This window comes from Uloborus diversus, chromosome 4 (assembly GCF_026930045.1).
Source record: "Uloborus diversus isolate 005 chromosome 4, Udiv.v.3.1, whole genome shotgun sequence".
Taxonomy (NCBI): Eukaryota; Metazoa; Arthropoda; class Arachnida; order Araneae; family Uloboridae; genus Uloborus; species Uloborus diversus.
The window spans coordinates 189,171,921-189,316,099 of record NC_072734.1 but is presented as its reverse complement, the minus strand read 5'-3'; the positions used below and the strand labels follow the sequence as shown (position 1 = coordinate 189,316,099).

The 144,179-nt window shown below is 33.8% G+C and overlaps 2 protein-coding genes across 2 annotated transcripts; one reads left to right on the top strand and one right to left on the bottom strand.

Annotated features, from left to right (window-relative positions):
• The first annotated feature begins 18,424 nt into the window (after positions 1 to 18,424).
• LOC129219922 (CCR4-NOT transcription complex subunit 10-like) lies at positions 18,425 to 39,817 on the top strand. Its single transcript, XM_054854239.1, has 2 exons — positions 18,425 to 18,492; positions 37,385 to 39,817. Exon 2 carries the CDS (start codon positions 37,422 to 37,424, stop codon positions 39,534 to 39,536), a length of 2,115 nt encoding a protein of 704 aa, XP_054710214.1. The 5' UTR covers positions 18,425 to 18,492; positions 37,385 to 37,421; the 3' UTR covers positions 39,537 to 39,817.
• A 3,249-nt stretch (positions 39,818 to 43,066) lies between these two features.
• LOC129221061 (cadherin-87A-like) lies at positions 43,067 to 135,717 on the bottom strand. Its single transcript, XM_054855499.1, has 44 exons — positions 135,681 to 135,717; positions 131,986 to 132,063; positions 127,799 to 127,932; positions 127,043 to 127,111; positions 122,914 to 123,003; positions 120,007 to 120,105; positions 118,945 to 119,079; positions 117,259 to 117,372; positions 115,532 to 115,610; positions 113,304 to 113,416; positions 111,505 to 111,705; positions 108,762 to 108,917; positions 108,416 to 108,580; positions 107,194 to 107,267; positions 105,529 to 105,796; positions 102,102 to 102,247; positions 101,024 to 101,096; positions 100,623 to 100,695; positions 95,870 to 96,048; positions 92,508 to 92,634; positions 89,511 to 89,659; positions 88,552 to 88,684; positions 87,200 to 87,415; positions 85,164 to 85,321; positions 83,707 to 83,856; positions 81,494 to 81,616; positions 79,719 to 79,905; positions 76,654 to 76,871; positions 74,507 to 74,704; positions 74,193 to 74,306; positions 73,422 to 73,542; positions 64,028 to 64,167; positions 61,792 to 61,927; positions 60,454 to 60,740; positions 58,416 to 58,504; positions 58,226 to 58,312; positions 56,922 to 57,051; positions 56,007 to 56,131; positions 55,846 to 55,892; positions 54,273 to 54,306; positions 51,987 to 52,010; positions 49,187 to 49,211; positions 48,402 to 48,602; positions 43,067 to 44,171 (listed from the first exon to the last, which is right to left on the bottom strand). The coding sequence occupies exons 1-44, from the start codon at positions 135,715 to 135,717 to the stop codon at positions 44,019 to 44,021; spliced, it is 5,655 nt and encodes a 1,884-aa protein (XP_054711474.1). The 3' UTR covers positions 43,067 to 44,018.
• Positions 135,718 to 144,179: the final 8,462 nt, after the last annotated feature.

Below are 144,179 nucleotides of genomic sequence, written 5' to 3'. Positions count from 1 at the left end.
TGGATTCGCTCTGCCTCGCGAGGTTCCGCGTGTGTTTTTCAATTTTCCATACATTGTACTTTGTCGGTTATTTTTTGGAGTTGCTGGATTTTTGGACTTGATATTTTATGGAGCCTTGGAGGCTAATCCTCAAATCTTGATTAATAAATTAACAAAATGCACTTCATGCAATAAAAATACTTTGATACTCTAGTTCAATTATTTTTATGTGTTTTACACAACCTAACTGAAATTCCTACCTAGCGTAAAATCTTATGTATTTTTTGCGAATAGTTTTAATTAAAAAAGAGACTTTAATGGTGTTTTATAAAAATGTATACGAATTTTAGTTGAAGAAAAATGATCATTTCACATTAGAAAAAAGTGGGTGGTGGGTTGATTTTTTTTTTTTTTTTTTTTGTTCAACGGATTTCCTTTAACTTCTTAGCACGGGCATCGCCGTGCGGGTACTGCTGGTGCGAAACCTAAGGCTTACAGCTAAGTGGTGGGTTGTGTGCGAAGAAAAGTACATAGATTCAACACGCGGGGACAAGCTTGAACTCACCAATAGTTATAAAAAAGAACGAAATCTGTCGTTTGCTGTCAAAGTGCAGAACACGGAAACCTCTCCGATAGTTATAAAAAAAAATAGCGAAATCTGTTGATTGCTGTCAAAGTGCAGAACACGGAAACCTCTCCGATAGTTATAAAAAAGGAGCTATATCTGTCGGTTGCTGTCAAAGTGCAGAACACAGAAACCTCTTAGATAGTTATTAAAAAAAGTGCGAAATCTGTCGATTGCTGTCAAAGTGCAGAACACGGAAACCTCTCCAATATTTATCAAAAAAAGAGCGAAATCCGTCCGTTGCTGTTAAAGTGTAGAACACGGAAACCTCTCCGATAGTTATAAAAAAAAAAAGCGAAATCTGTTGATTGCTGTCAAAGTGCAGAACACGGAAACCTCTCCGATAGTTATAAAAAAGGAGCTATATCTGTCGGTTGCTGTCAAAGTGCAGAACACAGAAACCTCTTAGATAAATATTGAAAAAAGTGCGAAATCTGTCGATTGCTGTCAAAGTGCAGAACACGGAAACCTCTCCAATATTTATCAAAAAAAGAGCGAAAACCGTCGGTTGCTGTCAAAGTGTAGAACACGGAAACCTCTCCGATAGTTATTAAAAAAAGAGCGAAATCTGTCGGTTGCTGTCAAAGAGCAGAACACGGAAACTTCTTAGATAGTTTTTAAAAAAAAACAAAATCTGTCGGTTACTGTCAAAGTGCAGAACACGGAAACCTCTTTGACAGTGAAAAAAAAAGAACCTTTCCCGATGTTCAGAACACGGGAACCTCTCTGTTGAGAAATTTAAAAAAAATGCCCTCTCCTCTGCTGGACGCAGAGAAGAGAAAATTAGCAAGGAAGCGTCCGGTCTGCGAAGCAGACACAAATCTCCCAGTCAGAGGATGAGTCTCAATAGATCGCAGTATGGTATCTGCTCTACTACGTACGACACCCTGATGCACCTAGGGCGTCTACAGACGATTTGGTGCCCTTGCGTTAGAATTTTAAAGTATGGATTACGGAACAGGGATGTTCCATGGCGAACAGGCTTCGACACCGAGGTAGTCCGACCCGCTCAAGTCCAGATGTACGCCTGGACTTCCTGTGGTAATTTTAATGACACCCTCTTGCATAAAACTCGAAAAATCAAAAGGATCGATAGGACCCGCTTTCGCGGTCCGTATTCGTGCGGAAAATCAAGATCAAGCCAGCTTTTGACCTTCTACTCTACGCGAGGTTTCTGTCCCCGCTCAGCTCGCCTTAGGACACCAGCGGTACCTTTTAACAGATGTACCGCCTTGGTCAAACTCCATGCCTGACACTGTCCTCGGAGCGGATCGTCCCGAGAGGCAAACTCTAGGACTTGGAGCCAGAAAGCCGTGGTTCCTTTCAGACGCTCTCCGCTTCACCGAGTTAGTAAAGACTCGATGAAAGTAGTCGTACTTCACTTTCGACCGCGGAGCATTCTCCCACTTATACTACACCTCTCATGTCTCTTCACAGAGTCTGACTAGAGTGAAGCTAAACAGATTTTTAGTTACAAAGCGGGTTCCAGATGCGCCTGATACTGGGGCGCGATCTCACCCAATAGATCGCTATCGCGCGGCGGAGAGTTAGTTTAAGGACTACCGCCCACCGCCAATACGCTAAGGCGGTCTCGCCGTCGTGAGCGAGCGGGGGAGGGAACGAAGAACTTCAGGCCGACAGAGCACGCACCTCGACCTCCCGCGGTAAACGGGGGAGGATCAAGAAGAGGCATCCGAATACGGCCAAGTAGGAGCGGGAATACGAGCCCCTTCTGCAAGTCTCATCCGAACCTTGAGACAGCCCCGGTTAGGAGCCGAGGCTGCAACGGCCTTCATCATAGTGCAGTGCGAGCCATGGCTGGTGAATGGGTTTTTTGCAACAAAACTCGGCGTGCACGAAGAACGCCCGCTGCTTGCACGCAACCCACTCAACCACACATCTCCCCACATATATAGCAAATCCCGTTCAGTGATTCACTCGTTTTTCCTCGGACTCGACGGTGACTCGGCTAAACTTGGTGGCCGTCTTCCCACGGAGGAACAGTTTTCATAAAGAAGCGGCGATAGCATTTCAGCCATACCGTCTAACTTTCCGTGGATCTGTTCGATTTTACGTCCGTCGGATTTTGACTTATTTCCAACATTTCGGACTTAGTCGCTTTTTCCATGTGTTTTCGGACTTTGTAGTTTCTTCATTTGTTTTCGGACTTTGTCGTTTTTCCATTTTCGGACTTTGTCGTTTTTCCATTTTCGGACTTTGTCGTTTTTTCCATGTATTTTCGGACTTTTTCGTTTTTTCATTTGTTTTCGGACATTTTCGCTTTTCCATTTTCGGACTTCGTCGTTTTTTCATTTTCGGACTTATTCGTTTTTCCATGTATTTTCGGACTTTGTCGTTTTTTCATTTGTTTTCGGAATTAGTCGTTTTTTCATGTGTTTTCGGACATTTTCGCTTTTCCATTTTCGGACTTTGTCGTTTTTTCATTTTCGGACTTATTCTTTTTTCCATCTGTTTCCGGAATTTGTCGTTTTTTCATGTGTTTTCAGAATTTCTTTTTTCCATGTGTTTTCGGACTTAGTCGTATCTAATTTTCATGTTTTTAATCTACTGATACTTTTTGATATTTAATTGATATTTATTTCTAATATCGATTTTTTTATACTTTTGGATTCGCTCTACCTCGCTAGGTTCCGCGTGTGTTTTTCAATTTTCCATACATTGTACTTTGTCGGTTATTTTTTGGAGTTGCTCGATTTTTGGACTTGATATGTTATGGAACCTTGGAGGCTAACCTTTAAATCTTGACCAATAAATAAACAAAATGCACTTCAAGCAATAAAAGTACTTTGATAATCTAGTTCAATTATTTTTATGTGTTTAACACAACCTAACTGAAATTAATACCTTGCTTAAAAAACTTATGTATTTTTTGCGAATAGTTTTAATTAAAAAAGAGACCTTAATGGTCTTTTATAAAGGTGTATACGAATTTTAGTTGAAGAAAAATGATCATTTCACATTACAAAAAAGTGGTTGGGTTTTTTTTTTTTTTTTTTTTTTTTTTTTTTTTTTTTTTTTTTTTTTTTTGTTCAACGGATTTCCTTTAACTTCTTAGCACGGGCATCGCATTGCGCGTACTGTTTGTGCGAAACCTAATTCTTACACCTAAGTGGTGGGGTGTGTGCGAAGAAAAGTACATAGATTCAACTCGCGGGGACAAGCTTGAACTCTCCAATAGTTATAAAAAAGAACGAAATCTGTCGTTTGCTGTCAAAGTGCAGATTACGGAAACCTCTCCGATATTTATAAAAAAAAAAAAAGAGCGAAATTTGTTGATTGCTGTCAAAGTGCAGAACACGGAAACCTCTCCAATAGTTTTTTTTTTTTTTTAAAGAGAGAAATCTGTCGGTTGCAGTCAAAGTACAGAACACAGAAACCTCTTAGATAGCTATTAAAAAAAGAGCGAAATCTGTCGATTGCTGTCAAAGTGCAGAACACGGAAACCTCTTTGATAGTTATTAAAAAAAAGAGCGAAATCCGTCGGTTGCTGTCAAAGTGTAGAACACGGAAACCTCTCCGATAGTTATTAAAAAAAAGAGCGAAATCTGCCGGTTGCTGTCAAAGTGCAGAACACGGAAACCCCTTTGACCATTTCCTTGTCACCGAGTCAGTACAGACTCGATGAAAGTAGTCGTACTTCACTTTCGACCGCGGAGCATTCTCCCACTTGTACTACACCTCTCATGTCTCTTCACAGAGTCTGACTAGAGTGAAGCTCAACAGATTTTTAGTTACAAAGCGGGTTAAAGATGCGCCTGATACTGGGGCGCGATCTCACCCATCTCGTCCATCCTTTCCCCCACTCGACGGCGAAACAATAGATCGCTATCGCGCGGCGGAGAGTTAGTTTAAGGACTACCGCCCACCGCCAATACGCTAAGGCGGTCTCGCCGTCGTAAGCGAACGGGGGAGGGAAAAAAAACTTTAGTCCGACAGAGCGCGCACCTCGACCTCCCGTGGTAAACGGGGGAGGATCAAGAGGAGGCATCCGAATGCGGCCAAGTAGGAGCGGGAATACGAGCCCCTTCTGCAAGTCTCATCCGACCCTTGAGACAGCCCCGGTTAGGAGCCGAGGCTGCAACGGCCTTCATCATAGTTCAGCGCGAGCCATGGCTGGTGAATGGGTTTTTTGCGACAAAACTCGGCGTGCGCGATGAATGCCCGCTGCTCGCACGCAACACACTCAACCACACATCTCCCACATATATAGCAAATCCCGTTCAGTGTTTCACTCGTTTTTCCTCGGACTCGACGGTGACTCGGCTAAACTTGGTGGTCGTCTTCCGACAGAGGAACAGTTTTCATAAAGAAGCGGCGTTAGCATTTCAGCCATACCGTCTGACTTTCCGTGGATCTGTTCGATTTTCCGTCCGTCGGATTTTGAATTATTTCCGACATTTTGGACTTAGTTAGTATTTTCATTTTCAGACTTTGTTGTTTTTCCATGTATTTTCGGATTTTGTCGTATTTTCATTTTCAGACTTTGTTGTTTTTCCATGTATTTTCGGACTTTGTCGTTTTTACTTTCTTCTATATCTAATATATAGAAGAAAGTATTGGATTTGTGCAAATTTTCGAATTTCGAATTTTGACGGATTCGAACGTTTTGAGGTGTGCTGAGTAAATTTCGACCATTTTTGGAAAATGTCTGTCTGTCTGTGTGTGTGTGTGTGTATGTGTGTGTGCGTGTGTGTATGTGTGTCACGTCTGTGTGTGACCAGTTTTTTGTGGCCGCTCTACAGCAAAAACTACCGCATGAAATCGAACGAAATTTAGTACACATATGTGCCCCTATGTGAACTTGTGCCCATTACTTTTTGGCGCGAATTCCTCCAAGGGGGGTGGAGCAATGGGACGTTTTTCGAGTTACGCGTGCTTGCTATTCCTCAGGAAGTAACTGGCGGAATCAAACCAAATTTGGTCCATATGTTGGTATTAACAGGAACAGGTGCTGATTCAATTTTGGTGTCAATAACTCAAACGGGGGTTGAGCTATAGCACGTTTTTTGTCGTCAATTGTGACTGCTGTATCTAAAGAAATAATGAACGGAATGAAAGAAAAATTTATCGGCAAGTAGCCCTTAGTGGGTATAAGAACTGATTTTATTTTTGTGTCAACAGCTAAAAAGGGGGTAGCGCAATCACCCGTTCATTTTTTTCCATTTTGAGTGCCCTATCTCACGAAGTAATGCTACGTTCTGGTTGAAATTTGGAATATATGTGAATCCATATGTAAACAGGCTTTGGTTCAATTTTGACGCCGATCGCTTCAAGAGGTGTTGATTTTTTTTTTTTTTTTTTTTTTTTTTTGCGAATAAAAAAATATTTTTATTAATGCAACAATAAGAAAGATAAATCGTAATAGATTATCCTCTGCGTATTTCTCGTGATTTTTACTTTCTTCTATATCTAATATATAGAAGAAAGTATTGGATTCGTGCAAATTTTCGAATTTCGAATTTTGACGGATTCGAACGTTTTGAGGTGTGCTGAGTCCATTTCGACCATTTTTGGAAAATGTCTGTCTGTCTGTATGTGTGTGTGTATGTGTGTGTGTATGTGTGTGTGTATGTGTGTCACGTCTGTGTGTGACCAGTTTTTTGTGGCCGCTCTACAACAAAAACTACCGCATGAAATCGAACGAAATTTAGTACACGTATGTGCCCCTATGTGAACTTGTGCCCATTAGTTTTTGGCGCGAATTCCTCCAAGGGGGGTGGAGCAATGGGACGTTTTTCGAGTTACGCCTGCTTGCTATTCCTCAGGAAGTAACTGGCGGAATCAAACAAAATTTGGTCCATATGTTGGTATTAACAGGAACAGGTGCTGATTCAATTTTGATGTCAATAACTCAAACGGGGGTTGAGCTATAGAACGTTTTTTGTCGTCAATTGTGACTGCTGTATCTCAAGAAATAATGAACGGAATCAAACAAAAATTTTTTGACAAGTAGTCCTTAGTGGGTATAAGAGCTGATTTTATTTTTGTGTCAACAGCTAAAAAGGGGGTAGCGCAATCACCCGTTCTTTTTTTCCATTTTGAGTGCCCTATCTCAAGAAGTAATGCTACGTTCTGGTTGAAATTCGGAATATATGTGAATCCATTTGTAAACAGGCTTTGGTTCAATTTTGACACCGATCGCTCCAAGAGGGGTTGATTTTTTTTTTTTTTTTTTTTTGCGAAAAAAAATATTTTTATTAATGCAACAATAAGAAAGATAAATCGTAATAGATTGTCGTCTGCGTATTTCTCGTGATTTTAATTGTATGGAAATATTATCTCAATGATTTAAAATTTTTAACTGTTGCCATCTTATGTTTGTTAACAAATAAAATATTTGTAATTAATTCAAGCAAGGCTTTTAAAATAACTTTCAATTTTCGCTCTTTGCTTTGCTTTTGCAATAATTCAGACATTGGGATAGTCGTCAAGTTTTTGCATGTGTAATTTTGTTTTTGTTGGGAATATTGCTTCCTCGTCAAGCATGGGGAGGGATCAGAAAAAAAAAGAAAAATATAGAAGAAAGTTTCGTGATGGCCACAACATACTAGTAATTGTATGGAAATGATAGGAAATATTATCTCAATGATTTAAAATTTTTAACTGTTGCCATCTTATGTTTGTTAACAAATAAAATATTTGTAATTAATTCAAGCAAGGCTTTTAAAATAACTTTCAATTTTCGCTCTTTGCTTTGCTTTTGCAATAATTCAGACATTGGGATAGTCGTCAAGTTTTTGCATGTGTAATTTTGTTTTTGTTGGGAATATTGCTTCCTCGTCAAGCATGGGGAGGGATAAGAAAAAAAAAAGAAAGAAAGAAAAATATAGAAGAAAGTTTCGTGATGGCCACAACATACTAGTTTCATTTGTTTTCGGACTTAGTCGTTTTTCTATGTGTTTTTGGACTTAGTCGTTTTTCCATGTGTTTTCGGACATTGTCGCTTTTCCATTTTCGGACTTTGTCGTTCTTTCATTTTCGGACTTATTCGTTTTTTCCATGTGTTTCCAGACTTGGTCGTTTTTGCACTTTCGGACTGAGTCCTTCTCCATGTGTTTTCAGAATTTCTTTTTTTCATGTGTTTTCGGAATTTGTCGTTTTTACTTTCTTCTATATCTAATATATAGAAGAAAGTATTGGATTCGTGCAAATTTTCGAATTTCGAATTTTGACGGATTCGAACGTTTTGAGGTTTGCTGAGTCCATTTCGACCATTTTTGGAAAATGTCTGTCTGTGTGTGTGTGTGTATGTATGTATGTGTGTGTGTGTATGTATGTATGTGTGTGTGTGTATGTATGTATGTGTGTGTGTGTGTGTATGTATGTGTGTCACGTCTGTGTGTGACCAGTTTTTTGTGGCCGCTCTACAACAAAAACTACCGCATGAAATCGAACGAAATTTAGTACACATATGTGCCCCTATGTGAACTTGTGCCCATCAGTTTTTGGCGCGAATTCCTCCAAGGGGGGTGGAGCAATGGGACTTTTTCGAGTTACGCGTGCTTGCTATTCCTCAGGAAGTTACTGGCGGAATCAAACAAAATTTGTTTCATATGTTGCTATTAACAGGAACAGGTGCTGATTCAATTTTGGTGTCAATAACTCAAACGGGGGTTGAGCTGTAGAACGTTTTTTGTCGTCAATTGTGACTGCTGTATCTCAAGAAATAATGAACGGAATGAAAGAAAAATTTATCGGCAAGTAGCCCTTAGTGGGTATAAGAACTGATTTTATTTTTGTGTCAACAGCTAAAAGGGGGGTAGCGCAATCACCCGTTCTTTTTTTCCATTTTGAGTGCCCTATCTCAAGAAGTAATGCTACGTTCTGGTTGAAATTTGGAATATATGTGAATCCATATGTAAACAGGCTTTGGTTCTATTTTGACGCCGATCGCTCCAAGAGGTGTTGATTTTTTTTTTTTTTTTTTTTTTTTTGGCGAATAAAAATATTTTTATTAATGCAGCAATAAGAAAGATAAATCGTAATAGATTGTCGTCCGCGTATTTCTCGTGATTTTAATTGTATGGAAATGATAGGAAATACTATCTCAATGATTTAAAATTTTGAACTGTTGCCATCTTATGTTTGTTAACAAATAAAATATTTGTAATTCATTCAAGCAAGGCTTTTAAAATAACTTTCAATTTTCGCTCTTTGCTTTGCAATAATTCAGACATTGGGATACTCGTCAAGTTTTTGCATGTGTCATTTTGTTACTTTCTTCTATATCTAATATATAGAAGAAAGTATTGGATTCGTGCAAATTTTAGAATTTCGAATTTTGACGGATTCGAAAGTTTTGAGGTGTGCTGAGTCCATTTCGACTATTTTTGGAAAATGTCTGTCTGTCTGTGTGTGTGTGTGTGTATGTGTGTGTGTATGTATGTGTGTCACGTCTGTGTGTGACCAGTTTTTTGTGGCCGCTCTACAGCAAAAACTACCGCATGAAATTGAACGAAATTTGGTACACATATGTGCCACTATGTGAACTTGTGCCCATTGGTTTTTGGCGCGAATTCCTCCAAGGGGGGGGTGGAGCAATGGGACGTTTTTTGAGTTACGCGTGCTTGCTATTCCCCAGGAAGTAACTGGCGGAATCAAACAAAATTTGGTCCATATGTTGCCCCTAGCAGGAGCAGGTGCTGATTCAATTTTGGTGTCAATAGCTCAAACGGGGGTTGAGTAATAGAACGTTTTTTGTCGTCAATTGTGACTGCTGTATCTCAAGAAATAACGAACGGAATGAAAGAAAAATTTATCGGCAAGTAGCCCTTAGTGGGTATAAGAGCTGATTTTATTTTGGTGTCAACAGCTAAAAAGGGGGTAGCGCAATCGCCCGTTCTTTTTTTCCATTGTGAGTGCCCTATCTCAAGAAGTAATGCTGCGTTCTGGTTGAAATTTGGAATATATAAGCCATAAGTAAACAGGCTTTGGTTCAATTTTGACTCCAATCGGTCCAAGAGGGGTTGATTTTTTTTTTTTTTTTTTGTGAATAAAAATAGTTTTATTAATGCAACAATAAGAAAGATAAATCGTAATAGATTGTCGTCTGCGTATTTCTCGTGATTTTAATTGTATGGAAATGATCGGAAATATTATCTCAATGATTTAAAATTTTTAACTCTTGCCATCTTATGTTTGTTAATAAATAAAATATTTGTAATTAATTCAAGTAAGGCTCTTATTTTTGTTGGGAATATTGCTTCCTCGTCAAGCATGGGGAGGGATCAGAAAAAAATATATATATAGAAGAAAGTTTCGTGATGGCCACAACATACTAGTTTTCATGTGTTTTCGGACATTTTCGTTCTTCTATATGTTTTCGGACTTACTCGTTTTTCCAAGTGCTTTCTGCCTTTGTCGTTTTCCCATTTTCGGACTTCGTCGTTTTTCCATGTGTTTTTGGACTTCATCGTTTTTCCATGTGTTTTTGGACTTCATCGTTTTTCCATGTGTTTTCGGACATTGTCGTTTTTCCTTGTGTTTTTGGACCTAGTCGTTTTTCCATGTGTTTTCGGACATTGTCTTTTTTCCATTTTCCGACTTTGTCTCCCAGTCGGAGGTTAATAGACCGCGGCATGGTAGCTGCTCTTACATCATACGACGCCCTAACGCACTTAGATCGTCTACTGACAATTCCTGCACATAAGCAGTATTAAACTACAGCGAATCCCGTCGCTCCAACCCACCCTGTGGTCGTTCCGAAGAACTGTGACAAAGTTTCGGAATAATAACGTGATCAACGCAAAATACCCTCACAGCTCACTGATTACCACATTTCTCACGACATGCACACTTCCCACCATAAGTGATAAACTCATTGGAATTGTGTAATTTCCCCTCTCGACCTTTTTTGAGCTCAAAACAAAAGGACGTCATACCACCGACGGGTAACGAGGGGACCACAGCAACATCCGGAATAGTACCGGCGTCACGGGACAATACAGGTCCCACCATGAACATTCCGGATAAATACGACCGGCTTCATAGTGCAATACGAGCCTCGTCTGGTGAATGGAATATTTGCAACAAGACTGGGCGTGCGCCATCAACGCCCGCTGCTCGAGCTCAACCCACTCAACCACACATCTCCCACACATATATAGCAATTCCCGTTCAGTTAGTCACGCGTTTTTCCTCGGACTCGACGGTGACTCGGCTAAACTTAGTGGCCGTCTTGCGACGGTGGAAGTGTTTTCGGAAAGAAGCGGCGATCGCATTTCGGCAATGCCGTCAGACTTTCTGTGGATCTGTTCGTTTTTCCGTCCGTTGGACTTGGAATTATTTCCGACATTTCGGACTTCGTCGTTTTTCCATGTGTTTTCGGACTTTGTCGTTTTTGCATTTTCGGACTTTGTCGTTTTTCCATTTTCGGACTTTGTCGTTTTTCCATGTGTTTTCGGAATTAGTCGTCTTTTCATGTGTTTTTGGACTTAGTCGTTTTTCTATGTGTATTCGGACATTGTCGTTTTTTCATTTTCTGACTTTGTCGTTTTTCCATTTTCGAACTTATTCGTTTTTCCATGTACTTTCAGACTTTGTCATTTTTCCATGTGTTTTCGAACTTAGTCGTTTTTCTATGTGTTTTTGGATTGAGTCGTTTTTCCATGTGTTTTCGGACATTGTCTTTTTTCCATTTTCGGACTTTGTCGTTTTTCCATTTCGGACTTTGTCGTTTTTTCCATTTTCGGACATTGTCGTTTTTACATTTTCGGACTTATTCCTTTTTCCATGTGTTTTCGGACTTTGTCGTTTTCCCATTTTCGGACTTTGTCATTTTTCCATGTGTTTTCGGACTGAGTCGTATCTAATTTTCATGTTTTTTGATATACTGATACTTTTTGATATTTGATTGATATTTATTTCTAATATCAATTTTTTTTATACTTGTGGATTCGCTCTTCCTCGCTAGGTTCCGCGTGTGTTTTTCAATTTTCCATACATTGTACTTTGTCGGTTATTTTTTGGAGTTGCTCGATTTTTGGACTTGATATTTTATGGAGCCTTAGAGGCTAACCCTCAAATCTTGACCAATAAATTAACAAAATGCACTTCAAGCAATAAAAATACTTTGACACTCTAGTTCAATTATTCTTATGTGTTTAATACAACCTAACTTCTTAGCACGGCATCACCGTGCGGGTACTGCTGGTGCGAAACCTAAGGCTTACATCTAAGTGGTGGGGTGTGTGCGAAGAAAAGTACATAGATTCAACACGCGGGGACAAGCTTGAGCTCTCCAATAGTTATAAAAAAGAACGAAATCTGTCGTTTGCTGTCAATGTGCAGAACACGGAAACCTCTCCGATATTTATTTAAAAAAAAAGAGCGAAATCTGTTGATTGCTGTCAAAGTGCAGAACACGGAAACCTCTCCAATAGTTATTTAAAAAAAAGAGAGAAATCTGTCGGTTGCTGTCAAAGTGCAGCACACAGAAACCTCTCCGATAGTTATTAAAAAAAGAGCGAAATCTGTCGGTTGCTGTCAAAGTGCAGAACACGGAAACTTCTTAGATAGTTTAAAAAAAAAAAAGAAATCCGTCGGTTGCTGTCAAAGTGCAGAACACGGAAACCTCTTTGACAGTTTAAAAAAAAGAACCTTTCCCGATGTTCAGAGAACACGGGAACATCTCTGTTGAGAAATTAAAAAAAAAATGCCCTCTCCTCTGCTGGAAGCAGAAAAGAGAAATTTAGCAAGGAAGCGTCCGGTCTGCGGAGCAGACACAAATCTCCCAGTCCGAGGATGAGTCTCAATAGATCGCAGTATGGTATCTGCTCTACTACGTACGACACCCTGACGCACCTAGGGCGTCTACAGACGATTTGGTGCCCTTGCTTTAGAACTGGAAAGTATGGATTACGGAACAGGGATGTTCCATCGCGAACTGGTTTCGACACCGAGGTAGTCCGGCCCGCTTGGGTCCAGATGTACGCCTCGACTCCCTGTGGTAATTTTAATGACACCCTCTTGCATAAAACTCGTAAAATCAAAAGGATCGAAAGGCCCCGCTTTCGCGTTCCGTATTCGTACGGAAAATCAAGATCAAGCCAGCTTTTGCCCTTTTACTCAACGCGAGGTTTCTGTCCTCGCTCAGCTCGCCTTAGGACACCAGCGTTACCTTTTAACAGATGTATCGCCCCTGTCAATCTCCCCGCCTGACACTGTCCTCGGAGCGGATCGTCCCGAGAGGCAAACTCTAGGACTTGGAACCAGAAACGTGGTCCCTTTCAGACGCTCTTCGCTTCACCGAGTCAGTCAAGAGATACAATGAAGGAATGGGGGGTGTGGAAGTCTTGGATAAACTTTTAGGGAGCTACAGACCTTATTTGAGGAGTAAAAAGGGTGGTGGAATCTTTTTAGTAATGCTCTGAATATTTCAGTTGTAGCTAGTTGGTTACTTCATTGTAAGTTACACGAAGTCAAGATGAAGGATTTAGAGTTCCGAAGAGAAATAACAACTCACCTCCTAAGAAGAAAAGTACGAGTGGAGAGTTATCCAGGGCCTCGTTGTCACTTACATAAACAATCAAGAATGTCTGACGGACATTATATTGTATCTGCATCTGCATCCCAAGGACGTTGTGCGGTGTGCAAAAAAAATACGACTAGCAAATGTTTCCATTGCGACAAACGACTTCACCAGCAATGCTTCCTTTCATATCATGGGCATTAGATATTTCTGTATTGGATTTTCTGAATTCTGGTATGTACAGAAATGCAGTTTAAAATATTATTTTTTCCGTAATAAAGTATGCTAAGATAAAAATCGCATTCAAAACCTCTTAGTTTAAAAAAATTCTCTGAAAAAAAAACTTCATGCAAAGCATGTTCCAAAAAAATGGAACACACTGAAAAACATAGTAAAAAAAATTGTCTGGAAATTTTATTTTATTTCTGTATTTACTAGACATAAATAGACATAATTTCAAAAAAATACTCAAATTTGATCTTCCGTCAATAGTTCGGCGCTTAGACGGTAAATATTTTATATGAATTTCCGATCAGATTTCAGCTTTAAGAAAATATTCTTAGGCTAGAAAACTATTTTGAAGAATAACAGAAATAATTAAAGAATAAAATTTAATTCTCGAATTTAAAGTGAAAATAATACAAACAAATAAATAGATAAAACACCTTGCAAACGTGCTGATTTCATACTGTCATGTCAATGTATCCTGACATTTTCCTGTCATATCAATACGTATGCAATATTACAAAAGCAAGATCATCTTGCCTAGACCTTGATTTCATGCTGTCATGACAACATCTTGACATTATCCTGTGATAACAATATGTATGCAAGATTACAAAAGCAAGTGTACCTTGATATTTTCCTGATATTATGCTGCATACACCTTGTCAGTCAATATTGTGGCAGCCTGCTGACAGCATAAATGGAGTAACATAACAATACTGAGACAGCATTAATGCAAGATGATTTTTCTTGCATGTCAACCTTTATGCAATACTGAGGCAAGATATTTTGCTTACGGAGCGAATCTGACTCTTTTATCCCAAAATGAGATTGACTCCGACTCTCACTCCGCAGCCGTGATTTTTACTGTGAAATAATTTCTGTTAATATGATTTGTTTTTATTTTCACTCTAAAGTTTTAATTTATGTATTCACTAGCTGGCTTGCCCGGCTTTGCACGGTATACTTCGAAAATAAAATATTCGTTAAGTGATGCATGTTCAACAATCAGACTTCAATTAGAAAAAAAATATTGTGAATTTCATTTGAAAATAATCATTTTTAAAGAAAGAAAACGGCAAATCAAAAATTCCCGAATGAATTAAACGCAACACCAAAAATACAAAAGAAAGAAGATCAATCGCCAAATAATAAAAGGGAAAAATCCCACTCTCGCCAACTTTTACCCTATTAAAATTAATCACGCGGGCCACAACACACATAAAGTTTCGAAATATTTCATTCATTTTTGTTAAACTAGTCGACCCGTGCGGAACTCCGCACTGTGCATAGTTCGCACTGAATCGTTTCATAAGGTATTTCGCCCTTTAAGAATTTCAAAGTAAGAACATTATGAAGAAGAACCGAAAAAAAAGTATGCGCAGAAGAGAAGGCATGTAATTTAAAGACATCAGTAACAAAACCTCGTTAAATACAACGTTGTGATAATTTGATCATCGCTCACCTTTTGGTCGCACATATTTTCAATTCAAACATAAATATCATTAAAAGTGTGGCTGAGTAGTGACTCATGAAAAAACAATAATTGTGCATGTAAAAAAACTGGTTGTGGCAAATACAGTCCTGCCCATGTGAGCATCTGACGGGAAAAAAAGAAACATTGAAGAGATATTTATTATCACGGATTCGAATTGGCGCCATTCTGATTAACAGCCCGACACCCCAACAAACCTAGCAATTGCGCCTTCCTTTTCGAAAGCTATTCATTGAAGGAATGCGTAGTAAAAAACAGCAAAAAAGCTTTTTGCCAAAATAATAATAATAATAATAATAATAAGATCATGCTTCTATGTTTTGTCATTAACCAGCATGATACGATTTAAAATTATTCGAAAAGCATTGAATTTGATTAAAGAATGACGAAGATCTCACGTAGCGATTGAAACGAACATTTTAGAGAAGTAATAAATTAGATTGAAAATAAGTGTTTTTATCTTTGAATATTGAACTATTTCACATAGAAGGTTGCTTTAACAGTTACGGCTTAAATGCCCGCACATGTTTCTCTTTTAATCGAACACTTAAAATTCAAAACCAAAACCAGTTGAACTGAGTCCGTTTTTTAAGTGTAATTTTTCGAAAGTAGACAAAATGTATTTTTTTTTTCAGCAGAAACAGAGGAGTAGAAAATGGTTTCTTGCTAATGAAGTTGATATTAATTTTAATGCTTTATATCGTATTCGCGCGAATAAAAAATTAAAGGTTTAGTGTGTGAAACTCGTAGTTTTAATTTGGCGTAGTATTTTTTCATTTGTGCAAAAGGTCGAACACTGCTATTAGAAACATCTACATTTCGGCATACAATGAAAATGTTTTTCTGCGCAAAAAAGATTTCATTTAGGTAAATCTAATACTTTTTTATGCTTACATTATGCTGAGTGGTCTGGCTGTAGTCAAAGCTTTAAAAGAAAAAGGAAGAACACTCTTCGATTAACAGTCAACTTATCCGAATGATAACTGTAGCCTGCATAAAGGAGTCGAAACACCAAGTAGCATTCCCACTGTATTTATTTTATTACGTTTGTATGTTATGAGTACATGTAATGCGTAATACTAATAAATTTGATATTATATCGAACAGCCAAAACTTGCCCGAAGTTCAGATAGTTTATAGCCGAACGCTCTACCGAAAAAAACCTATCAATTTAACCGAACAACTAAATCCAGTGAAAACTTGATTTTTCGACCGTAAGTCTATTTTTCTTCATTAGCCAGCCTGATAAGTTTTAAAATGAGAAGGGAATAATATATAAGATAAGATATTGAAGAAACATTTTTTTATTCTTGAAAATTTTTACAATTTGTTACCGCAGGCTGCTTGAACCGTTATGACTTAGATGGCAGCACGTGTTCATCATTTAACAGCACGGTTAAAATACAAAATAAATTGAACTATGCTCTTTTTTAAGCGTAGCTTTTCGAATGTAGTAAAAATGTGATAAGCTATTTGTTTTTTTGCAAAAAGAAGAAAAAATATATATTTTACCCTTCAAATTGAGGTAGTAATTTTTTTATTTGTACAAAGAGTCAAAAACTCATTAGAAGAATATGTATTTCAATATACGATTTATTATTTTTTTCTGAACAAAAAACAATTCTATTGTAGTCTGAAATCTTAAACCTGTTACTTATATTTTCGCTTACATTATGCTTTAATTTTCTTACCAGAGCCAAAGCTTAAAAAGAAAAGAAAAAAATTGTACAATTCCGAAGTAATTTAGCACAAAGTCACTTCAAGTTTTCATACCAGCAAGGAGCGTTTCCTTCTCATTTATTCTATTCCTTCATATTTGTTATTCACTTAATTAAGTGTTGATGTAATGCGCGATATTTCTCTAATTTTTTGTTGCAGATTGTCCGGACGTGGGCCCGAACACGCATTCTCCTGGTTACGAAGAGAACGCTCTGCCGATCAAGCTATTCAGCTCTGTCGAGCATAGCGCAAACTAAAGTTATAAGTTTAACCGAAAACCTCATTCTGGTATTTTAAAACAGGTTTTTCGGCTGAAAAAAACAAATTTTAGACCGTGGGTCTATTTTTCGTCAGTAGCCAGCACCATAAGCTTTAAAATAAGGCGTAAATCAAAGAAATCGATCAAGAATTAAGGAAAATCTGGCGTAGAAACCGAAAACAGGCTACAGAAATAATAAATAAGGATAACACGGGAGAAAATGTGGAAAAGGAAAGAAAACTATAAACCAATAATAGTTGTAACATTACTTCATGCTTCTTAAATTAAATGAAGTTCTTCAGAAACCAATTTCTGAATATTTGGCTCCAAATTTGTGATATTGTCACTAAAATCGTGTTTTTCAAATTCTAGCATTGAACAAAGCAACGAGCCACACGGATCAGCTCCACTGTCCCGATGTGGCCAGTAAGCCGCAAGTTGGACACCACTGCCCCAGAACATATGTAGGAAGAATTGAGCGAAAACATTTTAAAGATTACAGGGGAAAACTGGATGAAAACCACTTTACTAATACAGTAACAGTTGAATTGTGTAAATCCACATTATTTAATATGAAGCATTAGGACAAAAAAGATAGGGGAGAAAACGCGGAAATACTTTTATTAGTGGACCAAGCATATTGAAAGATTGTTACTGCAGGAAAAAAGAACACTAAATTGTGTAATGTTCGAGTTAAAGAAGGAAGCAGATTTGTGTAGATTGATGAATTTCGTAGAAAAGACCGGGCCTTAATTTCTAACAAAAGAAATGCTGGAGCCCAAAATTCTGTATAACATGCTATATTCCTAAGTAAATGGCAGAAGAAAACGTGCATAAGGAGCGGAGCTATCATAAAAATTAAGCTTATCACGGGGTTCTTTCATACATTTTTCAATACCGAGACGTGATTTTAACTTTTAGCAGCTGCAATTCAGTAAGAAAGCGGTTATTAAGTTTTATCTCCCTACACTCGCTGCCCCCCCCCTCCCCCATGTAATACTATGAGATGGAAGCAAAATGTTTCAATTTGATAAAAATATCTTGAAACGGTTTACCGAGAACTAACCAAGCGGTGACTGATAGAGCTATTGCTTATAATGAAAATGATTAAAAAAATCTTATAGTAGGGCTCTTCCACCTACGGCCCGCGGGCTAAATCCGGTCCGCGAACATATTATTTTTCCGGCCCTTGGAAAACTTGCCATCTAAAAACATTTTTTTTTTTTAAATTGATAATATATTTCTTTTTCAGCATTAAAAAAAAAAAAAAACAAAGACAAGTAAATCTGAAAAAAAAAAAAAAAACACTGCTAAGCATGATTGTTGCAACCAGTGAAGGGAGGGGGGGAGGGCAAGATGAGGTAACTGCCTCATTTGACCAAAAATATTCTCAAATGGTATTTTGGTGATTATAATTACAAACAATTTCCGGATAGTGATACCGAGGTGTCCTTCCCAAACGATCCCCACAAGTCTTCATGAATGGACTAGAGTCCATATACTCTAGTAGGGACTCCAGATACAAGTCTTGGTTAAAGCGGAGGAAATATTTTCTTTAAAAAAGGAGAGGAGGAGCAACTGCTTAATTGTCTGTGCTTTTATTCTATTTTGCAAGTCCACTTAAAGTAAAGTGGTATTGCAACTGTTGTGTGAATATGTTCTGTAAATGCCTTCGTAATGTCCTGATATTTACTTGACGGGTAAGAAAAGTTTTCAAAATTTTTTGTGAAGTAATTTTTCGTTTATTCATTTTCGTTTGAAAAATACTTTCTTTTGCAACAATTTTTCATTCACGTTCGGATGCATTTTGGAAACTTCAGGTTGATTCCTGAATCGTTAAAGGTCTCGAGAGTTATGATATATTCATAATTATACTCGCTAAGATTATAATTTTTTTCTGGATGTATATTTTGCGGTGTCAATTGGGGTTGTTGACATCAAAGAATAAGAAGCTCAATGCTGGATTATTACTTTTAATTTGGTACATTTGAGCGTAATTAGCTCTCGTATCAAATCAGTAAGGGAAGCATTCAACTCTGGGGATATTTCGATAATTGGGAATCTGGTGCAGCCGCCTTATTTTTGGCGTAAATAGGGTAGAATTACGGTAACCGGGTCGCGGCGATCAATATTTCATTCTGGCAACCCGCTACCTTACCTTGGCGACGGAGCAATTTTGGTAACCTTACACCAAAGCTGATTTGCTATTCGTTTGGCCAATCAGCCGTTTCAGAATTCACCTTTACAAAATTGTAATTTATTTGTCCAATAAATCTTTCTTTTTTTAAAATTCCACAGAATAAAATTTTTAATTTTCTCAAAGGTAATTTTTTTCTGAAAATTGGCAACATATTGTGTTTTTTCAATTTTTAGATCTTCGAAACATTTTATGAAATTTTACATCGCGAAATGTTTGTCACTTTTAACTCTTTTAAATTATAGATTTAAAAATTAGTTATTCATACCTTTTGGATACGTTTTTGGAATGTGTTCGCAGTAAGTTATTTCCTTCATGTTTTATTGCTTTATCTTAAATTTAAAATGTATTAATTATCGTAATCACTTATTCAGTAAGTTAGAATTATAATTTTAGTTATGATAACGTTCTCTGAATGGATATGTGATGTGATTTAACTTAATAAACAGATCGTTTAAAGTCTTAAACAGTAAGTATTTTTAATGACTTTTTTTCAGATTATTTCAGACTAATGTCGTATTCTATCCAACTTTTACTGTTGTTAAATTTCGGTAAAAATTCATGCTTCATTTTAATGTTCCTTTGGAAATTAAATATGTTGATAGAAAGTGTAACACCATATATGTCATGAAACTTTTCGTTCACATACATTATGATATTTTATTTCTTTTCCTACAGAAAAAAATGAGTTCAATATTACTGCAATGGGAACGTAAAGAGCAGTATCGGCAAATTTTTATTTAAAAATTTATTTCACATTTTCGTTATGGGTTGTACTTTAGCTTTCTTGTTCAAGCTTGCTTACTTGCTTTCCACTGAAAAAACAAAAAGGTCAAATTCCATCATTTCGCTATTGTTAGTATCGAACCCAAAACACGTTTCTTTTTTTGTCTCAAGTATTCATCTCTGTAGATACTGCGCTTTATCTTCCCACGTTTAAGTTAACACCTTGAAAAAAGTTACCTCTCATTTGTCTTTTCTGCAAACTTTATTTCAAAGTAAGAAAAATAATATAGTGCTATAAAAAAATAGGCTTAATCATTTGTTTCTTTCCATATTTTGCAATATTTTAAAAAGGAAAAAAGAATTTTAATGCTTTTTTTTCTTTACGGTTGCAATCGGAGAAAGAAAATGGTTAATAAACAGTTGTGGTTACCTAGGTGATAGTTTGAGCAATCCGAAGCTCCGCCCCTCGTCTTTGGGTCAACTCTCATTTGATGATTTCTTTTGTTTACATTGTAGTACTTTGTTTACAAGGAGTTGTAGGTGCCAAATTTGGCAGCTTTTGAAAAAATACGCCAACGCGACCCGGTTACCGTAATTCTACCGTAAATAGTTTTATTGTGGTAACCCTGTTGATTTTTAGTAACCCTATGTGAATAGATGTTTCCGTTCTCTTTGTTTAGATTTGCAACGAAAAATACCTCTCGCGCAGGAGCTGAAGCCAATAAAGAAAGATCGCCAGATTCCCAATTATCGAAATATCCCCCTACCTGCCGGTAATTTACATAACTGCAGAAAAAAACTAAAACATTGCGTTCCACGTATGTCTGTTGAGTAAACATAGGCAGTTTGTTATAAGTATTTGTTAACGCATTCGATGTGTCTTGAATTGCTTTCAGCAATAGAAAGTGTTTTTTTCCCTTAATGTTATTCTCGAGCTCCTCAAAATAATGTTAGTCTTTATTATTTCCCTCTAAAAAGTGAGTTGACTGTCGTAAATGGTGTGAAATCCTAAACAAAGAAGAACTCTGGATTAACAAACTTCGCATTTGCAAGTCATTTCAAAGCATTTTTTTTGGAAGAGGATAACTTTATGCAAGGTAAATTTTTTTATTGTTTTGTGTGAATTTGTAAGAATATGTTCAGGGGTCTGGCCAGAGCAAATTTGGGTCCGTTAACAGACCCTTCACAAAAATCCGATCAACCAAAACGGACCCTTCACAAAATTCTGGTAAACAAAAACGGATCTTTCACAAATTGTTTATTGAAAGAGCAAAGCTCAAATTAAAATAATACAGCATATTTAAAGTTAAATTTTAGAGGAATCAACTTATACAAAATCAGCTAATTTTGCAAAAGAAAAAAAAAAACTGCACTCGTGATGCTCCTGCAAGCCATAAATAATTACTACCGCCAATTAAATATAATGCCTGTTGTTGGTTTCTTTGAAAGAAATTAACAGCTGAAAGTCAGTTTGGTTTATAATTTTTCTTGTTTGTTTTATGCAGCGGTGTTGTTGTAAACTTCTTTGAAAAAGCGTCAACATTCTCTGAATAGGCGTAGTAAGCACTTTTCTCCCCACTCATGATTAAATCATCAATAATATACAGCGAAATGAATTTAGAACTGCAAAGTATAGTATGGATGGGGCGGATGTGATCGCTTCAGATAGGGTTACAAAATTCAAACTTATCGCCACTTAATGTCTGGTGGTGCGATGTTAAACTGTTATTTTTGGAGAAAGTTATATGGGTTTAGTTTTTCGATACTAAAAAGGATTAATTAACTTTAAATAAACTTTTATTTACCATTATTTTTTTCTATAGATGCCTACATTTTGAAAAACGCAGTCTTTTTACATCCGATATGAGAATCATATTTTATTGTTTTTTTTCAAGCTAACTTCGCTTTATTAGGATGCAAATAATTGAAAAGTCTCTTTATTTTTGTAACAAAGCTTATTTCAAGTTTTAAAAAGGGGAATTCCATTTTCTTTTATGAGTCAATAATTAAAATGCTGAATCGAAGGTTTATTTTTTATTTTATTTATTTATTTTTGCTTTAACTGTGTCCTGATATTAATGATATGTTTATCATAGGACTCTAAAATACAATTCAAAAGTAATTTTATCAAAAATATTTATTTTACAAGTCGTTTTTATACTTTTGATTCCTTCACTTTGAGGATTGCAATCTGTTTGCATCCGCTGTGGAAATCTGATTTTTCGAAATTTCGATGTTTAGTACGCTTAGTTAAACGGTAAACAAATAAAATATTTTTTTATTTTTGTGAAAATAATGGAGTTTATAAGGTTTGAACGAAACTCTGTGCTCTTAAACAGTTTCTTGGGTTAAAAAGTTAAATGCTCAACCCCTGCCTAATTTTTTTTTTCTTACAGTTATTTTAAATACTATACAAAAAACATTTCTAGTATAATTTAACATGATGTATAATGGCAGATAAATATTGATACTTGAGGGATGCCCATCTCCCAGGGAGCGATGCCTCCCCCCTCTCCCCAAATATTAGAAAAACACTCAAGAATGATATTCTCAACAGAAAAGAGAGAAAACACTCAACTTTAAGTGTCAATGATGCAGTTTCCACCATCTCAAGAGTCTAAACTTTCGTTTTTACAAGAATTTTTTTTTTAATCATTTGATTTTTCACAAAATTATTTTATTTTTCACAAAAAACGGACCCTGTGAAAAATCCTGACAGACCCCTGATGTTTTATTTTTTATCTTAAGCTCAAAAGAAGGATTGTATGCAGTATTATCGTAGAACGGAATGAAAAATGTTTAATGCTGAGAATTTTCATCGCCAAAATAGTGCGATTATATTTTAGGGTTATAGTTTTAGTATTGTGCGAGCAAAGAACACTTGTGTGGTGAGATTTTGCATGTCAGTTGTAAACCATTTTAATTTTTTATCATGTGTGGATTAAAATGGTAGAAAGATAACAGAATTCGATAAGTTTAAAGAAATAATGGAAGATCAATTAAAAAGAAAACCACCGCCATGTATCCGTGAGAATTTTATTGATGATTTATGACAGAATTAAATTATAAATCAGAAATTAGAAACATAGGAAACCGAATATAAAACAATTAGCGCTAGCCAAACAAAACAAAGATCTTTCAGCTTCCTCTTTTGATAACACTGATAAACAAAGGTCTATTTACATGAAATATTTATAGTGTTCATATGGCTACAAGAAAAATGTAGTTTCATCAAGAATTGATAAATTTTGAAATCGACATCGTGGAAACGGCTGCTTACAACTACGAACTATGAAATTTGTATTAATTTCTAATGTTTAGTAATGCTTCTTCAATTCTCATTTATTTTTACATGGGCCAGAATATCCATAAGACTTTGAAAATTGATTTAAAAAGAATAAAACAAAAAAGTCATGCATACAAACAAAAATTACTAGGCTTATTAGCATTTTCTACGCAACGACGTGTGTTTGTTTCAGTTTTTTCGTTCGCCATTAGACAGTGACTGCAGTGCCCCCTATAGTTCGTTGGAGTTGCGAATGGGCGTCTAAATACAATTAGGGGGTGCCGAGTCGACATTCAAGGGGATATTTCGATAATTGGGAATCTGGCGCGGTCGTCTCATTTTTGGAGCAAATAATTATATTTTGGCAACCCTGCTGATTTATAGTAGCTCTACGTCAATTGATGTTTCTATCAATAGATGTTTCTGTTCGCTTTGTTTAGATTTGCAATTAAAAATACCTCTCGCTCTGGCGCTGAAGCCAAAAGTTGACGCCAATGAAGAAAGATCGCCAGATTCCCAATTATCGAAATATCCCCACATTCAACTCTGCAGACCTGTTTAAACAATGTATATTTCCAGTTTTTTTTTAAGTGAGAAATTGAAATTATCTGAGATCAGTTGAAATAATGGTATTTTTAAACATTTGGTCAACATTTAAAAAATAATAAAAATATGTGAGAACTTAAAATAACATTTTATTTTGTTCATTATTATTTTTTAATGAAAACAAATATAGATTTGTGTAAAATGGGATTTGATCAATGTATGAATTTCCTATTTTAATCCTACCATGTATTCATGAAAGCAATAATGAACATTTTTAATTAATTTATCCTCAAGTTTTGAAGATAATCAGTGTTTAATATGAATATTATTAACAATTTTCATCCAATGCACATATCTGCAGCAAATGTATCTGCACAGCATTCAATGTTAAATGTACTATCTGTGCACACTTTCATCTATATTCGGAGCTTCCCCAAAGATTAAAAAAGGACAGGGTGCTGTTTTTTTAAAAAAGGCAGTTTTTTGAGAAAAGGGCTCTTTTAGAAACTAAAAGGCAATGTTATTGCTTTGAAACATTTGTGGATAAAGTGCTAGGACTTATACTGTTATTCCTGGGTTCAAATTTCTTACTGTCGCAACAATATAAAAACTTCGAAACATTCATGAATTACTTTCTAGATCATTTAAATAGTTTATGATCATTCTTAAAAAAATATGATAGCTAATTCTTTCAGCTGTTACTAGCCTGTAACTTAAAAGACTTTGAAATCCAAAAGTAATAATTGCTCTTGGAGTTAACTGCTACCATAAGGAAACAAAACTAACACCGCCAGTTTGAAAGCACTTGTTTTTTTGTTTTTTTTGTTTTTTTTTTCAATAGTTAAGTCATTTGTTTTCAATTGAAATGTCCAAAATCATCCTCTTTTGACTTTTAGGTGATAAATTCTTTGTATTTTTGTCATATTTTTGTGTTTCTTTGATACCACATGTCACGCAAAACATTAGCCTTTTGCCATTAATCTGCAGCAATCTTTTAGTATAGGCTTTCGGTTTTCGATATCTCTTATTATTTTTTCAGTAGAACACAATATGAAGAAAATTGAGCAAAAATATAAACATATCTTTCGGACGAAAAAATGATTGGCATGTGTAGTATAATGCATAATAATAAAACAGAAAGTATTATCTACAAATTATCCGCTAAAACGACTGTTTCTGCAGATAATCATGATTTAGATTTAGATTATTTTAGACTGAAATAAAATTAAAACAAAGATTAGATTTACAGCAAAAAAAAAATTGGAAAAAAATGACGCTGATTTCCGGACGTTGGCGGATTTCAGGTTGATAGATTTGTGTTACTCCACTGCACCTGCTTAATTATACTCCAAAATATAAATGCACTATTAAAAACATGAATTTGAATGAAATATTATAAAATGCAGGGCTAACCTAACGTTTATCTGGCTGGAAGGTAAGAGTTAGAATTTATCTTAAAACACATGTCAGTTGGACAAAGAAAGACTTCCCTTGTCAGAAAGCGATAAAGGAGGAAGGATAATAGCCAGTCTTGCATAATATAGACAAACGCGTGAACGGTGTTCACAGAAAATTTTTGGCTCTGCAGAAATTTTTTGTCAAGCTGCCAACGTTAATAAAAAAAAAAAATTAACAAATAAAAATAATAATAAAAAATTTTTTTTAAGGGAATTAAAAAAAAAAAAATCCCTGTTCACTTCTTTTGAAGCCTTTCTCCAAAAGCCTTTTAAAGCACAACCTGTTAAAAAAATAATGGTTTTGGCAGTTTTCATCAGTTGGTGAAAATTAAGCATACTGTATGTTATTGTAAGAAAAATTAAATGATTGTTTTTAGCACTTTTTTTTTTGGCCTTTTTCATACTTGAATATAAATTTAATTCTTTATTCAAGCCAAAATAATTATTTGCAGAAAATTTTCCAGTTAAGTTAGGATTTGTGTTTGCAGAAAGCTTTTCATTTTATCTAAGTCTGATAATAGCCAGGATTCTTCTTTGGAAATTAGTGTAAACAACCCCTCATTATTGAATAAAAGGGGATGCAAACCCTGAGGCAAGGAGTAAGGAAGTGACTCTTGGAATTTAGCGGTGACTTATCAGTAGTGTTCCCAAAGTCAAAGGTCATTGGAAGAACATTGTTTAGTCTCTACAATACCCATGCCACTTTTTATCCCTTGTGGTGACTGATAATGGATGGCACTGTTTATTCCTGTTTGTTTCGTTATGGTGGCGGTTAACTCCAAGAACAATTATTACTTTTGGATTTCAAAGTCTTGGAAGAACATTGTTTAGTCTCTACAATGTCCAGGCCACTCTTTCTCCTAGGCCAACAAAAAGGCAACCTGGATGCAGTTTATTTACTAATGATAAAGATGAAAGTCTCTCTGTCCGGAGGATGTCTGGATGTCTGTAGGATGTCTGTGACGCGCATAGCGCTTAGACTGTTCGGCCGATTTTCACATGGGGGTGTGCACTTCAAAGCGATTTTTCGAAAATTCAATGTGGTTCTTTTTCTATTCCAATTTTAAGACTAAAAATATCATAAGATGGATGAGTAAATTCCGAAATTATCATAACATGGAACCGTAACATGAGCACAAGCCAATTGGCGAGATACGAAATTATCATAACGTGGAACCGTAAGATGGGTACAAGACAACTGGTGAGAAAATTCACCATACATTATTTGTAAATATACAGGCGAACCAAAAGACCTTTTGATTTTTCTATTACGAGCAAAACCGTGCGGGTATCACTAGTTACCAATAAAACGGCAAGTTGGGCACATTCTAAGAATTAAAGGGCAAGTTGGGTAGGGCACCCTCCCCTGCCCAAACTTGAGGGAGGGTTTGCTATATTATCTAGCTATGGTCCTATCACAATTCATGATTGCGAAAAACAAGGATTTGAATTCAAGATGTAAAGATTCAAATTAATGCAAGGGACTGAAAGATTTTTTTTTATGACGTAATGTATACATTAAATAGTTGAAAATGAACATATTGCTCATTTGGAAGAAGAGTGCGGCAATATGAAGAAATAGAGGAGGGAAGACAGGAGAAACGTTTGAAGGTTGAACTCTTCAGGCAATTTGCATTAGAAAAATTAAGTTTGCTGTGCTCTCCATTAGAACAAAAAAAAAATCTGTTATTATTTTCCAAAAAAGATATCATCATTGAAAGACCTTTTAGTGAAAAAAAATAAATAAATTCTAAGTTGATTTTCTTGTTTAAAAGAAGGTTTCCTACTACAGAAGGCTATCAATGAGAAATATACTAAGTGAAAAACTCCCCACTTTTCACCTCAATCGGACAATCCCGACTTTCTATTTCCCCCCATTGAAATTTAAAGAGCGCTTTCTAGTTCTTTTTAGATACCTTTAAGTTGCAGGTTCCTTGTCAATCTAAAAGGCTTGATCTCGCAATTTTTATTCATATGAGAATGCTTTCAGTGACCATTTAACTACACCTGAATACTACAGTCTGCAGGGTTGCCAACTGCTCTGCATTTTGCAGAGTTGTAACATGACTTTAACATTGCAAACATGTAAATATGGGAAATTAAAAACGCTTATACTCGAAGATTGAAATAGTGTTTAAAGCTTTTTTATTGACTTAAACTAATTATTTTTATGGTTCTTTTCCATTGGCCGGGCAAGAGCAAGAATAGCCAAATGTTTACGCCCAACACCAAGCGAATGTGCCCAACAAGAGTTGTAAGAAAGTTGGCGGGTTTCTCCATCAATTTCGCAAATCATCGCAAGGCGTTGGGCGATTTAATCATTTGGCGATTTTTGCTTGCACCTGGCTAACGGACAAGTACCATTTTTATGCTAGTGCTTAAAGTGATTATTAAAGCTCAAATACAATTTCTGAAGAGGTTTTGGTTATTTTTATTAATTTTCATACAAAGTACCAAACTACCTCCTCAAAATTTTAAGTTTCTCCTCAAAATCCCCATAGGTGCTCCTCAAATTATTCCTCCAAGGTTGGTAACACTGGGTCTGTCTTTTCCCCTGCTAATTTCGTAGTCCAGTTTCAAATCCCAGGGCACAAAATTGGTTAATACAAGATAGTATTTGTCTTTTTTTTTTTTTTAATTTAGTCAGTGAAGTTAATATTTTTTTTGTGAATTTGCCGAAGAATTCATTTTAAGGAAAATATTAGCATTAGTGTTTTTCCTATTTTCCTCATAAACTTTATAAAATGTCAAAAAAGTGAGACATTGCCAACACTGCAACCTAATTTTGCCAACCTGGTAAAGTTGGCATTATTTGATAAAAATAATTTGCTGTTACTTTCTTTTTAGTCTACTTTTCAAAAATAATGTATGTTTTGTTCGTTGTAAGAAAAAAAAATAATCAATGACTAAATTAATAAATACTGCAAAAAGATTTTTTTGAAAGTAAGAAATTGAGTTGGGGCAATGTGTGTCTGTTGCTCCTGTCTCTATCGTCCCCCCCCCCACCACCATTGAAAAAAAAAGCATTTATTGTGTGAAAAATGTTGGAAAGGATGCAGAGTATATTAGAATGGTTTTAGAAAAGCCTATGTTTTTCAGCATCAATTGAGAGGATCGAAGTTGGATTGATCCTTTCCGAATTTAAGAAACAGACTTGGTGTACAAATACTTGACTTCAAAATTGGTATTTTGTTACCACATGCTTTGAGGGAAAAAAGTTTTTAAGTAGGAAGTAAATGTAATATGCAAATGTGAAACTAGAGATGTGTATTTTATTTAAATGTGTAAGTTTGTGAAGTAAATCAGCCAGACAAATGCTTGCCTTGCACATTTTACTTTGAAAAATTTAAGGAATAAACATTTTTATTCTTATACTTATACAGGCAAGCAGGTTGTTGAATTAACATTATGTTCGATATTTTTTATTGTGCATTTTTTTTTTAAAAATGTAAAACAGTCAAAAAGCTTCTTAGTGTATAAATTCAAAATTTATAAAACCAAGAATCATCTGCTTTAAATAGAAATTATGGGTGAATGAAAATGTTTTTCAAAAATGAAAGTTTTTGTTATATTACCAGGGGTCTGTCCAGGGTTTTTCACAGAGTCCGTTTTTTGTGAAAAATCAAAGATTTTTGTGAAAAACGAAATTTTTTGTGAAAAATCAAAAAAAAAAATTATGAAAGATTGTTTTTTTTTTTTTTTTTTTGTAAAATAAAATTATTTTGTAAAAACGAAAAATTTAAATTTATAAACATTAATAAATGCGTTTGGGGGAGGGGGAGGCTCATGGAGCAAACTACGGCATTGAAATAATTTGTTGGAAGTTTTACAGTATTTTTTGTCTTTTCTAAGGCATTTTCGAAGGTTATCATAGATGTATCAGTATCTATATACCGTTCCACATCTTGTTAAATTGTACTAGAAATTTTTTCTGAAGATTTTGTATAAAGAGTAAAATCATAAAATAATTGGAAAAAAAAAAAATCAGGCAGTTGTTCAGTATTTAGCTTTTTGGCGCATGAAATTTTTACAGAGCACGAAATTTCGTTTTAAATTTAATTTGAACAAAAATAAGTATAAATTTTATTTGTTTACCTCTGAATAAAGCGTAGTAAGCATTTAAAAAAATGCAAAAATTCCATTCCTATAGAGGATGCAAAAAGATTGAAATTTTTGAAGTGAAGGCATCAAAAGTATAAGAACGGAATATAAAAGAATTTATATTAGTAAAATCTTTTCAAATTGCATATTAAAGGTTAATGATAAACATATTGATAATGTCTATCAACATAGTTGAAGCAAAAATAAAATTAAACCATCGAACCGTCTTGACACTTTTAAAAGAACACGAAATTCTGCTTAAACTAATGATTTCACTAAAAATAATGATAATTTTTATTTATTTGCCTCGTAACAAAGCTTAGTTAGCATGAAAAATGAGTAAGATTTGATTGTCATACCGGATGCAAAGAGATCGCTTTTTTCAAAATGAAGGCATCAAGAGTGAAAAACAGCAAATAAAAGAGTTTATTTAAGTAAAACAATTTTAGAATTGCATTTTAAAAGGTTTACATGATGAATATTATTGATAACCACCGACATTTTCGCTGAAAATTCGTAGTTAGAAAAGAAAAAAAAAGGAGGTGGGGTAATGTTAAACAATGGACAATACCAGATTCCCGATATGGACATAGGAAAAAAATACAGGAGTTCTGGTTTATAACCGATACACGAGCATCCCTGTTAGCATAAAAAATTCAAAACTAATATAATTTCTTCTTAAGATAACGTTCAAACATCACACCATAAAGGCACAAAAATTGCCAAGCTAGAAAATGTTAGGAATATTTTCCAAGTCCCTGTGAAAGGTTTACTAGACGTTTATTTATTTAGCGTTAATGTTAATTTTATAGTTGGTAACCATATCTGAAGCAATCACATTTCTTCCCCAACCTATATCTATTCTATTTGTTAGCAGTACCAAGTTCAATTCGCTGATATGTGTTATTATTGTTTAGATTGAGAGCAGAGGGAGAAAGGTGCTGAGGCAGCAATATCAATATGCAGAGGCCATAACATTTTCAGAAAAATCTATAACAACAACATCGTTGCAGGCTATTTTTATTCTGCTGTGATAAAAGAAACAGTAAGCATCACAGAAATATGCAGACATTTCTTTTGAAAAATTAGCCATTATTTTGATTTTAAATTTGCTTTTACAGTAAATGATTTGTGAAAGATCCTTTTTTGTTGATTAGAATTTTGTGAAGGGTCCGTTTTGGTTGATCGGAATTTTGTGAAGGGTCCGTTTTGGTTGATCGGAATTTTGTGAAGGGTCCGTTTTGAGTAATCATATTTTTGTGAAGGGTCCGTTTTGAGTGATCGTATTTTTGTGAAGAGTCCGTTAACGGACCCAAATTTCCCCTGGCCAGACCCCTGATTACAATAACTTTAGGCTGAAAAAAATAATAAAAACATAACTTTTATGAAACATTTCTGTGTAAATTCATAAACCTCATGTAATTACAAGTAATAACAGGTAGTAATTAAAGGTCTTGAATTTATAACTTGTCGCAATAAAGCAGTTTTTAAATTTCACCCCCTAACGTCAACTTTTTCGTGGGATTGCCTCATCACAACGATAGGTATAAGCTCTCATCACAGACTATAAATTAAAATGTAATGCAGATGATAATAAATTAAGAATTAAAGACACCTTTTATCCATCACAATATTTAAATTCGCTCGAATATTTGAGACTGAACAATTCATTGATTTATTTATTTAGTGCAAATGTCTATTGCCTGAATTTCACTTAATGAATGGCAAAAAATATAAACTCTAATATGATATGTAAAAAATGTATTCACCATTATATTATGTTATTCTTTATATTGCTTGGCCATCTTATTTTCATTTTATTTCATTTTTGGTCGCCACTTCAGTTATCACTTTGATAGGTTGCATGTGCAGGGGTTCGAAAATATCATGATATTTTGATATATATCCGATATTTTCAATCAACAAAAACTAATGTCTTCAAAATAGTAAATGCATCCTCAAATCACTCTTTAACTATTATTATCAGGGTTGGCAAGGTTTTGGACACTACGGTAAAAACTAGGGTTAAAACCCTCATTTTTACCGTCCTGTCCAAAACCCTTGTGTCCAAAACTGTCCGAAAGTGTCCCAAACTATATTTTCTGAAAAATTGCATTCTGTGAGAAAGCATCAAAAATAGAATAAAATGTATCGAACTAATTTTTTATATTGAACATTAACTCAATGGAGAACATTCAACTTATTTATGCAGCTGATTTGAATCTAGTTGCACAAAAGTTGAATTCTTGATCAAAATTTCAATTTCTTCTCATTGTTGTTTTTTTTTTTTGGATAATAGCAACCAAATTTCCCTATGTTTATGCATGTGTGCAAATTAAAACAGGGTTGGCAAGTTTTTTATCATCCGGTTCAAAGCCCTAGTGTCCGACAGTGTCCAAAACTATTTCTTGAGAAACTATGTTTTATGAGCAAATATCAAAAACAGAACAAGTCAAAATTATTTTTTTTTTTTTTTTTGACTATTTATATATTTATTCAATGTGAACATTCAAGTATAAATATATATGTAGTTTATTTATGCAGCTGATTTTAATCTAATTATGTAGAAATTAAGTTCTTCATTAAAAATTTCAATTTGTATGCAGGAGTTTTTTTCTTCCATAAACCAAATTTTTCATATTTATGCATGTGTGCAAAAGAAAGTGTTCAAAATACAGTGCAATAATTGACTTATGCAATAAGTTAGGTTTTTTGTCGTGTCAGAATGTATTAAAAAAATATGAACTAAAAAAGGAATAACTCAAGTTTTACAATATAAGTGTTTAATCATCAATTTCTTGTTCTTTATCTATGATTTAAAAAATAATTTTCGTTAAAACACCATGTAAAACTTATTTGCAAAAATCATTTAAAAAATTAAGCTTTTTTTTTCACCTAAATATTGCACACATTTAATAACATTCCTTTCAATTATAAATGGAACTGAAATTGGTTGTCTTGATAGTGTTGTGAATTTCCTCTCATTACTTTACCAACTGTTATATAAGGAAGTTTTTATGTAGTAGTTATTGCCAATTTTTTCAAGTGAAATATTTTTTAAAATAGCATTTAAGGAAAAAAATATTATAAAAAAACTCTTTAATTAAACCTCGGTTATATCTATATTTATGCATTACAAATATTGCAGTCAATACGACTTGATTAGATTACACCCCTTTAACTTTATCATAGTTTTGGACAGTTTCGGACACTTTTGGACAGTTTTATACAGTTTTGGATGGTAAAAACCACCTGTCCTGTCCAAAACTGGTTTTGGACAGTCCAAAACCCAACCCTGATTATTATAATATGTAGACTTAAGTTTCTTTCATTATTCATATCTAATATTTCATTTTACATTTTTGTCAATTTTAATAGAGTTGAACGGGGCCGGATTTGGAAGTGTGAAGGCCCCGAGGCAACGAAGGAGTGGAGTCCCCTAATCAGGGTTCGAAAAGATCATATTTTGGAAAATATCTGATACTTTGATATACATCCGAATATTTTGATATCATGTATATATCCGATATTTTCGACCCGTGAAAGTTAGGATATTTTGTAAAAATTTTATTGTGGGGGCCCCTTTGCTGTGGAGGTCCCTGAGCAGTAGCCCCGCCTGCCCTCCCCTAAATCCGGCCCTGGAGTTGATTTAGCATCAACTGTTCTACTCATTTGTCTTCTGTTAGCTACTTTTACACTGTTATATGATTCAGAAATAAACAATATGCAATAGTCTGGAGCACAGTCATAAGACATATTCTTTTTTCCAACCAATGTTTAATATATAATTAGGTACTTTTAACATGAATTAAAAGTGTTACATTACTAATAATTTTATGAATATAAAATAATATATATTACGTTATTTTGTTAAATTAATGATGTATTAATACTTCATAAAACTAGAGTACATCTCTTTGGTTATTTTTAATAATAAATGAACAATATTACTATGATTAATGTTATTTTTATATTGAAAATACTGTAGTTAGAAAAATAAATATTGAAAATATCTAAATATCATGGTATTTTTAGAATAAATAGATATATATCATGATATATATCGATTGATATAATATCGGCGAACCCTGTGCTGTGCATGTATATACTACTTTTAGTTGGGCAACACTTCTTAAAGGACGGCCAAACATTCTTAACTCTGAAAAACATTTATTTAGTAAGAACAGGTAAATGCTAAAAACATTGAGAACTCTTAAATGTAGCCACGAACATCACGAATCGACACGTTTCACTGTACGAGCGCCGGAGGCATGACCAGCAAACAAAACCTACGAGAACTGACTGACAATTCAATGGCGGCTGTTTATCTGCTGCATTGCTTAGTGGAAGTTAAAGTTTGTATTCTTGGAAGACGTTAAAGTTCATATTTCTGCAGAAAGTTAAAGTTTATAATTTGAGTCCACCACACATTTATTTTCTTTGTGCAGATTTCTATTGCATGTATTTAATTTTTAAATGACAAGTATTTCTCATGCTGTTGAATATCAGGAAAACCCATGAATTAATGTTAAATTTTGTGTGTGTTTAATGAAATATTTAACCAACTTTGATGCTCTGTGACTTGGGTACCAGTTGAGTCCCAGTCACCAAATTGTTACATAGGTTTGTATTATAAAAAGGTGTAGTCTGTATTAATTTCATAATTTTTCACTCAGTCCCTTTTCAGATATTTCACTTCAAATTTTGCCAAAATACAATTTTTCTCAAATTTGAAAATTGTGCAAAATGAAGGGGCAAAATTGAAAAATTGTACAAAAAAGGAAAAGAAAGGGCAAACTTTTTAAGTTTAAAATTTCTACAACAAGTAGTCCTACATTTTATGTATTGAAAAAAATAAAATTAGAAAGTGAGTCTCAATTCTTTATAATAATTTTGCAGCGCTGAAACTCTTATTATATGCTAATCTTCAATTTGTATAGTTCTGAATTTTTTTCTTCACCTTCCTCTCCACTTTGGTGAAACTGAGGAAAAAAACATATCTAGGATATCATTGTGATCGTCTGGATTTAATTTTGTCTTGATTGCTTTAAAATTAACTGAGTTCGATGTATTTACGTACGGCTTACTTTTGGTCAAAAAACGCTACAACGCAAGCTTAAAATGGTGCATAAAAAAAAGGTATGACCCCAAGCCATTTTATTTCAATACTTTTGAACTTGCCTAGTTGTGGGAAATAATTGGTAAAATAAATAGAAAAATCAAAAATGTTTAGCTACAAATTTCATTCTTTTTGGATTATTTCAAACGGATTGATCCAAAATAAAAACTTTTTAAGGTTTGTTTTCTGGAGAAAAAAAAACCTTTTCTAACCCTTAACTCAATCTTTGATGTAGTGTTTCATGATAGAAATAATCTTTTTTCAAAAATGAATGGAGTTTTATATATTATAGATATGCGTTCCTAAGTTAATCCTTGGTTGGTTAATATTTTGATTGACTTTCACTATACTGTCTCTGTCAATTAATTAATTTTTATAATTAAGACTCAATGAGTGATTGACTCTTGTTTGCACCGAATTTTTAACCTTATTTTAAGTGCTGGGGGATTTTTTTAAACATTATTTTGTATATAGTTTTTCACAATAGAACCTTAATTTTTGTCATTCTTCTGACACATATTAGGAAAAGAAATGACCACAATTACTATTGTTTGCAAACAAGCACATTGAATTATTTTAAGTTTCATTGAAATAGTGTTTCCTTTTTCCAGATAGATTACAATCCCTTTAGTAAAATGTATTATTTCCTCTGATGGACATTCCCCTATAACTGTGTCTGCTATTCCCTGTTCAAACGGCGCTGTTAAGGGAAATAGCCCTTAAGATTTTGAGAATCAGTTGAATTTTTAAAAAAATGAACCACTTGGGACTAAAAGTTCATTGCGTTCAGGACCGGATTTGGAAGTGTGGAGGCCCCAGGGTAACGAAGGAGTGGAGGCCCCTAATCAAGGTTCAAAAAGATCATATTTTCGAAAATATTTGATACTTTGATATAAATCCGAATATTTTGATATATATATATGTATATATCCAATATTTTCGATTTTTTTTACCCGTGAAAGTTAGGATATTTTGTAAACGTTTTATTGTGGGGACCCCTTTGTTGTGGAGGCCCAGGGACAGTAGCCCCGCCTGCCCTCCCTTAAATCCGGCCCTGATTGCGTTAAAAAGAGAATTTTGTTGTATATTGCTATTCGTTGTAACGGAATTTCACTGTATATTTTGGCTTTGTTATTATTTATAATTGGAATGTTTAAGTTGCAACAGTAACTGCATTTCGTTAGCAATAAAAGTAAAAAATACAAGTATTGTGTTCCTTATTGCAATTCTATTTTCATCAAAGTTTTTTTTTTTAAACTTTACTTAAACTTGCTTATTAAATATATATGTTGCCAGTACTTACAAATGAATTCTAACAACTTCCAGAAATTATCAAAGAAAAAAAACTGGTAAAGTTCTAGTTAGCAATAAATATTGCTAACATATATATCTCAGGAAAACAATTTTTTCCATGAAAAAAGATGTGACTTAATGGAAGCAAAATTATGTGTATTCCACCCACAAGCTCACGTATCTTCTTGCATTTAAAAGGGTAACACCTACATTATGTGTTTACATTTTTTTTGTTTTGTTTTGCTACTTTGCTCTTGAAATTTGACTTTTTGCTTTTTCTTAATGAGTGATCGTATGATAAAATTTGTTTATCAACGTATTTTCCATTTAAGCTAAAAAAATGTGCAATTCCTGTCTGTTTATGGAGAAATGAAGGTATTTGTTCACTATGATATTTCCACCTGCGTTTGTTTGCTATATAGCGTAAACCTGCGTAAGTTTCCTATAACTAACTCTCAACACCATCGTTGCTAAGCTAGATTGGTTTGACACTTGGCTAATTTGATGTTGAGGTGAAAAAATTAGATTAAAACTGCAACAAGCAGGAACCAATGCTTGTACGTTGGTGCTTTGGTGCAATACCGATGCGTAGGTTTAGAGAAAAATTCTAAACCGGTTTAATAATGTGGGATGTACGCCAATTTTTTAGATGCATCCATCAGGGTTGGCAAGGGTTTGGACACTACCAGGGTTTTTACCGTCCTGTCCAAAACTATGTTTTTAGAAAAATTGTATTTTGTGAAAAAACATTAAAAACGGAATAAAATGTATTAAAGTAATGCTTTAGATTGAACATTTATTCAATAAGAACATTTAACTTATTTGTGCAGCTGATTTTAATCTAGTTAAATAGAAGTTGAATTCTTGATTACAATTTCAAATTGTATGCATGAGTCTATTTTATTTTTATTTTTTTGATAATAGTAACCAAATTTCCCTATGTTTATGCATGTGTGCAAATGAAAGCAGGATTGGCAAGGTGTTTACCGTCCTGTTCAAAACTCTTGTGTCCGAAAGTGTCCAAAACTATTTTTTGAGAAACTATATTTTGTGAGAAAATATCAAAAACAGAACAAAATGTGTCAAAACTATTTTTTGGACTATTTAATACATTTATTCAATGTGGATATTCAAGTATAAATGTATCTATAGTATATAACTTATTTATGCAGCTGATTTTAATCTAGTTACATAGGAGTTCAATTCTTCATTAAAAATTTCAATTTGTATGCAGAAGTTTTTTTTCATTATCCAAACTTTTCGACATTTATGCATGTGTGCAAAAGAAAACAATTTATAAAAATTATTTGCAAAAATCAATAAAAAAATTAAGCTTTTTTTTTTTCACCTCAGTATTTATTTCACAGTTAATAACATTCCTTTAAGTTATAAATGGAACTGAAATTAGTTGTCTTGGTAGTGTTGTGTATTTCTTTTCATAACTCTACCAACTGTTACATAAGGAAGATTTTATGTACTAGTTACTGGCATTTTTTTAAGTAAAATATTTTTTAAATGAACATTTGGGGAAAAATATTATCCAATACTCATTAATATCTATATTTATGCATTATGAATATTGCATTAAAACGAATTGATTAGATTACAGCCCTTTAGCTTAGCATAGTTTTGGACAGTTTAAGACAGTTTCGGACACTTTTGGACAGTTTTGGATGGTAAAAACCACCTGTCCTGTCCTAAACCAGTTTTGGACAGTCCAAAACCCAACCCTGGCATCTATACATCGCCCAGCCCTAATATGCACCTATATTGTCTAGCTATGAAGTTGTCTAAGATTTGTTATGACTTTTTATCTGATGTTTTCTCTTGGATTCATGCATTTGTTTAATTCTGTCTTATCTTGCAGGTGGTGAATTCTGCATGTTATTATGAACTGAAAAACAATGTTTGATGAAGATATTGAGATAAGAAAGATATCTGAGGGTTTAATCAACTACCAAGCAATACCTGATGCAGACAGGCAGATGGCTAATGCAGCGTTGCAAGAATTTGAACAAGGTGACTTTGAAAAATGTCTTAATACTTTGAAAAAGTTAATACCTAAAAGACCGCAAGATTCAAAAGTTTTGCATAACACTTATGTGACTGAATATTACCTTTCCAAGTGTAAAAATACCGATTTATTAAAAAAACGGTTACAGGATATTTGCAAAAAAGCACACATAGATATTCAAGATATAGAAGTGCTTGATGATGTTGACAACTGTGTTGTCTTATATAATCAGGCAGTTTTGTTATTCCACTTGCATCAGTTTCATGCTGCTATCTCTATTTTGGACAAAGTTTTCCAATTCATTGAACCCTTAGATGAAACATTGGGTAAAAACATATGTTTTCTCTTGTTGGAGTTGTATCTTTGCGTGTACCGCCCCAAAAAGGCTCTCTGTTTGGTTGGATACATGGAGGCTCTGCTGTTTTCTGGGGCTAAAAACTGCGGTAAATCTAACCAGAAAGAAAAAGAAAGTCAAAAAGAAGAAAATAATGATAATGGCATGGCTGAGATATTTAAGCGTAGATTGCAATTATGTAAAGCTAGGTGCTATGCGATGATCAAAACTTCTAAGGCTTGCAAGAGGGAAATCAAAAACCTGATGTCTTCTGGGTCTGGTGTTCAAAATATTCCTGCATTTTATTTGAAAAGTCAACTGGAATACCAGAGGGGTAATTATCGTAAAGCCTTGAAACTCTTGCATTCTGTCACTTTGCCGGAGGACATCCCGAAGTATTTTAAGGAGAGTGGTGATTGTCTACCTGCCATATTTTACAACAATGTTGGTTGTATCCATTTTTACATGGGAAAGCCAAATTTGGGAAGTTTCTACATTAATAAAGCTATTCAAGAACTAAACAATCATTTGAATGCAGTTACAGAAGTTGCTGATAGTAAATTGAATGTGCGTCCTCTCCATCTTATGAGCATTTCAACGTATCACCAACTTTTATATAATCTAGGCATGCAGTATCTACAGGCTCAAAAGTTTACACTGGCCTTCTCTTGTTTCATTGAGGTTGTCCGCTCCTTCCATTCAAACCCACGTTTGTGGTTGCGCATAGCAGAATGCTGCATTGCCATTCACAAACCTGATAATACAGATCAGTTTACTGAGTTAAAAAATAAACATTTTTTGAAGGATATTGTTGGTTCAGGAGTTCATCGAAAAATCATCTTAAACTCTTCATCTGAGAAGCCTTCACCGGAAGATTCAAAGAGTGGCGGAATATTTGGAGAGACTCCAAGTTTGCACTTGGCTATGTTGTGCTTGAAAAATGCTCTGTTTCGTGTCCCTGAAAATAATTCTTCAGCAAATAACACTGAAGCTATTAGTAATCTCCAAGGAGCATCAGATGATAATGATGCTTCAAATCATGAAGACAATTCATTACCGACCTTGCCGTCTAATTTCATTCAAGGTGCTGAGATTGTAAGTTTGAAAAATTCAATTCTAATCGCTAGTTCTTATGTAGCCCTTTGCTTAGGGGATGTTATTTTAGCCCATGAGTATGCCAAAACCGTGCTGTCACAGCCTAGAATTTCTGCCACACATACTTTCTTAGCTCATTTATACGCTGGAGAAGCACTTCTAATCATGGATAGAATAACTGAAGCTGTTGAGCATCTTAGTTTTCAGCATACAAATGATATTGAATTGGCGTTTCCAGTTACTTCTTCGGAAAATTCCTTGAAGCATCAGATGAGGTTCGACTCGAAATTGAATGAAAAAAATGATGATGGTAGCAGACCTGTTGGCAATATTCCGAATTGGTTTCCAAACACCATATCTACTGCCAAGTTTATATCGCAGTACAATTTAGCTGTGGCATATGCAGTAAGAGAAGAATGGTCTAAGGCGCTAGAATGTTTATTGCAAATCAATCCAAACAATCCTGTACCACCTCAGGCACTTTCGCTTCTCTTATACATTCAGATGCACCAAGGTGTAGCTGATGATACTAGAACTTATGTAAAGCAATGTAATATTCCGGCTGTCAAAGAATGAAAGGAAGATAGAAAACCGAGCAATATGCAACATTGCACAGTCATGGGAAAAAGAGTAATTTTCTAAACAGTTTTAATCATTGTTACTTTAATTTATTTTCAATTTAATGTATCAAAATAGTTTGAACAATATTTTTTGACATACAATCTCATCAAAATTGATTCTAATTGTTTATTATCATTTGCACTGTTTGTTTGCAGTTGCGAGTTAAAAATGTATTCAAATAGCAGAAACTTTTAGGTTTATTATTTTTATACTTCAGTTAAATAAATCTATTTTGACTTTCAGTTACCTATATTGATTTTTTTATCCATTGTAATGAAGTTTCATAAATTATTATTCTTCAATAGTAAAAATAAAATATTCAGATGTTTATTTCCAGTTTGCTGCAAATGTTTGTATGCTAGGCGTTATGAAGTTTGCTGTTTCAGTACTTTTTACTTAAATATCCTTCTAACTGTAAGGTAAATCACATAGTGACTTTCATGAGCTAATATGAAGCATACTAAATCAAACAGCAGTTTTAAAATTTTATATGGAGAGGGGTTCATAGTAGGGAGCCAGTTAGTGTTTGGCACCTGAACCCATGGCAGGGGTGCAGAAAATGTTTTTACTGCCAACATTTCCCTCAATCTATATCAAAATTTCCCCAATTCAGGTAAAAAATTCATTCATTATAGGTATAGATAATTTAAAAAAAAAAAAGAAAAAAAAAACAATTGCATCTTTAAAACTAATAGAATGAACGGGTAACATGTAGAACAAGGTATCTAAAAACTAAATTAAGTAAAAACATGTAAGTTTTAATTAAAATCTCCTATCTAATACTTATTATTAAATGTAAATTATTATCCAACAAATAGTTAATGAAAATATAAAGAGTGGTGATGCAAAAGAAAATGCATCCAAAAGACACTTGCAAAAAAAATCAAAAAAAAAAATCGGAAAAAATTCCCCAGATGGTTCAAATTTCCCCCGATCCTAGATCGCCGGATCGGACATTCTGCACCCGTGGCCCATGGTTGATGTGGTACCCTGGTCTATATGAACTACTATTATACAAAATATTTTACTTATCTTAATGTATTTAGAGCATTATTAATACATGAAATTAAAAAAAGAAAAAAATCCCACTGTGTAGCGCTTTGAAAAAAAAAAAAAAAAAAACGTGGCCACTATTTCAAAAAAATGGTTCCCAATGAAGTTTTTGAAGAGCAACCACTGGTGACTAAAGAATCCCCCCCCCCCTCCCTGGTGAAGCCGCAAATCTGTATGAATGAACACACATGCAAGTGCCTAAGAGTTCTGTTTTAAGTCTTTAATTATGAAAAATCTCATATGACCCCCCCCCCCCCCGGTGAAGCCACAAATCTGTATGTATAAACACACATGCAAGTGCAAACACACACATTGCTGTTTTAGACCTTTAATTGTGAAAAATTCATATGAAACCCCTCCGCCCTCCCAGGAAAAAATTTCTCACTGTGCCACTGGACACAACTGCTAAGCGATGCATTTGAATATTTATAAAACAAATTAAAAAATGGAAATTTAAGATCATTAATATTGCTTCAAATTTTTGTTGAAAAATTTGAAGTATACATATGATTTTCTTATCCTTTGGTGATCTAGAACCATTGGAGCTTGGGATCGTACGAAGTAGAAACAACTAAAACGAATCAATGATGTAATAATTATCTGTGACTAGTGGGGTTTTTAATAAGTGGATATTTCATTTAATATCTCTCAAAGTGAGACATTTAGTCACCGGGCGGCTAATGGTTATTTTCAGTTCTTCTCTACAAATCTGAGACTTGTTGTGTGAAACGTAATCCTAAACAGCTTTGTAGATGGAGAAAGCCAGAAGCTGGCTCAGTAAAATGTCGTACATTAACATTGTTAAAGTGGTGTATCTCCTTATTTTTAAAATGCATATTTATTTATTAACTGCTTTCATATTTAGTTATATCTTTTTGCATTGGGGTGAAGCAACTGTTTTCTAAAGAGAAATATCTAATGGCAAAAAATACGTAATAGCTTAGTGCTTAATTTTTTTCCCTGAGGAAAAAATGTGTGTAGTGTTTAGAGATAAGATGAAAACAGTCGAAAAAATTCCGAAAAAATCGGGGGGGGGGGGGTTTCCCGAAGAGGTCTTTTTCTACTCCGGAAAAATTGATAATTTGAAACTTTTCAGGAGGTTTTAATTAAAATTTTTAGAAAATTGTGATAAAATTAAAATTTTCTTGCCCGTATAGTTAACAAGTTTTGGTTCAGTTTTAGAAACCTTCACACAGTTTTAGTTTGGAGTTTCTGTTGGAAAGATAAAGAAAAACCAATTTTGTTTTGATTTGGATTTAGACTGGATTGGAAAAAATCAAAACTCAATAGCTTTCATTTTCAGGCAGTAAAGTTACAGAGCAAGTAACAAGGAAGGGAAATCATGCTTATTTTTCTTTCAAACAGTATCAATCATATTTGAAAGTCAATAATTACTATTATTATTTCAAGTTTCAAAGGCAATCTAAAATAGAAAAATTAATACAATTTTAATTTTAAGACCCCAAAATGGCATTAAATGACTCTTTCTACCCGAAATAATTATCTGATTTCTTTGATTCAGGTCCCATCCGAAAGCCTGCAAAAAACACCCATAGAGTTCATTCATTTCCTTTGAGTTTCAAAAAAAAAAAAAGCTGTAAAATCACCTGGAAAAAAATAAAAAGCACTGCTAAACCTTGGAACAGAAATTTTAAATCGGAAAATTATCATTTGTGTGATCTCATTTTTAATTAGCGTTCAGAAGGTTGCCACTTTTTTCTTCTCGGCTGTGACTAAATATTTTGTTTCGAGGTAAAAATTTCCAGTTTTGATTATTATTTGCTGATTTATCTTCTTTCTTTCTTTTTTTTTTTTAAGGATTTTAGTTGTATTTATGTAGTGTTGCGTTTATTTATTTATTTATTTTTTTTTGGAAATTTTCACTCACCATTTTCTCTCTACGAGAATGATTATTTTGATGGGAAATTTTGTAGGTTTTTTTTTCTAAGTGAAGCCTAATTGTTGAACATGTGTCACTCGACAAAACTTTTATTTTCGAGGTAGATTGTGTGAAGCCGGGAAATGCAGTTAGTAATTAAATAAAAAACAATATGTAAATATAGAGCAAACAAATTATAAAAATATTTTATTTCCAATTTTAATATTAATAAAAAATACACAATTCACTTCGAAAATGCCTGTACAACACTCGGAATGAGAAATGAATTAAATAAAAATATTGCATGTTATAGAGAAATGAACTGAACTATACAAATGAGAACTTGCTAAACAGGCAATAAATAATGTTTGTTCCCAAATACGAAACTTCACGTGTTATTCAAAATAAGCATCTAAACGAATATTAATAGAGATACTCGGAATGAAGCATAAATAAATGCAGAGCGCGTTTGAGTTCAAGACTGCATATGAATCATTATGACAAAAGAGCTGATAACACCTATACCAAGTTACAAGAATTCACAAGTTTTGTGTTAATACGGTAACAAATATCAGCAAATGTGGATGGTTCTTTCATCAAAGACGTTATATAGAGCTTGACCAGTGTTAAGAATCTAGTCCAAGATTCTAATTAACTGTACTGTACGGAAAGAAAATTGTTTAACGTGATTTGTCTCTAATATCAAAGGCATATTTATTCAAATTTTGCAATTTTATTTTGTACCTAATAATGCTTTCATAAATATTTAATTTAACTAAATTATGACCAGGCATGTCAAATTATTTTCTTTTTTGTTTGACTGGTTACATGTCTCAATGTAATTTTATCCAATTTGTGATGCTTTGGTTAATTATTTTAAAAAGCAAATAATAGTCAAATATGAAAATGAAATTCCATATATATGTAATGTTTCAAAGTTATATTTTAGCTGTTTTTAGAAGCAAAGTACAATGATGAAGTAATAAAATATCAATACTCGTAAACACAAGAAGAAAAACATATAAATGATAAAAATGAAGACTTTTTTCCTGCAATTTTAAGAGAAACAATTCCCTATACCTAGTTCTACAGCATTTTCGATAATTTTTTAGCGAAGTTATTTCAAATAAAATTGGTTGTGGGTTTTTTAAACAACAAATGACAATCTTTTAAAAATCGTCTGCCTTTGCACCTTTTTTATGTGTATGTTTGGAAAATACTTTTGTTTGTCCAAAACTTTTTGAAACTGCTTTCTGCATTTCTGCAATCCTTTCACAAATTCTTTTTTTCACATTATTAGTTCGTTTAGATCTTCACAAAGATATGACTACTTTCAGTTTGTTATCAAGTCTTATGCTCTCTTCAGGTTTGAAAATCGCTAGTTCAAGTTCTAACATTCATTGAAAGATGTGATTTTGGACCAGCCTCAAATCATGGATCTTTCGTATGAATGCATCAGACGTAACAGAATTCAAAATGTTCATTCTAAAATCCTTCGAAAACAGTTATTCAAGATGAGTAATTAGAACAGGTTCCCCATCCTTGTCTATGGTTAGTGTAGATCGTTGTGTATCTTCTTCAACAGGAGAACTCGAAGTAGGACTAGTGAGGGTGTATCCAGAAGGAGAACGGGAATTCAGTTCATGGTACTCGTGATTCTGGAAAGAAAAAAAACTATGATGTCATGTCAATGCAGCAAGTACAGTAAAATCTCATTGCAGCGAATTCAAATACAAATACAAAAGTGACGACCAGCAACAGGCTCTGGCCCCAGCTAGACTGGTCCTAGTCAATTTACAATCCCCAGTGAAGATCAATGGCCCTCTTAAAACTATCTACTCCCTTGTTCATTACCACTTCTTCTGGTAAACGTTTCCAAGGTTCCACTACCCTGCTAAAATAATAATTCTTCCTAACATCCATGTTAGTCTGAGATTTAAATAGCTTAAAACAGTGACCCCTTGTCCTGTTTTCAGTGCTAAACTTTAGCCCCGAAACATCTTCCATTTTAATAAATTTGAGCAACTACATCATGTCCCCTCGGTCTCTTCTTTGCTCAAGACTGTACATTTTTAGCCTTCTAAGCCTGGAATCATAGTCTAAGTGAGAAAGTCCATTTATTAGCTTTGTAGCCCGCCTTTGAACCCTTTCCAGTCCTTTTCCAATACGTTAATGTGCAATTAACGTATTGGAAATTTCGATGCATTGGAATTTATCAATTCCAATGCATTGGAATTTATTATTCGATGCATTGGAATTTATTAATTCCAATGCATCGAAATATACCCTTCATCAAAATAAGTGTTCAGTTCCTTTTTAATCACCATTACATAGTTGGAATCATTTTACAACGAAATTCTCACTTCAAAGAACAAAATTTTCAGTCCCCTGAAGTCATTGTTACGAAATTTAACTGTACATTAAGTTACACACTGCAAATTTTAAAAGTGAGTTTTGAGCATAATCTGAACTCTTTTTTAGAACACTTTGGAGCACACTGAAGCAGTTTTCAGAACATTTCCGAAAGCACTCGTTTGGTTCAGTAACACTTTTGGAAAAGTGTTTGAGAACATATATATGAAAATTAACACATATGACCCAATTTTAGACAACTTGAAGCACACTTTTGAGAGATTTAATGGAACGAGCATCTTTTTCTCAAAATCCCTATCGGAATTTCTACAGCAATCTCGCGTGGTAGCAGCTGGCAGTCGTCAGGAAATATACAATTTTCAACCATTGAGAAGAAAAAAAAAATGGAGGGAGTGAAGACTTTCATTCGTGAAGCAAACATCCCCAGTCACGTGACAAATTTTAAAGCAAAGCATTGGAAGAAATCGGGGTTTCTTTCGCTTGTTTCCTGCAAAGCATGTGAACCATTCGTCCTTGTTGAGTCACGTGACTTGAGGTCTTTTCCTCAGCTTTTGCCAAGCAAATGATTGAACTTGCTCCCTCCATTTTCTAATTCCTGCTCTAACAACTGTCTTCAACCACTAAATTCCATCCTTCAATGGCATTCCTGGTGTTCGGTAATTGTGTTTCATCGTAATGAAATTAATAGTAGTATCATATTGAGGAATTCTATCAACTGGTAGTCAAATAAAATTGTTTAAATAATGCTCGTACAAAACAGAGTGACGATTTCATGAGTGTGCCCAATGTGTCCTCAATCTGTTCTGAAATGTGTTCCTAAGTTTAAAATTCGTTACGCTTTCAGATCAGATTCAGACTTTTCAGTACATTTTCATTTTGACGGAGCACATTTTGATACACATTCAGGCGGCTTTAGCACTTTTTTTGAATGAAAGTGTTCCAAACGTACTCCCAACATGCATTGGGAATTTGCAGTGTACCTACAGCATGCACTATTTGCAACTCTTTTATTCTTTTTACGAAATTTGAAATTTAAACAAGAGTTTGAAAGTTGCCAATAAACTGGTAAAATTTTAGGGATTGCCTGAATTCTTGTCTTAAGTCGGGGGCGGATACCAGACTGTCGGTTCAGCGGGGGAGGGGGGGGGTGCTTAAGAATGCCCTCCTCCCTCACAAACAAACCTATGGTTTTGTGCAATAAAATTTCTGAAACTGCTTGCAATAAAGAGCACCATACCGTCCAGGAATGAGACTATTAATCAATTTCTCCAGTAATGAAAAGAAGTTGTACTTCAAAAATTTACTTTGTGACATCTTCTTTACTAATAATAAAGCAGTAAGTCTCTCTGTCCGGAGGATGTCTGTAGGATGTCCGGAGGATGTCTGTGACGCGCATAGCGCCTAAACCGTTCGGCCGATTTTCATGAAATTTGGCACAAAGTTAGTATGTAGCATGGGGGTGTGCACCTCGAAGCGATTTTTCGAAAATTCGATGTAGTTCTTTTTCTATTCCAATTTTAAGAAAAAAAAAACTATCATAAATTACGTAATTTTCATAACGTGGAACCGTAACATGGGCACAAGCCAATTGGCGAGATCCGAAATGATCATAGCGTGGAACTGTAACGTGGGTACTAGCCAATTGGCGAGAAAATTCACCACACATTATTTGTAAATATACAGGCGAACCAAAAGACCTTTAATTTTTCTATTACGGGCGAAGCCGTGCGGGTGCCACTAGTAATGAATAAACTGAGAAGAATACTGAAATCCTTAACATTTTATTCATAAGTACTTGTGGTTGCATAGCACAATGTGGGCGGAAAGTAAGTATTGCCGCTGGTTTGGGGAGGGTCATGACCCCCATTTTTGTCTATATGACCTCCCCCCCCCCCCCTTTGTATCTGCTCCTGTCTTAAGTGGACTATTTTTCCCTTAAAACAGCTGTATAAGCTATACTTGTTTTCCTTTAGTATTAGACAATCTGTGGTTTCGAGCAGTCTCAGAGTTGCTTGTTAGATGGATGAGGTATCTCGTCAAGAAGCACAAGTTGGTTTTTCAATAAATCTACAATTAAAACCTTTTTTTTCCTTTCCAGCTACGGTTTAGCTTATTTTCCCTGTCACTTGCATTTGATTATAAGCATTTCTGGTTAATTATTTTCAGTACAAAAATTAAACAAGAAATTTAATAACTAATTTGATCAAAAGCATAGCGTCGCGTGCAATTCGTATAATAAAAGTTAGTCTCGAAAATCGGGGAAAGGGTGGAAAAAATAAAATAAATGAACTTAGCTGCAATTCTTAATTTTTTTTGGTGCCTTATTTCTTCCTTTTTAAGGCTTTTTAAAAATTAATTATGTAAATATATTTTATATAAATAATTATAATTAGATAAAAATAAGTGCTTTATTAGTAGTTCTCTTAATAAAAGTTCTAACCTAAAAAAGAGGAAGGAAAAGATAGAACAGTGAAACAATTATTAGAATGTCATGAAATTCTCCCCTTTGTGTTTTCTGTGTTCTAGCTCGTATATGAGACATTTGAAGCAAAAGTGATAGCATCCATTACGACTTAATCCACGTTTATCTCTGAACGAGTCATTTATAAATGCATCATTTTGTAGCCAAAATCTATTACGTTCAGAGCTAAAGTGGATACTGTCGAAATAGATTTGATTTACTTTATCTCTGAATGCCTCATGTCTTTAAATGGAGCAAGGGCGCCCATATAGGGGGGGCAATGGGGGGCTCGAGCCCCTCTTAGAAATTAGAACTTCCTTGATTTTAGTCCTTTTTTCTTTGCAAAACTGTAAAAACATTTCTTCTACAGCCATTAATGAATAAGTTATTAAAAATGTCAAATTTAGTGACTCTAATCTGTCCTGAAACAGGTTTCCATGGGGAAAATATCTGAGCCCTCCCCCCCCCCTTTACAATTTTGCGAATGGGCGCCCATGAAATGGAGGAATCTGTATACATAATACTAAATAATGTAGTTGCTAAACGGTTGGAAATTTTCTTGAAATTTTACAGTAAAAACTAATGACATCAGTACTTTTTACCGTAAAACCTATTTTAATGCAAAATTTTACAGTAGAAAAAGAAACCCAGAGCGCTGTGGTTAGTTGCGCTGAGTGAAAAAAAGAATGAGATGCAAGCAGTGGATTTAGAATCTGGGATCATTGCATTCACAGACCGGTTCTCGAACCCTTAAACTGATTGGGTCGCCATGAGAGAGTAGGACCGGAGAATTATATGCTTCGCTCCATTAGTCACGTGCTGTACCGATTGGCGCTGTAATCGCTTACTTTTCCGGCAAAATTTACCGTATAATTTTTCTGTTCTGATGTATTACCGTAAAGTTTTCCTGAACTTATAACAGTGTAAAAGGAAGTTAAATGCTAAAAGAAAAACCTTGATGTTTGAAAGAACTAGAAATATGTTCTGGTTGAAATTAAGCAGTGCCATTAAAAGATACCACTAAAAAATAAGCACGCCTGTGCTTTTGTCTTACATCAAGTTGAATGTCCAGGGTTTGACCTGTTGAGCAGCCGTCCAGCGTCGCATATTCGTTTGTTGGTTGATTGTGGAATGTGGCCAAACGAGTGCTTTTCCTCAGGGTTGCGTACACAGCGTCTGTCTCTACTTCAGCAGCGGTGACCTGCTGCCGTTGATGTTCTGCGGCATGATCTGGTACAACACTCATACTCAGTTCCTAAATTAAAACAAATGCATAAGTAAAATCTTTGAACTGAATAATTCAAATTCAAATGCAGTAAAACTTAGGGCTCCTAAACCTGAGGTGGTTAGTTGAATCAACTTTCTGAAAAAGTTGCCTGTTAGCTAGTTGACTGCTGCTTTTCGTTGTGTTCATTTGAGGCAATTTAGTTGAATTAGCTTTCCAAAACTTAATTTATTCGAGTAGCAGCTTCACCAACGCAGTTAAAACTGAACCGAGTTGACTCAACTCATTTACTCGTGCTCACAGTTGATGCGTGGGACGTGGCAATGTCCTGATGCGTTAAATCAGCTTTTTAGCTGATTCAACTCATCAGGGTGAGAATGGTAGCGGCACATGTGACTTGCGTGCCTGATGAGTAGACTCGTGTGAAGGATGTTAAGCAATTCCTTCACTTTTCTACCAGGCTGCACTTCCTGATAACCGTCCATGCAAAAGTCGATACAACTAAGTTGCCTCGTGTGTAAAATGCCTTATTCGTGATGTTTTTCTGATTATCGTAAATTTTAATTGAATAAATATTTTTTGGAACAAACAATAAGCAAAGAAAACTAACGTACCTGCTCTTCATAAAGCTTGAGTTTCCTGAAAAAGAAAACAATCAAAACTTAATTTAAACATACATTTAAAAAAATCTAGTTTTAAACATAATTTCTCCTTGAGTTCTATAATTTCAATACTGGTTTGAAGGAAATTAATTATGTTCCTAAAAACTAAAAAATGCAAGACTTTCACTATAAATCTCCCTTCGTTCAGTAATTTTTGCCAAGATAAGGTAAGTTTTCAGTCCTATCTAGCGGTTCCTGAAAAATTGAAAACACGCGTTGTTGCACGTTTGTCTTAAAAGCCAGTACAAAAAAAAGCATTTGAAACTGTTTCTTTTTTTTGTTTGTTTGTTTGTTTGTTTGTTAAAAAACTAGTGTACAGATGGATAAACATAATATTGTGTATGCACTGCTATTCAGATGGTTGTTACAGTGACGCAACCGGTGTGGGGGGGGGGGGGGGTACAGGATCCATGCTCACCCAAGAATTCTGAGTTGAATGTTTTTTAAAAGAATTCTTTTTTATTGAAGAGTAGAAAAGGACAGGTTGTTGGAAAAGGAAGTTATTTTTTACTAAGAAAAAACTAACGAACGTTGAGAAAAAAAATTTTAATTTTTAAAAAGAAATCTTAAAATTAAAAATTTCCAGCAATAGCAGACTAGTGGTCAGCTAGTAGTGAATCCCCCTTCCTTTCATTCTCCTTTTATTCATTTCTCTAATTCGTCTGAAAATAAGAAATTCATCAAAATGCTACGCTGTCAAAGCACTCTCCCCCCCCCCCCCCCAAATTATGACAGAATGTCCCAAGGTTAGTTTTTAGGGCTCCTATTTCATTGAAATTTTTAGAGTAGAGCCCCCCAAACACCTTGTCCTCTAACAACATCCAAGATCGTATAAAATTCCATTCCAGGAGCTTCAATTTTGAAAAATTACTGGGCCCCTAACATTAGCAAAAATGATCTGCAATCGCGTTTTTAAGACTTCGAAAAAATTTTGGAGAGGGGCTAGTGAACCTGGTCTCTTTAATATCCACATGAAACGACGGAAATTATGCTTTGAAAGCTATAATTTCGAAAAATTTAAGGAGAACAAATGGATCTCTCCTAATAACATTATTGAAAAACGTCTTTTAGAACTTCAATTTCTAAAAATTTACAGGGGAAGCCTCCGAAACCCCCTTTTTTTCTAACATCGATTATTGTCTGCTTTTTTCAAGCTTCAATTTTGAAACATTGAGAGGGGGAGGCAAATTGATCGGTTATAGTCCTTAAGCCCTATTACTTCCCCTAACGCTGACAAATATGGTCTATAACACGCGCTTTTAAGACATCAATTCCGAAAAAATACCAAAGAGGTCCCTCGAACCTTACCTTTTCCTTATATCACCAAAGAACGTCGAAAATTTATCTTAGAACTGAATTTTCCATTTCTATGTGCTCATATTCGAGTAATGATCGATCCCTTTCTGAACTAAGAGTTTATTAGCTCACTCTCTAAATAAAGTTTATTTATATATGTTTGAAAAATTTCCAGGTAAAGCAAACTCAGATCCACCCTTTCTCAGTTTTTGATTTCCCAATGGCATTATAAATGAATAAATATATATGTATATTTGGAAGAATTAACTCTCCGTCCTTATTGAAAAAAAAAACGCTCCCCCCCCCCCCCAAAAAAAAAAAAAATCTGGTTGTGCCACTGAGTTGTTTGTGACTACAAAAATAATTATTTTCACCGACTAAATGGATCCTTATACAGTAGAACTCTCTTAATATGATCATGTTTGATACGAAATCACGGCTAAAACGAAAATTTTGTTGGTTAAGTTTAGTTTGCTATCTAATTACATTACAAATTTCACGCATAATACGTTCATTAAATTGAAAGTCTCAGCTAAGACGAACAAAAATTTCTGACCTCTTTACTTAAAATGTTCGTGGTTGAATACTGTAATTTTCTTTTTTAGAAATTATTCATCATTTTGTTTGGTGGTAAAAGTTGCATTGTGTTGAGAGAAGAAAAGATTTAATATTTTACATAAAAAAAAAGCCCGTACATTTGTTTTAACTGTGGACATTTCAATTTACGTGGAGATAAATCTGTACATCGTCCATTGTGGATTCCAACCTATTCCGCTATTGTCGATTATCATTTTCCTGTTTTCAATTTTTTACAAAACATTCATTTATAAGAAATAGGTGATTTTTTTTCTGAAGTACTAATAGTTAGATTCCAATGCATGTCTAAGTAGTAATGTTTTTTTTTTAATTAAGTATTTCTTCGTTTTTTTCGCAGTATCACTCATTCACGGTTGTTACGAATAACGGCTAATACGAACAAATTCGTGATTTTTTACATTTCGTATTAACAGAGTTCAACTGTATTTTGAGAAAAGTAAAGAAAAAAAAAACTTAATATTGCTCTTCTAAGACAAGAATAAAACTACGTGTATTTTTTAAAAATTTATTCAGCTCCTGTATGAAGACCACTTCAATGATGTATATTGTATAGGGTGTCATTTAAAATCCAATTTTTTCGTGGAAGATTTCTTACATTCATTCAGTAAAATCCTCAACTAACATTGATATTTTATTTAAAAGTGATTGAGTGATTTTACATTCTTATTTTTCTTGCCCTTGAAGAAGTAACTTACAGTGTGGAAAGTGTGCTGAAAAACGGAAGTGAAAATCTGCTGACAATGAATATAGCTCTTGCTGTGAGTAAAAAATTTAATGTACTTTTATTGCCGAAACGCTTAAACACTGCAATAGTTTTAATATTTAAATATTGTAAAAATATAAACAGAAGTGTACTCACTGTTCAGTCCAGAGAGGATTTTCCCTAAAATGGAGGAAGAATATTAAGCATTGTTTTTTTTTTTTTTTTTGTAAGTCATGATTGAAACAAAATAGTAACGCAATTAATCAAAAATGAAATTTTTAAAATTGTAGAAAGTAATTTGATTATTTAAGCGTTGGAAATTTCAGCATAGGAGTCAAATCAAATCTCAACACATTTAGTGATAATTTTATTTAAAAAATTAATAATTTTACTAGGTTATATTATTTACAAGGTGCTTTTAATAATATATTGTTGTTAATAGGTATTTAACAATAAATACGGATTTTGTCCTACATAAGGGCACAGTGATTGCAGGGGGTTTGGAGCAGAGCAACCCCTATACAGCATCCCCAGAGGTATTGATTTGGAATGGAAATTTGGAAACTTTGGCCACGAACGTATTTAATGTGCCCCAGACATCAATAGTGAACACAGAGGATATTCGATTGGCTGGCATCGAACCCGGGAACTTCTATTTACGAGGAACACGTTGAAATATTTTCTGTAATGGTTTATGTACGAGGCGTGTTTTTAAAGTAAGTTCCGTTTTTATATAAAAAAGGAACGAGTACAGATAGAGCTAAGTAATTTAGTGCACAAAAATCTACCACCCTTACGCTATTTTTCGACATTGCTCCCGTGATTTTCCAAGCATTTGTCATAGCGTGGTACAGGTTTTTGTATACCTATTCGTACAAAGTTACCGCCCGTTTAGTCAACCATGAGGACTCTTACAGGGCTTTGGCTGGGGCGTTTTTGAACATCCTCTGGTCTGCCCTCACCTCGCTCGCAGCATCTTTCATTTGTTTCGGCATCTAAAGTCTTTCCAAGGTGGTTTGTGGCACAACAGCAATAATGAGCTCAGAGAACATGTTATCCCTTGGCTGACTACACAGGCGGCAATTTTCTATGAATAGGTATACAAAAACCTGTACCACGCTATGACAAATGTTTGGAAAATCACGGGAGCAATGTCAAAAAATAGCGTAAGGATGGTAGATTTTTGTGCAATAAATTTCTTTGCTCTATCTGTACTCGTTCTTTTTTTATATCAAAACGGAACTTACTTTAAAAATACGCCTCGTAATATAGAGTGACAAGAAAAGAGGGTAAGTCAAGTGACATAGCATACTTGCCAACTCTACTGTTTTTAACGGGAGACCCCCGTTTTTTGCTTCCATCTCCCGATTTCCCGTTTTTTTACTATTTTCTCCCGTTTTTGCACTATTGCTTTTCAGTCAATCCATTAAAAGTTTCACTTTCTTCTCAATAGATGGCGCCCTTTTCTAGTCTACCAATGTCAGGAAATAGGAATTTTTTCAATTAATAACTCATTTAGTAAAAATACATTTTTTAGAAGCTTTCCACATTGCATGTTCAACGAAGCACGTGTTTTGCCGAAAATTGCAGCAGATTTCAATCTTTTTGCATCTTGAAATTATTTCAATTGTTTTTAATGTTTGAATTTATTTTAACATGTGCTACCCTATATCTACTTATTTTATATTGTATTTTCAATATATATTGATTTCCTTTCTTCTTCTTTTTCGGATTTCAGTAATTAAATTTTTGTAGGTTTTTTTCTGGTAGAGACTGGAGAATGTACGAAACTTTAAGCAAATTCAGTCCTTATTATTTAGTTTTTTCCTTTGCAGTATAATTTTCTTGCTGCTACCAATTTGCTTACATCTGCAAAAAATCCCCATTTCACTTTAAATTCAGTATTCATGTTAGTTAAAAGCATAATTTAATAATTCTGTAGCGAGGATATGTCGATGGTGAATCACCTATATACCTCTAGTAAAATCTCCTGTTTTTTTTCTTTCGAAGGTTGGCAAGTATGCATAGGATCATTAAGGGAAGGAGGTCTAATATAATGAAAAAAATTATGATATCCTTTCTGGATAGCTCTAAATTTATTTTTAGTTTGTTCGTTAGATGTAGCAGCACGTCTAAAGCTACTGCATTCACTGGACAAGCTACAAAAATTTCATCACATTTTATTTCACCAGATAATGCAGCTGTCCCATGCCTCCCGGTCCTTCCTTGCAGAAAATTTAATGTTGAAGTTTATCTTGCACGAACTTTGATTTTTCTCCTTCATCTTTTATTACATGACATGTAAAATGCTAGTTCTAAAGCCCAATATAAGAACAAAATATTTTCAAGATATATGCATTAGTTGTTAGAAACGTGAAACTGAGATTCAACTTAAGCGTCAAAATAGTTACAAAACTATAAACAAATTGAATAACTACTCACGTTGTATTGCAATTGTCCGTCTCATCTCGAGGAACTAATAAAAAAGAATAATTTTCAGGAGTGATATGAATTTCAGAAAAATAAACATTTTTAAATATTTTTTTTTTCAATGATTTTTTGTAATTTAAAGACATTAAAAATAAGATGTATATCATTTTAAACAAACTTATTTTAAAACAAAAAATATTTTATTTCAAAACAAATTTGATCCTATCTCATTGAAAATTCCATATATGACTGAATACTGAGTAATGAGGAATTTAAAGATTGTCGATACAGTTTTTCCCCCATCTGAATTCTGTTGAAAGTACAATACTACAAGACAAAAAGGTATTTCACGGGGGAGGGGAGTTTGATAATTTTCCTATAAAATTATGAATGCTGAAATTAATTCAGTTTCAGCTAAAGTGAATGCTAAAAGATATTTTTGAATAACTTTTTTTTTTATAAAATATTTTTATTTCATTTTTTTAGTGTAAATATATTTCAGAAACAGAATGATGTTACCATCACAAAACTTTTAAGCAGTTTTTTAAAGCAGTTTCAACTAAAAACTTATCATTGCTCCTCTTTGGGTGATCCTTACCTTCATTTGTGTGCTAATTCAATAAGAACCAATTTAAAAATTAATGGTTTACAAATATTAGAGCAATGATAGTGAATGAATTTCATGTTTGCTTCAGAGAACCCTTCCTTCTAAACTTCATTATGTTCCTATTACATTTATATAATTTCATGACAACTACTTCAGTAAAAAATGGAGTTTTACATTTTATTAATTAATGCGGGATTACATGAAATTTACCCATAACTTTTTTTCTAAAAAAACAAATGTGGTCAATGAAAGGTATAGGATCTAATTTAGATAATCCCCTATTTATTTTTAAAAAATCATCAAAATCGGTTCACTAATTAAGACGCTATGAGCTACAAAAAAAAACATGCATGTGGAATTGATAACCACCTCATTTTTTAAGTCGGTTAAAAATAGAGCATGCTGAACCCTTACAGTATACATGATTCTAATGAACCCTCATACGATAAGCTTTCACATAATGATAAAATATCATGAAATTGTTTTCAAAAACAATATAACTCTAATTTGACTCCTATTATATGCTTAGTACGTCTGTTCATAGCTTAACGGTAAGCAATGCAAGTGCATAGTTGTAAAAATTATTTGTGTATAACTGCTGAAAATCTACAGAGGATAGGAATAGCAATGGATTCACGAGTTTATAGAATATAGTGATTTAATAAGCAAATATAAAGAGTAACATTTTCAGTAAAACTGAGCTGCTTCGTGACCTTCAAAGTGTAACTCAGGGTGATTCCCATTCAGTCGAACTTCTTCCCCAGTCGTTTCCAACCAGTCACGTGGACAAAATCACACCTGGTTGACCAATCTGCGTGATATCAAAATCATCACGTGACCCAGTCAAGAACGAAAACGATAGGGAAATCAATTCGAGGTGTATCCCATTTCGTATAAATCAACAGAAATACTATTTCATGCAATTCTGGTAGAAAAATAGAAACTACTAAAAATATGATATATTTATTCAACACTTACTTAACACATTTTTCTTAGTTAATGTTTCATGAATCTTTACCGAATACCTGAAAGAGACGCCATTTGTGAGAAAGCATCATTTATACATTAATTTTTTCATATTTTTATAATGAAATATCCAAAATAAGCGATTGTAACAGTATTGAAAAACATATTACTACCATTTTTTTAAACAGAGACAGCAGACGATCATTGTAATAATGCCCACGAAAATTATCACAAGCAAAGTGATGAGTGCAGCCATTGCCAGATCAAATTCTTCGTCCAAAAGATTCACATAAGCTGGCTGTAAAACAAAACATAAACATTTAGTGTACTATTGAAAATAATTTAAAATGTCGAGCCAAATATACAGGGTGGGCGCAAGAACTTCCTTTTTTGAAAATGAAATAAAAAAATTTGCATACCTATATAAAAATTCTTTATTATTAACTTTTTCCTGTCGCACATAATGGGCGATTATGCTTTACACTGTTTTGAAAACAATATCTTGTAAGTAATGCCCCTCGAAAGTTTTGGTCAACTCTTTGGAGCAGGTCGACCCCTATATTGGCAGTTTCGGCTCGGATGCGGTTCTTCAGGTCCTCCAGGGTTCGTGGACAATCTTTATAAAAACCAAGACATCAGATAACCCCACAGGAAATAGTCACAGGGGCTAAATCAGGCGAGCGTACCGACCAGTTCAGTCCCGATTGCGATCCAGCGGCTGTTAGAAAAATACGCCTCCACTTTGATACATTTCAAATCCCCCACAGCATTTATTGAGTTATTACTATAATTATTATTATTATGAATTAATATAAAACTTCTTTTAAGTAAAGATAGGTTAAATAAGATGGGAGGAAAATAGTTTAAAAAAAATAATAACAGCTACAATTGTTATGAGAAAAACTGAATAGCAATGTTCCAAAAACCATTTCCTCGCTAAAATACAGATTATTCAAATTGTAAAGAGTACCAGCGCGATTTATCTTAGTTCAATTGTTTCAACTTGTTCTGAGAAATAATTACCCAATTGAAATAACTGAAACGAAACATTGTAAAAAAAAAGTACTTAACAAAAACTGATACTTTACCACTATTTTGTGAACTCTAAATTCTGAGCGATCACTCAATACTTTTGAATTTGAATCAACAGCTTCCAAAACTTGAGGGATCAGCATCATTTCATCTTGATTATTTACAACGTGAATATAAAGATCAGTCCTAAAAATAAAATGAACATGTCCTGAAAATTACATGCTGCAGATTGAAATTTTACAGGATGGCTAAAATAAGAAAACCTTTCAGTATACACATAATTACATATCTTACAAACTTTGAAAAAAAAAAAGCTATTTAGGAGTAATATTTAAAAAAATATGTCTCTTAACCGCTCTTAATGGTTTGGAAACATTTTCTTCATGTACTGAACTTAAAAGTTCCGTTGAAAATATTTTTGCATGATGGGATCGTTTCCGAAATTTTAAAAGTATTCTTTTCTGAAAAAGCATGCTTAAAAACATAGGTAGGATCTGACATTTTTAAAAACAAATTGACAAAGTTTAATATTAATTTAAAAAAAACAAACAAAAAACTAATAATTTCAGAATTTTTATTAATGTTGCTTCAAAATATTTTACTAAGGTTATTGTAAAGTTTATATAGCGATGGAAATTCATAAAATTTCATTTCATAATTTTTTGAGAACAAAAGACAATGATCTCAAATAAAATGAAAATCGTAATCAATTGACTTTCATTTGCTAATAAAGAGATCCATTCTGAGCTATGCTTAGACTGCTGGTTACAGGGGCTAAGTTTGAATGTAAGCTCCAATACAGTTTTTCATTTCTGTGCTAACTTTTTTAATGTAATATTCGATATTTAGGCTATTTAAATGTCAAAAACAGTTCACAGTTCCAAAGACTATGGGGCACCTCAATTCGTTCCTTACAAATCAAGCTCTGCTGCCTTACACCGATTTTGTAAGGCATAAGGGTCGTCCGTAAAGGATGTTACGCTTTGAGTGTTTTTGTAATATTATGCTTTTGAGAAACAAGGCGTCATGGAAAAGGGAAGAAATTTGTTGGAAAAAAAGTGATTTTCTCAATGGACATCGGACACAAAGGTGGATCCAGCTTCTGTTTTTTTTTTTTTTTTTTTTTTGTTTTGGGAGGGAGGTCGATTCCGGAAGGAGAGGGGGGTCATAAGTGTAATTTTTCATCAAGGGGGGAGGGGCAGAACGATTTTTTCGAAACAGAAGTCCTCAAAACCTTGTTAAGGTGGGGTCATGACCCGCACCTGATTGGACAGACTCAAACATCATAAATAAAGAAACAAATAGTAACTGTAAAGTAGAGCTGAAATTATTAAGATATTTAAATATTTCAACTACATACCACTTCCTAACTAACTTTTTCTTTTCATTCACGTGATATCTTATATCATCGATAACGACAACTCCTCTGGTAGCATTTGAAAGTATCCTGAAATTGGGTTTAAAAAATGCAACACTCGATACATAATATTACGTAACAATTATTTTGAAAACTGTAAATTAAGATGCGTAAACTTTCTTCGTGGACTTACTTGTGGATTAAATCCTTTTTCTGATGTATTTCTTCTGGTGGTTGTGGTACAATGACCCTAACGAGTTGATTTTGTTCATAAATCCATACCTAAAAAATGAGAAAAATCCAGAAATTAAGTGTTTTAAAAAAAAACTTCATTTATTTTTCTTATAATAAAATAGAGCTCGCAAAATTAATGCTTGAAGAAAAAAAATATTAAGAATTGATAATTTTATCAATTAGATGAAAAAAATCGTTCTTTAAAAAAATAAATCAATAATCTCAGGAATTATTGTTTTTTGTTTTAGTCTTGTACAATAGGATTCCAACATACAGAAGACTACAAACGTACAGATTCACACTATAAAATGATACACGATTCCAACATACAGAAATTTAGAAACACACAGATCCACATTATAAAATGAGAAGTAATTTATCAAAAGGTAACAAATCCACTTTTAAGAAAAACTCATTTTATGACACTTTCTAAATCTTTCAGATGACCTTAATTGAATCCCTTTCTCTCAAGAAGTCTAAACAGGTCAAATTCTAGTTTATTTAAGGGTAGAGTTTGACTTTTTGATCAAAAGGTAACAAATCCATTCTCTATACTTTTTATTTTGAACAAAAAGGGACAGATCCTGAAGGAGTCTGTAGTACGAGCAATTTTTAATTCAAAAGAACACATGTTCGAAATCTTCAAATTTTAATTCACTAGTTTTACTTTGAAGTACTTTGTATTGAAGTATTGAAGTGTCTCAATAAGAGAATATAAGAGTGAAATAAGAATGGGGTCGTTTCAAAATTTTAAAAGTATTTTTTTTTTTTTTTTTTTTTTGAAAGAACATGCTTAAAAACATGAGCTGACCATTTTTTAAATAATTTGTTTAAGTTTAATATTTTTAAAAAATTACTTAAATTCGGTGCGCTCTCATTGTTTACATTTCTGCCGATGACATCACAAATGATGAAATCCCATTCAGTGTTGCCATTCACAGAGCAAAATATTTAATTCACATCTTTACTCACGTGTATTGGCAACGATATGGTTGATAGCAACCGTAGAGCGCAATATTTAATTCTCTTCTTGATTACCATAACGTGGAAATGCGGAAGAAAGATGCAGCAAAGTGCATCATTTGTGACGTCATAAAGGCCACGTTTTGTTTGAAAAATAGGACATTTTAAAAAATTAATTAAAAAATAGCTGTTGGGAAAATGAAAGTTTTTTCTGGGTATTTTTGCTTATTCTATCAATTTCAGTGACTAAAAGTAGTACCGTTGACTGAAGGAAACAACCCCATTCTCAACATTCAGGTTTTCGTTCAAAATGGCGCATATCCAAAATTAAGATGGTGATATCTCCTTGTTTTTTTTTTTTTTTAATACAAACATTACTCACTCTGGGATATAATTTGCTGTGCATTTGCGCTCAATTCTGTGAGCAGAAAAAATGATAGAACTATTTTGCTTTAACCCTAATTCGTTTTTTTTTTTTTTTTTTCACCTTCTAAACATTTTTAGAAAATGGACATGTTCCCTTTTGATAAATTAGTCCTCAAATGATTCGCGATTCCAACATACGGAAGATTCAGGGTTGCCAACTCCTAAAAATGTTTCCCCCGAAACTCAACTCACAAAACCCCTAAAACCCCCTAAATGCGATTGGATAGATTCATGTGACGTCAAAAAGTCACGTGATCTTTTACTGTGACGTCACATATGGCAAATTAAAAGGTCACGTGACCATTGCTATTTTCGATGCTGAGTGAGCTGACTTTTTTTTTTTCTTTTTTATGTCATTTCTGATCAAAACAAATGGTTCAAAAAGCCTCAAAAAATGTATGTAAGTAAAAAAATGAAATAAAATAGTCGAACATTGCATTCCCAAAGGTTAAAAAAAAATTTTTTACCCGATAAAACCCTAAAATTTAAACCCTTAAATTTACTCCTAAAAATTTTATCCCCCTAAAAAAACCCATTCTAAAATTTTCTTCCTAAATCTAGAGGGAAAACCCCCTAAGTTGGCAACCTCTGGAAGATTATTAACATACCTTGACAGTAGTTTTCGCCACTCTGAACGGAGAGGCAACTTCTTTGGCTGCCACCTTGAGTTCAAAACGGGCATGATCGTATTGGGCCATGAGTTGAGAAGCCGTAATATGGCCGTCTGAGGAAATATTAAAGGGTGATGGAACAGGCCGGACGCTGCCTGTTACTCCAGGACGGAAGAGACGAATCGTATCCAAACGATATTCGAATTTTCCGTTGTCCCCGACATCTGCATCCGTTGCCGACACTGTAGCTACAAGATCTCCAACCTGCATTGATGTACGGATTCCTGTAAGAATATTTTATTGTTAAAAATGTAGACTTCTGCCTCAGAAATTTATTACTTGCATTAAAAAGAAATCTACCCTTAACTTGAAGCTTCAGTCTTATAGTAAAAACGAAAAAGCAATGCTCAATCGAAATGATGGTTGAAAAAATAAAAATAAATAAACTCTCTGTATATACTTTTTTTTCAGTTGTAACTTTCACAAAATAGTAGTAGAAAAAATAAAACGACGAAATACATTTTACAGTATAACAGTCGAGTCCTGCTAAACAGAGTTCTGTTATTCTGAGGAGTGTTTAATTTAAGATGGTATTAATACTGCACTTTTTCCCCCTACGAGAGAAAGCATTACAAAAAGTATAAAGAAATTAATTGTCGAAGAAGTGACACTAAGCGACGGAAGAGAACGAATTTAATTAAAAAAATGGAGAGCAGGAGATCTAGCACCGGATAATTGTTTAAAAGCAAAATAATGGAACAGTGCTTTAACGTTTATTGTAAAAAAGTAAGTGAGTCTCTCATTATGTGGTTTGCTCAAACTTTTTAAATTGATCTTTTTTAAAGACGGTTGGTACTCTAAAGTCATAAAAAATATATTTTTCAGTGTTTATATATTCACAATATTCAAATCAAGAGCTTTCAAATGACACCAAATTTATGTTTATGCTTTTGTAGTTTACTAGTAACTCAGTTTAAATATTAATGCGCAGAAATGTGTTAAAATGTGCGTACAATTTTACTTTGAAACGTGATTTTCTTAAAACGTCAATTTTAAAAATTCGGATTCTTGAGGAAAATTGGTAAAAAGTTACATTAAAACGTACAATGATCCACGAAAAAAAAAAAAAAACACATAATGAAAATCTCACTTTAAATAAAATAATCCACCTAATAAATAATCAGGTCAGTAAAAACAATAAAAAAGTTCAATTCAGATGTAAAATTAAAGCATAATTAGCAGAAATGGCAGCAGCAGTTTCAAAAACAGAATTATTTTTCGCCAACTTGGCATGTTCTACGTAACAATAATTCTTTCCAAATGAGTTCTCCTTACCAGCTAAATAGGGATCACTCAGGAATTTCGGAGCATTGTCGTTGACATCAGCTATAGTTATGCGAACCAAAGCGAGCGACAAGTCTTCCTCTCTGTAACTTCTTGACGCAGCAGAAAAACCTTGCTCCTCTTCTCTCTGGGGAAAAAAAGATCCTATTAATGTGTCATCTTTTGCATCACAGTCAAATCACTTGTAAGGAATCGGATTTCTTTATAGTAGCGATTCAATACCGCATTGGAGGTGAAATTTTTCTCATGCATTTATTCTTGTAATTTACATCATTTTCTAAGCACTAAATTACCACTTGAAAGATTTTTTTTTTTTTGAGCAAACACATTGTTCTCACTTGACTGTTTTAAATTCTTATCATTTTATTCCCCCCCCCCCCCCGCCTCCCTTGCAGCACCACCGTCGACCGGGTCCTCACGATGCTGCTCCTAGAGCGAAAACCGTCTCCAGGTTGCCGTCCATATCCTACACACACACGCATACATACACACATCTACACACACACACACACATACCATCACACATACACACACATACACACACATACACAAAACACACACACACTCGTTATTGCGAAAAACATAATTTGAATTCAAGATGTCAAAATGCAACTTAATTTTTTGTTCTTTTTTTTTTTTCCATTTCTTTTCGCAGATTATTTAAAATTCTACATTTTCCCTGAAATGCCTGTTGTGCATTAGTACGGGCAATGCGAAATTAATTTTTATTTTATAACTAGAAAGTCGCCCGTCAAGGTATGACGGGTGGAAATTGCTTCTACATTTGAATGAAGCCATTGCCTGTTTGGTGATATTTTAATAGTTGAAATGGGAACCCTAACTCCAGTAGATTAACCCTAAACTCCAGTAGACAGCGTTCACTGTTGACCGCTTTTTCGTTTCTTCATTCCCCTAAAATGAGTCTTTCTAGTAAAACAGTTAAGTTAATGGATCGAGTTCAGCCTTGTCACAATAAAGCCTTTCCCTGCATGTTAAACATTACCAAAACATATTATCAAATGATCATGAGCTGGCGCGAGTTTCATTGTTGAAACTCGCGGGTTACTCGATCATCGGCTACTATTTATATGAGGATTCAATAAGTATTTGTTGTTTTATTTCTAATCATATCATTATTTATATGATAGCACTTAAATATTGTTTCCAATGTCTCATTCTGTCCTATGGATGAAACATAATTCAAATAAAATTCAACGCTTACCGCAAAAATAAAAAATAAAAACTTAAAACTGAATATATTTATTAGGTTTTTTTTTTTTTTTTTTGCTGTTATTCTACCTAAAACTTTGCTTCTGAAATTGGTTAAAGTGTTGTAGAAAATGTCAGCAGAGAGTGCATATCCAAGTGAAATGTTTCACGAAAGAAATTATTGGATTGAATGCATCATTAAATGAAATTTCCAAATAAGAACATATTTGAGAAAAAAAATTGCAATAAAGAGCTGGATCTAAAAATCCTATAAATTGAGTCGTTTTGCTTAAACATTAATAGCAGTTAACTGTAAGAAATTTAGAAGAAAATTTAAATATAAATTATTTACAACTAACATCAACGGCAATAAATAAATAATGCCTTTATGCTGAAAAATAAAAGGTAACAATACAATAACAGTTAACTGTAAGAAATTTTGAAAAATCTTTAAAAATAAATTAGTTACAACTAACATCAACAGCAATAAATAAATAATGCCTTTATGCTGAAAAATAAAAGGTAACAATACAATAACAGTACTCTGTAAGAAATTTTGAAAAATCTTTAAAAATAAATTATTCACAACTAACATCAACAGCAATAAATAAATTAATGCCTCTATGCTGAAAAATAAAAGGTAACAACACAACTCCGCATCAAGCACAAATTTGCAGGAAACTAATGACATGCGTTTCGGCGTTACAAGGAACCCCTTTTTCGAAGTGAGAGAAGTGATCTCATGGACGAAAAAATAGCCATCAACTAGTTTGACAACTATTCAATAAACTAAATGAAAACAGCTAACCGATAATATTAATGAACAGTTTTAGACAAACATATTTAAATAATGATTCGAAAGTTTGTGAATTAGAAATCGTTTCCAAATGTTAACAAGAGATATTCAAAATCTGAAAGTAAACTAGATGGTCAGTGAATTAAGGAATTTTTTTTTGATTATGTATTAAGTCAGTGAGTTGTGCGTTAATTTTTTTAACATAAAAAAAATGAAGCATACCTCATATACTATGTAATCTGGGTTACTGGTGGCCTTCACAACGATTTCAAATAAATCCTTTTCCTCTCTATCGAAGGAAGCGTTCGATTTCAGAACGCCAGTAGTTTTCTCTACTTGAAAATAACCACCAAAATTTCCATCTAAGAAATAAAACATACAAATATAATATATAATCACTAATTTAAAAAAAAAGATAGCTTTTTACATGAAAGCCCATATTTTATGAGCCGGGAGCACTTGACTGTCCGACATTTTAACGCGAAACTTTACTCGAATTTGCGCATGCGTCAGTTCTCTTCTGATTTTATCAAAACAGGGGTGATAGCAAGAAGGAAGTATCGAGCAAGCAAAAACTGAATGCATTGGAAAGTGCGCTTCCTTTAAACCGTCACCCCTTTTTCAATTGGAACAGTTCGTAGCTGCTAGTCGCCGAGTTCGAGAACAGACAGTACCTTGTTGTTCAAACAACGCAAGCTAAGTACAACTTTTAGACCCAACTGTGATGACTACTTTTAAGAAAATGAAAGTGAACGTGAAAGAGCTGATTGTAATTTACTCATTGTTAAGCTTTTGAACGTTGAACATATGAAGGAAGTTTTTACGGATAGTGAAAAACATTTCGATTATGAAAGAATGTTGTGAGTAAAAAAATATCTTAATCGAGGTGTTGATGATCTAAATGAAATATCAAACTTTCCTCCCGGTAGTTGTGCAAAGCCTTTGGATTTATTGTTTTTCTTATTACCGATTGGCAACGAACTGTAAGAACTTTTTCAGCATTGCAAGCCATGTGTTTTGTCATTCAACCATTATGTTATGTGAAATGTAGCAGTGTCTTTTGTTTTCATGTTAACAGTGCTAATAGTCTTCTGCTTTAAGATAAAATAAAATAGTTACTTAAAATTGTACAGTCCACGCTTATTCCTTTGCGGGCCATCGACTTTACACGAGGAATGTACCAGACAAACTTAATAAGCAACAGGACTATTTATCAAGAAAAAAGGAATTAAGAGGAACATAAAGATCACTGGATTCATTTGCGACAATAAATATACAGGGTGTTCGAAAAATCAATGACATATTTTAAAATTTCATAGAAAAGCAGCAAATTGTTGTATGAATGTGCGTTTTACACAATAATACTTCACAGGTTCAAGAATTTTTTTATGCCATCGTAAAAAAAGGGGGGGGGGAGTATTTATAAGTAATTTCTTTATTGTCACAGTAAGAAAAACAAGCGTTATGTGAGGTATTTAATTATTTTATTAATCAGAAAGCAATTCGCAACTCCAATAAACTATGGAGGGAGCTGGCCACTGTCCAATGGCGGGTGAAAAAGGTAAAACAAACAAATGCCGTAACTTATAACGGTTCCACGTTATGATAACTTGGTCTTACTCGTCCATCTTATGATAATTTTGCTCGGGAAAATGTTCTTAAATTTTAACAGAAAAAGAACAAAATCGAATTTTCGAAAAATCGCTTCGAGGTGCACACCCCCATGCTATAAACTAATTCTCTCTGTCGAATTTCATGAAAATTGGCCGAACGGTCTAGGCGTTATGCGCGTCACAGAGATCCTGACAGACAGACAGAGATCCAGACAGAGACTTTCAGCTTTATTATTAGTAAAGACTAGTGGTACTCGCACAGCTTTGCCCGAAGAAGAAAATTAAAAGGTCATTTGGTTCGCCTGTATATTTACAAATAGTAGATGATGATTTTTCTCGTCCATGTTATGGTTATTCGTTCGGTGCAGAGGAATTAAATCCACCAATGGTAGTAAAAATAGAATCATAGAAAAATAACAAAATCGAATTTTCGAAAGATAACTTCGAGGTGCACACACTCATGCTACAAACTAATTTTAAGCCAAATTTCATGAAAATCGGTTATCGGTTCAACGGTTTAGGCGCTATGTGCGTCACACATATCCAGAGATTCAGACAGTCAGACAAAGAGACTTTCAGCTTTATTATTAGTAAAGATTAAACACCTCACATGACGTTTGCTTTTCTTACTGTGCGGATGCAGCGATAACTTATAGTTACACGTTTTTCCTTTTTACTACCTTTTACAAAAAAGGAAGTATTGCATTCGCGAAAAAAATTTAACTCAAAAATCGGTCTTAATTTCCACTTTGCTCACCCCTGAATGAATGTTGAGTTTTTTTTTTTTTTTTTTTTCGACTCGACCACACGTAGATAAGTGCCTAAGAACGTATAGACACGCGAAATATTCATAATGACGGGCCGTGGTAGCCCGATCGGTAGAGTGTCGGATTCGGGGCCGGAGGGTCCTGAGTTCGAACCTCGATGGTCGAAGACCCACCGTCGTCATTAAAGGGGACTGGGCGACGTTAAATATGCTCGTGGTCTCAATGTCCTCCAAGTGAAACGATACCTCTGGGGGAGCTAGCACCAGGTAGCTATTAGCTCCTGGACTAGTTCAAAATTCTCATTAACTGTTCGATCCGGTGATGATGCTGCCATCTATCGGTATAAAAAAATGATGGAGGCAAGGCACTTAGTATGCAGTCCTCGACATAAATACAGTTGTACTCAGTTGTGACTCGGAATCGAAATCGAAATCGATTCCCGAGTTAATTACAACGAATTTTCTCGTGACGTCTGTATGAACGTACACTGCAAAAATTGTTTTTATAGTAATATACTAATTTTTCCTACAGTTTAATACTGCTCTGCTAAATAACAGAGAAAAACTGTAAAAATGTTTTAGATTGCGTAAAACGATGCGCAAAAGTGTTTCTTTCATACTGGAAAAGAAACTAATGAATTCAAGCGGGGACGTGGTAGCCTGATCGGTAAGGCACTGGACTCGGGGCCGGAGGGTTTCGGGTTCGATCCTCGCTGGTCGAAGACCCACCGTCGTCATTAAAGGGGAGTGGGCGACGTTAAATATGCTCGTGGTCTCAATGTCCTCCAAGTGAAACGATACCTCTGGGGGTGCTAGCACCAGGTAGCTATTAGCTCTTGGACTAGTTCTAAATTCTCATTAACTGTTCGATCCGGTGATGGTGCTGTCATCTATCGGTATATAAAATAATGGAGGCAAGGCACTTAGTATGCAGTCCTCGACATAAATACAGTTGAAGTCAGTTGTGACTCTGAATAGGAATAGGAATTCAAGCTATCGGCATGTTTTTTGATAATTCGGGTGTTCTGAGGTAGGACTGTTCAGGTGCAATCCAAGTTAAAGGTAAGTGCTAGTTATATCACTCATTCCCTTTTCCTCAAAATGTAGTTTTCTTTATCATCGAGAATGTATATAAAATAACAGTGTTTATTTTGAAATCGCAATTCGTATCCCAATATTCGTCGATGTTGACTTTGCAATTTCTTTTAGTTGCTAAGTTGTAGCGATTGCTTTACAGCAAAAATCCGAGTAGTTGTAATTCTGAATATATTACTGCACATATGACAGTTTTTAAACATTTTCTGAAACTCAAATTTTTTTAAAAAAATAAATAAATTCCTTCTTGATCGTATTTAAAGTTATTAGAACATTAGACTTTGTTTACGATTATATTTCGTGTTATATACGATGTCAGTACTTAAAATTCAAATTTTTATGTTCTCTAGTAAATGTTTAGCATATCGCTATTGACTTCTTTCTTCTGTTTTTTTTTTTTTTTTTCCTTTCTTATGTTCAGTTTTAAATTCTTTAACATTTTGCATTTAACCATTTTATTGAAAAATGTTACGTTATAGCGTCCAGTAATTTTTATATCCTGTACATAATTCGATGAATAAAATGTAAATAAATAAAATAACAACGTGACCGAGAGACATGCAAGCAGTATCAAGTTTACTGATATTTTTTGTTGAAGAATTTGACACTGTGGAAACACAATATTCTGATGTCTGAACGACTCAAAATTCTCTGAAATCAGGAGCCAGCTTTCATACTTATCGATTAAAACTAAAATAAAAATAATTAAAAAAATCATCAATGGAGCACAAAAAAAAAAAACGAATAAAAAAATAAGCATCTTAAGATACAAACACGAAACCCTTGTGTTTTAAAAGTTTTACATTCACGTCAGCAGGAAATTAAAGTTTTACTTCAGGAAAAATGCACTAGTACCATTTCAACTTGTGAACATAAAAATAATTTTAGAAACTATATTCAAAGGCACTCGATGGGAGGTCACGGGAAGTCTCTATAACCTCCCCAAAATTGCCATATTGGGAAATTTTTGTACGGCGATTCAGCAAATTTGGGGACATGATTGTAATGCTGCAAATTTTGAATTCTCGAATGTCCAAATTTCATTAGATATTGTACTTAATTGTGCGTACTTAATGTGTGCATGCACCAGTATTTTATTAATCGGCAAATATGTAAGTTCCATTCGAAAAATTGAGATTATACGCCTTCTCAACATATTTAAGTTCAGGCCGTGTCTGGCTATATTTTAAAAATTTCAGCTTTTCATTTCTGATCTGCCAGTGTTGCGTTCTTGTAAAAATTAAAGCTTTTTAATTTAAAGTAAAATATTTACATTATTATGCATTATTTGTCATATTTTATTCGCGTTGAAGGACATGCTCATTTAAAAAAGTAGATTCTCGAGAATTACAGTAGAATTTGAAACTCTTGTATCCTTACATTTTAACTTTTAGAACCCTTTGAGTCTTAAAGTTCGGCATCAACGTGTTTATGATGAAGACAAAAACTATATTATAAATACTGAAAAATGTGATTCTGTATTTCACTGTCTTTCACTGCATATAAAAAAGTAAAAATATGTCAGATTTTTATCCGTGTAAAATGGAAAAATTGGAGAATTTCGTTTAAAACTGTAACGGAGATTCAAGCCGAAGCCGGGTAAGATATTTTGCATTCAAATGCGATGGGTTCCTTAGCAGTTGAGTTCTTTAAGGGGGTGGGATTATTTTCACAATAACAGACGATTTTTCAAGAAAGTCTTCGGTTTATTTCTTAAAGAAGAAAAGTGTGGTTTTTGAATACTTTGTCCGGCTTCAAAAGAGAACAAAGAGATTTTCGGGAAAGATCCGATAACGGAAAGGAATTTCTGAACTCCCGGTTTGAAATTTATCTTAGCGACCAAAGCGTAAGAATCAAAAAACAACAAATCCTCCAGTTAAAAAAGTAGCGTCATAGAACACTATAACTCAACATTAATGAATGGAATTAGCGGTTTTAAAAGGAAAAACCAAAACCTTTTTTGAGTTATTTGGGAGAAGAAAACCATCTATTAAACACTCCAGTGTTTTTTGGCTGTATTTCGTATATTGGACTTCTAAACAGAAAATAAACAAATTGGATATGAGAGCTGAACAGGGATTCATGATAGGATATGCGTTTCATACGAAAGGTTATAGAATTTGGGACCCAAAAATCGCGAAGTGACAGAAATCCTGAATGTTAAATTCGATGAAAATAAATTCTGGGCGGGAAAAATAACCCAGGAATAGGAAACAGAGGGACACAGTCTTATTTCACTACTGAGTAAATCTGAAGTAGAAGAAGAATATCCAGAAAATCATAAAATAGCATGTTGAGAATTAAATGGGTTAAAGAAATACCAAGGCAAAGTAGAGAATGCAGTCATATGTATTATTCTATTGACACGACGGTTCCAAAGTCCGAATCGCGAAGCCGAGGTTTATTGCTCTGAAAATGACATTGAATATGACCCAAAATGTTTTGATTTCACTTGTGATGATGATTCAAGAAAAGTATCAGATTTTAATAAAGATAGGGGGGATGATTCATGTAAGCTAGAAGCTAACATTTCCGAATATGTAATTCCTTCGAATTTGAAACTAAGTTTGAGAACGCCAGAAAGTGAAGATTGGCAAAACGCAATGGCTCAAGAAATTCAGGTGATCTGAGAAAGAAACGTTTACGAATTGCGTTCCACTGCCGGAAAATTTTAGAAAGAAATTTCCCACGTTATGCTGCACATTTTAGCAACACAATAATGCTGGAAGTGAAAAAAGTACTTTTAGTGAAGGTACGATGCAGTATTTTCAGTTATATATAATAAACCTTCTCATTTTTACTACATTCATGGATAAAAAGTTTTGTTTTATAAAAAGGCTATAATTGTTCTTAAAATAAAGCTTCAGACCATATTTTGCAATTTCCTTCTATTTGTAAAAAATCTTTGTAAAAATGAAAAAGCGCTACTTTTTTTTCCCTTTAACAGGTGTTTATAAAATATAAAGATGGCATTGATTTATTTTGTGTAAAATGAAATTAATATCAATAAAACATATATTTAGCAGCAGTTAATTATTTTTATGTAAAAGGCTTTTACATTTCCTTACTTGTCACGTTTCATAGCCTAAAGCATTATTTTTGTTGTTGAAAAACTTTAGAAAAGGAACAGATTTTGTATGTAGGCTGATTTCTACATACATAATCAATTGCTTTACTTTTCTACATTGTTCTTCAGCTGTAAAAGCAGTGATTTCGGCTGCGAAAAGAGACAACGATAGGGGGAAAAACCTTTTGCATAAAAATTGATAACTGTTTAATTTATGGTTTACTACTGTTAATATAACTGTTCAAATCATTTATAAAACCGTATACTACTGCTACTTTTATGCCGCAGTGCAGCTGATTTATATATTATTGCTATCTTTACAGTTTTATGCTGTTAATTTTGCATGGCAATTCCGTTAAAAAACAGTATATTACTGTTAATTTTACATATTACCTCTGTTAAATTTACAGGAAAAGTCATTCCTAAAACAGTGTATTACTGTTAATTTTACAGTTTGATACTGTAAGTTTTACAGGGCAATTCCGTTAAAAGACAGTATATTACTGCTAATTTTACAGTTTATCGCTGTAAATTTCACAGTTAAAGTCAGTTATAAGATAGTATATTACTGCAGGTTTTACAGTTTAGAATTGTAAATTTCAGTTTTTCTTTGGAATGTCAGCAGGGCCTGATTAAAGCACGGTCCGGCGGGTCCTCGGACCTGGGCACCACAAATTTAGGGCCACCAAAATAGCCTAACCTAAATTCACTTACTTCCTTTTTTTTAAGCTCATTTTACGTTTTTTCAACTTTAAGGGAGAGGGGGCTCAATTTTTTAAAAATCGGCTCTAAAACTCATAAAGTTAAAAAATTTCGCGTAAAGAAGTAGTTGTCCCTTAGCTCTGGAATTTCAAAATAATTACTCGGATGACATAGATGAACATTTTCCAGAAGAATTAACACTTTCAAATTTTTGCAAAAGGTAACCCTTCTCCTGGAGAATGTTTAAAAAGGATAAGATCATTAAACATTACACATATATTTCCGAATGTGGATGCAGCCCTGCAGCTTCTTACCTTGCCTATCAGCAGCTGTTCAACGTTCCTTTTCATTTTTGAAAAGAATCAAAAATCATTTGAGAAGCTAAGTTTCACAGGATAATTTACAGGCGTTTTCCTTATTAACCATTGAAAATTCTGTGACATCAAACTTAGATTTCGATTATTTGATCGACACATTTGACTCTGTTAAAGCCAGAACGAAGCCTTTTTAAAGCTTGATGTCAGAATTAGTAAGAATTCTTTTTTGGCAGTTTTAAATTGTTTTTAAACTCTTTTTCGCACTAAGGTAAGGCAATTAATTTTAACTGTGATTAGTATGGTGACTATCAAGTGTTTGGTATTCAAATCCCAGGTTTCCTTTTAAATGCAGTAATGTTCTTTTAAAATTTAGTTTCTAGTATATTAGGTTTTTAGTATGAAACATTGACTTTAAAATTGTGTGGACTTTCTCATGGGGGGGGGGGGGCACCAACTTCTACTAGGGACCTGGGCACCAGTTTGGCTCGATCGGGCCCTGAATGTCAGCTGCCAGTATTATACTGTAAAAACAACAGTTTTTACTTCCTTTTACAAAAAAGGAAGTATTGTATTCGCGAAAAAATTTTCACTCAAAAATCGACCTTAATTTCAATTTTCCTCACCCACGAATGAACGTTGAGTTTTTTTTTTTTTTTTTTTTCGACTCGACCACACGTGGATATATATGCCTAGGAACGTACAGACACCCGAAATATTTATTTTGACGATCCCCGAGTTGATTACAACGAGTTTTCTCGTGACGTCTGTATGTACGTATGTATGTGTGTCGCATAACTCAAGAACGGAATACCCTAGAAAGTTGAAATTTGGTACGCAGACTCCTAGTGGGGTCTAGTTGTGCACCTCTCTTTTTGGTTGCATGCTCCAAATGGGTTCTTTTGCCCTCTTTTGGGGGGAAATCATTGTTACTTTCTATGTAAACTCAAATGGTGTTATAATTTGGCAGACACTTGGCAATAGATCGCCAGTCTTTTGGTCGCCAAGTTTTGTCGCCAACTTGGCAACAAATTTGGCAATTTTTTCTTTTATTTTTATTTATTTATTATTTTTTTTTAATCTGGTTTTAATTTAGCCACTGTTGTCGATATTTAGAGAGTAAACTATTGAATCACATTAAAACTGCCAATAATGAGAAAATGACATTCAATTGGAGTAAAAGGAAGTCATGTGATGCACATTTTTTTTTTTTTGCCATGTATGTATGTGCGTATGTGCGTAGGCATGTCGCATAACTCAAGAACGGAATGTCCTAGAAAAATGAAATTTGGTACGTAGCTCCTAGTGGGGTCTAGTTATGCACCTCCCTTTTTGGTTGCATTCGGATGCGCCAAAAGGGGTCTTTTGCCCCATTTTAGGGGAAAATTATTGTTAATTTCGATGTAAACTCAAGTTGTGTTATAATTTGGCGGACACTTAGCGATATATCGCCAGTCTTTTGGTCGCCAAGTTTTGTTGCCTACTTGGCGACAAATTTGGCGGTTTTTTAAAAAAAATTTAAAATCTGGTTTTAGTTTGTCCACTGTTGGTGATAATTAGAGGGTGAACTATTGAATCACATTAAAACTGCCAATAATGAGAAAATGACATTAAATTGGATTAAAGGAAGTCATGTGATGCACACAGCAGCTCGTTCTTTTCGATATCATAAAATTTTTTTGAACCTGTAAAGTATTATTGTGCAAACCGCACATTCATACCAGAATTTGTTGCATTTCTATGAATTTTTAAGAACGTTGTCAAGAATGTTTTGGACCCCTTGTATAGCAAACTGCTAAAACCTAAGCAACGAAGTTTACTTATTGTTTGTATAAATGATAAATGCTCTTTATTATATGGCAAACAAATACTTCAAGGCACTTTTCCCTTAAATTTTCAACCTCTATACACATTTCAAAGAGCTGTTTAGGTTAGAAACAATCGGGTATGTTCGGGTATTCCAGTTCACTTGTTTGTTATTTTGATTCTTAAAACATTATATTTCAAAGTTGTTGACATATGAAATCCTTCTGCAAACAATATTTAGTTTTAAACTTACCGACGATGTAGTAGTATACTAGGGCATTTTCTCCAATGTCTCTGTCTTGAGCTCGAACTTGACCAACAGGGAAATTCGGTGGTAGATTTTCTTCTAGGGTGAAGACGTACGGATTTGTCGTCTGTATAAAATTAAAATACAATAATTTGTGGATTAGTGTTGATTATTACTGTTTGTTTATTATCAAATTTACAAAACACTGTATTATATCGTGACATAAAACTAATGTCAAATCCCTATCCGTAGATTTTCTTCTAGGGTGAAGACGTACGGATTTGTCGTCTGTATGGAATTAAAACACAATAATTTGTGAATTAGTGTTGATTATTACTGTTTGTTTATTATCAAATTTACAAAACATTGTATTATATCGTGACATGAAACTAATGTAAAGTCCCTATCCGTAGATTTTCTTCTAGAGTGAAGACGTTCAGATTTGTCGTCTGTATAGAATAAAAACACAATAATTTGGGGATTAGTGTTATTATTACTGTTTGTTTATTATCAAATTTACAAAACACTATTACATCATGACATGAAACTATTGTTAAGTCCCTATCCGTAGATTTTTCTTCTAGGTTGAAGACGTACAGATTTGTCGTCTGTACAGAATAAAAACACAATAATTTGGGGATTAGTGTTGATTATTACTGTTTGTTTATTATCAAATTTACAAAACACTGTATTACATCATGAAACTATTGTAAAGTCCCTATCCATAATTTAAATAAATTTACGTTCTTGCAAAATAAGTTTTAAAAAGTAAAGTACCTGAATTCTTGGAAATTCTGGATTATTATCATCAATGTCCAATAAAATTACAGTCAGGAATCGAAGAGTTTCAAATGCTATTGGAGAACCATTATCTCTGGCAGCTAAGACTAGCTATAAATTTAGAGAATTGAAAATATATAAATGAATAAATAAAGAAATTGTTGTGAAAAATAAAAGCAAAATGTTTACAATTTAAAATTTTAGTAAGTTTTTTAAAAACTCTTACCAAAAATTTCAATTTTTTAAATTAAAAATTTTTTGGAATGAATGACATAAATTAATTAAAAGTATTTTTTTTTCTCATTTCTTACCTGGTATCGTGAATTCTCCTCTCTATCCAAGATCGATTTCGTTCGAATCTCTCCGGTTACCGTATTAATTTTGAAATGTTCTGTTTCTTCGACGTTTGCGTCTCCTACTTTCAAGAAATAGGAAACCCTACCATTTTCACCACGGTCTTTATCTTCGGCGGATACAATGAGGACCAAAAAATCAGGAACGCTTTGATTCTGTAAGAGTTTTCAAAATCAGGAAAAGTAATTTGAAAATCACCATGGTTGTGGCAAACCTAACCTAGCTGCGTCGTAATACTGTGATTTGGATCTACGTAGCTTTCACAATGCTGCCAGATTAAGTTTGCTCCAACTGGAGAGAGATAATTACTACAACTACTACTATGTTAACATTCTATTGGTTCAGAGTTAACCTTAAGACACACACTTGCCATGATCAGATATAGTAAAGCTTATTCTGCCGTGCTAAGCACAGATGTGGTATCTGCAAATTTTATCAAAATTGAGTTATTGTCACCAGGTGGTCGTTAGTAATTTAATTTACCTAAATGTCAAGTTTTTTGCCGATTTGAGAACGTGAAATATTAAAAAAAGCTTTAAGAAAAAAGCCGTAACTGCACAGTTTGCAGAGTTTGCTAAGGCAATTTGAACGTAAGTGACAAATACTAAGCCTTTAAAGTGGTATCTGCGCAGATACCACTTTTTTCCTTAGTAATTTGTACATACGAGTTTTATACCTTAATAAAGCAGCATCTTTAACAATGTAGCAGCTTATTGTAACACAGAATATTAAAATTAGTTTACCATTGAATAGTTGATACAGGTTGATAATAAAAACTAATACAACTTTGCATAAATGTTAAAGTAAATATTCAGCTTTTTCTGTTTAAATGTTTATTTAAGATGCAAATTCTAAAAATGAAATGCATGTAAAATATTCATATCTAATTCTTTCATGCAGAAAAAAAAATAACGCATTTCATTCTACTGCCAGTACTATTTTCAAAATTATCTTCATGCTCGGTAAAAATGAATCTAGAAAATGAAACATTATTTTTAAAAAAAACACATTCTTTGAATATAAAAAACAGAAAATTGTTATGGATTACAGTTTTAACTGTCTGGAATTTTGAAAATGGTATCTTTCAGAAGGTAGATTCTGTTAGATTTGTATTAACAAAATAAAGCGAAATAGCTAAGTTTAAAGAAAGTAGATGTTTTCAGTGTTATTTAATGATACATTGAGCACGTTTTTCTAAGCTACTTTTGTCGTATCTGTGCAGATACCCCTAAAAATGCCTTGTAATTGTCACTTACGGTGAAAATAGCTTAGTATATGAAAAGGTTTTGAAAAGAAAATTTGTCGTAACTACATTTATTAATTTTAAATTAAGATTTTTACAAAAATACTCTCCTACGGTTTTTAGATAAACTATTTACGATACAACTACCGCAAGTTGAGCATTTAATTAAGTCATAAATCAAAGAAACGAGTTGTAAAACTTTAATCATCAATTTCTTATTTTGAGCTCTACTGCAGATACCACATTTGTGCTTAGCAGGGCAGTATTGCACTTCTGTTGCTGAAAATAAAAAGCATGCTGCTATTTGACTTCTCGATGATATTTGGCAGCAAAGTGTAACACAAAGTATTACAAATTTAACTGATTCTTCAAATATAATGCTAGAACTTTTGGTTTATTCAACTATACTGCTCTGCTCACAGTTGTGAAAAAAATGTTTTTCTATAACAGAGTAAGAGCGTTTTTCTGTAACAAATGGAGCATTCAGGATTATTTTTGCATAACTTAACACACTGCTAACCCAAAATAATTTTAATACACGTTCTACAACTAAAATATAAATAAATCGGCGAAAAGCAAAGACAAGGAGCCTTTTAAAAATTTCAGCTTTCAGAAAAAAGCAACGCTCACAAAAATTTTATTCCTTTAATGATTAAACACTGAGTTCAAATAATATAAATTCTATCTTATCAATAAATCAAGAGAGTATTTCTAAAAATACAGTCAAGAACTAAAATGCTCTTGATTTTTCTCTCAATGCTAGAAACTCACACTACATACTTAGAAACACATATAGCTTTAAAGCATGAAAAAGAAACATTGGATTGTACTTGAAGAAATTCTTTGAGTTAAAAATTTTACCTCTGGTATCTCTACAGTAGCATTTTGGGTTGCAGGAATAATAAATTTTGGTTTTTCTTGGTTGATTTCTACGATTTTCACGTGTATAATAGCTTCATCAACGTTTGATTCATCTCCAGGATTCATAGCTCTTACTTTCAGTTTAAAGCTTTTAATATTTTCTGGTAGTTCTCTTGTAGGATAGATCACACCTGATTCTTCGTTAATGCCAAAGACTTCTATACAAAAAGCATGAAAATAAATGTATTTCACAAAAGTCTAACTCTAACTAATACATTTGTTAGTACGACAATTTTTTAATATTGTAAACAGAAAAGTAGAATAATTTTGATTCAGACAAAATTATATTCAATAGAGCACCGATAATCCAAACCTGTCAGAGCCGACCATACATCAGATTAATAAAATATTTGCGTTTCAATCAACTTTAGTTGTGAATAGGTATATTTTCGAAACATTGTGTGCGTGCTGTTTTCCTTCACTTAACCAGGTTAGGATTAGGCTATTTGAGTTCTCTAGCCTTGATTTCCCCCCTTTTCCCACGGCTTTATTATCTTAAACAGTGGAGGAACGTTTTAGATTTCATACGCTCAGTCATAAAACTGAGAGTTACATTATATTCGGATAACTGGGAAGTTCGGTTATTTGGATTTTGGATAATCAGTTTTCTGCTGTATTCACAAAACTGCAGGAGAACTTGAGAAAAAATATTTTTCATTATCAGAAAACGATGCCATTGCAACTCAGTATATGCCTTCATATATTAGGTCGTCAATATTATAATTCTGCATCGAAAAAATCAGAACCATGTCTTAAAAAATAATAATAAAATCCAAAAAAGGGGGCATCAATGTAAAAGTATTTTCTGAAGATATATGAATACAGTAAAACTTTTAAACTGCTCAGATTCAAAACAATACAACATTTGCATGGAAATTACATGCTGTTGCATGTTTTAAAGAAATTTGAAACCTACGCATACATAAAAATATCTCATTGCTGGTTCTCTTATGGAAGTATAACTATAACTAAATGTTTTCATGCTCATTTTCAGCACAAAAGTACTTTATAAAAATGTTAATAACCGTTTGAAATGTTCCGTTTGAAAAAAATCGCTTCCAACCCCCGACAACCCCTCTTCCGCGCAAAAAATGGGTGTTACAAGTTTAACGTGAGTTAGCATGTGTTTCTGCATGTGGCATTGAAACTCCTAAACGTAAGGAACGATTTTAGGTTTTTCTTTGAATGATAACTTGATGGAGATTGTTCTTAGCTGATTTAGCTCAACCTACTGCGCTTTCATGTGGAGTTTGTATTTGTGAATGTGGCATTGAAACTCCTAAACGTAAGGAACGATTTTATGTTTTTCTTTGAATGATAACTTGATGGAGATTGTTCTATAGCCGGTTTAGCTCAACCTACTGCGCTTTCATGTGGGACTTGTATTTGTGCATGTGGCATTGAAACTCCTAAACGTAAGGAACGATTTTAGGTTTCTCTTTGAATGATAACTTGATGGAGATTGTTCTTAGCCGGTTTAGCTCAACCTACACTGCGCTTTCATGTGGGGCTGGCAAAGCAGTTCCATGTGGCCCGTTGCTGTTGTTTGAAAGCTAATTTCATCAACCCATGGCCCTCTGACCGTATGAGGCCGGTGAAGCTGATGCATAAGGCCCGTTATGTTCAATGTAACGAATCGAAAACTATGTACTGGAATCGGCTGAGACGATTTCAATTTTATTTATTTTTTTGAAAGGTGACTTGATTGAACTGTTCTTAGCCTTTTTCACCCAACCTAAAGTTTGGTCGTATGGTGCTTGTGAAGCTTATCCGTGTGGCATATTGTTATCGTTTAAAGGGCAACTTGATCGAAAATATTCTTAGCCAGGGGTATTTGTGACGCTGAACCTGTTATGTTCAGTGTTACGAATCGACAATGTCTGTGCTCAATAACCATCCAAAATAGTCGATCATCAAAATTCGGTATGATTTTTGAAGTTTTTGAATGCCACATGACCTTTGCGACGTAGTTTAAGCAAAACCAGCTGAAAATACTCTTTATCAAGTTATTATTCAAAGAAAAAAAAAGCTAAAATCGGTTCACCCGTTTCGGAGGTTCAAACTCATGAATAAACACACATACACAGATGCATGCCAACTCACGTTGAACTTTTAACACCTTCAGAGGGGTAGGTGTTGTCTGGGGTTGAAAAATGGATTCCAAACGGTACGCGGTATTTTTGGAAAATATGATTGCTGCAAAATTTGGCCACTATAACTCTCAAAAAAATTCCAAAAATCTGGCAAATTTTGCTGACGATTAGGCAAATTTAGAAACAGAATGCAACATCGCAATCTTTTAAAAACATTTCTCCTTATTTTCATTATTTTTTAAATGACGCCTAATGCCTCGCTTTTGGGGGGATCTCCATGATATTGAGAGGGTGCGTCCTTGCCCTTAGGGTGGTGGACACCCCTGGGTACGTGAACGACGCCACACGGACTAGAATAGCCAGATTGTATTCAAAGAAATGCTAGTAGAGGGGATTCTGTAAGTGACTCGCTGTCTTTTGACAGTACGCAATATCTGGGAAATGGTTGGTCTTAGAGAAAAAATCATACGGACCATTTTTATAGAGAATTTCGAGGTCAACAACTTTGTTTTCAGGTACTTTTCGATAAAACTTACCGTTTTCGAGAAAAATCCAAAAAACCTAAAATTTTGACCTTTGATCCCCGAATAACCTTTTTAGCTCACATGGGATCGATGGGTACTTTTGGCACATTATTTGTAATGGTAAACCCAAGGTCTCTACAAAAATTTGGCTCTGTCGGAATTTTTGTTATTTCCATTGTCCAAATTGACCGGACTAGAAATTCATCAGTTACGGTAAGCGTTCATGCTCGTATTTAATCATACGGTAAAATTTGGATTTTCATTCGGTAAATTGAGAACTTCCGCCCTCCCAAAAATTGAAGCTCGGTGCGTCCCCGGCACCAAATGAAATCTTTATGCAGAAGAAGCAACAATAACAGGTCATTTTGAATGATAAAACACTGCTTGCCTTTCTCATTTCCTCCGATGATGTTGTAAACAATCTTTGCATTGCTTCCCTCGTCTTTGTCATCTGCTGAAAGCTGTATGACAGAAGATGGCGGAGACACTGGAAGGTTCGATACCACAGAAGCCACGTATTCTCGTTGGCTGAACAAAGGAGGATTGTCGTTCCTGTCTTCTAAAGTAATGTAGAGCTAAAGAACAAAACAGAATAGCTTTGTAAGGAAAATGAAACTTATCAATGATTTTACAACCTTTTGAGGCGTAAAAGTATTTACTGCCCCCCCCCCCCTTTTGTCTACACTGAATACAAAGTATACTCTTTAAAAGCTTGTTACATGTTAACTTTTTCGCCACATGCAATAACATCAGCAAAGTTGACTACTCTTGTAAGTTGACCGCTACTGTCTGGTACAGAATTACTCATATATCAATTTCTATAAGTTGATCACTCGTCTAAGTTCACCACTAACGTACTACATCGCAAGTGGTCAAGTTACACAGGTTGCACTGTACAATAATTAAAATTTCTTAAGTAAAAATTATCATTGGTGAGAAAATTATTCATCAAAGCAAGCTCAGAAAGAGAGTGGCTTTTATTTATTTATTTATTTTTTAAAGTGTTCTGTAGAGTTTTTTTTTTTAGAAATAACGTTAAAGCTCTTTTGACCTGTCGGATCTCCTTTTTTCGATATTTTGAAAAGGGGTGGTAATGAATATCTCGTTTCTACCCTGTCTCAATTATAAAATTAAAAATATTCAAAAATTATCGAATAACCTAATTTACATTTGAACTTGTAACTGAAATATTCAGTCTAATTGACACTGGGTGTTTGAGATCTGAAATAAAAATACATACCTAATTAAATGGTAGAACATGAGTCAAGCAAATTAGTTGTGTGCTGCTCGTATTCAATTACTTTAAACTTGCATTAAGACTTTTTTCGCGTTTGTTTCCAACGGAAATTAAATAAGCAAGCTTGTACAATAAAGTTAACGTACAAAAGATGAAACAAAGTGAAAAATGAAAAAATTGCAGTTACTGCCCTTTGCCTGCCCAGGCAGAGTAGGGCTTGTGTTTTGTTTTTTCTATAAATGTTGATTAGAATAGTTAGAACATATCATTAAACACTGTCTTCAATTGTATAGAGTACAAGCACCTAGAAGTAATAAATATTTTTCTCCCCCTACCATGAGCACATTCTTCATTTTTCTGTGAGTATCAATATTGTTGATCTTTTTTCGATTTTAAATCCTACAACAACTTTTATGTGCTCATAGTTTACTTGCACTTAAAGGCATGTGCACCCATTAGGGGGGTACCCCTAAGGGGGGGGGGCTCAAGCCCCCCCCCCTTAGAAATTAGAATTTTCTTGCTTTAAGTATTTTTTTTCTTTGTAAAAATGTAAAAAGATTTCTTCTCCAGCCATTAATGAATATGTAATTTAAAATGTCAAATTTTAATAGCTGTAATCTGTACTGAAATAGGTTTTTATGGGGAAAGTATCTGAGCCCCCCTCCTTAAAATTTTGCATATGGGCGCCCTTGCTTAAAGGATTCCTTATTATTATTATTATTATTTGTAACAAAATCTTTGTATTGGGCCCTCCATGCTTTTAGTTCCGTATTACAAAGTTGATCTCGACATCAGCTTTTCTTTTCTTTTTGTCTTTCACATTCTGATAACAATCAATTTGTCTACTACTTTCCAAGTACATTCTGATTATTTCATAATATAAAGTGCATGAAACAAAATAGTAACTATAAGTTAAATATATTTACCGGTACAGAAATCGCTCTTCTAGTATCAACATCTTGTCCTTGATCCGTAGCTACAACTTGCAAGGTGATTGATGGTGTTGTTTCACGGTCCAAATTAGCAGCAGCAGCTACTCTAATGATACCCTGTAAAAGATTCAGCAACGGATTTAAGTTCAGAATGTTGGAACTAAAACTGTTTGCGTTTTCTTTCCCTTATTATTTTAGCATTGTATTGAAAGAGTGCAACACCAGAAACTCTCTCAGATCAAAATCAAACCTCAAAAAAAAAATAAATAAATAAATAAATAAATTAAAAAAAAAAAAAATTAATTTGAATTTTGTCATTTTGAATTCAAATTATGTTTTTCGCAATCACGAGTGTGTTTGTGTGTGGGGGTATGTGTGTTTGTGTGTAGGGGTATGTGTATTTGTGTGTAGGGGTATGTGTATTTGTGTGTAGGCATGTGTGTTTGTGTCTGTGTGCAGGCATGAGTGCGTGGACAGTTGTGCGTATGAGTGTTTGTGTGCGTGGGGGCGGGGTATGTGTATGTGTGTGTTGTAGGCATATGTGTTTGTGTCTGTGTGCAGGCATGAATGTGTAGATAGTTGTGTATATGTGTATGTATGTGTTTGTGTGTGTGTGTGTGTATGTGTGTAGGTGTATGTGTGTGTATGTGTTTGTGCGTGCATGTGTGTGTAGTTGTGTATGTATACGCGTGTGTGTAGGATATGGACGCAACCTGGAGACGGTTTTCGCTAGAGGAGCAGTATCGTGAGGAGCCAGTCGACGGTGATGCTGTAGAGGGTGCTGGCCGGAAAATAAAATGATAGGAACGCCAAAAACAGTCAAATGAAAGCAATAAGCAATCGTGATTGCTCAAAAAAAAATCTTTTACCAACACCTTAATGAATTTATACATGATTTTCAGTATCAGTGGCGTCGCTACGGTGGAGGGGGGAGGAGGTGAGGGGACGGTCCGCCCCGGGTGTCACCCGTCCGGGGGGTGATACCCGAAGTGGAATTGCAAGTTTTTGAAAAATATGAAGCTGAAATGCATTTTTATGACTACAAATTTGAAAAATTTCCCCCCGGAACCCCCTCTTTCCCACCCCTCATCATGGAATGAATATTATTGTCAGGATTAGACTCATATTGTCAATACTTAGACCTAGTAGTGACTTCCTCTTATACCAAAAGACTGAAACCCCTTATATTTCCCTGTGTTTGAAATAATTAAGGGCCATCAGTTTTATGCACCCTATTACTTTTTTGACCTCTCGACGGCCTGCACATTGTGTCTAGCGTCTAGGGCATGTTATAGAAAAAGCGTTCATAGTTTTTTATTGTCTTTAGTACATTAGTCCACTTTACATTTCGTAACATTTTTATGAATTCACGTTTACATAGAACATTAAAACATTTTCCTTTTTTTTTGCATTTGTCGGGGGAGGGGAGGGTTGACACCACAAGGTACCATCCCGGGTGTCACCTATGCTAAGTACGCCACTGGCAGTACGTATTATTATCCATACTGAATTAGTAACATTACGAAAGTTGGTGCTAGAAATTTTTTGCATAGTAACAAATGACGGACGATCTAATCAAAATATTATGCACTACAGTGAATTTCCGTTAAAACGAATACCAGTACAACGTAATATCCGTTTGAACGAAATACATTTTCAGTCCCGGTTTAATTTCTAACACATCGCTTGAATTCCAAGGCAACGAAATTTCAGTTACAACGAACAAAATTTAAGGTCCCTTGAAGTTCGTTGTAACGGGATTTCACTGTATTTCCATTGCTCTACAGTACGCTGCGGAGCATGGTAATTCTAACCAGGAATCCATTTGAAGCAAAACAGGTTTCTGGCTGCAGAAATTATTTTTCTTCTAGTATCCCCGTAGAACCAGGGCTGTCATTCCATGCTCGTCAGCTTGCGAGATCGAGATTCTCGCTCACGTGATCGGTTGTGACGTAGAAATGTCGTAAAGTAGCATTGTAATCTACTCGAACTTGCCTTGCGGCTGGGTTCAAGTAGATTAGAATACTACTTTGGGACATTTCTACGTAACAACCGATCACGGGAGCGAGAATCTCGATCACGCAAGCTGACGAGCTTGGAATGACCGCCCAGAACTTACCCAGTTTAATTTTTACCACCCCATGCTTCCCATTTTGGAAAACAAGGTAGGAGTGAAAATATTTGTCTAAAATTTAGGTTGAAAATACCTTTTGGTCGATAGTGAAATCCAGACTTCTTTCACCAAGTAAGGAATATCTAATGATTCCATAATCTCCAGCATCTGCATCAACAGCTTGCACTTCCACTACGCTCGTCCCTTGTGGCGAATTTTCAGGCACCGTAGCATGATAGGATGTCTGAAAAAAAATTAAAAAATAATATTTAACTGCATTATAAAGTACCAATCTCTTTGACAATTAAATGGAGAATTAATTTAAAGTGTGGGATTAACTTATTTTGAAAAATCTCATCTTCTTTTGTGCACAATTAAACAACAATAGTGTAACATTTAGGGTAATATCATTTCACTACAGTTTTGAGAAAAAACATTCAATAATTGTGTTGAAGTTGCTTAAGAGAGTGAATTAAAATTATTACAATAGAGAGAGAGAGAGAGAGAGATGATAAATTCGTTGTTAGTAAACGAATGACAATTGAAATTTTATTAACATTAATGATTCCATAAAAGGTATTGAAGTTTATGAAATAATATTTTCTTATTAGTGTTGTAATGTCTAGCAACACATAGTTAGTTCCGCATTGATACAATGGATTCAACTAAAATTTTAAACTGCATTGTTTTTTAAAAAAATCCTGAAGTTTTACGGTAAAAGTTACTGGCATCTATGTTGTCAGTGACTTTTACCGTAAAATCCTATTTTACTGTAAAATTTTCCGAGAGAATAAACGCGAGTTAAAAAACGCAATATGCGAGAAGCAAGTTCGATCTTGGGACCTTCGTATTGGAAGACGGCTTTGCCGACTACCATACCGATTGGGACACATCAAGTAATGAAAAAATACGGTGTTTTGTGATTCGTACTATAAATCACGTGGTGAATCAATTTACGCGGCAATCCTTTATTTTTTTCGGTACAATTTTCTGCAGTTATTTATTTATTTATTTGTACTGTAAATATTCTATTTTTCAGTAATATTTACCATAAAAGTTTCCTGAATTTTTAATTGTGTATGCTTTACCCAAACACTACCTTGGATATCTATTATCGCGAATTTAAGGTCTAAATTTATCGCGTGACGGAAATACGGTGTTTTGTGCATCGCACTGTAAGTCATGTGGTGTATCAATTAGAGCTGCATTTTTTTATTTTTGTTTTGGTACAATTTACTGTAAACTTTTTCTGTGCTGTAAACACTCCATTTAAGTAATATTTACCATTACAGTTTCATGAATTTTTAACAGTGTGGTATCAAATTCCCTATCACTCACAATGACTTTACCCTTTGAGGCGTAATGGATTTGAGTCCAATTAGCCTTTTATTTCTTTTCTTGAATTGAATTCATCTGCTCTCAGTTTTAAAAAAAAAGCATTTTTTTTTTATTCTAGGCCTTAAAGGCTTAAAACGGACATAATCACAAAAATTAAAAAACAAATTGTTTATCGTGGCGGCATATTTGAAATAAATATGCATAAATACTTACTTTGTCGAACATAGGATCGTTGTCATTAATGTTAATAATTTTTGCCGTTACCAATGCAGTTGCAGACATTTGAGGAATTCCAGTATCATAAGCGACAACTTTAAATAGAACCTCCTGAATGCTCTCGTAGTCAACACGATTCTTTACACTAATTACACCTGAAAATAAAATATTTATTCAAGAGATGTAGAGGAAAATTATTTGTTCAAAAAAAAAAAAGTACTGTTGCAAGTTCCTTTAATTACTTTTGTCGTATCGGGATAATGAATCATAAAAATATGTTTTTTAAAAAAAACAACTCTTTATAATCATTTAATTAATTTATTTTTTCAATTGATTAGTTAACTATTAATCATAATATTTAGTTTGCATTTCTTACTAAACTGTCGCCTCGTGTTCCCAAAGAATAACCACGGCGCTATATAGTTCCATAAAAATAAAGCAAAAAAAAGAAGAAAGGAAGAAAAAGAAGAGGAAAAGACAAACAAGATAGAGAAAAAAATAAGGAAAACCTACAAAAAAAAAAAAAAAAAAAAAAAAAAAAACTGAAACTAAAATTGAGGGAAAAAAAAAAGAAAATACAAAATTAATCAGCATAAATATGTTTAAATACTGAACTTTTTTTTTTTTCTTTTTTGCGTCATCGTTCATCGTCAATTTTTAAAGTAGTAATGAACTCTTAAAAATATCAATTCCATTTTATGCCTCATTCATAGTGGCACGTACAAATTAGAAGTAAATACGGAAAAAGCTTTTAAAGTTTCTTGTAAATATATATCTTCAACTGATAGTGCGCTAATACAATTGGTGAAGCACATAAAATGTATTAGCACTATCGAATGATGGTTGAGTATGGATATACGTTCATACATTACTACAAATAAATGTTGCTTTATTGAAATACTTATTCTTAAATCTAAATAAAAACGGTGTGCAAAACTTGAGCTAGCACTGAAGAAAAATCTAAGAAATAAACAAGTATTGTTATGAGAAAAATGCATGGTTATATTCTTTTTTCATAAACAGATATCTTTTTACATGAAACATCGCCAACTCAGTCATTCCAGCCGAGAACTGCACTTTCGTGCTTATTAGCACTCATTAACCCGGCTTAGGAAGTGACTGAGCTGGAGGTGGAAAACCTTTTAAGGAAACCAAGAGTGCCAAACAAACTGGTAGCTAATACAGAATTAGCACAACCCAGACTGGACAAGAAACAAACAGACTGTACAAGCAAGAGTACAACCCAGTCCTCGGCTAGAATGACTGAATTGGTGGTGTGTTTCATGTATTTCTGCCTTATCCCTGGCTATAAGGCGGTAATTTACTGAAAATATCTTTTTATATTACGGAAAAAAAAGTGATGTGTTCGAAATGAAAAATTGAATTAATTTGAATTTTGACATCTTGAATTCAAAGTATGTTTTTCGCAATCACGAGTGTGTGTATGTAGGCGTGTGTGTTTATGTGTGGGGGGGTATGTGTGTTTGTGTGTAGGGGATATGTGTATGTGTGTGTAGGCATGTGTGTTTGTTTCTGTGTGCTGGCATAAGTGTGTGGGTAGTTGTGTGTATGAATGTGTGTGTGGGGGGGTATGTGTATGTGTGTGTAGGCATATGTGTTTGTGTCTGTGTGCCGGCATGAATGTGTGTTCAGTTGTATGTGTGTGTATGTTTTTGTGTGTGTTTATGTGTAGGTGTCTGTGTGTATGCGTATGTGTTTGTGTGTGTATGCTTTGTGTATGTGTGTAGGTGTATGTGTGTGTATGTGTGCGTGTGTGTGTGTGTGTGTGTGCGTGTGTGTGTGTGTGTGTGTGTAGTTGTGCATGTATGCGCGTATGTGCAGGACATGGATGCGACCTGGACACGGTTTTCGCTAGAGGAGCAGCATCGTGAGGAGCCGGTCGACGGTGATGGTGCGGAAAGTGGCGGTGGGAAAATAAAATGATAGCACGCCAAAAACAGTCAAATGAAAGCAATAAGCAATCGTGATTGCTCAATAAGTATTCGCAATAAAAAGCATTTTTCAAAAATTACCTGAGATGTTATCTATGTGGAAGTATTCGTTTTCTGGTTCAATCAAGTACTGTGCAATATTGGAGTCTGCATCAGTAGCAATGAGTGTGGCTACGACACTCCCTCTTGGCTGTTCTTCCATAGCGTTAATGTGTACTTCTGGCGTTTCAGGTGTCCAAGGACGAGGAAAGGCAGGAGGGTAGTCATTCAAATCGATGATTGTCACGACAAGGGTACCTAAATATTATGATTGATCATGAAGTCTATTTTATAGGTTGGATTACATCGTATATTTTTTTCTTGCTGCAAAATCGAGCTAAAAATTATGTGCGATGTGAGAAATCTTCTGTAATAAGCGCTGAATTACACTTTTTTTTTTTTTGGAAATCTTGCAAAAAATTAGTGTCTGAGCCACAAAATGTGTGCTATAGGTAGGGTTAAACATTATAATTGATCATGAAGTTTATAGTATAGGTTGGATTGTATCGTATATTTGTTTCTTGTTGCAAAATCTAGCTAAAAATTATGTGTGATGTGAGAAATCTTCTATGATAAGGGCTGAATTAAATTTTTTGCTTTTTTTTTTGGAAATCTTGCAAAAAACTTATGTCTGAGCCGCAAAATCTAGACTATAATTTGAATTAAATTTTTTAAAAATGAAATCTATCTAAAATTTGATTGAGATATGAAATCAATCGTTTTGGCTTGCTTATATATTTATTTCTCTTTTGTAAGTCTAGCTAGAAATGAACATTGAGATATGAAATGTATGATGTAGGTCAGATTATATATGTACATCAATTTCCTTTTTCAAGTTCAAGCTAAAAATTACTTTTAAGATATGAAATCTACAATGTAGGGTGGATAACTTATTTTATTATTATTTTTTTAAAATCTAGCTGAAAATTGTGATTGAATTAGGAAATGACTGGCTATATACTTTTATTTATTTTTCAGAAATTTAGTTACGAATTATGTTTAAGACATGAAATCTATGATATATAATGAATTACACTTTTTTTTTTCTAACTCTGAAAACTACAAACCGCATGATATTTAACCCACCATATCTAAACTAAGCAAACTATGAAATGTAGTATCATTCATAAAAATTCCATTTTGCGGTATAAAGTTTCAAATGTAATATTATAGCGACCTACGCAACAAAGTGGAATTCAAATTGCAGTAGAACTTCTCGGTTTTGACCCAAAGCAAAACCTTATGTCTTCACTGGCTTATTATTTCACAAAATTTACAAAACTAATTTTTACCGACACTAATTTCAAATGCATTCTTCGTCGAACAAAGTTTGATGCCAATGGTTTTTTAGTTTCGATTTAAAATCGAAAGAAATTTTGTGTTTAAAACAATACCTGTGCCCGTTTGAGGCGGTGAAGCGCTGACATCCGTAACGACGACAGTAAGTGAGACGATTGCAGCCATTTCTCTATCCAGCCGAGTTGCAACTCTCATTTCACCAGTTTCAGGAATTACATCGAAGAAAGACTGGAAAAATGAAAAAGAAAATAAGCAAACCATGAATGAGTAGATAAATGAAATTAAAGGTTCAATTTATTATTTATTGCATCAAGCAAAGACTGGAAAAATGAAAAGAAAAAAAAGAGTATAACTGATATTTAAAATATTAAGTTTAAAGAAAGATTGGGAACTGAGAAAAAAAATAACGAAGAGGACAATGAGTCATTGTTTTAAGCTATTTAAATCTCAGGCTAACGTGGATATTAGGAAAAATTATTATTATAGCAGGGTAGTGGAACCTCGAAACAGCTCACCGGAAGAGGTGGTAATGAGCAAAGGAGTAGACAGTTTTAAGATGGCCATTGATCTTCACTGGGGATTGTAAATTGACTAGGACCAGTCTAGCTGGGCCCAGAGCCTGTTGCTGGTCGTCACTTTTGTATTAGTATTTGTAAATGAAATCGAAAGTAATGATACTGCTGAAGTATCTCCAGTTAGAATAAGTAAGTCAGTAATCAGTTAGAACTTATAGAACTTTACCGAAATAGATAGTGGAACTCTGCCCTCGGCGGAAGAGTCAAAAATTCGAATTCGTAGGAAATGAGGAGGGCAGTAAGCAGAACTGAGCTTTGTTCTTATGACTAGGCGAGGTCAGGAGCATGGTCCCTATGATCGATAAGTAACATTGCAACTAAACAGTAGAATATAAAACCTCTAATTATGAAATGTCTAGTTGCCATCAAGTAATGCATTTTTAAGCATAACTCTCGAGGCATCTAGTCCTTTCTAATATTACATCAGTTTTACAAAGCCTTATTAAAGTTGGATTTTCTTTTTTATTTATGGAATATACCTTGAATCCCGACACCTGCACAGGCAGCTGACGTCCATCCTTGTCAGTAGCTGTCATTGGCTCCGATATGGCATAAACCAATGAGTCTGGAATGGTGATATCCGGGTCGGCAGCTTTCAGAGTGTAAAATATGTGCCCAACATTCTCGTCTGTAAATGGAAGTATATGACTGAAACATCACTTTTTGAGCTGAGTAATGTATAAATTGAAAAATGCAGTACTGGAGATAGTGAAGAACACTTCATTATAACTTTTTAGTGTAATATTTAGAAGGTCAGTTGATAATATTTGTTAATTTATTGCTTCGGCTGCAGAAAGTTTTAAGTGAGAAGAACTGGAAATTGTTTAAAAATTTCATGATACGGAGGTTAACGTTGCAGCGTTTTTCTCCACTTTTTATTCTAGAGAATCATTTCCGACAACATTTATTACTCGGTCGTGAAACTTAGTTCAATATGTTTTCAACAGTTCATTCCAAAAAGTTGAAATTTGCCATCAATTTCAACTGTGGACTTCAATGATAACTATGGAAAGCTAATCAAGTAACACTGGAGATAGTTAGCCAACGGTGGTGAACAATGAGCCAACGATGGCCTTACAATTTCTGGACATCGTTGGGAAATTGTTAGGCACTGTATCAGATCTTTGGAAAATGGTTAGTTGGCTAATGGTTGCCAAAGCGGACATTGGCAACCATAAGCTCCACCATTGACCAACCATCTCCCAACCGATTGTAGCTCCTTGGGTAATATTAAAGCATTAAGTCGTGCTCAAATTCTATAACTAAAGATAGCATTGCATTAGGGTAATTGGTTAGATTTCATTACTTCAGTTATAAAGTTCAGGATTTTCTGTCCGCTTAAAGATTCGTATTAAAACTGTTTTAAGAATTGGCCACTAGCTCCACGCATAAAAGTTTAATATGTTTTAAATAAAATAGAATTCGTTTTATGCATGTGTTACCGTGAAAGACCAAAATTAGGGAATGTCGACTTTCACCGATGATTTACCGGTGAAAGTCGACGTTCTCTAATTTTTGCAGATGTCTTTGGTGTGTCGATGTTGATATTTACCGGCAAATGTTGGCATTTATCTGATTCCGGACTTTTACAGCAATATAATATACAAAAACATTTTGTGCAATTAATATCTACCAAGGTGCTTTTAAGATTCAAGCTTCCTTCAATTTTTTCAAGAATTAAAATAATCCAGTTCAGATTTCACTCGAGTGAAAGATACTTTCGGAAGCGGATTTCCTTTGTAGCGTACGTCAGAGAGCATATAACCTCTCACTTTACCCCCGAACTTTGAGGTCCTTTAAACTCAGCGGTTAAAGCACTGAGCTAATATCACAAAGGTTCGTGGTTCAAATTCCAGCCACCGACGTATCCCTCAACCTCCACGTCTCAATCCCTCCACATCCGTCCGCCCCATTGACTGGGACGTGATGCAGGGGGAGTAATGTGGCGTACGTCAGACGTCAGAGAGCACATAACCAAACTTTGCCCCCAAGCCTTGAGGTCCTTTTAGCTCATCGGCTAAAGCACTGAGTTAGCATCACAAAGGTCCGTGGTTCGAAACCCATCCACGGACGCGTCCCTCAACCTCCACGTACGTATTCATCTCTTACGCCACATATTGGTGACTCGGCAGCCCAACAAATTGTACCATTGTAACGCAATATGAATAAGATATAAGCACCTCATTCCTCGAGCATTGCTCCCTCGTCTGGCCAACCGATGCTCACATCATTACACGCGTCTCGCTCTGCAGCAGCTACACTCTCAGCAACGACCGTTGCAGCAACAGACACAACTATAACCCCTCATCTGTTAATAACTTTACTAGCTACGTCGCCCGGCTTTGCACGGTCCACCTCGAAAATAAAAGTTATGTCAAGTGACATGTGTTCAACAATCAGGCTTGAACAAAAAAAAAAAAAAATCAGTAAAATTTTGCGGCAGATTCCGGAAAAATAACCAAAAAGGAAACATTTTAAATCCTTCGATTACAGGAGAAGCCTTTAAAACGAAACCCAGAATTTTATTTGCTCATATTCGAGGCAAAAAATGGCAACAGATCTTTCGTCCCAATGATTTTCTTCACGCTATAAATTTTAATAAAAGCATTGGTGTGGAAAGTTGAGATGAAGCACTGAATAACAATTTGAATGGAGGAAAGCCTTCGAAACATAGGAATTTTATGTTGAAATCTAATTGTTAATTATTAGTTTTTATGTTTAATAGCCAAACATAAAGACGGGAAGATTATGAATCCATCGGTACCTGGTTCGATGGTCAGTTCAATGTCGTTCGGGAGAAGTAACCCGGAGATAGATGACTACATACATAGATGAATACATTGGTACATACATAGGTACATACGCTCAGTTTTTAATCATATAAGATTGCTCTATCGCTTCCCGTTCCATCACTTAGGTGGGGAGCAACGTACCGTACATCACAGAGCACATAACCTAACTTTGCTTCCGAGTTTTGAGGTCCTTTCGGCTCACTGAAATTACAAAAAGGTCCGTGGTTCAAGAACCAGATACGGACACGTATCTCTCCCTCCACATCCGTACGCCACACCCTTTTCAAAGGACCGCTATGTTATTACTTTTAGATTTCAGACAAAACGTGCTACAATTGTCAAGCTATTTACTTTTCGAATTTGACATGGATATATCGTCGCCTCAGAGCAACAGTAAGATATCTAATCCCAGAAATAACACTAAAATATCTTACTGTTGCTCTGAGGCGACGGTATGTAGTTTCTATATCGGCTGAGGCGTTTTTTTGCTTAACAAAATATCAATGAAAAGTATTATAATTTTGTACCAGCTGAACCGCTACCATTGTATGTCTCTCGACGGTAACGCCTGAACTTTTTATTTCAAGGCCTATAAAACGGACACCATCCAGGCGTCTACAGCTTAACTTATAAAAAGAAAACTTTTGTTTTTCGTACGTTACGATAACATTATAAAATATTTACCTTCGGTTACTTGAGTTCGTTGTGTGGACGGTGTGAAATAAGGTGCTTTGTCATTGCTGTTTAAAATATTTACTACTAAAGTCGCAGTTCCTGTATGGGTTGGGCTACCACCATCAACGGCAATTATCTAAAAGTATGAATAATTTTAATTAAACGATAAAAAACTATTTAAAAATAACTTTTAATTTTATTTTTAGACATTTGAGACAGTGAGACGCAAAGGGATGTAAGTGGCAAAATTAAAAATTTTGAGATAACCAGTACACATGGTAGGTGGACCTCTCCTTTGTCTTGGGGCAAGAGATGGTACTAGTAGTCCTGGTAGATGCTGCTGTACAGCGGGATTTAGAAGAAAATTTCAATAAAAGCCTACCTAGGATGTTATCTTTAAACGCGTTTTACTCACTTGAAAATGTTCACTTACATCCCTTTGCTTCTCACTGCCTCAAATGTGAAAGTTTACGAAAAATAAAATATCAGAAAATGTTGAATTAAATAATTTATAATATAAAAGAATATGAAACAAAACGTTTTAGAGTTACAATCCCCCCCCCCCTTTCAATGTAAAAGAAATGAGCTTGTGGATGAAAAAACATCAGAAAATATTTTCCTCCATACGCTTTCTTCTTTTTGCATTGAAAAATGGGTTCTAGTAACTGCGAAACACGTGTATGCAGCTTTCCAGCTAATTTGTGAATTAATACTTTGCTTTATATTCTTTTATTTTTCAAGCTCAAAGGTATTGATTCTGTACTTAACTTATAGTAGTCACATGAAGTTGGTATAGTCAAACACTACCTTAATATTGAAATGAAATTTTAAAGTTCGGAAAACATTATATTTAACTTTTGAGAAAAAATTATTTAATAATTAACAAACGAATCATAAAATGTAAATTTTAAAATTCTTTATTGGTGAAATGAAGAAACTTTAGCGTAAAGGGAATTTAGTGTTTTTTAAAATTTGTAACAGTACAGTTTTCTAAGTATTCCTTGTAACTCAGAGGGGAGTTTTTTGATGAGGTTTATTGTAACAGTATAAAGGTTTAGAAATGAAATAGTAATCAAAATATTTTACACTTTTGCTCTGTTTTATTTTAAAGAGCACGATGTGTTTTCTGTGAAATGACAACATTTTAAATTTGAAAAATGCCTACACTTCTTGAATGCTAGAGATAACATTTTGTAGCTACATAATTTGATCATAATAAATTCCGATTTCTTCAAACTTCCGAAACATGTTTGACTGTAACGAATTACAACTTCCTCAAATCTCAGAGACGTGTTTGATCGTAACGAATTCTTAAAACCTCAGAAATGTGTTTGATCGTAACGAATTCTTAAAACCTCAGAAATGTGTTTGATCGTAACGAATTCTTAAAACCTCAGAAATGTGTTTGATCGTAACGGATTCTTAAAGCCTCTGAAACGTGTTTGATCGTAACGGATTCTTAAAACCTCTGAAACGTGTTTGATCGTAACGAATTCCAACTTCTTTAAATCTCAGAAACGTGTTTGGTCGTAACTAATTCCGGCTTCTTCAAATCTCAGAAACGTGTTTGATAAGAATCAAATGAATGCCAACTACAAATCAGTGGTGCTAAACATACGGCCCCGCGAAGCTGACCCATGTGGCCCGCTGTTGTTTTAAAGGTTACAAACGAAAATCACGATTAGTCACAATGTTACAAATTTGGAGCCAAATGTTCAGAAATTGGTTTCTGGAAAGCAAATCCGAACTTCGCCTCAACAACATGAGTATCAATTAATGATAATAAAAATTCTCTGTTAGTAATTTTATTTCCTTTTCCGTGTTTTTTTTTTTAAATCAATAAAAAATATATGTTTTTTAACATTTTTATTTTTGTTCTGGCCCACAGGACTCATATTAATATGAGGTTCGGCTCACGGTTAAAAAAAAAGTTGGGCACCACTACTAAAGGGTGTCCCAAAATTAACGCAAAAGTTGAATTTGCCACCATTTTTTCCATAAATTGTTGGCAGCCATGAAAAAAGAACAATTTGACAGTTGAGAGTTTAGGGTTAGTAAAAAATGTGGTGTTATTGTACCATACAGCTAGAGAGAGTGAAACATTTCAATGACTGCATAAGGCATTTCCTAGTCGCTTACTCTCTCATTTCGGTCATCAGAATTGGCACCCTAGATCGTGTGATCTAACATTTTTAAATTTCTTCTTATGGGGTTATTTGAATTCAAAGGTCTATGTCGACAATCCCACAACCACCCGTGCAATTACCGTGTTGCGATACCGAGCGCCCATAACAGTAACTGCTTGACCAGCCTCAACTTACATTATTTTTGAAACAATTGTTCAATAATGAAAGCGCGTTATTGTATCGTATAACGCTCCATTTTTGATTACCATAAACTCTCAACTGTCAAATTGTTCTTTTTTCAGGGTTGCCAACCATTTATTGCAAAAATGGCGGCAAATTCAAAATCTTGCGTTAATTTTGGGACACCCTTTATAAATGAAATATCAGTTTTATTTCCATCAAATAATTTCAATACAAAAAAATTATTCTTAGGACTTATTTTTGTTTTAATAAAATTAAGATGCATCCTGCTTGTTATAATTAGGCTTGCCAGACGGCCCGGGTTTGACCGGGACAGTCCCGGATTTCAGACAAAACTCCGGTCTCCGGACGGTTTACTTCATGTCCCGGAAAATGAAAAATTCGATAAAAGGTGACCAAAAGAGTCTGAAAATAAGAAACTGAAGGATTATTTATGATAGTTAATTTGTCATTTGTAACATTAACATGAAAATTAATATTGGATTAGCTTGTGACGATTTTTACAGCAAGATGAGAACGCAAAAAGTTCTGGCCAATAGAAATTACATGAAAATATATTTCAAATTTGTATTCCTCATTCGAATAGTTTCTACTTACTTAAGTAAGACATAAAATGTTGAAAATTATTTGCTCGTTTCATGGGTTTTGGTTCACCTCTGGTTTTGGTTCATAGTTAGTAGCCATTTATTCATAGCATGGAGAAGTAACTACCCACTAAAATAATAATCTAAAAACCAAACGAGAAATTGCACCCTTCTGAATACCTGCGACACTGGGGGGTGGGGTGTCCCCACACTTGGGGGCGGGGAGTCCCAACACTGGGGGAGTGTCCCACCTTCTGATATCTCGGTTGAACATTTCAGAAGTCTGGCAAGCCTATAAGTTATAATGAAATTCCCATTTTGTTGCCATCAAATTGTTTCATTACAAAACGTTATTTGAAGAACTTTCTAGTTGCTCCTAAAATTTAGAGTAATCCCATCTTGTTATAGTGAAATTCCAGTTTTACTTCATGTTACATTTGAAATTACAAGAGTTACGCACCTCAATATTGTATTCTCTCCTCCGATCATAATCTAACTTGGTTCCACTTTTCACTGTGATTTCTCCCGACTTAGGATTAATGTAAAAATCGTCAAAGCCTCCTTTTTGGATCCGGTAAGAAATTTCCGCATTGGCTCCTGTGTCCGCGTCTGTCGCAAATACTTGTTCCACTACAGTTCCTATATAAAAAGAAAATATATAAATATAAATGAAAATAAAATGGAAATCCTGCAAAATACGAGAAATCAAATATTTTAAAAACAGTATTACAAAGCTTAAATCTTGTGAAAAAACTGTAGTTTTTCGCTATTGGCAAGGGGAAAAAATAATTTTAATTTTGAAACAAATATGAAGTAAATGAAATACACCGCTAGCTCAATCATTCCAGCCGAGGACTGCAGTTTCGTGCTTATTCGCACTCATCAGCCCGGCTTAGGAATTGATTGAGCTGGAGATCAGTGCAAATTCTATACCTGCTACTAGTTTGTTTGGCACTCTAGGCTTCCTTATGAGGTTTTCCACCTCCAGCTCAGTCAAATCCTATGCCGGGCTGATGAGTGCTAATAAGCACGAAACTGCAGTCCTCGGCTGGAATGACTGAGCTGACGGTATATTTCATGTATTTCTGATTTATCCCTGGCTATAGGGCGGTAACTTACTGAAAATATGAAGTAAGTTTAGAAAAAAAAATCCGCTACAGGAGGTACGTGTAGATGTGAAAAACACCTTCACAAGTGTTATTATTCAGATTGCATAGATGCAACTGTAAAGCGGGTCAGAACTTCAGTAGCTATGTGGCAGTAATGATTACAATATTGTCATTATACTAAAGTAGTAATTGCAAAACTGCAATGAATTATGTGTGCATTGCAGTCAACCATACACGATCAATGATTTATCTGAACACTAGCTGCGTTGCCCGGCTTTGCCCGGTCTACCTTAAAAATAGCCATTACGACAAGTAAAGTATATTCAATAACCAGGCTTAAATGAAAAAAAAACATCATGCAAAATTCCCCCCCCCCCCCTCCAAACAATGACGGCAGATATTAAAATACTTTTTAAAATTAAAATAAAACGAGAAAGATGGATCCCACCAAAAACATTCTGTAAAAAACTAGCCAAGTCTCGATGGAGCTGCTTGTTTATCTCTAAAAAGTAATGAAATCTAGACAAAGTCATGACAAGTCTAAGGTGCCTTACTGCGATTTCTTTATTATTATAGTTAATGTTGTGTGACTTGGTCGTTAAACGTTCTTTATACGTTCGTGGGTACAAGTCAATTTTGTTTACACTTTCTCCAAGTGGCAATTTTCCATCGTCAACGGGTAGCGGTTCTGGCGACAGATTGGTGCAATGGTGTCATGGAGCACCTGGTTTTGTATCCTTGTGTACCCTTTAACGGCCAAGTCACACAACATTAACTACAATAATAAAGAAATCGCAGTAAGGCACCTTAGACTTGTCATGACTATGTCTAGATTTCATTACTTTTTAGAGATACACAAGCAGCTCCATCGAGACTTGGCTAGTTTTTTACAGAATGTTTTTGGTGGGATTTCACTTCTTTTTGTAGAAACATTTAATTAGTGTAATGTTCGAGTAGACTAAAGTTATGCTAGATTAAATTAGAAGATGTGTCCCACTACGCTGGACTTTTGCAATGACAGTCGATTTTTTGATGTACCAATGGTAGAACGGGGCATTACTATATCTCTAATACAGCTGAGGGTTCTTTATTAAATGCTTCAGACTTTCAATTTTTCACATCAAATGAAGCGGTCCACCAAGTTGAATATTTTTTGTAAAGGCTGTATATCGATCTCTAATAGTTTGGTTGGGATCTTATGTTTTCTAATCAGGGTCACTCCAGATCTTCGATTAGCCTAGTTTTTATAGTTTTCCCTTTATGTAGTCATCAAACCCTAACTCTGTACCAAATTTCACCTCTGAGTTTATGGGAAGTACTAGTTCTATTTTGATGATCATGAGTGAGTGAGTGAGTGTCATAAATGCGAAACTTTGCTTTCGCTTAACTTTGGAACTAAATGACCTACAGACTTGAAATTTCAGATTTTAAGTATGTGATTATAGTTTATTGGATGACGAAAATTTCTGCGTTCTAGTCTCATCAGAAGGTTCTCAAATAAGGGCCTGAAAATGCGGCGAAATTTTTCCAGTAAAGGATGGTACGGCAGTGTTTGCTTCGCGCTCGACTTGGCGGGGGCTCTGCCGTGCCCCCAGATTTAGAAAGCGTAACCATGGAAACACAAAATAAAATAAGTGTAAGAATTGAAAATGAGTAAGATGTAAATACATAATGGATTCAAAAAGCGTCACCGTGGAAACGCAAAATAAAATGATTAAAAACTTTAATAGAGAACAGATTTTTGATCTTCATTTAATTCGCTTGTAACTTTTTTCTAATTGAGATAGAGGAATAAATTTTCGATCTTAGGTCAAATTAGATCTGGAGTATAAAAAGCAGCTCTTTCCAATGGTGTTAAAGGGAAAACAGAGGGACAATTCCTTCACTTTTTATTGATAGATTTAATGAAGAAAGTAGTGCCTAAATTTCAGCTGAGCCTAAACAAATTCGAGCTAAAAACGTAAATAACTCCCACCGTATTTAAGTTAGAACGTTGAAAGAAGTCTCCTAGAACGCGGAAAAGTCTATTCTTTCAGCGATATAAAATATTAATGTGTGCAAGTAATTTTTCACCCCTATATTCAGGAATTTATGCGAAAATGGGGTCTAAATTGGAATAAAGAACTATTCATCGATTATTTTTTTTCCGAACCGGTCTGCAAACCTTTTCAGGACATAAAAGAACAAACTGTGAAAATTTCAGTGAAATCGAACAGGTAGTTCTAGAGTTTTGCGAGTTCCAACACACAGACGCTTTTTTATTTTAACTATGTAGAGATGACATATCTGATGTTGCATTAAATATCTAGACTATGGCTTTAGGTCTGTCCGGCAGCAGAATTTCTTTTAGCAGTTGGCGACGCAGATTTAAAAACTCAAAAGCAACTGCAAGATATGCCGACAGTTGATTAAATCGTAAAATCCAAAATGTAAGAAAAATGCTTTAAAAAAAAAAGCTAAAGTTAAAAACTACAATAAAATGCTATCCGTGGATTAAATGCTACAGAAAATACATACGAGTTTTTTCTAATCGAAATGTAAGACTACTTTTTCTTTTAAAAATTTAAGCTTTTTTCGCTCCCAACTATAAGAAATAGTCAGATCATGACTTTCTTAAGCCCTGGTTTCCTAGGAGCGAATCGCCGTTTTTCGGCGTCACTCCTCGCCGAGGGAAAAACTTGATTCATCTGCGCATGCGCGTCCGAGCTAAATCGACGTCGTGAATGGCCACGCCGGAATCACTTGACTTGGATTTCAGCATCACGGCGATGAGCGACGTCGAAGATTGGCGACTTCGCTCCTAGGAAACCAAGGCTTTACTGCCTGGAAAGTCTGTAAATCAGGCGTGCAGTGCTTGACGGACCAGGCTTATACCTGAATTCATATGCTATTTGTCTCAGGTAGTTTTGACGTAGTGGAGCATCAAACCTTATATTGCTTTTTGTACAGCTAAAGAAGAAGGTGAAATGGATCTGAAGTAAGAACAGAATACGTCTTCTCTAATAATTTCGCAAGTAAAGTATGAATGAAAAATATAAAGAAAGTTTAAGAAAAGTTCATAAGTGGTTGATATAATTTTGATTGTGAAAAAAATACGTTTTTTTTCTGTTGCAACTTCACTGCGCTGTAGGTCACCTTACAAAGTTTTAAAATATCGCTACAGTTGGGGCACACTCATAACGTGGAAAGATGCGCCAAAGTGCATCATTTTTATGACGTCATAAAGACCACGCATTGTTTGAAAAATCGGACATTTTAAAAAATTAATTAAAAAATAATTGTTGGGGAAAATGAAGGTATTTTCTGGGTCCATGTTATTTTTTTTGCTTATTCTATCCATTTCAGTGACTAAAAGTAGCACTTTTGACTGAAGGAAACAACCTCATTGTACTCGTGCAGGCCAAGCTGCTGCATTTACAGTAGGAATTTTAGCACAACCCTGACCTAGCAGTATTGTAAAAGCTACGCAGATTCCAATCGCAGCATTATGACGCTGTCAGGTTGGTTTGCCCCAAGTATAGATAAAGTTTTTTAAACAAGGCGTGGTCTTTATGACGTCACAAATGATGCACTTTGGCGCATCTTTCCACCTTATGATAATCAAGAAACGAATAAAAATTGCGCTCTACACTTGCTATCAACCATATCTTTGCCAATACACGTGAGTAAAGATGCGAATTAAATACTTTGCTCTGTGAATGGCAATAGTGATTGGCATTTCATCATTTGTGATATCATCGGCGGAAGCGTATAAACAATGAAAGCGTAGCGATTTAAGTACTTTTTTTTAAATATTAACCTTAAAGAAATTATTTAAAAAATGGTCAGCTCCTATGTTTTTAAGCATGCTCTATTACGTATTGTTCTGTAATTGCAATTTACAACAAAGAGAAAATAGCTGTCCTGCTCTATTACGCTCTTAACTAAACTTTCTAAGAACTGTAACAAACAGAAAACATGAAGAGACTTTAACAAAGCGTAGTTACATAAATATTAAGTACTGAAACAGAAAATATAAATAAAAGCTCCTTTTTAATGAGTTATAAGAGTTAAATTTGTTTTCAGGGGAAAACATTCAACAACAGACTTTCAGCAAAATATTACCTGGTAGAGAAGATTCAGGAACAGTTGCAGCATACATTGATTTCTGAAACTCTGGTTTATTATTATTTGCATCCTGAAAAAAAGTTAAGCTACATAAGTAAATAAAATCATGGAATAAGAGTCGTTAGCTGAAAGAAGCTTAAATATTTTGTGCAATGACACTCTGAATCACCAAATTTACCTGCTTTTAATTTTATTTATGTTATATGAAACATTCAATATCAGCAAAGAAAAAAACAAAAAAAGATGCAAATATATTGTACCCGCACAAAAATATAATAGAATAGATTTGCCGAAACGACTTTCTGAAAAAATCCTTGAAATATTTATTTGGATCATAGTTTTCAACTTAATATTCATTATTTAACTTAGCTGTTTATTTATTTTTTTTTTAATCTTACCTTAACAGTAATCTTGACTGTAGTTGTGACTACTCCATTGCCGCCATCACTAGCTTGCACAGTCAAAAGTATTCTGAATGAACAAAAGAGTTATGTTTATAGATAATTTAAGGGCATAAATTAAACTGGATGTTTAAATTATTTTCTCATCTTTAGCAAAAATTCATTCGAACATAAAATTCACAGAAAAAGTATAAATTTTGGGAGCATAACTTCTAACATGCGTACATGCGATAGCACTATCCACTTTTTTGTATTCGCGAAAAAAATTTCACCCAAAAATCAGCCTTAATTTTTCCATTTTGCTAGCCCCCGAATGAATATTGAATTTTTTTTCAACCCGAACACACGTGGATATATGACGTGTGGTGTATGGCCAAAAAACGGATGATTAACCGTAATATACATTTTGACGATCCCTGAATTAATTAAAACGAGTTTTCTCGTGACGTCTGTATGTACTTACGTATGTGCGTATGTACGTATGTGCGTATACCGTATGTGCGTATGTATCTCGCATAACTCAAGAACGGTATGCCCTAGAAAGTTGAAATTTGGTACGTAGACTCCTAGTGAAGTCTAGTTGTGCATCTCTTTTTTTAGTTGCATTCGGATGCTCCAAAGGGGTTCTTTTACACCTTTTTCGGCGGAAATCATTGTTAATTTCAATCTCAAACTCAGGTGGTGTTATAATTTGGGAAACATTTGGCAATATATCTCCAAGCTTTTGGTCGCCAAATTTTATCGCCAACTTGGCAACAAATTTGGCTTTTTTCTAAAACCTGGTTTCATTTTGGCCACTATTGGCGATATTTAGAGAGTTAATCATTCCATCACATTTAAATGTCCAATACTGGGAAAATTAATCTGTATAAAACTTCTTTTTGCTTCAGTTCACAACAAACTTGGGGAAATATATTTAAAGTTTCTTTGCTTACTCCAAGGAACTATTATCATTAAATTGAAGTAAAAAGAAGTCATGTGATGTCATCAGCTCGTTTCATCTTTGAATCCTGATAAAATCACCATACCTGAATATTAAGTATTCTCAGTGTTCATAAGCATGAAAAATACTAACTGATCTGTTTTCAACGCCGATACGTCCAATCCGTTTCTTTGAGTGACAGATATTTCTCCCGATCTTCCGTCGATAGCAAATATGTTATGACTGTTTCCGGCAATTATGGAATATTGGACGACAGAAGTAGCATCTGCATCAACAGCCTGTTGAAAAAAGAAGTCATGAAGGTAGTGAATATTTGAACAATAATTTTAGAACGTAATTTCTTCTAAAATCAGTGCATGATACAGGAAAAAAAAAAAAAGACAAAAAACACTCTTATAGAATTTGTACCATGTGGTCTTATAATAAACTAGTGGTACCCGCACGGCTTTGCCCGTAATAGAAAAATTAAAAGGTCTTTTGGTTCGCCTGTATATTTACAAATAATGTACGGTGAATTTTCTCGCCAATTGGCTTGTACCCATGTCACGGTTCCACGTTATGATAATATCGTATCTCGCCAATTGGCTTGTGGTCATGTTACGGTTCCACGTTATGATAATTTCGTAATTTACTCGTCCATCTTATGATAGTTTTGTTCTTAAAATTTTAATAGAAAAAGAACCACATCGAATTTTCGCAAAATCGCTTCGAGGTGCACACCCCCATGCTACAAACTAACTTTGTGCCAAATTTCATGAAAATTGGCCGAGCGGTCTAGGCGTTATGCGCGTCACAGAGATCCAGACACATCCAGACATCCTACAGACATCCTCCGGACAGAGAGACGTTTAGCTTTATTATTAGTAAAAATTAAAAGTAATTTTCATACTAGCTATAACATACAGCCAGTATTCACAGAAGTGATTTCGAATACGGCATACTTTTGATTAAAGCGTCGGAAGAAAAATCAGTGAAACACTGCACGCTTAAATTATGCAAACATCTTCGATTCTTTTCGTTTCTGAACTCACGTAAAGTTTGAAAAATATTGAGTTGTATGAAAACTACTAATTGAGGCATTGTATATATTTAGTTCCAGCTCCACAACATTTAAATAACATTAATATTTGTCATATTTCTGTGCTACGAATGACAACATTTAAGGATCATTATTGTACTGTGAGTGGCAAAAGCCAGATACCATGTGAGGCAGTGGTAAGCAAAACGATGCAAGTGAACATTTTCAGGTTTTGAGTAAAACGCGTTTAAAGATAACATCCCAGGTAAGCTTTCATTGAATTTTTTTTCTAAATCATGCTGTATAGCAGCAACTACCATGGCTACTAGTACCATCTCTTGCCCCAAGACAGAGGAGAGGTTCACCCACCATTCGTACTGGTTATCTCCAAATTTTCAATTTTGCCATTTACATCCCTTTGCTTCTCACTGCCTCAATTCATCAACTGTTTTTTTAGTGAACTTTGCCACAAAGCTTAACGACATGGGCTGGGGGATTGGTTTGAAGTTTTCGATACCGCAAACACTAGTATTTTTTTCTGATCTTTCTGTGCAATGAAATATTCTTGATAAGTATATTAAACATTTGTGATAGATAAATGTGAGCGTGAGAAATTACGAATAAATTATATTCGAAAGTTTTTATGAACCTACGATACCATTTTCGTCAATATATCTGATTACAATTCGCGAATTTTTAGAATTTTGTCAATTCCAGGTTTTGTAATGCCCTCACCGTCATCAAAGTTCATGCATAAGCTTAGAATGTTAGTCATGCAAATTTCTACACAAGAATTTATATTTCGTTTTTTGGATTAGGTTTTGAAAAAAAAATACTTTAAAAATATCTGAAATCCATAACTGAGAGCGGTTTAATTAATGATATACAAACTCAAATAACATCCCTTTCAGACATTTTTTTGTTGAGTGAAATAAGTTGAGATGAAACATTAATCTATTAAATAAACTATTTTCGTTTTCTGATGTCATTACACATAAACATATACAGAAATATTTATTTCACAAGACAAAACTCTGTACTGTCCCCTCTAGGAATTTGAGCTGCGCTGCCCGACCGATTAAACGATTCCATTTGTTGAAATAGGGGAGAAGAAAATTGGCTTAAGAACTTGCGGATTTAGTCTGCAGTGTTATTGCCTATTTGGGCGAACAATATAATTCAGGTAAGAAGTGGCAAGTAGAACAGGATTTTCTCGCCAATAAAAGGGTTGCAATGGTAGCCGAACTCTGCGCCTAACAATTCCTCTTCTCACTGAGTGCTCTCCCTAGAAAGAAATGGATTTGCTCAAGGCCATAGCTCAACTTCTCAGAGGTAGACGGTAACTAAATATTTTTCTATACAGTTGTAAAAGGTGTTTAACTTTTCTTTTTTTTTTTTGAGAATTAACATTGCTTATTGTTCTCACTTGACTGTTTGGAGTTCCTATGATTTTATTTCCCCCCCCCCCTCCCGCTTCCCTCTGCAGCACCACCGTCGACCGGTTTCACGATGCTGCTCCTCTCGTGAAAACCGTCTCCAGGTTGCGTCAATATCCAACATACACATGCATACATACACACACCTACACACACACACAAACACACATACCTACCATCACACACACACACACACTCATGTCTGCAAGTCCGTGTCCAGATTTTCATAAAGTGAGGGGTTTTAATCTTACCTGGGGGGGAGGAGATTCAGCCCCTCACAAACTTTAGTTTTACGACAAATTGCCGATCCCAATATGGCCTTTATACACCTGTAAGGACTGCTCTACCCTTCCCCACTCCTTCCTAGAAAAATAATTCTGGCTGCATAAGTGACTAAAGTATTCCTTCTTTTTACACGTTCAATTTAATAAAACCCTGTTTGTTTCTTTTAAATTATATCTGTTTACTATAAGGTGTATTGCAAAAAGTATAAAAAATATCCACAAATTATTTTATAATATAGAATGTACTATGGAAAAATGTTTAGTAATTAATGTAGAATGGTTTTAAGTTCTGATATAATGCTTAAAACAAGAAAGAGCTTATTGCATATGCAAATTACATTACCAAACACAATCACCAATGTATCTTCATAGCTGCAACATATGCCAAATTCATCATAACCTCTTACAATAAGCATTATTATTGCTTTGCATTGGTAGATCATTCAGCGGTTCTTCCGCCATAGTTTTCCCAAAATATTATTTCAGTTGGTAAAGCTTTAACAGTTGTAAATTTCAGAGAAACTTCAGAGAAAGTTAAAAAAAAAAAAAAAAAAAACGCTCCGCACTAACTTTCACATTCAAGTTAATTTCAGCCAAATATACATTTTGTTCATTTGACTTATTATTTTTTCCCCAATGGGAGGGGTTTAACCCCTAAAACCCTCCCCTTGGACACGGCTCTGCATGCCTGCACACAAACACCAGCACACACATACACACTCCTGATTGCGAAAAACATAATTTGTATTCAAGATGTCAAAATTCATTTTTTTTTTAAAGCAAGAATGTGAACTTTTTCCCCGTGTTAAAGTAGTTCTTACCTGTACTCGAAGGGGCGTATCAAATTTCAAAGCACCTTCGTCGATAGTTGCCGAGTACGATTCGTGGAGGAAGGCTGGTGCATTGTCGTTTGCGTCCGACAAAGATAAAGTCAACGGCACCACGGTGGCCAAACCCTTGCCCAGTTCATCCACGGCTTGATAGGATAGGTAGTAAGTTGGCCTCGTTTCGAAGTCTAGACAGTTCCCAGATCCAGGGGTTAGACATGGAGCAACGGTTATAACGCCGGATGTTTCGCCCACATGGAATCTAGAAAACACACAGATGTTTTGATATAGATTTTAATACTGCCGTGTGCAGGTAAAGGGCAGTAACTGCAAATTTTTCATTTTTCAATTTTTTGCATTTATGTCATCTATTGTACGTTACCTTTATTGTACAAGCTCGCTTATTCGGTTTCCGCTGAAAAAAGACGCGAAAAAGACGTCTAATTTCAACATTTCCCTATTGTTAGTATTGAATTCAAAACGCGTTTCTTCAAATATCTCGAAAACCCGTTTCTGCAGTTACTGCCGTTTACCTCCACACGGCAGAATATTTCATTGTGTGTGGCAATAGGCCGGATATTATATGAGGCAGTGAGAAGCAAAGTGATGTAAGTGGCAAAATTAAAAATTTGGAGATAACCAGTACAAATGGTAGGTAAACCCCTCCTCTGTCTGGGGGGGCAAGATATAGTACTAGTAGCCCTGGTAGGTTCCGGTATACAGCATGATTTAGAAAAAAAATTCAATGTAAGCCTACCTAGGATCTGATCTTTAAATGCGTTTTACTCAAAACTTGAAAATGTCCACTTGCATCCCTTTGCTTCTCACTGCCTCATATGTGTTCCTTAAGGGTGAGTAACTTTGTAAAATAAGATAGTTTTCGAAATTTTAGTTTTTTTTTTTTTTTTGAAAGAGCATGCTTAATAACATAGGATTTGACAATTTTGAAAATAATTTGACTATGTTTATTATTTTTTAACAATTAGTTTTTATCAGTGCACAAATTCAATTTAATTTTTTACGCTTCTGCACAAGTCATCACAAGTGATGAAATTAACTGACGGCATCAGCGCAGAGCGCAATATTTAATTCGCTTCTTAGTTATCATAAGCTGGAAACGCGGTAGACATCAAATGCAAGCATTCAGTCTGCTAGTGGAGTAGCGCGCCAAAGTTCATCACTTGTGATGTCATAAAGACCACGCCTTGTTTAAAAAATCCGACATTTAAAAAAATGAACGAAAAATTAAATGCTTTAAAAACAAAAGTTTCTAAAAAAAGCTTCTCTTTTTTTTTTTTTTTTTTTGCTCATTCTATCAACTTCAGTGATTAAAAGTAGTACTTGACTAATTGAAACAACTTCATTACTCTCTTCATTACTCTTTTTTAACTATTTGACTTTGTTCCAATTTCTTATTTTTATTAGACCTTGGTCTCTCAGAATCTCCGTATCACGAATTTTTCTTCTGTTCCAAGAAATTCGTGACAGGTATAGGGTCGACTAAAACGAATATAACTCTCACCACATGATAATTAAGTATATAATTCTTCATAACTAATTATAAGATTTTTCATTTAACAAAATCAGGTTGAACAATTGTTTTAAGAATAGGAACACAAATAAACAGGTTCAAATATATTATTTCACTTCAAAACTTACTTTTCAGCACCATTTCCAAAGATTGAATAGTGTATTCCAGCTTCTCCGAATTTCCCCGTGTCTCTGTCAGTTGCCTGTAGAAAGCAAACATTATACCAAAATAAATCTATTACTGCTCTTAAATATTTTTTATTATTATTATTTTTGGATAATCAATATTTTTTTATCGATTACAAAATTATTATCAAAGTAGTGAACAGTGTCTATGTTGAATCACACTGCTACCCTAACGTTTAAATGTTATAAATGTCCCAATAAATGAAAATGCTATTGCAGGTTATCTTATATCACTACATAAATGCAATTTGAATATGAGAACCTGTTTTGGAAAGTGTTTAATTCAAAAAATGAATGTAATTTGGTGTTAACTTCTAGAAAAAGGAAAGATTCTTCAAATCTTGAAGTGCTTTAATTCAGCATAAATCCGTCATTCAGAAATTATTGAGGTGACAACAAAAGCATTAGTAAATATAATAATAATAATAATAATAATAATAATGATAATAATAACAGTAATAAGAATAAAATAATAACAATAATAATAATAATGATAATAATAATAACAATAATAAGAATAAAATAATAGTAATACTAATAACAATAATAATAATAATAAAAAATAATAACGACAATAATAATAATATAATAATAATAATAATAACAATAATAATAACAACAACAACAATAATAAAAATATTAACGACAATAATAAAATAATAATAATAAGAATAATAATAACAATAAGAATAAAATAGTAGTAATACTACTACTACTACTAATAATAATAATAATAAATAATAACGACAATAATAATAAAATAATAATTATAATAAAATAATATTACTAATATTAATAACAATAATAATAATAAAATAATAATACTAATAATAATAATAACAATAATAATAATAATTATAATAATAATAATAACAACAATAATAATAATAATAATAACAACAACAATAATAATAATAATAATAATAATAATAATAACAATAATAATAATAATAATAATAATAATAATAATAATAATAACAATAATAATAATAATAATAATAATAGTAATAATAATGTATGTCATAGACTTAACAAAAAATGTTTATATTGACGATGATGATGATAATCGAAACAATATTAATATCATTATCACTTGCATCCTTATTATTGGCGAAATAATTGAGGATTTTAAATTTCCTATCCAATAAAAAGTGGTTGTACTTACTGTGATTGTATCGACTACAGTTCCAGCGTGAGCATTTTCAATGACACTCGCTTTATATTCAGTTCTTTCAAACCGGGGAACATTGTCATTAGTGTCTAAAATGTTGACAGTGACGGTGCCAGTACCAGAAAGCTGAGGATTGGTAAAAGCTTCTTTTGCAACAACCTGCGTGAGTACAGTTGAACAAAAATCACGTTAAAAAAAATCAATCTTAGTATTTCGTTTTCAGTGCAAGCTTCATGCTTAGAACTTTATAACAAGTTATGATTTTACGGAATGTTTATGTAAATTATACCAATTTATGTTTGTAAATGTCAAGGACCTTTGTTTGAAAGCTTTTACTCACCAACAAAATGAATTTCCTCTGATTTGGATTTTCGTAATCAAGGGGACCATTTGCTACTCGAATGCTGACGGAAGTAGATCCTGTCGCCAAGCTCGGTTCAACGCTAAATATACCGGAATCATCCAGCAGTTCAATATTAAATACGGAGTTTGAACCCTTAAAATTAAAACAACATTTTATTTATGATATGATGCATTATAGTTCATGAATTTAGAATCGGCGTGTCAAGGTCAAAGCATTTTACCACTCTCCACTCTTTTTCCGTACTAGTTCCGTCATAGTTATGGCACTAAAACAAAAGGTTCAAAAGTTTCTTCCTCACTTTGCTTCTGCAACACAAAACGTTTGGGGAGAAAAATTCATCGTGCCGTCGTAACTATGGGAGAAATATTTAGCCCTGACACACCGATTCAAAGAGCTATAATAGATAGGAAAAGATGAATAAATTTAAAAAAAAATCTACAAACAATTTCCAATTTTTGTTCAAAGCAAATTAATTTTATTCGCAATTTCTAGTTTTCCTAGTTCGAAAGTTAAAAATTTGTCTTATAATGTAAAAAAAAAAAAGCATTGCACTTATGTTAAGATGCATTCCGTCCAAATGCATTGTATCAAACTTGATCCGTTTTTTTTTTTTTTTTTAAATAAAAAAAAAGAACTTTTAAAATAGAAACTGCCTCATTTTCAGCTCTGAGCCAAAAAACGTAGTAAAATTGGAAAAAGTTTAAATTTTTATCTTCCTGAAAAATTTGAAATTAATTTAGAGATTGTTTTCATTTTAACACGAGTAAAAATAAATAAATAAATAAACAAATAAAAGTAAATTAAACATTTTTCAGTACTTTTATGATATTTACAGGATATTATTTTACATAAACTAAAATACTCTTTGACGCATATTATTTATCTACATAGCGACACGTGACAAAGCTAACATAACATTTGAAATAGAAAAAGACGTGACATTATTTGATTGAAAACATTGCATTATGATTATTAAGCCTTTAAAACCCTCAAAGCAAATTCTTTTCAAGTTCTAACTCAAGTCTCAAGTGAAACCATTAAGCTTAAAAAAACTTGTTTTTTATTTTACTAAAAACATAATATAAAATTAAAAACATGATAATTACGGGAATAAAAAGTGAAAGTAAACTTTTTAAAAGTAAAAATCGTGTTTGTTTTTTTTTTCAAACAAAACTAAAATAACGGTGAAATTACCTAATAGTTGAGAAATTTGCAATATCAGCTTTTATATTACCACGAAATACGTTTTTTGAATGTCTTTTGCCTAAATTTTAGGTGAAGGGATTTTGATTTATACGAGATGAGCTGAAAATATCCTATTCAAAGATCTAACACTTTAAAAATTCTATTTTGAAACTGATTTTAATGATTTAAAGCACATTTGAAGCTACAATTGTTTGCAATACAGTGTCCGCCACTAATAAAATCACTGGATTATAAAATCAGCCGCTTTATAGAATCAAATCTGGAAGAACAGAATCATTTCTATATCAAAACATGCTAGGTTTATCCTTTAATAAAATCATCCTCGCCGTTTTATAAAATCAAACTTTTGGAGAGCGTATGTTAATTCTTCTCTGAATAGAACCAGGATTTTATTTTTTCTTCCAAGGATTTAAAACATTGTAGCGCTAATAAAATAACAAATTCCACAAACACGAAAAAAAAAGTGAAGGTTGCAAATTTTTTTCTTGGGGAGCTGAATGAAAAAAAAAAAAAAAAAAAGAATGAAGCAGTCTCAAGAGAATTGTTTCAGAGCCATATATTTAGTTGGTGCTGCCTGTTTCCACTTCGAAGAACTGTTTTGACATGCAGCCCTGCTCACTGACCACTGAGTCGATCAGTTCGTGCTCATCCAGCTATCTACAGGGGTTGACAGTTCATTTTTACAATTGAGTTAAAATTGTTAGCTAGCAAGTCGTGACGACTTGAGTGTGAAAGATTAATTCAAAATTTTGAATAAGTATGACAAGCTTAAAATGTATTTAGTATGATGCTGCAATTAAATTAGGGATTTCTCAATCTTTGCTTTCAAATTCTCTTATTCAAACAACAATAAGTCAATATTTTAAGACCCTTGTGAAATTTTAAAAATGTACCTTATGTAAGTTAAAATGTCAACTATATTTTGCAACTGAACTAAAATAATACAATACAACTAGACTAAAAATAAAATACAATTAATTGTAATTTATTTCTTTTTTAGAGTATTTATATTTAAAAACATTTTATTTTTTTCAGTGCATAAGTGCCGGTTTATAAAATCAGCCGCTTTATAAAATCAAATGTTCTCAGAACGAATGTGATTTTATTAAGCGGCGGGCACTGTATTTCAATTCGTTGTGCTTTAGTTACAACTTATAAAGATACAGTGCAATAATGTAAAATAAAAAATAAAAACGATAGTAATAATAAAAAAACAGAGTGAATCATGTTTACACGTACAGTTAAATGCAAAACTATAAAAATTCTAGATGGAAATAGGAGCAAATTGGTATCATTTTGCGTCCACATTTAATTAAAGATGGAAGTTACGAGTACTTATGGTCTGTCACTCAATGGAGGAAATAATAGAAAAACATTTATATAATCCGACACATAACGAAATACTTACATAGTTGCACGAAAAAACCTTTCATTTTTTTTAAGTAGGTATTTTTAGGAAATTTAAAACAGATATCTTAAAAGAGTAAAAAAAAAAAAAAACGTGTATGCTTACGCTGTCTGTGTCTTGAACAAACATATCCAAATTTGGAAATGGTGTCCCGTTTGCCACGTTCTCATTCACGTTCACTGTATAACTGATCTTGTTGAATGTGGGAGGCTGATCGTTCACATCTCGGATGGTAATCGTCAACGCCGCCACCGTTGATGCTTCTGGTCCTACAGCCAGAGCACCGTTGGACATCACTTCAGTCGCCTGGCAAGTAGGACGGATAATCGGTTTAATAAAGGAAATAATACAAAAAAAAAATTGAATTTTCACATTAATTCAAATTATCTTTGTTGCAATCACGAGTGTGTGTGTGTGCGTGTGTGTGTGTGTGTGCGTGTGTGTGTGTGCGCGTGTGTAGATGTGTGTGTTGTGTGTAGATGTGTGTGTTTTGTGTGTGTATGTGTGTACGTATTCGAGAGCGTGTAGGTGTGTGTGTGTGTGTGTATGTGTGTATATGTATTCGTGTCTGTGTGTAGGTGTGAGTGTTGTATGTTTTTTGTGTGTGCGTGTGTGTAGGTATGTGTGTGTGTATGTATTCGTGTGTGTGTGTGTGTGTAGAAGTGAGTGTTGTGTGCGTTTTGTGTGTGCGTGTGTGTATGTGTGTGATGTTGTGTGTATGTATTCGTGTGTGTATGATGGTATGTGTATGTATTCGTGTGTGTGATGGTGTGTGTATGTATTCGTGTGTGTGTGTGTAGATGTGAGTGTGTAGGTGTGTGTAGGATATGGACGCAACCTGGAGACTGTTTTCGTTAGAAGAGCAGCATCGGGAGGGGACGGTGGTGCTGCAGTTGGGGGCGGGGGAAAATAAAATCATAAGAATTCAAAACAGTCATGTGAGAACAATAAGCAATGTAATAGCTCAAAAATTACGTAATCAAACACATAGTTAAATAAGATAAATAAATACCTTTGTGCTGAAAAGTAAAGTAAGAAATAACAACGCCAAAAAGCAAATTGCAGATTACAGCAGACAAGTGTTTCGGTGTTACAAGGAACGCGTTTTTCAATGCAAAAGAGATGAGCTTATGGATTAAAAAGCATCAGAGACAAAAGCTTTTGTCCTTGATGTCTTTTCATCCATAAGCTCATTTCTTTTGCATTGAAAAGGGCGTTCCTTGTAACGCCGAAACAAGTGTCTGCTGTAATCTACAATCTCATCACAAACAACCCTGTTGTAAAAATTTCCCCGCCAAGAAAACCTTTTACTTTTTCGCACAAAAAAGAAAACCTGCATCCTAAACCCAAAAACCCTCAGCCATAAAAAGTTATGATATCTAATTTGCCCGCCAAGTATCTGCCAAACTATTATCCTCCTTCTTCTCCTTTTTCATCACAGCTACTTCCATTAGAACCTCCTCCCACCATCAACTCCTCAGAAATATGGATAAATCTTTTAAATTGTTTATCCTGTTTGGCGGGAAGCTTTTTGATCACCAAGCAACCACTTCACTTTGAAAAGCTTCCATTATTTTCACACAATCGGTTATATATGTACGTTTTCAAACTTTGTAAAAGTCCTAAAAATTTTTAGAAACGTGAAATTTTCCGCTTTGTTTTTTAGATAGGTTTTCATGCCTTTACAAAAAGCTAACTATTTTGTACGAAGCGATTTTTTTTTTTTTTTTTGCAAAAACTAGAAACAATTTTCCCTTTTAGTTGATGAGAATATTTTTCCTTGTTTCGTGCATAACAAAAAATTTTGCATTTGAAAAGTATTTTAATAACTTATTTCAGTATTTTAGCAGTAATTTCCAAAGTTCATAGTGATATTTTGACCTCTGATATAAACACGACCTTACTTTTATGCCAACGTTTATCACGCCATTGGATGACGGAAAAATTTCTTTGTCCAATAGGCGCGCTGTTCTCAACTCGCCACTGATTGGATGAATGGTAAAGAATTCCTCAGGATCTATTTAACAAAACACAACAGTTAGAAAGTAAAAAAACATGACTAGAGAACTATTAAGGTATCCGACTGCGTTCGAAGACATTTTTTTGAAAAATAACTTGGAAAAATTTTTAAATGTTATTTTTTAACTAATGTTTCAAAACTATGGAAAAAAATGTAAAAACAAGCTTTAAAAATGTTATTTTAAAAACAACGAGCGGATGTGTGCATCACATGACTTCCTTTTACTCCAATTTAATGTCATTTTCCCATTATTGGCAGTTTTAATGTGATTCAATAGTTTACTCTCTAAATATCAACAACAGTGCCCAAATTGAAACCAGATTTTTTAAAAAAAATCGCCAAATTTGTCTCCGAATAGGTGACAAAACTTGGCGACCAAAAGACTGGCGATATATCGCCAAGTGTCCGCCAAATTATAACACCACATGAGTTTACATCGAAATTAACAATGATTTCCCCCCAAAAAGGAGCAAAAGATCCCCTTTAGAGCACACGAATGCAACCAAAAAGGAAGGTGCACAACTAGACCCCACTAGGAGTCTATGTACCCAATTTCAACTTTCTAGGACATTCCGTTCTTGAGTTATGCGACATACATGCACACACACACACATACGCACATACATACGTACATACAGACATCACAAGAAAACGCGTTGTAATTAACTCGGGGATCGTCAAAATGGATATTTCGGGTGTCTGTACGTTCCTAGGCACATATCCACGCCCGATCGGGTTGAAAAAAAAAACTCAACATTCATTTGGGGGTGAGCAAAGTGAATATTAAGGCCGATTTTTGGGTGAAAATTTTTCGCGAATACAATACTTCCTTTTTTGTAAAAGGAAGTAAAAATGGACAAATTTGAAGAAAAATAGCGGAAAAACCTATCTTTCGCTAACAGCTATTTACAAAATTTGGTTCTAATTACACATAAATCCTTGTAGTAGTGCATTTGTATGACATTAATGTGTGTTTTTCTCTAAAAGATTTCTTATTTTTCAAGAAAGTTCTGAAATATCGCCGAACACAGTTTCTACACTAGTATTTTTTTCGTAAACAAATGCTTTTGTTTACACTTATATAAGTGACGTGAAAATATTCTTTAGTAATGAAACTACGCTTAGCTTTCAGTGCAAAATATCAAGCATATTACAGAGAACTATCTCAGAAAATTTCAGATGAATACTCGAATAACTTTTTGAGATATCATTGTTACAGTAGACAACTTTCTTCAAAAATATCATTCTTCAAAATGATATTTTCATTCTTTAGAAAACGCATTTAAATGCAATTTCCGGTCTGGAGTTTAGTATGCGACTCTAAAATAGTACAGCTATAACTCCAGTTGTAATTAATGTAGAGTAAAAACAAAGCCAATTTTGGAAAGCTAATAAATCAGACTACAAAACGAAAAAAAAAAAAAAATAATTTGAATTTTGTCATCTTGAATTCAAAATTATGTTTTTCGCAATCACGAGTGTGTGTTTGTATGTGTGTGTGGGGGGGGGGGGGGTATGTGTATGTGTGTAGGCATGTGTGTTTGTGTCTGTGTGCAGTCATGAGTGTGTGGGTAGTTGTGTGTATGAGTGTTTGTATGCGTAGGGGCGGGGTATGTGTATATGTGTGTATAAGTGTTTGTATGCGTAGGGGCGGGGTATGGTGTATATGTGTGTGTGTGTGTAAGCATATGTGCGTCTGTGTGCAGGCATGAATGTGTGGGCAGTTGTGTGTATTTGTGTGTATGTGTAGGTGTCTGTATGCATGCGTGTGTGTATGTGTTTGTGTATGTGTGTGTCTGTGTTTGTGTGTGTGTGTGTATGTATGCGTGTGTGTGTAGGATATGGACGCAACCTGGAGACGGTTTTCGCTAGAGGAGCAGCATCGTGAGGCCGGCCGACGCGACGGGTGGTGCTGCCAGAGGGTGGGAAAAATGATAGCACGCCAAAAACAGTCAAATGAAAGCAATAAGCAATCGTGATTGCCCAAAAAAACAAAGTTACGAATATTTCATCGAAAATGTCGATTCTAACGCAGTCGGATACCTTAAATTTATAAAGCATACTGAATAATGAGACTTTATAGTTTTGTTACATAATTTAATTGTAGCTTACTTGTCACCAAGTCGTATGTAATGTTCCTTGAATCTCCTTCGTCACCGTCATTCGCTTTTATAGTCATTACAAGTGTTCCCTAAAAGAAATAGTGGTGTTAGATAAAGAATTTGAAACTTTAAGTTTCAATAGTTCAAGTTATACAGTGAAAATTTTAAGTTTGTTATTCAGTGCAAAGTCTGTACTTCCGAATTTTGGAATTCTCCAAAATGCGGAAATTTTGCTGACATGCATTTAAAAATAAATCCTCATATATATACAATAGCAAATTCACTGATCGAGTCACGCTCTGACGTCATCAACAGTGAAACTCGCGCCGTAGCATGATAATTTGATAATATGTTTTGGTAATGTTTCACATGCAGGTAAATGCTTTATTTTGACGAGGCTTAACTAGATCCGGCATCTTAAATGTTTTACTGGTAAGACTGTACTTTAAAGAGAAAGAAGAAAAGAAAAAAGTTGTCAGCAAATAACGCTATCTACTGGAGTTTAGGTTATGTTCTACATAGTTCTTATTACAAATCCGTACTGTTGCTATCTTTATCTTTACTAATAATAAAGCTGAAAGTCTCTCTGTCCGGAGGATGTCTGTAGGATGTCTGTGACGTGCATAGCGCCTAGACCGTTCGGCCGATTTTCATGAAATTTGGCACAAAGTTAGTTTGTAGCATGGGGGAGTGCACTTCGAAGCGATTTTTCGAAAATTCGATGTGGTTCTTTTTCTATTCCAATTTTAAGAACAAAAATATCATAAGATGGACGAGTAACTTACGAAATTATCATAACGTGGAACCGTAACATGGGTACAAGCCAATTGGTGAGATACGAAATTATCATATCGTGGAACCGTAACATGGGTACAAGCCAATTGGCGAGAAAATTCACCACACATTATTTGTAAATATATAGGCGAACCAAAAGACCTTTTAATTTTTCTATTACGGGCAAAGCCGTGCGGGTACCACTAGTTAATAATAAAGCTGAAAGTCTCTCTTTCTGGATATCTCTCTGTCTGTCAGGATCTCTGTGACGCGCAAAGCGCCTAGACCATTCGCCCGATTTTCATGAAATTTGGCACAGAATGAGTTTGTAGCATAAGGGGTGTGCACCTAGAAGCGATTTCTTGAAAATTCGATTTTGTTCTTTTTCTATTCCAATTTTAAGGACATTTTCCCGAGCAAAATTATCATTAGATGGACGAGTAAATTTCCAAGTTATCCCAACGTGGAACCGTACATGGGCAAGCCAATTGGCGAGAAATTCATCATACATGATTTGTAAAGATACAGGCGAACCAAAAGACCTTTTAATTTTCTACTACGGGAAAAGTCGTGCGTGTGCCAATAGTCAAAAATAAAACTAATTATAATCCCACTAAATGTACTTAAAAACACAAACATATCCCCATTTTTATCGAAAATGCGAATGCTATTCCTCAAAATATTGTTCTTTAATCTGGTTAGCTTAGCGGCATTTTGTCCTACTTATTCTGTAACAACTGATGAATGACCAAACAGTCAAAAAGAACTCTGAACCAAAAAAAAAAAAAAAATACATTTTCTTTAAAAAAAGTATTTTTGAAAAAAAAAAAAAAAAAAACTTCAATGGTTCATAAGCCAAAAATAATTTGGTTGAAATAATTTATTAATTTATCTTTTCAGTTGAAATATAAAACGAAAAATGACACAAGTAAAACTGTTTGTGTAGTATTTAAAAACAATTACCACTGGAGCATCTTCATCCACGATTCCTGTTAAAGACCCAACGAAAACAGGTGGACGATTTTGTACATCTTGAACTGTCAAAGAAACTTGTGCTGTAGAATTATGACGACCATCCTAAAATTAAGAGAACGTCTTTAGCAAGATTTTCTCTTTTAGTCTTCAGCTCTATTTGACTTTAAAAATTAAAAAAATAATAGTAATAAAAACAAGAAAGGTATTTTGGCAAAACTAAACAATTTTGAAGTTTTTTCGTAAGCGTATTTTCCATATCGATATCTACAAGAAATTTTCCTTTTCTCTAAGACTGAAACGAAAGCTTGTGTATGATTTGAAGGACTCAGAACAAGAATGTGATCTGCCACATTATATGAATTTTCAGTTGGCCAACTTTCCGACGCATAAAAATAATTTGTTGAATTTTCAAACCTATTATTCATTCTATATTTTTCAATACTTAAAACAGGTATTTTTTTCTCCAAATGACGTAATCCATTGTCATGTTTATTTCCACTTTAGTTATGAGAAACAAAAACTTTGATCGAAATGTCACTTCTTGTGGCTTGTCACATTTTTGCCCCGAATCCTTCATTTCTAAAAATAATTCTGAAGGTGTTACGGAGAAGATAATATGGTATCTTAATGTTGGGAATATGAAACGCAATTAAATATAATATAAGACCAAACAAACCTCTGGGTGTTAATTTATGTATAAATGTATTTTTAATGTAATGAAAGATACAGTGAACATCTGTAGAGCACATTTTTTTTTTTTTTTTCATAACAGTTATAAAAAGTGAAAAGTTAATTATTTACACTTCAATACAATACCATTTCAAATAGTTATTTTTTAATTAAATGAAAAGCGTTTAAAAGAAAGACACGTTGTAAAATGTTTCAGACACGTGTTTCAAAACTGCAAAGAACCCTTTTTTTTATGAAAAAATTGAACTAATAAAAATGAAGACGTTGCAATATTTTGAAAAATTTATGCTGCTTTGAAAGTATTTTTACTTAGGCTTTTTGTCACAAAGACATTTTCTTCTTACTACTTCTCTTTTTGTATGTTGTATGTCATGAAATAAAAAATACATAGTATTTTAGTTTTAATATTGGTCGAAAGCTTGTTTTAAGATGTATCTGTAAATAACAAAGCATTTAAAGAATTAAACTTGAACCTCATTAAATCATAACACATTGTCATATATTTTCAAATAAAAAAAATCTTTAACCATTTAAAGTTGCATAAATTTTTGAAAAATCATATCGTTTGCTTGACACGAAGAAAACGATTTATTTAGAGGCATAAAAAGGAAGTAACACGCAATAAAGTATCTAAGAAACACTATTTCGTTTTTAATTTTAACCAACTAGCGTTAATGTTTTTCGCAAGAATTTTGTGTGAAGTTTTCAGCACGAAAGAAAAAAAAATGATTTAAAGTTGAAAAACAAAGTATGAAGTACTTGTACTTTGCATTTTCAGAATGTTGAACTGAAGTATTCAAAAAACTGCCATACAATAATAACAAGAACTTCCGTCCAGAACTAAGCGAGACTACTTTCCCGTATACCAGCATCAACTTTCTAGCATCTTGTCAATATCTCTTAGTGACCTAAAACTGCAAATTCTGTCAAACATACCTTTTCAATATTTTGAGTTGATTTCGAAAAACAGAATATGGTACTTACATCCGCAATGAGTCGTAGCTGATAGTTTTCTTTTTCAGTATAGTCCAAACTTTTTCGAAGTATGATGGATGCTGTTGAAGATTGCGGACTAGATGATTGCGTCATAACGGAGAATTTTTCACAGGCATTTGGAAACTAAAATCAAGATTGTAACGTGTATGAATGAGAAATTAATTTTTAAAAAACAGTAAAATGGCAAAAAAAAAAAAAAAAAAAGAAAAGAATTGACTGGAAGCGAAATTACATTTAAACTTAAATTTCAGGTTTTACAGTGGTGGTAAAAAAAATTGCATCACCCGCGCCGCAAAGGAAAGGAATATCATCTCGACTGCATTCAACACACAGTCAGGCATCCCGTATCCCAGATGATTTGGGGATGTATTCCTGATCAAGGAGTGGGTGGGCTTCACTTTGTGCAAGGAACAGTAAACGCTCAGGTGTATATTGACATTTTGGAGGAGAAATTGCTTCCTACTATCCGGGATCACTTTACTTCCGTTCCAAACGTCATTTTCCAGGATGATTCTGCTCCGTGCCATAGGGCAAAACTGGTGAGTAACAATTTAAAAACCTTTATCCTGCCGTTAGACTTAAATTGACATGGGGTTAAGTATTTTAAACTCACACGCAGGTTCAGAAATGGAAAAATGAGCATGGGGTCAGCAGTTTGCCTTGGCCCGAAAACAGCCCCGATCTACGTAAACAATGATCGGATTCCTGCTGTTAAATGTTTATTTCATAAGTTTTGCAGAATTTCACATACATTCATCGTTAATCGGTCGACCAAAACTTCTCACGTAATCCCATTGTTGTGAAAATTCGAGGGTGATGCAATTTTTTTACCAGCACTGTAAAAGCAAAACTATTCGTCATACCATTGGCCTCAAATTTTGAAAATTAAAAACATACTTAATTTACTTCTGAAAAAGACCCTTAACATTACAGAGAATAAATAACAAACTAAATGCAATCTTAATATTCAGGCATACTTTTTCAAAAGTCATGTAAAAATACTTTTTACTCTCTCACACAAAAAGAATTAACAGTGAGGTATTAAAGTACCTGAGGATTAAAATCACAACGTATCTGAAGAACACCTCCAACATCATCTTTATCTGTCACTTTGATATTTTCTATGATAGTTGCTCCCACAGGGGTGTCCTGCGAATAAAATTCAGAGTAGGTGTTGAAATCAAAATGGCAAACACATAAAGAAAGCAAATTTTTAGCTTTTATTTAAAAAGCGTTTTTTCAAAGAAATTCAATATATTTTTTTTTTAGCTTTTCATTAGTGATCATGTTGTTTCCTTGAATTTTCACATAATGGTTTGCAGTAATTAAATTTACCTTATGTGTTAGTTTGAAACATGTTTTACTGTGAAGAAGACCGTGGGTTAGACCGGGTTATACGCAACATCCTCAAAAACAAAGAAGTTGTCACTATAGAAATTTAAAATGGCTCATTGCTCTAAAAGTTTGGCCAAGAAGTAGAACTGGTACCAGGGCCGTATCCAGAGGGGGGGCCTGACGGGCCCGGCCCCCCCCCCCCGAAACCCAAAATGGTTTGTACCAAGAAGGTTTTTTTTTTAATTCCTAATGTCAGAAAAGGAGAATAACAAAGTTTTTTATAATTCTTAATTTTGCTACTATTCAAGATTTATAATATTTTGCAGAAATACAGAAAAAGCAATTCTATTTCTCATTAGCCGCAAGACACACTTGAAATTTAGACCTTTAATTAGGACTTCTTACTCTCTTTCCCAATTCAATTCAGAGCAGTCCAGGGTCAAGGCAGGCCCTTTGTCAGTTTTCAAGTCTACCGAACTGACTTCTGTGCACTTCCTCCTCCAGGGGCGTGCACAGAAATTTCGGGGCTGTCACAAATGCCTTTTATTGGGTCCCCTCCATATTGTTTACCTATATTTTCAACCCTTGGTTTAAAGATATTGGGCCCCATTTAAGCTGTTTCCCGGACCAACAGGTGTCCCTTCTCCCCTCTGTACACGACCCTGCCCTCCTGCCCCTAAAACTGCGAGTATCTTGTTACCAAGATGTGTCAAATTCTGCTCCTTGATACATCCTGAGTAAAAAATGCAAAAATCACGATTCTCGCGTTTTTGTAGCTTAATTTTTAAGATCATTTTTGTGATTGATATGTTTCATGTCTTGCATTTATTTAATGCTGAATTCAGTATCATGGAAGTTCTTTTGTTATTGCTTTTTTTTTCTTACTTCTACTGCATATTGTTAATACCTTAAATATGAGAAGAAAAAAAAACACTTACTCTACTCTTTTTCATTTTCTGCACTACTTCTGATTGAAAAAAAAAGTTTGTTTCGAGAAATATTTCGTTGCATTTATTAACTTAAAATGGGTGTGTCTTACAAAGTTATAAGAGCTTCAAATAGTTACAACTATTCGAGTCTTTGAAAATTATTTAAGTTTTTGAAATTCCTTGAAAAGTTCTTCAATTTTGTATCTTATCAAGAAAATAAAGTATGAATTATCCAAATGGCCAGAATATTACTCTTCCATTCTTATTTTCTACATGTCTATACTATTTCTTTCAAACTATTTTGTACAATTTTCATACTGTAGGGCATTTAAAGAAAAAAAGTGGGGGTAGGGGGAGTGATCAAAAACAAACTTCACTAAAAGCCGATATGAGCAGATGACGGGGTGCTTCTCTTTTCTCCTCTCTCGTTTTTCCTCTCTGTCCATTAAGTTCCATGATTTGTCGAGCAAGAAATTTTTATTATGTTTGATCTTGATTGGCAAAAGAATGTATAACTTATTAAAAACTTTGTTTGCCTATTTTTTTTTTCATATTTTCGTTGTTTCAATTACCTAATATAAAGCCTCAAAATACAGATTTTTTTTTTCAAACCTTTCTCGGGGGGAGAAACCCCCGGACCCACTGAAAATATGGATGTTCTACATCCGACTTAAAGGGACACTCTCCTGTTATCCTTACCACTACAAGGTGAATAAGAAAAATAATAAGAAATTAAAGTAAAATAACAACAGTCCAAACAGTGGAATCATTAAAAATCGAGGCAAAAAGTGTTCTATGTTAACATTTTTATGCGTTTGGTGTGTCTATATATACTATGTGTGTGTGTGTGTGTGTGTGTGTTAGGGCAATGTGTTAATCCGGGCCCCTCCCGAAAAAAAATTCTGGATACGGCCTTGACTGGTACTGCAATGCTTGAGAAACTTTCAAGATTTTTTGCTTTAAATTATGCTAAACAGAATACAACAGAATTTGAAAATAAATGTTGCGTTCCACTGTATACGCGTTTTAAATAATTTATGGTAAATCGTTATGGAATTTAGATGAAAATATATATATATATATATATATATATATATATATATATATATATATATATATATATATAATTGTTATAAATAAAAATAATTGATATTTCATGACATAAACTGTATTTCTTTTTTTTTTTTGCTTGAAATACAACAGAATTTGAAAATAAATGTTGCGTTCCACTGTATACGCGTTTTAAATAATTTATGGTAAATCGTTATGGAATTTAGATGCTAGCAAACTTACTGATTTCTTGTAAATATTGTCTACGTGTTATTTGATAAAAAAAAGTATTATTACTATTTATTAGTTATATATAATGCAAAATGTAAAAATAAACAATTCATTTAATAAATTAGCAAATAAAGAGAAAAATTACAGTATTTTTCAGCATAATATTCACAGAATTTCTTAACTCTGTAATTGATCAATGTAGTAGCATCTGAATAAACGCATCGAGTATATTAAAAAGAAGAAAACTGGTTAAATTTTTACCGAAGAAGTTTTCAACAAGAGTTTCCCTAAATTATTTTTTACTGCATAACTTTCTCAAGGGTGAATTTTTATTTTGAAACATAAAAACTAGTAAAAAGAAGAAATAGTTGTACAAGTGTTCATTTTATGTAAAACAAATCCAAATACTCACTTCTGGTACGATAGCTTTATACGGCATGCCATGAAATTCTGGCTCATTATCGTTCTCGTCGAGAACAATAACTGTAACCGGTACTCTAACCTAAATGATAAAGATGGGGAAAGTCAGTAAAACCGCTTACTAAATTCAGGTAAAATTTTCAAACAAGTTTACTTTCACATTAGAAAGAAAAATTGAAGTACGCGTTCGAGCTGACTGAATAGTTTTAATTTTAGCTTGCAATTGTTGCAACAGTTTTAGTCCCCAGAGAGAAATCTTTGTGGGGGAACTGAGGAAGTTGTCTGTTTCATGGCCTCCGGTTCCTTCAGCTTTTTTTGTATGTTTTGTATGTTGTATTCAGTATATTACCGCCCATTAGCCAGGACTAAAGCAGAAATACGTGAAATATACCGCCAGCTCAGTCATTTCCAGCCGAGGACTGCAGTTTCGTGCTTATTAGCACTCAACAGTCCGGCATAAGAAAGTGACTGCGCTGGAGATGGAAAACCTCTTAAGGAAGCCAAGAGTCCGAAACAAACTGGTAGCTAATGTAGAATTAGCAGACCAGACGAGTGACCGAAGCAATGGTTCGGTTCAACTCGAAGATTGAACGCGAAGCAAGGTATATTCAGTAAATTACCGCCCATTAGCCAGGACTAAAACAGAAATACGTGAAATACACCGCCAGCTCAGTCATTTCCAGCCGAGAACTGCAGTTTCGTGCTTATTAGCACTCAACTTTTTATGATTACTCATTTGTGTGAGTGCTAATAAGCACGAAACTGCGGTCCTCGGCTGGAAATGACTGAGCTGGCGGTGTATTTCACGTATTTGTATGTTGTGTTTTTTTTTTTCCTTCTCAATTTGTTATTTAATTGTCTGTCTATTGTGCTTATTTTATTTTGTGTATTTTGAACTGTTCTGCGTCTTGCCTTCTGGCCCTATGTGATATAATGTGATGCATAGGGATTTCCTTTTTGTGTCTGATAAAAATATAAAAAACTGTTGGAAATGAAAATGTACGAGATAATATACGAACGAAAAAATTTTCAGTGAATTAATGAAAAGTAACAAGTTATTTCTTGTAGTACTTGCAGAAGCAAAGTGCTACGAGTTGTCGGATTATCCGCGGGTCTTTTCACAATGCTTTTCTTCTCTCTTTATTTAAGATCGTGTTATTGTTTAACTTTAGATTTTACACATTTTTTACATTCAATGTTAGTAGATGCAATGTAGCAACGGTTTTACTTATAATTTGAATGTATAATGTATGTGTGTGTGTTATTAATATTTTTTAGCTATTATATACACTAAGTATCGTTTTTTAGCTATTATTTGGATTATCCGCGGTTTTTGCTTATCCGCGATTACCGTGCCACCCTATTCCGCGGATAATCAGGAGCTTACTGTATGTAGAAACGACTTCAATGCTTTTGTACGAAATCTAAATCTTTAGACCTGGATTACTGAAAGAAGTCAAAAAAATATGTTTATGCAGAAAAATAGAAGAAAATTTTACAACTTTAAGTATTAAATTTGCAGAAAATTGCATACACATGTTTTGGGATTGGGATGAACCCCTTTTCCAATGCAAAAGAGTTGGGCTTATGGATTCCGATATTTTATCATCCATCAGCTCAACTCTTTAGCATTGAAAAAGGGGGTTTCTTGCTACCTTGAAACACGTGTACGTAGTTCTCAGCAAATTTGTGTGATTTAACGTTGTAATATTTTCAACTTGTAATTGAAATATAACTATGTAGATCAGGGATCTCCAACATACGGCTTGCGGGCCACATTTGTCAGGGGACAAATTTTGTTCGACCTGAGAGAAGCTTACAAAACTGAACCAAAAAAAAAAAAAAAAATCTATAATATTTTTCCTTTAAAGCAGGTTTTAAGAAACTAAATCCAGACAATCTCAAAAAACACCACTGAGATCCTAATAAAAAAAAAAAAATCGTGGGGAGGGCAGCGCTAACACGACCATCTGAACTATGTTGGATTGTTGGCCGGCCTCGCTTCCAAAATTTTATAACGTGACCTTGAGTTAAAAAGGGCCGTGGTAGCCCGATCGGTAGAGTGTCAGATTCGGGGACGGAGAGTCCTGAGTTCGAACCTCGATGGTCTTAGACCCACCGTCGTCTTTAAAGGGGACTGGGCGACGTTAAATATGCTCGTGGTCTCAATGTCCTCCAAGTGAAACGATACCTCTGGGGGTGCTAGCACCAGGTAGCTATTAGCTCCTGGTCTAGTTCTAAATTCTCATTAACCGTTCGATCCGGTGATGGTGCTGCCATCTATCGGTATAAAAAATAATGGAGGCAAGGCACTTAGTATGCAGTCCTCGACATAAATACAGTTGCAGTCAGTTGTGACTCGGAATCAATTAATCGATTGAACTTGAGTTAAAAAGGTTGAAGACCCCTGATCTAGACAACTAGATTCATCGAAGAAAGTTCATTTTAATGCAGTCATTGGGGGTACCTTCGACCCATACCGGCTAACTTAGAGTCATTTTAATTTTTTTAGTATGAATATAAATAAAAAAGATATGACTTTGAAAAAACATAAGGGCAAGTGCTGCACTCAACTGGCAAGGTTATGAAATAAGTTTTTAACTTTTTACTTTACGAATATTTCTCGGTGGTATTTTACACAGCTCATTGCATCCTTCAATAGCTCTGAAATTGCTGTTTGCAAGTTATCGTTCAAGGTGTGAAAAGTGTTTTTACCTTAGGACTGGAATTAATAGCTGGAGGGAGCAAGTCCAATCATTGGCTTAGAAAATGTTGAGGCAAAGATCTCAAGTCACGTGGTTTAATTCGATGAATGAGAGACACGTTTTACGTGAAACGAGAGGAAGAAACCTGATTTCTTCCAATACTTTACTTTCAAGCATATCACATGACTTGAGATCATTCATTCAAGAATTGAAAGCTTCACTCTCTCAATCTTTTACTCCTTTCTCAATGGTTCTTACATTTTGTAACATTATATGCGATTTTATAAATGATAGAAATCTTGTTTTTTTTTTTTTTTTTTTTTTTTTTTTTTTTTTTTTTGTGAAGTACAAATAGGGAGTAAACATTTAGATATTTTATTTTGTTGCATTAAAGTTGCACTACTTTGTTAAAATAATTTATTTCACATTCCATTTCTGATGTTGCTCAAAATTATCGAAATGAAAAGATGATTTTGAACCAGGATAATAAATAATTCAAAATGAATTATTATTTCCTCATCTTAGATAACTTCTATGCAACATTTTAGGAGTTTTTTGGATTTATTATACTAACAAATTCAATAAAAGTTTTAACAAAATGAGTGGGAAGCTTTAAAATAGAGAAACAGTTGCTTCCGTGAATGACTGTAGTACGTTTTCCTGTTATTATTAAAGAAAAACTATCGAATCGGAAACATTTAGAGACAGCTTTAAAGTGGGTTTTAAAATATTTTGTACTTTAAGTAACGAGCCATAGATTTTCTATTGAATCTAAAATGTTTACCGTATTTTAGCGGAATGAACTCAATATTAAAAAAAAAAAAAATTAATTTGAATTTTGACATCTTGAATTCAAATTATGTTTTTCGCAATCACGAGTGTGTGTATGTAGGCGTGTGTGTTTGTGTGTGGGGGTATGTGTGTTTGTGTGTAGGGGGTATGTGTATGTGTGTATAGGCATGTGTGTTTGTGTCTGTGTGCTGGCATAAGTGTGTGGGTGGTTGTGTGTATGAATGTGTGTGAGGGAGGTATGTGTTTGGTGTGTAGGCATATTTGTTTGTGTCTGTGTGCAGGCATGAATGTGTGGGTAGTTGTGTGTATGTGTAGGTGTCTGTATGTATGCGTGTGTGTATGCGTTTGTGTGTGTACGTGTTTGTGTATGAGTGTGTTGGTGTATGTGTGCGTATGAGTGTGTAGTTGTGTATGTGTGCGTGTGAGCGTGTAGTTGTGTATGTATGCGCGTGTGTGTAGGACATGGATGCAACCTGGAGGCGGCTTTCGCTATAGGAGCAGCATCGTGAGGAGCCGGTCGACGGTGACGGTGCGGAGGGTGGCGGTGGGAAAATAAAATCAAAGGACGCCAAAAACAGTCAAATGAGAACAATAAGCAATCGTGATTGCTCAATAATGTCTTACCACGTTGTTGTCCTGTCCACTTCCAACGACATCTTCGAGAGACACGTAAAATCTCAAGCTGTCATTGATCTGAAAATACGTTAGAAACTTTTTGTAATGAAATGCAAATCTTAATGAAACTTTGAATTGTTAAGATGATTAAAACATTCACACATTTGCAGGTTTTGTTTTTTTTTTTTTTGTCATAAAAGCAATTGTCTCTTTTGGTATAATAGAATGAAAATAAATTATTATTATTGTTTGAAAAAATTAATTTTGTAATTGCTCTTTTTTTGTTATTATCATAATTCACTATCTCTTGGACATTGATCATCATAATGATCACCATTCTTCGTCATCTTATTATATTTTAAGGATCGTTATCATCACTATTATTATTTTTATGGTCTCTACCGTTATCAATATAATTATAATAATAACTATTATTATTATTATTATTAATATAACTCTTCTTCTTCTTATTATTATTATTACTCTTATTTGCAATGTTATTAAATTACTAGCAATATTACTTTTATGCATAATATTATACTTGTAACAGTTTTATAGCTGCTGTTACTACAGTTGAAAATTTATGGTAGGACAGTTTAATTATAACCAGGCAAGAAAAACTAATGATTTGTAGCAAAAATAGAATAGACACTTTGGATGTATTAACTGACACTTAAGAAATTATTATTTCTTTCTTCGCAATTATTAAGTATGTACTAAAACTTTTCTACTGTAGAACATAGTTCAGAAATTGATTTTACTTACTTCTCTATCAATAGGAGCTGCTACTGTGATAATTCCCGTATTGCTATCCACACGAAATCGGTCTGTTCCTTCCAATCGATAAATTATAGTTGAATTTTCAGGATCGGATCCGAGCAAGTGAAAAAATTCAGTACCTTTAAAAAGGAATAAACTTTTAATTCAAAACTAAACATGTTTTTACAAAAAACTAGCTGTACCCGACGCGCGTTGCTACGCCAACAAAAAAATACATCATTATACTGATTTTTATGACAATCGGTTGAACGGGGCAGAAGTTGCTACTCTGCAGTGCCACCTGGTGGCGAGTGGCTTCAATGAGCATATTATGCACCTTCTCCGTGGAAAAATACATATATATAGCAATTTTCATAATAATCGGTCCAGGTATCAAGTGACTATACTCAAATTTTGTACTCACGCAGTTTGCAAGATCAATCAATCGCTAAAGATATCAAATAGAAAAAGTTTTAAATCCCCCCGTTGCATGAAAAGCCATAAAACAATAAAGAAAGAATTTATTTGTTCAAACTCAAGAAAAATGGCTACAGCTAACTTCTTATCAATGAGATCTTTCACGCGAATTAATTTCTGCAGCCGATAATTTTATTCGTATTTATCCGATGGATTGTGACTTAAATTGGAATAAAAAAGGAACTATCGATCGGATTTTTTTCGAACTGGTCTATAAACATTCCCAGTACCAAAAATAACAAACGGTGAAAGTTTCAGCCAAATCTGTCGGGTAGTTTTTGAGTTCATGGATGACATACAGACAAACATTCATTTTTATATACAGTGGCTCCCAAAAGTGTTCGTACACCTACGATTTTCAATGAAATAGGCCATTATCCATTGGTTAGCATTAATATTTCGGAATAGGTATTTTATTATAAGATCTATGATCTATATTTAACAAAACTACACGAAAATTTTTAATAAAACATTACAACATAATTTTTAAAAAATCAAAAACCAAAAATTGCCGGAAATTTTATCTCACAAAAGTCTTCGTACACTTTGAAAAAATGTCAAAAAATTAGTAAATAATCTAACTTTTTACAAAGTTATTATTTAGTAGAACATCATGCAGTATCAACAAGAGCTTTTAAACGTCTGGGAATAGATTTCATTGTTTTTTCTTTCTTTTTTAGCGTAATTTCTGAGTAAGTGTTCAACCCCAGTTTGAGTCTTACTGTTTCTATCTCGATTTTCGTTTCAAAGCTGTATTTTCGTAATCTAGCACCCAGATATCTCTAAATATGTTACATTAAGTTCAAAATCTGGAGATTGAGGGGGTATTTCTAAGCTTAAGGACAATTTTTGAGGCACCAAACGCAAACGTGTGCTTCTTATCGTTATTTCGATAAAAAACAAAGTTGTTTCCGATTACCAAATTTTGGGCTAATAGTTTAAAATTGCTTTTTAAAATATTTAAATGAACAGCATGATTCATTATTTAATCAAAAAATTCCAAATTTCCAAGTCCTGATGCTGTAATGCACCCTCACACTAAAACACTTTCACCGTCCTGATTAACTGATCCAACTAAGTTCTTCAGATTAAATTCCTCATTTTTTCTTTTATTTACAATTATACAACAATTCAACCCAAAATGTTAAATTTATTTTCATCTATAAGTAAGACGTTGTTCCAAAACGTTTTGAGCTTATTTATCATTGATTTTGCGACGGAAAGCGTAAGCTTACTGTTATTCGCACGAACAAGAAAATTTCTGCAGGAAGAGGTCCCATTTAATCCAGTTAATCAGAGAACTTGGCGAACAATTTTAGGTGAAAATTAAACTTAAAATGTTTCATTCAATTCTGCAGAAATTTTTTCAGCACTCAAATGTGTATTTTTCATAATTTTTTTAACTGTAAATCTCCGATCACGCATTGTTAACTTTTCCAGTTGACCTTTTCTTACCATATTTTCGATCCTATTCTTATCTTTAAAGCGTTTTATCAAGCACTTCACTATAGAATGGTATAAATTACCTAATTTAGAGACATTTCAAACCAATTTACCGCTACTGTGAGTAAACAATTCAAATTTCGAATGGTGTTTGTGGTGTTTTTCAAATACCAGTCATTTTAAAGTAATAAGCACAATATTAAGGAATAAATAAACAAAAAATTAAAGCCAAATGACTTTTAAGGGTCAACACAATGCAAAAATAATAAAAAAATGACATATGACAGTTTTAATCATGAATTTATTCGAAAAAATTTGAGTGTACGACGACTTTTGTGGCGTATTATTTCTCCGTCTCTTCATTTTTTGACAAATTTCAAAAATAAAATCTGGCAATATTTTGAAAAAAACTACTGAGTTTTATTCAGAATGGCATAAGAATGGTGTGAAAAAAAATTGGACTTCATATCCAAATTCAGTTTTGCGTTATTTTGGTTTTACTACAAAATTTCAAGGTGTACGAACACTTTTGGGAGCCACTGTATATTGATAAAATAATTAATTTACAAATTCTTGTTTTTGAAATAACAATTTGATTAGAAAGGGAAAAAAACTGCAACTAAAATTTGTGAGTACGTTTTAGCGCCTGTCCTTTTTGGAATCTCGAATCTGTACAAATGCATACATTCTAAACAAATCTGAACAAATACATTCCAATGCAGTTAGGATAGCTACGAAGCTCGGCAAACATCAGCAGCAATAAAAGAATGAGGGTATCATATAAAATGTTAGCAGTATTTAATGCAACGCTCATAAAGCACAAATTAACAAGGGGTCGTTTCCAATATTTTAAAAGTTTTTTTTTTTTTCTGAAATAACATGCTTAAAAAAATAGGATCTAACCATTTTTTAAATAATTTGTTTAAGTTTAATATTTTTAAAAAATTACTTAAATCGGTAATCTTTTATTGGTTACATTTCTTGCTGATGACATCATAAATGATGAAATGCCATTCTGTGTTGCCATTCACAGAGCAAAATATTTAATTCGCATCTTTACTCACGTGTATTGGCAACGATAGGGTTGATAGCAAGCGTAGAGTGCAATTTTACTTCGCTTCTTGATTATCATAACGTGGAAACGCGGTACAAAAATGCGCCTAAAAGCATCATTTGTGACGTCATAAAGTCACGCCTTGTTTCAAAAACCGGACATTTTAAAATATTAATTAAAAAATAACTGTTGGGAAAATGAAAGCATTTTATGGGTCCATGTTATTTATTTTTATTTATTTATTTATTTTTTTGCTTATTCTATCAATTTCAGTGACTAAAAGTACTACTTTTGACTGAAGGAAACAACACCATTTAGCACAAATGAACAATTTAATTACTGACACGCGTTTCGGAAGTCCAAGAACACCCCTTTTCAATAAAAAAGTGTAAGCTTGGGGATGCAAAGTCATCCGAAAAAAGACTTTTCTCGTTTCTCGGATGACTTACGTCCCGGAATTAACACTTCTTGCATTGAAAAGGGATTTCTTAAAACTTTGAAACACGTGTCTGCAATTAATTGTTAATTTTTGCTTTATGAACGTTGTATTTCATACTGTTACTTTGTTGCGCAAAGGTTGCGTTCATTTCATTTCGCATGTGAGGTTCAAATTTGAATCCTTTCGAAAAAATAAATAAATAAATAAAACCTGAAACAAATACGCTCAGTACCCATTCTATTTAAAAAGATGCCTTACTATACGTAGGAGAAGCCTCTACGGTAATTTTATGAAAAAACTTCTCGATAAAAATTGTAGAGAAAATTGTATTTTTAAAGGCAAATGTGTCTTACTTACGTTAAACTTTTTTACTTAATAAGAAAAAGTAATTGTCATGAATGAAATTGAAAATTTTAATAAGACGAATGATTTTCGTATGTCTCCTTCTTATTCCCAGTTTCGAGGTAATATGGTTACATATGGTAAACTACATTTTGAAGTTAAATAAGAGATTGTTAAGAAACGATTAAAAACTTTTGGGCAACAAAAGAACAGTGGAAACTCAATGTTTAATCCAAAAAGCTCATACATGTTTTTCGAATTCACGAAGCAGGTGTCCGGAATAAATTTGCTATTTTGTGTGTAATGAACGTTGTGTATCTTACTGCTGTCATGAAACTGTTAGTTAATTGTAATTTTTCTATCTTTGAAAATCAGTTAGTATACTTAAGTAATACTTACTTAAGTATACTTAAGTAATAAAATAACTTTTATACATACCAACAGGTGTATTTTCTTTGATCACAGCTAAATCAATGTTTCGCAAAAATATTGGCGGACTGTTAGCTAACACAGAGGCTGGAAAAAGATGGAAAAAGAAAATCACATTTAAAGAGAAAGTTCCTATGAAACTGTTGCAATTTATGAAATGAATTGCTTGAAATTTCAAACAGGTAAATGCTTTATTTAACTAATGAGCAAGAACAAGTAATTCGTAAAGCAATTTGAAAGTAATTTCTTTCAAGCAGTTTTTTTTTTCTTCTTTTCTTTCTTACAACTTAGTTTTACTTTCTATTTTGATAAGGCAGCATTTATCAAAAAAAAAAAAGACTATTACATGGAAACTGCTCTTACGCAGGCAGCTGTAAAATATGAAAACAACTAGAATTATTAACATCGATATATTATTTGAGGAGTGGTCTATCTCAAGAGTATATATATATATATATATATATATATATATATATATATATATATATATATATACATTTTTCATAAACGTAGATATTTTCAGTTTGTTCTAACTTTTTTTCAGTTTGCATGTCTTTCAACTCAAACTCCCTAGTCTCTAAAAGTTCCAACGGAACAAATCCAAGTTTATTAACAGGAAAAGTTTGACTTTCTGATCTAAAGGTAACAAATCCATCCACTACAAGTTTCATTTCGAACAAAGGCGAACGTTCCCTAATTGAATCCGTTGAACAGAAACTTTTTTTTTTCAAAGGAGCATAAGTTCAGAATCTTCAAATTATAATCCGATTGTTTTACTCGACGTTAAATCTCGGTTATCACAAATTTGCCATTTCAACTGCGCTTGCGCACGGACTTAACTGATTTCAATAGTCTTGCTAAAATTAATTACAAATATTTTAAATTTTTGTTAATAAATATGAGGTGGCAACAGATAAAAATTAGAATTTACAAAGCTTTCTCCGATTTAGTTTTTAGACCTCGGTAAAGATTGAGTGTTGCGTCTTAACTATTAATGGATTCGGAGTCTGATTTTTCTATCATACAAGGGCCCTTTTCAGGGCCAGATTTGCCTGTATAATACTAAGCTGTTTACGCCTAACGTAAAATATCTGCAAAAGACGGATATCTGTACTCATATTCCAATCATTTTTGAAGTACACAACGTGTTTGACGTTTATGTTGAATAAATAATTCCAAACCAATAAATATTGCAGTGTGATTTTTCTCTTTACATTATAAAGATGATCAGTTATTCATATCCGTAGTTTCATATAATATATCACGAAATCGCTGTAAAAATATTCTAACCTCATTCATTAATTTGTTGGGACTCTAGCTCAGCCTAAATATAAACAAACAACACGAAATCGTAAAACAGAAAGCCCAAAAAGCTAAGTCTGTGCGCAAGCGCAGTTGAAATGGCAAATTTGTGATAACCGGGATTTAACGTCTAGTGATTGTTTTAGGTTCAAGGTACTTCGATACGATGTTGGTGAAATTGGACCTATCAACATTAAAGTTTTTGTTCAAAAGAGTACACATCCGAAGTTAAAATGGCAATGTATCTTTGATATTTTCTTGTACGAAAACTTTTCGCTCTAAGACAGGGGTTCTCAAACTTTTTTGCATCACGGCACCCTTTGAAGATTTAGAATTTTTTCGCGGCATCTTAGTCTATATCTATTATGTAAACAACCAATAAATCATCATTTTTAGGGGGGGGGGTTTCACACAAGAGCACAGTTCGCACACGTATGTGCAGTATGTGTGTAATAATGAAATGTATCCTCATCTCAAATACTCAGGTGTTAAATCATAAGGACAAGTGTTAATAAGGCGAACCGTAGTCCTATCGTACTAAAATCTACTTTTCTAGGTTACCTATAATCTCGGGAAAAAAATGACGGCATAACACGAGATTCTCCTTTCTCAATTCGTCAGCTACATCATTAAGGTTTCAAGAATAGTATGCAACATTTTTATTCTAGTTAAACTTTACGGAACCAAGTAGAAACAAAATGTACCTTAAAATAAAAATAAGATTAAATTAAGATAAATAAATACCTTTTGTGCTGAACAGTAGAGTAAGAAATAAACAACGTCAGAAAAGCACAAATTCGCAGATTACTGCAGTCGGAATGTCTTTTCATCCATAAGCTCATTACTTTTTGCATTGAAAAAAGCGTTCCCTGTAACGCCGAAACACGTGTCAACTGTAATCTGCGAATTTGTGCTTATCTAACGTTGTTTATTTCTTACTCTAAGATTAAATTGTTTCGATACCACTTTTCTGCAACAACTTTTGCTACACTGTAGCCTGGCAAATAAAAATGGTTTGTTGACAGCGCTTTAATCATCAGTTAGGCTCTTTTGAGGACGATGAAAGAGGATCTAGTGATTTTTTTTTTATACTGTAGTAAAAAATGGAAGATTCCCTTTCTGTTCAATTGGGCATTATTTGGCGCTTTCACCTTACATATGTATTGATAAAACGGACACTTCGCGGCACCCCTCACCTCTGCCTACGGCACTCCAGGGTGCCGCGGCACCCAGTTTGAGAACCCCTGTTCTAGGATATAATCTGTTATGCTTCTGTTCTCAATTCTGTACCCAGTAAATATGATTTATTTTACTGTTAGCCTAGCTCGTTTTTTCCACCTCCTGAACATTTTTGGAAAATGGATATGCTCCCATATTATAAATTAGTCCCCATTCCTCTTCTACTTTTTGGTAACTTTAACTACTACATGTAGTTTATTATTCATTTTTCTTTAAAAGTGAACTAATTTGCAAAAAAAAAAAAAAAACGTTGGTTTTTTGAATTTAAATCTTGAAAAATACATGCCGTATTAAAATAAGATACATTTAAAGTTATCAAGCTAGAAAATCACCATTGCTAATATCTTCAAATAATAAAAACTTCTTCCGATTTAGCTGATTAAAAAAAGAGAGAAATAATGAAAATTTTACGAACAAAGGCATCAAAAAGTTACCATTTTTTGCTAGTTTTTTTTTTTTTTTTTTGCAAATTATAATTTATTAAATTCAAAAAATCTCTTTAGATTTTCAGATACGTTCAGGCTTCCTCACGTATGTAATAGCCAATGATCGAGTAACGCGCGAGATTCAACAAAGAAACTCGCGCCACGGCATGGTAATTTGATAAAATGGTTTGCTAATGTTTAAAATGCCGGGAAAAGCTTTATTGTGACAAGGCTTAACTTGATACAATAACTTAACTGTTTTACTGGTAAGACTCTCATTTCAGGGGAGTGGAGAAGCGCAAGAATGGTCAACAATGAACGCTTCCTACAGGAGGTTAGGGTTAATCCACTGGAGTTAGGATTAAAAGTTCAACTATCAAAATATTATTAAACAGGCAATGGCTTCGTTCAAATGTAAAAGCAATTTTCACCTGTAATACCTTGACGGGCGATGTTCTAGTACTTAAATGTGTCTTCATGTAGCTTTTACGAAAATTAAGAGTGATGAAGGAAAACTACAATGTTAAATGTGACCAGCAATTTTATAAAGAGGATTTACGTTTGTATCTATATACTTTTCTCATTTATATAAAACACATCTTAGTAATTTTTTCAAATTATCATGAAGCCTACTTATAATCAATTTTATCTTAAAAAGCTTAAAGATATAAAGGTATTATATCAGATCTAATTTTTTAATGCAAGGAAGGAACGCAACAATGTTGAAAAATAACTTACCTAAAGCAGAAAATAACAACAGAAAACGCTTCAACATCTTGACTCCTTAAAACACTTTATGACTAATCTAAACAGCACCTAAAAAGTTTAAATAAATGAATAAATAAATGAAATTCTTAAATATACTTAATACTACCAAGTTTTAAAATTAAAAGATAGAGATTTTGCAAACTGAAAATCAAATGTTTAACCGAGTATGTATTTATTTTTGCTTTTTTGCATTCATTCTAACACTATGGTAATAAAATACTACTTACTATACTATTCTTTTCCCTGTCTTATGTCAGTACTTAGATGTAATATTTGCAATGTATGAGTTTGATCTTACTTCTTGAAGCGCCTTTTAAAATACTTTCTTATTAGTATGGCAGAAACGATAAAATTTTGAAAAATGTTAAGTTAAAAAAAAGAAATCGTGGTAAAATATGTGATACAATGGTGTTTTATGTTCTAAAAGCTTTAAAATCTTGATACTGTGTAATACAGGCATTGAACTTCATTCTTGAAGACTGATGAGCTATATGGTATTCTTAACGCAAAAAAATCGTGGTTGCATTTAATTTTCTCCAACTTACACAATTCTTCGTTCCTCAAAACGTTTAAAATGTCTATACTAAAACAAATCTTATATCGTGAAATATACTGACAGCATGGTTATCACATCCAGAGACTGCAGTTTCGTCCTTTTTGTGGACTCATCAGTCGGGAATGATGAATAACCAAGCTGGAAGCAGATGTCTTCTCATTGAAGCTGAGAGTGCCAACAACTGGTAGCTTAAGTTATTATTATTTAGTTACAAGCCCAGGCTTAAGAACGGTAACTTACTGCTTAATTTGATTAGTTTCTAAATGCAATTTATATAAATTTTACAAATTCATCTTTAAATACTTTTTTAACAGTGTACAATTTAATCATGCAAAAAATTAATGCCCTTAGCCAAAGGTCAGGGACAATTGCTAGACAATTCAAATCAGAATAATTACAGCAGCAGAGACTGCAATTTCAGCCTATTCGTGGGCTCATCAGTCTGGAATAGCGGAACTGAAATGAAGGCGAAAAACCTTATAAAATTTAGCATTTCATCTCTGATGATATACTTAGACTCTGCATCAGAAGTTTTGTGCGTTCGAGTAATGTTTCACTGGAATATCAACAAATAACTTTTGTTCTGAGGGGCAATATCTGTAAAAAAATGTTTTTAATCTATAAAAAGAAACTTGGAATATAATTCACCGGGCTGTCGTTCCAACGTTGATTCGTAATTTACGAAAAGAAAATGTGTTTTATTTGTTGGAAGAAAAAAAACCCGTCTAAACTATTATTCTAAACATAGAATCGAAGTTACCGCAATAATAATGACATTAGTTTAGCCCTTACATTAAAAGACAAAGACTAACTCTGTACTCTGTACCTTAGAGCCAGAGGAACGTAATTCACATTATGATAATTTTACAGTAAAGAGGAAAAACATTTTTCTGGTGTATGCTTCAGATGGGACGTACGCTCTTTTAACCCAGGTAAAAATGGGGTTGTTTCCTTCAGTCAAAAGTAGTACTTTTGGTCAATGAAATTGATAGAATAAGCAAAAAAAAACATGGACCCAGAAAATACTTTCATTTTCCCAACAGTTATTTTTTAATTAATTTTTTTAAATGTCCGATTTTCAGACAAGGCGTGGTTTTGATGACGCCACAAATGATGCTCTTTGGCGCATCTTTCTATCGCGTTTCCACGTTGTGATAATCAAGAAGCGAATTAAATATTGCGCTCTACGCTTGCTATCAACTATATCGTTGCCAATACACGTGAGTAAAGATGCGAATTAAATATTGTGATCGCTGAATGTAATTCTGAATGGCATTTCATCATTTGTGATGTCATCGGCGGAAGACATAAACAATGAAAGCGTACGGATTTAAGTAATTTTTTTGAAATATTAAACTTAAACAAATTATTTAAAAAATGGTCAGATCCTATGTTTTAAGCATGCTCTTTCAGAAAAAAAATACTTTTAAAATTTTGGAAACGATTGAAAAGGAAATTAAAAAAAAAAAAATGCGTTCACGTGGCTCGGAAATAGGAATTCTCGTGGAATAGGATTCTACATTCAATGCATTAATAAACAGAAAATCGCAATGGGGTCGTTTCCAAAATTTTAAAAGTGTTTTTTTCTGAAAGAGCATGCTTAAAAACATGTGATCTGATCATTTTTTAAATAATTTGACTAAGTATAATATTAAAAAAAAATTACTTTAATCGGTGCGCTTTCATTGTTTGCTCTTCTGCCGATGACATCACAAACGATGAAATTCCATTTACTGTTGCCATTCGCAGACCGTAATATTTACTTTGCTTCTTTACTCACGTGTACTGGCAACGATGTGCTTTAGAGCCGCTATATAGATAGGCCGATGCATCAGCTTAATTTTAGCCATTTCGGATCGGATTTTTCATTGTTGCACTCATAGGGTTACTACAGCAAAGTTTTGGATTTCGCCAAATCCGCCAAAAAAAAAATGTTTTATTTAACAAAGAATTCACGTGCCGCTAATAATTGCTCACAGTGAACAATCACCAAACGTGATAACTCGCCAGAAAGACAACCCCTCCGACACGCGCTGCGATCCAAAATGGCTAATCTTAAGCTGATGCGTCGCCTCGTATATATAGGTGCTTTAATGTGGTTGATAGCATGCGTAGAGCGCAATATTTAATTCGCTTCTTGATTATCATAACGTGGAATCACGACAGACAGATGCGCCCAAGTACATCATTTGTGACGTCATAAAGAGCACGTCTTGTTTGAAAAATCGGACATTTTAGAAAATTAATTAAAAAATAACTGTTGGGAAAATTAAAGTATTTTCTGGGTCCATGTTATGTTTTTTCTCATTTCTATCAATTTCAGTGACTAAAAAGTAATACTTTGACTGAAGGAAACAACCCTATTTTTGAACTTACGTCCTTCTAGCTCTGAGGCACAGAACTTAGACAATCATCCTCGAGCGCTGAAACTTATAAAGTGTGATACATTTTTAACTTTATTGCATACGAAAGAAATATTACGAAGTATTTCCATTTCTGATGTTACAATGTCACTTTATTTATAAACTTTTGATGAGTGTTTTCATTTAACCAGGACAGTGTGTTACCGTGTTACCTATAAGTCATGCATAATAATACTGTTAATTTGTTTCAAACAGCAACAGAATTTTTCTTATTTATAGACAAGGATTTCACGAGGCAGAACAAAAGGAAAACGGAATAACATTTCAATAGGTAACATTTCAAAAAGAACATTTCAAAGAGTATGGGGATCGCTTCTGACAGGTGATTCAAGTATTGATGACCCTGGAATGCTAAGTACCTGTTTAACGTATACTTATAAATATAAATTTGACAACGTTTGGTGACGCATGAATAGAATCAAGTTTCAAAAAAGACGGGTAGCATAGTTCATAACCGGAAATTCTGTTCTTTTTATCTAGAATCATACATCCTGATATTTAACATTTTCTGTGGGTCAGGTAAACAAGTTTTCTACAAAGAACTAGTAGGTCTCAAAAACATTACACGTTCTTCTTTATTGTAAGGATCTCCAATACGTAATTGATCTTCCATTGCAACATAACTTGTTTCTAAAGAACGCAGATGATTGGCAGCTAGCTTGAATGACCTAGTGTCAAGCTTGTAGGATTTTCCAATCCAAAATAGAACTTTTTTAAAATATATTTTTTTTTAACGAGGCGAGTTAACCAGCTAGTGTTTTTAGAGTAAAAATCCGTCAGAAGTAAAGTTTGAAACTGTCACCGACCAAATTTTTGTTTTGAATAACGTATTGGGCATTAGAAGGAGCAAATACATAAATAAGACAAACTTTTTGAGTTATTTTTTAAAAAATGAACGATTTTTTTTTCAGTGCATTTCGTAAAAAACAAGAACATGATTGAAAATGCTGGTAATTAAGAATGAAAAATTTCGCAAACAAAACTTAATTAAGATTTCAAGAGCTTCAATGAAAGCGGCTGTCAGTAAAGTATTTTGACAGATGTTTATGCAAAGTGTACAAAATTTCAGTCTCTTACATTAATAAATAGCTATTATTGTTTCTAAAGTGTTGATAAAAAAATATTCACATTTAAACTTCTTTTTGAAAATAATTTTTGTAACGTCACTTCAAACATTATGCTTATGAAAATTCATTACAATTTATGTATTAAACTATTTGACAAATTTTTAGCCCTAGCATGATTTTTTGATCACTGCCGCAATCAGTTTGATAAATAAAATTGACTAAGCATTAAATGTGTCTGGAATTTGAATGAACATTTTCACCCTTAAAATGTATTGAGGCACTATCAACTGTAGAAAGTAAACAATTTTAGAAAGATATTCATAAATTCACACACACACACACACACACAAAAAAAAAAAAAAAAAAAAAGCTTTTGAAATAAAAAAAAAAAAAATAGAGACACAACAAATACAGTTCAACGTACTGTTTCTGGCAAATATACAGGATGTCTGTAGAAGTCGGATATAACAGTTATACGGAAGTATATACGGAGTGAAGTTACATACTCAAATAAATATGACAAAAATTTAATTCAAATATGACATGCAATATGAACCGTTGTATATTAAAAATGAAAAGATCAAGTTCCTTTCTAATGTTTTTTTTTTTTTTTTTTTTTTTTTTTGTATCATATTTAAAGTGTAGAAAATAACTCCTCAGCGTTCTTTGGCAGAATTTGGTTGTTCTTATTATTTTCTTGTACGTCTATTAACACGGTTTGTGAGGATAATATCTCATTGTATAGATTGCTGATTGAAGAAAGTAATTTTGTGTTTGCAAAGATAAAGTAAGAAATATAAGTTTGTTAGATAAAGTAAGAAAATAGTCTGCATTTATTTTCCACTAATTTCGTAGTGGGTATGTATTTCTTGCAATAACATTTTTTTTTAAATTCTTGAAGAATAAATGATTTATCATCATTATTCAAGTTCTAGATATCAACTTAAGTTGTAGTGGTGTACTAACATGACAGAACTTAAGCCTATGATTTAAAAAAATAGCCATTTATCATACAAAAGTATTGGAAACTGAAAATAAAATTTATAAAGAAAAACTAATGATGATGTGGAAATTTAGAAACGAAATAAAATATGAACGAATTGTTGAAAAAAATAAGAAAATTGATGAATTAAAAAAAAAAAATACTTCTTGCAAAACAGACGGAATAAAAATGCAAAATTTATTCCAAATGAAATCATTTAAATACATTTTGTACGGAAAAAGGAGACATAAGAACCGTATCAAACTGTTTAAAGTTAAATAATATACCAGGACTGCACAGAAGTTAATAAACAAGTACAATGAGTATCCAATACAAAAGAAACTGCTGAAACAAAAGAGAAAAAGAAAAAGAAGAAGAAGCACAATATTTTTACATGTGTAAAAAAAGACCATTCCAATTTAGTACCACCGACACGTGATTTCTGTAAATAGTTTTTGAAGCATTTGCATTGTATCGTGCGAATCAATATCTATAAATCCCAAAGCAAATAAAAAACCACAGCAAATGAAAATCAATGATCTTTCTTGATTGCTTAAAGAAAACAAAACGGAATAGAACTTTGATTTACTTTAATGCAAACTTGTCCCAAAGAGAAATTTCTTACTTTTAATTTCCATTCCGTGAGAAAATACTCCTGCTTATAAGACTAACTTTCTCTAAAAGAATAATGGCAAACAGATACCTAATTCTCAAACTATTTTTTGTTCAGCGACATACTTTAAATTTGTTAACTATCTTTCTGATTATTCGACATAGTCTATCAGATTTAGCATCAGACCATTTTCTTTTCTTTCCTTTTTTAAAAACCTTTCTTCCTTTTTGTTTGCGAAACTATATGTTCAATAATTAAACACATCTCCCGACAAACATATAAAAAAGTAAACCACACCACAACATTCTTTCTTCGTGTGTAATCTAAAGACTGAGTTTTTAGACGGTCACCCACTTGCAAGGAAAGTGTCGACGTTCTAAAAGCTTCTCCAATCATCCCGTACATTGGAAAAGAGAGAAGCATCAATGGTGAGTGACCCTTTCTCTTAGTAACTGACCCGCAAAGTTAGTCTTCCGTGAAGCCCGAAGCGAATTGTTTCTTCCGTTCGACCTTCAAATTCCAAGACTCGAGAAAATGTGAGCAAGGGAAAAAAAATTAATTTTTAATCTTTTAGAAATACATTGAAAAAAAAGAAAGTCTTCGATTATCCAAAGTTTATAAAAATACTTATCATGTAAAGATATTTGTGACAACAATTTACCTTCAATGATTACATCATAATCTTTTTCTCATTATCGAAAAACTCCATTAACGACAACTGGCTAACCATCAATAAAATTCTTTTAGGAGAAGTGTGGTGGTGGGATATATAGCATAGTTTTTCAATCTGCTTAATTTTAATCAAAGTAACCAGGTATAAAAGGCACATAGATGTTTGTGATGTAAATTTGGAACTTAAAGATATGCATGCGTGTCTAAACTTTTGTAAGGTTTAATTTTAAATGATAAATTAACGTGAGCAAAAAATCTTTTACTTTGAAAAAAAAAAAGAGATAATAATTACAAAATATTTTTAATAATCTTTAACCCTTTTTTTTTACTTTCTTCTATATCTAATATATAGAAGAAAGTATTGGATTCGTGCAAATTTTCGAATTTCGAATTTTGACGGATTTGAACGTTTTGAGGTGTGCTGAGTCCATTTCGACTATTTTTGGAAAATGTCTGTGTGTGTGTGTATGTGTGTCACGTCTGTGTGTGACCAGTTTTTTGTGGCCGCTCTACAGCAAAAACTACCGCATGAAATTGAACGAAATTTGGTACACATATGTGCCCGTATGTGAACTTGTGCCCACTGGTTTTTGGCGCGAATTCCTCCAAGGGGGGTGGAGCAATGGGACGTTTTTTGAGTTACGCGTGCTTGCTATTCCTCAGGAAGTAACTGGCGGAACCAAACAAAATTTGGTCCATATGTTGCCATTAACAGGAACAGGTGCTGATTCAATTTTGGTGTCAATAACTCAAACGGGGGTTGAGCTATAGAACGTTTTTTTGTCGTCAATTGTGACTGCTGTACCTCAAGAAATAATGAACGGAATGAAAGAAAAATTTATCGGCAAGTACCCCTTAGTGGGTATAAGAGCTGATTTTATTTTGGTGTCAACAGCTAAAAAGGGGGTAGCGCAATCGCCCGTTCTTTTTTTCCATTGTGAGTACCCTATCTCAAGAAGTAATGCTACGTTCTGGTTGAAATTTGGAATATATGTGAATCCATACGTAAACAGGCTTTGGTTCAATTTTGACGCCGATCGCTCCAAGAGGTGTTGATTTTTTTTTTTTTTTTTTTTTTGCGAATAAAAATATTTTTATTAATGCAACAATAAGAAAGATAAATCGTAATAGATTGTCGTCTGCGTATTTCTCGTGATTTTAATTGTATGGAAATGATCGGAAATATTATCTCAATGATTTAAAATTTTTAACTGTTGCCATCTTATGTTTGTTAACAAATAAAATATTTGTAATTAATTCAAGCAAGGCTTTTAAAATAACTTTCAATTTTCGCTCTTTGCTTTGCTTTTGCAATAATTCAGACATTGGGATGGTCGTCAAGTTTTTGCATGTGTAATTTTGTTTTTGTTGGGAATATTGCTTCCTCGTCAAGCATGGGGAGGGATCAGAAAAAAAAAAAATATAGAAGAAAGTTTCGTGATGGCCACAACATACTAGTTTATATTGGAGTTGACTGTATCCCCCCCATTTTCGCAATTCTTTTAAGAAATCAGCTGAGCTGGTTTTTTAAAAGAATTGCGAAAATGAGCGACACATTAGCAGTTTTTCACTATTTAGCCACACACTACGTATTATGTTATGTTGGGACGATAAAAAATTATTTCCAGTGTGTCCAGTCGAAAAATATATGCTGGTCTAGTCGATAAAAGCCTTCTTATTGGATATTTTTCCATCCAGAAGCTCACTTTTTTTTGGCATTGCAAAGGGGGTTCCTTGAAACCCTGAAACACGTGTCTGCAGTTATCAGCAAATTTATGAGAAATGAGATTGATCGTTGTTATTTTTTTCTTTAACCTTTCCATACAAAGTTTTGGTTAATTCATAATTCTCCTGTTTTTTTTTCAATAAATTTGCTTAAAAAATTATGCAGTTCCATTTTCAGCTTTGAAGTTGGCAGTAGTAAGCAACTCATCATCATTCCCTAATTGTGAACCATCTTTTCCCTAATATTACAAATATTGAAATTAAGAATAATTTTTCAAGTCATTTGCAAGCATTTTTCCTAGAAATCACTTGATATTGTACTGATTATGGCATACAATATTGTTGAACATTAGCTTCAAACACGTCGGTGTACGTTTCCAAGAGGAGCCGAGTCTGGACTGCAAAAGATCTTGAAAGTAACTACTCATCCG

Excerpts from the sequence above, each read along its gene's own strand:
- LOC129221061 (XM_054855499.1), bottom strand. The coding sequence starts at position 135,717 with ATGTTGAAGCGTTTTCTGTTGTTATTTTCTGCTTTAG. Across the intron at positions 127,112-127,798 it reads CAGCTCCTATTGATAGAGAA|ATCAATGACAGCTTGAGATT; the intron begins GTAAGTAAAATC and ends ACGTATTTTCAG. Across the intron at positions 49,212-51,986 it reads AATCCTCTCTGGACTGAACA|GAAACTCAAGCTTTATGAAG; the intron begins GTGAGTACACTT and ends TTTCTTTTTCAG.
- LOC129219922 (XM_054854239.1), top strand. The coding sequence starts at position 37,422 with ATGTTTGATGAAGATATTGAGATAAGAAAGATATCTGAGGGTTTAATC.